Genomic DNA, 144,179 nt, shown 5'->3' with positions numbered 1-144,179 from the left:
TAGGAGAACTGCTGGCGGTATACCCTGGGTGGGTATGGCCTCCTTTGCTGACGCCTGTTGCCCCCTCTCCATCTAGCCAGGGCTGCCAGTCTCTCATGGCGTCTCTGAGCCCTTTGGATGTAATTGAGAAAGCCAGTGTTTACACCCATTGCAGCCCCCATAATATGCTGGCAAACAATGAGATGTCAATGAAGGCAAAAACTTTTTGAAAGCTGTGGCCTGAAGCCAGAAGTACCTGTCCGAGTGTTGGGCCAAAGCAGAAAGCTATCTACCTTGGTCTCTCTCCAAAGATCCGTTTCGCAAGAAGGTGTGCTGCAAAATGGCAGCGTTTTATATTGCAGGATGAGTGCCCTTTAATTTGCGCCCCCCGTGCCCCGCATCGGCTGAGCACCGTTCCACTTCACAGTCGCTAGGGGCGCCAGGCGCACAATGGGGCGGCGCGACTGAAGATCCGGTTGGGGGCGCACAAAGGGCGTTGCACGAGGAAATGACATCATGATCTGCGCGTGCAGCTGAGCGCGCGCAAAGACTTTGCGCCGCCGCTAAATCTCTAGTGAAGTTGGGGCGAGGCGCAGGTCGCGCTTCGCCCGGGCGCAAGCTGCCTCGCGCCCGGAATCTACTCCTCCTAAGGCGCTAACAGCTGGCGCAACCAACTGAATTTCTAGGCCTAAGTGTCACAAAACATATTTGAAAGTTCTCTATCTGAATGCACGTAGCATTCGTAACAAAATAAACGAGTTAATGGCACAAATAACTACATATGGGTATGATCTTGTGGCCATTACAGAAACATGGCTGCAGGGTGACAATGCCTGGGAATTAAACATACCAGGTTATTTAACAATCAGGAAGGACAGGCAGGAAGGAAGGGGAGGTGGGGTGGCTATGTTAATAAAGGAAGGAATCACTGTAATACAGAGAAATGATATTGGGTCGAAAGATCAGGATAATGAAACAGTTTGGGTGGAGATAAGGAATAATAAGGGGAAAAAAACACTAGTGGGCGTAGTCTATAGGCATCCGAACAGTTGCAACTCTGTTGAACGGAGTATCAATCAGGAAATAGTTGAGGCTTGTAATAAGGGAACATCTATAATTATGGGGGATTTTAACTATCATATTAATTGGACAAATCAAATTGGGCAGGGCTGCTTAAGGATGAGTTCATTGAGTGTATTAGGGATGGGTTTCTTGAGCAGTATGTAACTGAACCGACCAGGGGGCAAGCAACCTTAGATCTGGTCCTGTGTAACAAGACAGGATTAATTAAAAATGTCCTAGTAAAGGATCCCCTTGGAATGAGTGACCATAACATGGTTGAATTCCATATTCAATTAGAGGGTGAGAAGGTTGGATCTCAAACAAGCGTGCTAAGCTTGAATAAAGGAGACTATGAAGGTATGAGAGCGGAATTGAGTAGAGTGGATTGGGAAAATAGATTAAAGGGTAAGACGATACATGATCAGTGGTGTACATTTAAGGAGTTATTTTACAACTTCCAAAAAATATATATTCCACTGAGAAGAAAAGGGTATAAAAGAAAAGACAGCCATCCGTGGCTAAGTAAAGAAATTAAGGATAGTATTCGACTAAAAACAAGGGCATATAAGGTAGCCAAATCTAGTGGGAAGATAGAGGATTGGGAAAACTTTAAAAGACAGCAAAAATTAACAAAAAGATTGACTAAGAAAGGGAAGATAGATTATGAAAGTAAATTAGCAAAAAATATAAAAACAGATAGTAAGAGATTTTATAGTTATATAAAAAGAAAAAGGGTGGCTAAAGTGAATGTTGGTCCCTTAGAGGATGAGACCGGGAAGTTAATGGTGGGAAATATGGAGATGGCAAAAACACTGAATGAATATTTTGTATCAGTCTTTACAGTAGAAGACACTAAGAATATCCCAACACTGGACAAACAGGGGGCTAAAGGGGGGGAGGAACTAAACACGATCAAAATCACTAAGGAAGTGGTACTTGGTAAAATAATGAGACTCAAGGCGGATAAATCACCTGGACCTGATGGCTTACATCCTAGGGTCTTGAGAGAAGTGACGGTAGGGATTGTGGATGCATTGGTAATAATTTTCCAAAACTCCCTGGACTCAGCAAAGGTCCCGGCAGACTGGAAAACTGCTAATGTAACACCCTTATTTAAAAAGGGCAGTAGACAGAAGGCTGGAAACTATAGACCGGTTAGCCTAACATCTGTGGTAGGTAAAATTTTGGAGTCCATTATTAAGGAGACAGTAACAGGGCATTTGGATAATCATAATTTAATAGGGCAAAGTCAGTATGGTTTTATGAAGGGGAAGTCATGTTTGACAAATTTGCTGGAGTTCTTTGAGGAAGTAACATATAGGGTGGATAAAGGGGAACCAGTGGACGTAGTGTATTTAGACTTCCAAAAGGCATTTGACAAGGTGCCACACAAAAGATTATTGCTTAAGATAAAAAATCACGTGATTGGGGGTAATATTCTGGCATGGATAGAGGATTGGCTATCTAACAGAAGGCAGAGAGTTGGGATAAATGGTTCATTCTCAGACTGGCAATCAGTAACAAGTGGTGTTCCGCAGGGGTCAGTGCTGGGTCCCCAACTCTTTACAATCTATATTAACGATTTGGAGGAGGGGACCGAGTGTAACATATCAAAGTTTGCAGATGATACTAAGATGGGAGGGAAAGTAGTGAGTGAGGAGGACATAAAAAACCTGCAAGGGGACATAGACAGGCTAAGTAAGTGGGCAGAGATTTGGCAGATGGAATACAATACTGGAAAGTGTGAGGTTATGCACTTTGGCAGGAAAAATCGTAGAGCAAGTTATTATCTTAATGGCAAGAAACTGAAAGTACTGAAGTACAAAGGGATCTGGGGGTCCTGGCGCACAAAACTCAAAAGGTTAGTATGCAGGTGCAGCAAGTGATTAAGAAGGCCAATGGAATGTTGGCTTTCATTGCTAGGGGGATAGAATATAAAAATAGGGAGGTATTGCTTCAGTTGTACAAGGTATTGGTGAGACCGCACCTGGAATACTGCGTACAGTTTTGGTGTCCATACTTAAGAAAGGACATACTTGCTCTCGAGTCAGTACAAAGAAGGTTCACTCGGTTAATCCCGGGGATGAGGGGATGGACATATGAGGAGAGGTTGAGTAGATTGGGACTCTACTCATTGGAGTTCAGAAGAATGAGAGGCGATCTTATTGAAACATATAAGATTGTGAAGGGGTTGGATCGGGTGGATGCGGGGAGGATGTTCCCGATGATGGGTGAAACTAGAACTAGGGGGCATAGTCTTAGAATAAGGGGCTGCTCTTTCAAAACTGAGATGAGGAGGAACTACTTCACTCAGAGGGTGGGAGGTCCATGGAATATGCTGCCCCAAAAAGCTGTAGAAGCTACATCATTACATAAATTTAAAACAGAAATAGACAGTTTCCTAGAAGTAAAGTGAATTAAGGGTTACGGGGAGCGGGCAGGAATTTGGACACGAGTCTAGGTTCGGATCGGTCATGGCCCTGTGGGTAGCGGAGCGGGCCCAGGGGCCGTGTAGCCTGATCCTGCTCCTATTTCATGTATCTAATTCTGTTAGATTCAGGAGATGGTTCTGTGATAGTAGATTGGCGGTTAGGATCAGATCAGCCATGATCTTATTGAATGGCGGAGCAGGCTCGAGGGGCCGATTGGCCTACTCCTGCTCCTATTTCTTATGTTCTTATGTTCTTATGAAGCAGAGCTGGAGAGTCTGGAACGTTCAGGTGTACTGTCCAAGGTAGACTGGAGCGAGTGGGCTACACCCATCGTCCCTGTGATGAAAAAGTCATTGAGCAGCACGCCTGGGGAACCAAGGAAGGTTCGCATCTGTGGAGACTTTAAGGTAACAGTAAACCTGGTCTTCACACCGTACAATATCCACTTCCGCGGATTGAAGATATTTTCGCCTCGCTATCTGGAGGGAAACGCTTCACTAAGATTGATCTGGCCCAGGCGTATCTGCAAATGGAGGTAGAAGAAGCATCAATAAAAACCTCACAATCAACACCCATAAAGGTCTCTACCAATACAACCGGCTGGTATTCGGGGTAGCATCAGCTCTGTCTATTTGGCAGAGGGCAATGGAACAAGTCCTGCAAGGGATCCCAGGGACCCAGTGTTATTTGGACGACATCCTGGTCACGGGCGAAAATGACAGTGAACACCTTGCCAACCTGGAGCAGGTGCTCACTAGATTGTAGGAATATGGGCTCCAAGCTAACCGCCCCAAATGCGAGTTTTTTAGAAAACAGATCTCGTATTGTGGCCACGTTATCGATAACATAAGTCCCCAGAGAAGATTGGGGCAGTAGTCAAGGCTCCAGCACCGGAAAATGTCTCACAACTGAGGTCGTTCCTCGGGCTGGTAAACTACTACCATAAGTTCTTACCAAATTTGTTTACAATACTACACCCACTGAAGACCCTACTGCAAACTGGGGTGCCATGGAAGTGGAGTGATGAATGTAGACGAGCTTTCCAGAAGAGCAAAACACTAATAACATCAAACGATGTATTGGCCCATTACAACCCAGCATTACCAATTCGGTTGGCATGTGATGCGTCACCCTACGGCATTGGAGCGGTGCTGTCGCACAAATTCTCGGACGGCTCAGAGAGGCCAATAGCCTTTGCGTCATGATCACTAACCTCAGCCGAGCATAACTATGCCCAGATTGACAGGGAGGCCCTCAGCCTAGTGTGGGGAGTGAAAAAGTTGAATCACTATCTGCACGGGCAGAAATTCACCTTGCTGACTGATCACCAGCCTCTTGTCTCCATTTTTAATCCGAAGAAGGGCGTTCCGGTGATGACTGCGCAACGACTACAAAGACGGTCACTTTTTCTAGGGACGCACCACTGTGAGAATGAATACAAGGGCACGAAACAGCATGGAAATGCTGATGGGCTATCACGCCTGCCACTGCCTACTGTGGAGGAACCACCAGCAGTGGACCCTGTCGAAATATTCCATTCGACTGTAGTTGAATACCTACCGGTAACTAACGCTTGTATCGAAAAGGAAACCCGAAATGACCCGACACTGTCTCGGGTATATGATTTGACGGTAAAGGGATGGCCAGCACATGGCGACTCACTGTTGCCAGCATTCTCGACAAGGAGAGAACAGCTGTCAGTGTGCCGGGGGACCTTGATGTGTGGATCCCGAGTGGTAATTCCACCCAAGTTAAGAGATAGAGTGCTCAATGAGCTTCATGAGGGTCATCTGGGAGGGGTAAAAATGAAAAGCCTAGCCAGGGCTTATGTGTGGTGGCCGGGAATCGATAAACAAATCGAGGACCTGACCAAGAGCTGCTCAGGATGCCAGAAAGTCCAAAATGCACGACCAAAGGCCCCTCTACACCCATGGGAGTGGCCCTCATCTCCATGGCAACAGGTGCATATTGATTTTGCTGGTCCATTCATGGACTCAATGGCCTAGAAATTCAATTAGGGGCGCCCAGCTCGCCTGGGCGCCGGAATTACCGCTGCGCGCAGAGCCACTTGCGCCAGCGGGAAATTCAGTTTCAGCGCCCCAAGTGGAAGCCGGCCGCTAAACAAGGGTTTCGGCGCCCCGCTTGGGGCGCTGAAACTGAATATCGGCGTGTAAAGTGCCGCAGCGCCACCCGCTGCGGCATGGCAGCCTGCGGTACTGCAGGCCTTCCTCTCACTCTTAAGGGGGAGGTGCCTGCAACAGCGCGATCCCCGCTCGCGAGTGCCGACAAATGAGCCCGGCACCAAGGAGAAGTGCCGGGCTCTCTGGTAACAGCCGGCAATGCTGCGGAGGGGTGGTGTAGGAGGCCGGGGAAGGAGGTGCGGGCAGGCGGCCGCCAAAAAAGCGGCCGGCCGCACCTCCACCTTAACTCGCCCCACTACCGGCACAGGTAGGCCCCTGTGTACCGGTCGCTGTTTGCGGCCGGCGCGGGGGAGGCGGCAGCAACCAAATATGGCCAGCGGGGCAATAGCGGGGCGCTGCGCACACCGATGACGTCATCGGTGGCGGCGCAGCGCTAAAGGCTAACGCCGCCATTAGCGCCCTGTTAAATATCGCGGTAGGTTTGCACAGTGGCGCAAAAGCCCTCTTTGGGCGCAAACTGGTGGCGCAGGCCACTGAATTTCTAGGCCAATGTTTTTAATAGCCGTGGATGCGCACTCGAAATGGCCTGAGGTCATCAAAATGTCCTCCACCACCACGGAGAAAACTATTGCAGCCCTACGGACCATTTTTGCCAGGAATGGCTTGCCAGAACAGATTTGCTCCGACAACGGACCACAGTTTGTGTCCGAAGAGTTCCGGAGATTCTTGAAAAAGAATGGGGTAAGGCATTATACATCCGCCCCGTATCATCCAGCCACAAATGGATTGGTTGAGAGGTTCGTACAAACCTTTAAGAAGGCAATAAAGGCTATGTGCAATGACAACATTCCGCTGCAGCACAAGGTGGACAATTTCCTGTTCGCCTCCAGGAATGCGACACATGCAGTCACCAACCAGGCCCCAGCCATGATGTTCTTTAACCAAAGGTTAGGATCTCGCCTGGATTTGCTCAGACCAAACGTATGAAGAGATGTTGAGAGTAAACAATTCCAGCACATCCATGAGAAGCCAACAAGGAACTTCAATGTAGGGCAACCAGTCTTGGCCCGCGGCTACCGAACAGAAAAATGGCAGCCAGGAACGATATGCACACGTCAGGGCCCCCTAATGTACACAGTGGACGTTGGGGAGAGCATCGTGAGACGCCATGCTGACCAGATCCTAGAGTCGCAGGAACAAGTCAACCCCATGCCTCGCCCATACGTACCTGGTGATGAACCCGACGTACAGGTCGCATCTACCCCAGAAACAGTAGCATCGGAAGCTGATGAACCAACCGACGACAGAGGGCCAGAATCGCCTCCGCACCAAGAGCAAGACACTCGGGAAAGGCGCTATCCAGAAAGGATCAGGAAGCCTCCCCAAAGACTGAATATATAAATAGACTATTTTCAGATAATGTTGCATGTCAGAAGTGTTAATTGTAATTAGTTTGATATTTAATTGTTAAATGAGTGTTATGGTACTGTTAATCTAAAAGGGGAGGAATTGTAATGTATATGACTTTAAGGGGGGAACTATCGTTTACAACTCATGTATGCTGCAGTACCGGCAGTGACCACACCTTTATATAGCACTGAGTAGTAATCTGTACAGATCAGTTTCAGTGTGAGCCACATTGAGTAAACACCTGTTGTACCATTCTCCTGCAGTCTGTGTCTTATTATACACGGACACAACAGTTACAAAGATAGGGAGGGCTGTAGGAGGTTACAGAGATAGGGACGGTTGTAGGGGCTGGAGGAGGTTACAGAGATAGGGAGGGTTAGAGTCATAGAGTCATAGAGTTTTACAGCACAGAAAGAGGCCCTTCGGCCCATCGTGTCTGCGCCGCCCATCCATCCCTGTCCAGTCTAATCCCATTTTCCAGCATTTGGTCCATAGCCTTGTATGCATTGGCATTCCAAGTGCTCATCCAAATGCTTCTTGAATGTTGTGAGGGATCCTGCCTCTACCACCCTTTTGGGCATTGAGTTCCACATTCCAACCACCCTCTGGGTGAAAAAGTTCCTCCTCAAATCCCCTCTAAATCTCCTGCCCCTTACCCTGAATCTATGCCCCCTTGTTATTGGCCCCCCTACTAAGGGGAAAAGTTCCTCTTTGTCTACCCTATCTATGCCCCTCATCATTTTGTATACCTCAATCAGGTCCCCCCTCAGCCTTCTTTGCTCCAAGGAAAACAACCCCAGCCTCTTTAGTCTTTCTTCATAGCTGAGGCGCTCCATCCCAGGTAACATCCTGGTGAATCTTCTCTGCACCCTCTCCAAAGCAATCACATCCTTCCTATAGTGAGGCGACCAGAACTGCACACAGTACTCCAGCTGTGGCCTCACCAGCGTTTTGTACAGCTCCATCATAACCTCCCTGCTCTTATATTCTATGCCTCGGCTAATGAAGGCAAGTATCCCATATGCCTTTTTAACCACCTTATCTACCTGTTCCGCTGCCTTCAGGGATCTATGTACATGTACACCAAGGTCCCTCTGACCCTCTGTACTTCCTAGGGTCCTACCACTCATTGTGTACTCCCTTGCCTTATTTGTCCGTCCAAAATGCATCACCTCGCACTTTTCAGGGTTAAATTCCATTTGCCACTTTTCCGCCCATCTGACCAACCCGTTTATATCGTCCTGTAGCCTGAGGCTTTCCTCCTCGCAATTGACCACCCCACCAATTTTCGTGTCATCTGCGAACTTGCTGATCATACCTTTTACATTCTCATCCAAATCATTTATGTAGATCACAAACAACAAGGGACCCAGCACCGATCCCTGAGGTACCCCACTGGACACAGGCTTCCAGTCACAAAAGCAACCTTCGACCATCACCCTCTGCCTCCTGCCACTCAGCCAGTTTAGGATCCAACGCGCTAAGGCACCCTGGATCCCATGGGCTCTTACCTTCTTGACCAGTCTCCTATGCGGGACTTTGTCAAAGGCTTTACTGAAGTCCATGTAAACCACATCCACAGCATTTCCCTCATCCACCCCCCTAGTCACCCCCTCGAAAAATTCAATCAGATTTGTCAGACATGATTTACCCTTGACAAAGCCATGCTGACTATCCCCGATTAATCCTTGCCTCTCCAAGTGGAGACTAATTTTGTCCCTCAGAATTTTTTCCAATAATATCCCTACCACAGATGTTAGGCTCACTGGCCTGTAATTCCCTGGTTTATCCCTGCTACCCTTCTTGTATAATGGTACTACATTAGCTGTTCTCCAGTCCTCTGGTACATCCCCTGTGGCCAGAGAGGTTCTGAAAATTTGTGTCAGAGCCCCTGCAATCTCCTCCTTTGCCTCCCACAGCAGCCTGGGATACATCTCGTCCGGGCCTGGGGATTTATCCACTTTTTGGCCTGCTAAAACCGCTAGCACCTCCTCCCTCTCGATGCTAATATGTTCAAGTATGTCACAGTCCCCTTGCCCGATTTCTATGTCTGCATCGTCTTTCTCCATAGTGAACACAGATGCAAAAAATTCATTTAAAACCCCGCCTACATCATCTGGCTCTACACACAGATTGCCACTTTGGTCCCTAATGGGCCCTACCCTTTCCCTGGTTATCCTCTTGCCCTTAATATACTTATAAAACATCTTAGGATTTTCCTTTATTTTGCTCGCCAGTGTTATTTCATGGCCCCTCCTCGCCCTCCTAATTTCTTTTTTAAGTATGCCCCTGCACTTTTTATACTCCTCTAGGGCTTCTTCCGTCTTTAGTCTTTTGTAACTGCCAAAAGCCTCCCTTTTATTTCTAATGCATTTTTGTATATCCCTTGTCATCCAAGGTTCCCTTTGCTTGTTGGTCCCACCCTTGACCATTACAGGAACATGTTGGCGCTGTACTCTCTCTATTTCCCTTCTGAAAGTCTCCCACTGTTTTGATGTGGATTTTCCTATAAGTAGCTGCTCCCAGTCCACTTTGGCCAGATCCTGCCTTATCATATTAAAATCGGCCTTCCCCCAATTTAGAACCCTTATTTCCGGGCCGTCTTTGTCTTTTTCCATGACCACCTTAAATCTCACCGAATTATGGTCACTGTCGCCAAAATGCTCTCCTACTGATACTTCCACCACTTGCCCGGCTACATTCCCCAGAATTAAGTCCAGTACCGCCCCCTCTCTTGTAGGACTTTCTACATGTTGGCTCAAAAAGCTCTCCTGGATGCACTTTAAGAATTCTGCACCCTCTAAGCCTTTCACACTCTGACTATCCCAATTTATATTGGGGAAGTTGAAATCCCCCACTATTATTACCCTATTATTTTCGCACTTCTCTGAGATTTGCCTACATATCTGTTCCTCTATCTCCCCCTGACTGTTTGGGGGCCTATAGTACACTCCCAGCAAAGTGCTTGCCCCCTTTTTGTTTTTAGGTTCTACCCATATGGCCTCATTAGAGGAACCCGCTAATATATCGTCCCTCCTTACAGCAGTAATTGACTCCTTAATTAATATTGCAACACCCCCTCCCCTTTTACACCCCCCTCTGTCTCGCCTGAAGATTCTATACCCCAGAATATTGAGCTGCCAGTCCTGCCCCTCCCTCAACCATGTTGTAGGGCTTTAGGAGGTTACACAGATAGGGAGTGTTGTAGGGCTGGAGGAGGTTACAGAGACAGGGATGGCTGTAGGGCTGGAGGAGGTTACAGAGATAGGGAGGGTTGTAGGGCTCTAGGAGGTTACAGAGATAGGGATGTTTGTAGGGCTGGAGGAGGTAACAGAGATAGAGAGGTTTGTAGGGACTGGAGGAGGTTACAGGGTTAGGGAGGGTTGTAGGGCTGCAGGAGGTTACAGAGTTAGGGAGGGTTGTAGGGTCTGGAGGAGGTTACAGAGATAGGAATGCTGTATGGGCTGCAGGCGGTTACAGATATAGGGAGGGTTGTAGGACTGGAGGAGGTTACACAGATAGGAAGGATTGTAGGGGCTGAAGGAGGTTACAGAGATGGGGAGGGTTGTACGGGCTGGAGGAGTTTACAGATATAGGGAGGGTAGTAGGGGCTGGTGGAGGTTACAGAGATAGGGAGGGATGTTGGGGCTGAAGGAGGTTACATAGATAGGGAGGGTTGTAGGGCTGGAGGAGGTTACAGAGATAGGGAGTGGTGTCGGGGCTGAAGTAGGTTACATAGATAGGGTGTGTTGTAGGGACTGGAGGAGGATGCAGAGATAGGGAGGGTGGTAGGGGCTGGTGTAGGTTACAGAGATAGGGCGGGTTGTAGGGCTGTAGGATGTTACAGAGATAAGGAGGGTTGTTGGGCTGGAGGAGGTTACAGAGATAGGGAGGGTTGTAGGGGCTGGAGGAAATTACAGAGATTGGGATTGCAGTATGGGCTGGATGAGGTTACAGAGATAGGGAGGGTTGTAGGACTGGAGGAGGTTGCAGAGATATGCATGGTTGTTGGGCTAGAGGTGGTTACTGAGATAGGGAGTGCGGTAGGGTCTGGAGGAGGTTACAGAGAAAGGGAGCATTTTAGGACTGGAGGAGGTTACAGGAATACGGAGTGTTGTAGAGGCTGAAGGAGGTTACACAAATAGGGAGGGTTGTAGGACTGGAGGAGGTTATACAGAAAAGGATTGCTGTAGGGGCTGAAGGAGCTTACAGAGATAGGGAGCGGTGTAGGGGCTGGAGGAGTTTACAGAGATAGGGAGGTTGTAGGGGCTGGTGGAGATAACAGAGATAGGGAGAGTTGTAGGGCTGGAGGAGGTTACAGAGATAGGGAGGGCTGTAGGGCTGGAGGAGGTTACAGAGTTAGGGAGGGTTTTTTGACTCTAGGAGGTTACAGAGAGAGGGAGGGTTGTAGGGCTGGTGGAGGTTACAGAGATAGGGAGGTTTGTAGGGGCTGGAGGAGGTTACAGATTTAGGGAGGGTTGTAGGGGCTGGAGGAGTGTTGTAGGGGCTGGAGGATGTTACAGAGTTAGGGAGTGCTGTATGTGCTGCAGGAGGTTACTGATATTGGGAGGGTTGTAGGACTGGAGGAGGTTACACAGATAGGGAGGATTGTAGGGGCTGTAGGGTGTTACAGAGAAAGGGAAGTTTGTAGGGCTGGAGGAGGTTACACAGATAGGGATTGCTGTAGTGGCTGAAGCAGGTTTCAGAGATAGGGAGAGTTGTAGGGGCTGGAGGAGTTTACAGAGATAGGGAGGGTTGTTGGGCTGGAGGATGTTACAGAGATAGGGAGGGTTGTAGCAGCTGGAGGAGGTTACTGAGATCGGGATGGTTGCAGGGGCTGGAGGAGTTTACAGAGATAGGGAGGGTTGTAGGGCTGGAGGAGGTTACACAGATAAGGAGCCTTGTTGGGCTGGAGAATGTTACAGATATAGGGGGGCTTGTAGGACTGGAGGAGGTTATAGAGATAGGGAGGTTTGTAGGGTTGGAGGAGATTACAGAGATTAGGAGAGTTGTAGGAGGTTACAGAGATAGGGAGGGTTGTAGGGCTCTAGGAGGTTACAGAGATAGGGAGGGTTGAAAGGCTGGAGAAGGTTACAGAGATAGGGAGTGCTGTTTGGGCTGGAGGAGTTTACAAGAGATAGGGATGTTTGTAGGGGCTGGAGGACGTTACAGAGATAGGGAGGGTTGTATTGGCTGGAGAACGTTACAGAGATAGGGAGGATTTAAGGCGTGGAGAAGGTTACAGAGATAGGGAGTTTTGTTGGGCTGGAGGAGGTTACAGAGATAGGGAGTGTTGTAGCAGATGGAGGAGGTTACAGAGATAGGGAGGGTTGTAGGGGCTGGTGGATGTTACATAGATAGGGAAGGTTGTAGGGCTGGAGGAGGTTACAGAGATAAGGAGGCTTCTTGAGCTGGAGAATGTTACAGAGATAGGGAGGGTTGTAGGGACTGGAGGAGGTTACAGAGATAGGGAGGGTTGTAGGGCTGGTGGAGGTTACAGAGATAGGGAGTGCTGTTTGGGCTAGAGAAGGTTACAGTTATAGGGAGGGTTGTAAGGCTGGAGGAGGTTACAGAGGTAGGGACGTTGTAGGGCTCTAGGAGGTTTCAGAGATAGGGAGGGTTGTAGGGCTGGAGGAAGTTACAGAGATAGGGAGGGTTGTAGGGCTCTAGGAGGTTGCAGAGATGGGGAGGGTTGTATGGCTGGAGGATGTTACAGAGATAGGGAGGGTTGTAGCGGCTGGAGTAGGTTTCAGAGATACGGAGGTTTGTAGGGTCTGGAGGAGGTTACAGAGATAGGGAGTGCTGTTTGGGCTGGAGAAGGTTACAGATATAGGGAGTGTTGTAGGACTGGAGGAGGTTTACAGAGGTATGCATGGTTGCAGGGCTTGAGGTGGTTACATAGATTGGGAGGGTTGTTGGTCTGGAAGAGGTTACAGAGATAGGGAGGGTTGTAGGTGCTGGAGGAGGTTACACAGATAGGGAGTGCTGTAGTGGCTGGAGGAGGTTACAGAGATAGGGAGGGTTGTTGGGGCTGGAGGAGGTTACAGAGATAGGCAGGTTTGTAGGGGCTGGAGGAGGTAACATAGATAGGGAGGGCTGTAGGGCTGGAGGAGGTTACAGAGATAGGGAGGGCAGTAGGATGTTACAGAGATAGGGAGGTTTGTAGGGGCTGGAGGGCGTTACAGAGATAGGGAGGGCTGTAGGAGTTTACAGAGATAGGGAGGGTTGTAGGGGCTGGAGGAGGTTGCAGAGATAGCGATGGTTGTAGGGCTCTAGGAGGTTACAGAGATAGGGAGTGTTGTCGGGCTGGAGGAGGGTACAGAGATAGGGAGGGCTGTAGGAGGTTACAGAGATAGGGAGGGTTGTAGGGGCTGGAGGAGGTTACAGAGATAGGGGGCTGTAGGAGGTTACAGGGATAGGGAGTGTTGTAGGGCTGGAGGAAGTTACAGAGATAGGGAGGGTTGTAGGGCTCTAGGAGGTTACAAAGATGGGGAGGGTTGTAGGGCTGGAGGAGGTTACAGAGATAGGGAGGGTTGTAGCGGCTGGAGGAGGTTTCAGAGATAGGGAGGCTTGTAGGGGCTGGAGGAGGTTACAGAGATAGGGAGTGCTGTTTGGACTGGAGAAGGTTACAGATACAGGGAGGGTTGTAGGACTGCAGGAGGTTTACAGAGATATGCATATTTTAGGGCTTGAGGTGGATACATAGATTGGGAGGGTAGTTGGCCTGGACGAGGTTACAGAGATAGGGAGGGTTGTAGGGGCTGGAGGAGGTTACAGAGATAGGGAGTGCTGTAGTGGCTGGAGGAGGTTACAGAGATAGGGAGGGTTGTAGAGGCTGGAGGACGTTACAGAGATAGGCAGGTTTGTAGGGGCTGGAGGAGGTTGCAGAGATAGGGAGGGTTGTAGGGCTGGAGGAGGTTACAGAGATAGGGAGGGCTGAAGGAGGTTACAGAGATAGGGAGGGTTGGAGGAGGTTGCAGGGATAGGGAGGGTTGTAGGGCTCTAGGAGGTTACAGAGATAGGGAGTGTTGTAGGGCTGGAGGAGGTTACAGATATAGGGAGGGCTGTAGGCCTGGAGTAGATTACAGAGGTAGGGAGGGTTGTAGGGCTCTAGGACGTTACAGAGATAGGGTGGGTTGTAGGGCTGGAGGAGGTTACAGAGATAGGGAGGTTTTTAGGGACTGGAGGAGTTTACAGTATTAGGAAGGGTTGTCGGGGCTGGAGGTGGTTACACAGATAGGGCGTGCTGTATGGCCTGCAGGAGGTTACAGATATAGGGAGGGTTGTAGGACTGGAGGAGGTTACACAGATAGGGAGGGTTGTAGGGGCTGGAGGAGGATACAGAGATAGGGAGGGTTGTAGGGCTGGAGGAGTTTACAGAGATAGGGAGTGCTGTAAGGGCTGAAGGAGGTTACAGAGATAGGGAGGGTTGTAGGGGCTGGAGGAGTTTACACAGATAGGGAGGGTTGTAGGGGCTCGAGGACATTACAGAGATAGGGAGGGTTGTAGGGGCTGTAGAAGGTCACAGAGATAGGGAGGATTTAGGGCTTGGAGGAGGTTACAGAGATAGGGAGGTTTGTTGGGCTGGAGGAGGTTACAGAGATAGGGAGTGTTGTAGCAGATGGAGGAGGTTACAGAGATGGGGGGGTTGTAGGGGCTGGTGGATGTTACAGAGATAGGGAGGTTGGTAGGGCTGGAGGAGGTTACAGAGATAACGAGGCTTCTTGAGCTGGAGGATGTTACAGAGATAGGCAGGGTTGTAGGGGCTGGAGGAGGTTACAGAGATAGGGAGGGTTGTAAGGTTGGAGGAGGTTACAGACATAAGGACGGTTGTAGGGCTGGAGGAGGTTACAGAGATAGGGAAGATTGTAGGGGTTGGAGGAGCTTACAGAGATAGGGAGGGCTGTAGTGCTGGAGGAGATTACAGAGTTAGGGAGGGTTTTTTGGCTTTAGGAGGTTACAGAGAGAGGGAGGGTTGTAGTGCTGGTGGAGGTTACAGAGATAGGGAGGTTTGTAGGGACTGGAGGAGGTTACAGATTTAGGGAGGGTTGTAGGGGCTGGAGGAAGGTTGTAGGGACTGGAGGAGGTTACAGAGTTAGGGAGTGCTGTATGGGCTGCAGGAGGTTACTGATATTGGGAGGGTTGTAGGACTGGAGGAGGTTACACAGATAGGGAGGGTTGTAGGGACTGTAGGATTTTACAGAGATAGGCAGGTTTGCAGGGCTGGAGGAGGTTACACAGATAGGGATTGCTGTAGGGGCTGAAGCAGGTTTCAGAGATAGGGAGAGTTGTAGGGGCTGGAGGAGTTTACAGAGATAGGGAGGGTTTTAGGTGATGGAGAATGTTACAGAGATAGGGAGGATTGTAGGGCTTGGAGGAGTTTACAGAGATAGGTAGGGTTGTTGGGCTGGAGGAGGTTACAGAGATAGGGAGGATTGTAGTGGCTGGAGGAGGTTACAGATATAGGGATGGTTGTAGGACTGGAGGTGGTTACAGAGATAGGGAGGTTTGTAGGGCTTGAGGTGGTTACACAGATTGGGAGGTTTTTTGGCCTGGAGGAGGTTACACAGATAGGGAGGGTTGCAGGGGCTGTAGGAGGTTACAGAGATAGGGAGACTTGTAGCACCTGGAGGAGGTTACAGAGGTATGGAGGATTGTAGGGCTGGAGGAGGTTACAGAGATTAGGAGAGTTGTAGGAGGTTACAGAGATAGGGAGGGTTGTAGGGCTCTAGGATGTTACAGAGATAGGGAGGGTTGTAGGGCTGGAGAAGCTTACAGAGATAGGGAGTGCTGTTTGGGCTGGAGGAGTTTATAGAGATAGGGATGATTGTAGGGGCTGGAGGACGTTACGGAGATAGAGAGGGTTGTAGGGGCTGGAGAAGTTTACAGAGATAGGGAGGATTTAGCGCTTGGAGAAAGTTTCAGAGATAGGGACTTTTGTTGGGCTGGAGGGTGTTACAGAGATAGGGAGGGTTGTAGGGGCTGGTGGATGTTACATAGATCGGGAGGGTTGTAGGGCTGGAGGAGGTTACAGAGATAAGGAGGCTTCTTGAGCTGGAGGATGTTACAGAGATAGGGAGATTTGTAGGGACTGGAGGAGGTTACAGAGATAGGGAGGGTTGTAGGGCTGGCGGAGGTTACAGAGATAGGGAGTGCTGTTTGGGCTAGAGAAGGTTACAGATATAGGGAGGGTTGTAAGGCTGGAGGAGGTTACAGAGGTAGGGACGTTGTAGGGCTCCAAGAGGTTACAGAGATAGGGATGGTTGTAGGGCTGGAGGAAGTTACAGAGATAGGGAGGGTTGTAGGGCTCTAGGAGGTTCCAGAGATGGGGAGGGTTGTAGGGCTGGAGGAGGTTACAGAGTTACGGAGTGTAAAGTCTGTGGGTTGTTTAGTTAATTAATACACAGACTACCAGATTAACTTAAAACAGGACTTTACTATTCGAAGATCAGGGCGAATCTGCCAAATAAATCCTGACACAGCACTTATATACCGGTGTGGTCACCGTCGGTATTACAGTATACAGAAGCCAACAAAGTAGTGCCACACCTAAAATAGTTCTCTTAAAGGTGAACGGTTACATACAATGGTTTTCTTAAAGGTAGACGGATACATACACTACAATCCTCCCTTTTTAGCTTACAACATACTTAGTCCCCCATTAAACATAACATACATTCAACTTCATGTAAAACAATTCACAGGTATAATCTATGCGGGAAACAGTTTACAGGTTTAGTCTCTGCGGGAACAGTTCACAGATTCAGTCTCTGGTCTTGACTCGGTCCGAACAACATCTCTGTGGTGTAGCCGGTTCACATTGCTGGCGTGACTCATCCAATAGTCTTTCCCTTGGCTTAACAGCTTGAACCTCCGTCCTGCTGAACCAGCAGTGCTGACTTTTACAAACAGCTGGACTGCCTTGGTAACTTTTCCTACTTGCCAACTGATTTGGCTCCCTTCGTAGGGCCCACGTACATGATCTGGTAGAAGTGATAATGATTTAGATGGTTATCACCTTCTGCTTCGTCTTTTTCTTTTCTGCTTCTTGGAGACTCTCGGGGCTCCCTTATCAGCTGCCAGCTGTAGCGCCACCATCTCCCTATGTTCCTTAGACTTTAAGCGCTTCATCCTGATTTCTGCACTTTGGGAGTTTTCATCACAAGCTGGGCAGACGAAGTCCTCGTAATATTCCGTGTCACTCAACAGGTCATGGTAATATTCGGTGTCGTCCTGAACTAGTCTAGCGAGAGGGCCTGCTACTTCTTCCTTACCCAACTGGACGTTAGCCGACTGTTGTTCCCTCCCTAGACATCTTTCCTGAAGAGACTTCTTCATGCGTTCATATTCATCCCGCTCTTCCTGGGTTTCCTGCAAATCCTTCACTAATGACCTCATTTGTGATTTCAACACTTCCCCTTTCATCGGGGATTGATTGATCGGGCTATTCAATCCTTCTACTGGAGCAGCTGTTTCAACATTCTGTTGTTCACATAGACGTGATTCAGCGTACTTTTTGCATCCCCGTAAAATCTGTGTTGCAACCTCAGCTATTTCCATAACTTTTGAGAGCTCCGAACTCCTTCCCTTTGAAGATTGAAGCTCGTGTTCAGATTGTTCCCATTGCAGAGTCTTGTCCCTCAGCATATGAAGGAGTTGGCTGACCGTTAACTCTTCCACGGGAACACTGTGGATCAGAGTCTTCTCCATTTCATCCACCTTTTCCTCCAATGCTTTCACCTTCTTTTCCTCTTGTACTTTGGCTTTCAGCGCTCGGAGAAGTTGCGCCTTGATGCTCTCTAGCTCATGTTCAGGGGCCATTCTTACAGTCTCTGTGTTTCTTACAGTTTCCTTTTCTTCCACTGAAAGGATTCCCAGTTGAATCTGTTTTTCAAGTTGTTGAACCTCGGTCATTGCCGCCTCATATTTGTCTTGGGTTTCCTTCAATATTTTTATGAGTTCTTGGACATCTTGTCTTTCATGTTCTGCCATGTCTTTCACCTCTAATTTCTCATCTATGGATGGAACTTCTACCGATGAGTCTGTCTTGGCCTTGAGCTCATCAAGAATTTCCTGCAGCCTTTGGACTTCTTGCTCATGTTCAACCTTTAGTTGCTCATATGCTTCTACTGAAACTAACTTTTCGGAGGTTGCCGAGTTAATCCCCTCCAGGATTGTAGCCTGGGCCTGTTCATACTGTTCCTTCAACTTCTCAAACTCTGCTTGTAAGGAGTCGTAGAGAAGAACGGGAATAAAATCCTGGCTTCCTGAAGATTCCTCTTCATTTGCTCCTTCCTGCAAATATTCTAACTCCTGAACAGCATAAGGGAGATGTGATCGGTAATTGGTCACAATGGTTCTATGGTCGCTCTCTGCTTGAGCTAGCTGCTTCTGTTGTCTTTCCAGATTCTCCCATTCGGTGTCATAGAACTTTTTCATTGTTTTCATCTCTTGTTCAAGACGGTAACTCACTTGTTCTACTTGCTGTCGTAATTTGAAATAAAGTTGAGTCCGAGCTCGGTGTTCGTCAGTCATGGATATGTCCGTAAACTGAACAGACTCAGAATTCTCTGTCAAACTATGTTGTCGTTGTTCGGTGGAGTCCTGTTCTGAAACTTTGTTCTTCTCTGGAGCATAAGCCTTTATGCATGCCTTCGTTCTTCCAACCTTAGTCGGCAAGTCCATTTTAGCCTTGTCTTTCATATTTGGGTTGGTCTTATCGTCATCCGTTTCAGAATCTGAGCTGATTGTCTGCACCGAGTCCTCACTCGTTATGGCTTTTAGATAGTGCCATTCCATGTCTATTTTCTTGATCCACTCCCGTCCCAGAAGTGGTGGTCCTCCCTCAGGTAGTACGTATAAGTTCATTCTTGGGTGTTCTTTACCCCCATCTCTCACCTTGACTCTTATCTTCCCCATGGGGTATACTTTATGCCCCGTGTATGTCGGCAATACGAACTTGGTATCTCTTAAGGGTATATGTGAGAATAGCCGGTGGTAATCCCTTCGATTTATGACTGATAGAGCTGATCTAGTGTCCAACTCCATTTTCACTTGGACTCCAGCTATTTTTAGCATGACCCAGATAGTTTGTAGGTCAGCTTCCTTACTCACATTGTGAATTCTCAGACTGCCCAGCTCCTGGCCGTTTGGGTCTGAGTCCGAATTCTGTTCGTCTGAACTCTTCTCAGCCACCTTGTGTACCTTGTTGTACTTTTCCTGTGATGGCTTCCTTTGGTTGTTGGTCTTCTTCCCTGACCGGCATACCTTAGCTATGTGACCCAGTTTGCCACATTTCCTACATTCCTGGTTCTTAAACCAGCATTGGTTCTGGTCGTGTGTTGTCTTCCCACAACGATAGCATTTTGTTGTACTCGAGGTAATTTGATCCACACTGAGTGCCGCTACCTTTAGCTGCATTTCCGCAGTTCCCTTCGCTGCGGCTTCGTGCGATGCTGCAATAAGGACAGCCCTGTCAAGTGTAAGGTCGTTCTCTTCGAGTAGTCGCTTTTGCGTTCCTTCCTTTGACAACCCGCACACGAACTTGTCTCGCAATGCCTCTGTCAGATTCCCTCCAAACTGGCAGTGTTTCGCTAGTCTATGCAGTTCGACCAAGTATTCTGCATTGCTTTCGTCTTTCCTTTGCGTTCTCGCATAGAATTTGAATCGTTCCGCCAACATCAACGGTGTGGGGTTCAAGTGATCCTTCAGAACAGTCACAATATCATCGAAAGTCTGATCCGCCGGTTTAGCTGGTGCTAGTAGATGCTTCAAGAGCCCGTATGTCTTCGCGCCCATCGAGTTTAGCAAGGTTACAGCTTTGTCATCTTCTTCTATTTTATTGGCCTCACAATAGATCTCAATGCGTTCCACATACGTGGCCCAGTCGTCTACCTCGGAATTAAAATCGTTGATGTTACCACGCTTAGGCATCTTTCTCTCTTCCTGATAACACCACGAATTATTTCTTTAAATTTTCTTTTATTTTTTCCAAGATGGCGGTTCCCACGAAAATGGCGGTTTCCCGCGCTTATCTTCTCTCCCCGCCCACTTCAATGGTGGTTTCCCGCTTCTGTCTTCTTCCCCGCCTAATGGCGGCTTCCCGCGTTTCTTCCCTAGCGGGAGGGGTACACTTTCCCCACGGGCGACGGCCGCTGGCTTTCAGGTTCACAGCCTGCGCGTCAGCTTCAGGGCTTTCCCTTTTCTCGGCAGGGCAACCGGCGCTGGGTACACCCCGTTGACGGCGAACAGTTTCAGCCGCAGGGCTGGCTCTCGCTCGGTTCCCCTTGCTCGGACTCTGTCTCTCTCCCGCTCGCTCGGCTCTACCGGCGCTGGGTACACCCCGTTGACGGAGAACAGTTTCAGCCGCTGGACTGGCTCTCGCTCAGTCTCCCTTGGTCGGCTCTGCCTCTCCCGCTCGCTCGGCTCCCAATCGCGCCTCCCAGCCCTCTCGCAGTCCGGTGCTTCCCTCCCCGGCTGCGGCTGAGTTTTTATATCTTCCCGCGCCTACGCTCCCGGTCGCAGCGCTTCGTGGCTTCGGTCGCTGCCTGGCCTTTTTCGCCGGTCGCGGTCTAGCTGTCTCACGATGCCGTTGCGTCCCCAGCCTGTCTGTACCGCAGCTTCCTTGCTCCACGCTGCCCCAGTCTCAGCGCCTCTGGGCCCAACTTCTGTCCGGCTCCTTTCCCCCTCGACCGTGGTCGAGTGCACCGCCCTTATCCTCCGGTTATTCTTTTTACTTTTCCCTTACTGACAGTCACCGTGGCCGGCTTGCTTCTCGTGCTGATTGGCTCACTCCTCACCGTGGCAGAAGGGACAGTCAGTGCCTGTTGCTGATGGAAGTCTTTGTCTCTGAATTCTTCCTCCTTTCCAGCTCTGCAGACTCGAGTTTTCTCCCAGCAGAATGACGAGGGCGGTTGCCTCTTCTCGACGCTCGTTAACTGCTTCGGAAGTATTGTTGCCGCAGGGTACGATCGGACTCGTCGCCACTGTAAAGTCTGTGGGTTGTTTAGTTAATTAATACACAGACTACCAGAGTAACTTAAAACAGGACTTTACTATTCGAAGGTCAGGGCGAATCTGCCAAATAAATCCTGACACAGCACTTATATACCGGTGTGGTCACCGCCGGTATTACAGTATACAGAAGCCAACAAAGTAGTGCCACACCTAAAATAGTTCTCTTAAAGGTGAACGGTTACATACAATGGTTTTCTTAAAGGTAGACGGATACATACACTACACGGAGGGTTGTAGGGCTTGGAGGATGTTACAGAGATAGGGAGGGTTGTAGCGGCTGGAGGAGGTTTCAGAGATACGGAGGCTTGTAGGGGCTGGAGGAGGTTACAGAGATAGGGAGTGCTGTTTGGGCTGGAGAAGGTTACAGATATAGGGAGTGTTGTAGGACTGGAGGAGGTTTACAGAGGTATGCATGGTTGCAGGGCTTGAGGTGGTTACATAGATTGGGAGGGTTGTTGGCCTGGAGGAAGTTACAGAGATAGGGAGGGTTGTAGTGGCTGGAGGAGGTTACAGAGATCGGGTGTGTTGTAGGGGCTGGAGGAGGTTACAGAGATAGGAAGGTTTGTAGGGGCTGGAGGAGGTAACAGAAATAGAGAGGGCTGTAGGAGGTTACAGAGATAGGGAGGGTTGTAGGGGCTGGAGGAGGTTACAGAGATAGGGAGGGCTGTAGGAGGTTACAGCGATAGGGAGGGTTGTAGGGGCTGGAGGAGGTTGCAGAGATAGCGAGGGTTGTAGGGCTCTAGGAGGTTACAGAGATAGGGAGTGTTGTAGGGCTGGAGGAGGTTACAGATCTAGGGAGGGCTGTAGGCCTGAAGGCGGTTACAGAGGTAGGGAGGGTTGTAGGGCTCTAGGAGGTTACAGAGATAGGGAGGGTTATAGGGCTTGAGGAGGTTACAGATATAGGGAGGTTTGTAGGGACTGGAGGAGGTTACAGAGATAGGGAGGGCTGTAGGAGGTTACAGAGATAGGGAGGGTTGGAGGAGGTTGCAGAGATAGGGAGGGTTGTAGGGCTCTAGGAGGTTACAGAGATAGGGAGTGTTGTAGGGCTGGAGGAGGTTACAGATATAGGGAGGGCTGTAGGCTTGGAGTAGGTTACAGAAGTAGGGAGGGTTGTAGGGCTCTAGGACGTTACAGAGATAGGGTGGGTCGTCGGGCTGGAGGAGGTTCCACAGATAGGGAGGTTTGTAGGGACAGGAGGAGTTTATAGTGTTAGGAAGGGTTGTAGGGGCTGGAGGTGGTTACAGAGATAGGGAGGGTTGTAGGGGCTGGAGGAGGTTACAGAGTTAGGGCGTGCTGTATGGGCTGCAGGAGGTTACAGATATAGGGAGGGTTGTAGGACTGGAGGAGGTTACACAGATAGGGAGGGTTGTAGGGGCTGGAGGAGGATACAGAGATAGGGAGGGTTGTAGGGTCTGTAGAAGGTTACAGAGAAAGGGAGGATTTAGGGCTTGGAGGAGGTTACAGAGATAGGGAGGTTTGTTGGGCTGGAGGAGGTTACAGAGATAGGGAGTGTTGTATCTGATGGAGGAGGTTACAGAGATGGGGAGGTTGTAGGGGCTGGTGGATGTTACAGAGATAGGGAGGTTTGTAGGGCTGGAGGAGGTTACAGAGATAACGAGGCTTCTTGAGCTGGAGGATGTTACAGAGATAGGCAGGGTTGTAAGGTTGGAGGAGGTTACAGACATAAGGACGGTTGTAGGGCTGGAGGAGGTTACAGAGATAGGGAAGATTGTAGGGGTTGGAGGAGGTTACACAGATAGGGAGGGTTGTAGGGACTGTAGGATTTTACAGAGATAGGGAGGTTTGTAGGGCTGGGGAGGTTACACAGATAGGGATTGCTGTAGGGGCTGAAGCAGGTTTCAGAGATAGGGAGAGATGTAGGGGCTGGAGGAGTTTACAGAGATAGGGAGGGTTGTAGGTGATGGAGGATGTTACAGAGATAGGGAGGATTGTAGGGCTTGGAGGAGTTTACAGAGATAGGGAGGTTTGTAGGGCTTGAGGTTGTTACACAGATTGGGAGGGTTGCAGGGGCTGTAGGAGGTTACAGAGATAGGGAGGCTTTTAGCACCTGGAGGAGGTTACAGAGATATGGAGGGTTGTAGGAGGTTACAGAGATAGGGAAGTTTGTAGGGCTCTAGGAGGTTACAGAGATAGGGAGGGTTGTAGGGCTGGAGATGTTTACAGAGATAGGGAGTGCTGTTTGGGCTGGAGGAGTTTACAGAGATAGGGATGGTTGTAGGGGCTGGAGGACGCTACAGAGATAGGGAGGGTTGTAGGGGCTGGAGAAGGTTACAGAGATAGGGAGGATTTAGGGCTCGGAGAAGGTTACAGAGATAGGGAGTTTTGTTGGGCTGGAGGATGTTACAGAGATAAGGAGTGTTGTAGCAGATGGAGGAGGTTACAGAGATGGGGAGGGTTGTAGGGGCTGGTGGATGTTAGATAGATAGGGAGGGTTGTAGGGCTGGAGGAGGTTACAGAGATAAGGAGGCTTCTTGAGCTGGAGGATGTTACAGAGATAGGGAGGTTTGCAGGGACTGGAGGAGGTTACAGAGATAGGGAGGGTTGTTGGGCTGGCGGAGGTTACAGAGATAGGGAGTGCTGTTTGGGCTAGAGAAGGTTACAGTTATAGGGAGGGTTGTAAGGCTGGAGGAGGTTACAGTGGTAGGGACGTTGTAGGGCTCCAAGAGGTTACAGAGATAGGGAGAGTTGTAGGGCTCTAGGAGGTTACAGAGATGGGGAGGGTTGTAGGGCTGGAGGAGGTTACAGATTTACGGAGGGTTGTAGGACTTGGAGGATGTTACAGAGATAGGGAGGGTTGTAGCAGCTGGAGGAGGTTTCAGAGATACGGTGGCTTGTAGGGGCTGCAGGAGGTTACAGAGATAGGGAGTGCTGTTTGGGCTGGAGAAGGTTAGAGATATAGGGAGTGTTGTAGGACTGGAGGAGGTTTACAGAGGTATGCATGGTTGCAGGGCTTGAGGTGGTTACATAGATTTGGAGAGTTGTTGGCCTGGAGGAGGTTACAGAGATAGGGAGGGTTGTAGGGGCTGGAGGATGTTACAGAGATAGGGAGTGCTGTAGGGGCTGGAGGAGGTTACAGAGATAGGAAGGTTTGTCGTAGCTGGAGGAGGTAACAGGGATAGGGAGGGCTCTAGGAGGTTACAGAGATAGGGAGTGTTGCAGGGCTGGAGGAGGTTACAGATCTAGGGAGGGCTGTAGGCCTGAAGGCGGTTACAGAGGTAGGGAGGGTTGTAGGGCTCTCGGACGTTACAGAGATAGGGAGGGTTATAGGGCTGGAGGAGGTTACAGAGATAGGGAGGTTTGTAGGGACTGGAGGAGGTTACAGTGTTTGGGAGGGTGGTAGGGGCTGGAGGTTTTTACAGAGATAGGGAGGGTTGTAGGGGCTGGAGGAGGTTACAGAGATAGGGCGTGCTGTATGGGCTGCAGGAGGTTACACATATAGGGAAGGTTGTAGGACTGGAGGAGGTTACACAGATAGGGAGGGTTGTAGGTGCTGGAGGAGGATACAGAGATAGAGAGGGTTTTAGGGCTGGTGGAGGTTACAGATATAGGGAGTGCTGTATGGGCTGAAGGAGGTTACAGAGATAGGGAGGGTTGTAGGGGCTGGAGAAGTTTACAGTGATAGGGAGGGTTGTAGGGGCTGGAGAAGGTTACAGAGATAGGGATTATTTAGGGCTTGGAGGAGGTTACAGAGATAGGGAGGTTTGTTGGGCTGGAGGAGGTTGCAGAGATAGGGAGTGTTGTAGCAGATAGAGGAGGTTACAGAGATAGGGAGGGTTGGAGGGGCTGGTGGAAGTTACAGAGATAGGGAGGGTTGTAGGGCTGGAGGAGTTTACAGAGATAATGAGGCTTCTTGAGCTGGAGGATGTTACAGAGATGGGAAGGGTTGTATGGCTGGCGGAGGCTACAGGGATAGGTAGTGCTGTTTGGGCTGGAGAAGGTTACAGATATAGGGAGGGTTGTAAGGTTGGAGGAGGTTACAGACATAAGCACGGTTGCAGGGTTGGAGGAGGTTACAGAGATAGGGAAGATTGTAGGTGTTGGACGAGTTTACAGAGATAGGGAGTGTTGTTGGTGCTGGAGGAGGTTACAGAGATAGGGAGGGTTGTAGGGCTGGAGGAGGTTACAGCGATAGGGAGAGCTGTAGGGCTGGAGGAGGTTACTGAGGTAGGGAGGGTTGTGGCGGCTGGAGGAGTTTTCTGAGATAGGGATGGTTGTAGGGGCTGGAGGAGGTTACAGCGATAGGGAGAGCTGTAGGGCTGGAGGAGGTTACTGAGATAGGTAGCGTTGTAGAGCTGGAGGAGGTTACAGAGATAAGAAGCCTTGTTGGGCTGGAGAAGGTTACAGATATAGGGAGGGTTGTAGGACTGGAGAAGGTTACAGAGATAGGGAGGTTTGTAGGGCTTGAGGTGGTTACATAGATTGGGATGTTTGTTGGCCTGGAGGAGGTTACACAGGTAGGGAGGGTTGCAGGGGCTGTAGGAGTTTAAAGAGATAGGGAGGCTTGTAGCAGCTGGGGGAGGTTACAGAGATAGGGAGGATTGTAGGGCTGGAGGATGTTACAGAGATTGGGAGGGTTGTCGGGCTCTAGTTGGTTGCAGAGATAGGGAGGTTTGTGGGCTGGAGGAGTTTACAGAGTTAGGTAGTGCTGTTTGGGCTGGAGAAGGTTACAGGTATATGGAGGGTAGCAGGACTGGAGGAGGTTACAAGATATGCACGGTTGCAGGGCTTGAGGTGGTTACATAGATTGGGAGTGCTGTAGTGGCTGTAATTAGTTTGATATTTAATTGTTAAATGAGTGTTATGGTACTGTTAATCTAAAAGTGGAGGAATTGTAATGTATATACCTTTAAGTGGGGAACTACTTTTTACAGCTCATGTATACTGTAGTACCGGCAGTGACCACACCTGTATATAGCACTGAGTAGTAATCTGTACAGGCAGTTCCACTGTGAGCCACGTTGAGTAAACACCTGTTGTACCGTTCTCCTGCAGTCTGTGTCTTATTATACACGGACACAACAGTAACCTCCTAGAGCCCTACAACTCTCCCGATCTCTGTAACCTTCTCCAGCCCCTACAACCCTCCCTATCTCTGTAACCTCCTCCAGCCCCTACAACCCTCCCTATCTCTGTAACCTCCTCCAGCCCCTACAACCCTCCCTATCTCTGTAACCTCCTCCAGCCCCTACAACCCTCCCTATCTCTGTAACCTCCTCCAGCCCCTACAACCCTCCCTAGCTCTGTAACCTCCTCCAGCCCCTACAATTCTCCCTATCTCTGTAACCTCCTCCAGCCCCTACAACCCTCCCTATCTCTGTAACCTCCTCCAGCCCCTACAACTCTCCCTGTCTCTGTAACCTCCTCCAGCCCCTACAACACTCCCTATCTCTGTAACCTCCTAGAGCCCTGCAACTCTCCCTAACTCTGTAACCTCCTCCAGCCCTACAACACTCCCTATCTCTGTAACCTCCTCCAGCCCCTACAATTCTCCCTATCTCTGTAACCTCCGACAGCCCCTACAACTCTCCCTATCTCTGTAGCCTCCTACAGCCCCTGCAACCCTCCCTACCTCTGTAACCTTCTACAGCCCCTACAACTCTCCCTATATCTGTAACCTCCTACAGCCCTTACAACCCTCCCTATCTCTGTAACCTCCTCCAGCCCTGCAACCCTGCCTATCTCTGTAACCTCCTACAGCCCCTACAACCCTCCCAATCTCTGTAACCTACTACAGCCCTACCATCCTCCCTATCTCAGTAACCTCCTCCAGCCCCTACAACCCTCCCTACCTCTGTAACCTCCTACAGCCCGTACAACCCTCCCTACCTCTGTAACCTCCTACAGCCCCTACAACCCTCCCAATCTCTGCAACCTACTCCAGCCCTACAACCCTCTCTATCTCTGCAACCTCCTCCAGCCCCTACAACCCTTCCTATCTCAGTAACCTCCTCCAGCCGCCTGAACCCTCCCTATCTCTGTAACCTCCTCCATCCCCTACAACCCTCCCTATCTCTGTAAACTCCTCCAGTCCCTACAAATCTCCCTATCTCTGTAACCTCATCCAGCCCCTACAATCCTTCCTATCTCAGTAACCTCCTCCAGCCGCCGGAACCCTCGCTATCTCTGTAACATCCTCCAGAGCAACAACCCTCCCTATCCCTGTAAACTCCTCCAAGCCCTACAATTCTCCCTGTCTCTGTAACCTCCTCCATCCCCTACAACCCTCCCTATCTCTGTAACCTCCTCCAGTCCCTACAAATCTCCCTATCTCTGTAACCTCCTCCAGCCCCTACAACCCTCCCTATCTCTGTAACCTCGTCCAGCCCCTACAACCCTCCCTATCTCAGGAACCTCCTCCAGCCCAACAACCCACCATATCTCTGTAACCTCCTCCAGTCCTACAACCCTCCCTATATCTGTAACCTCCTGCAGCGCATACAGCACTCCCTATCTCTGTAACCTCCTCCAGCCTCAACAACCCTCCCTATCTCTGTAACCTCCTCCAGCCCCAACAACCCTCCCTAAATCTGTAACCTCCTCCACTCCCTACAAACCTCCCTATCTCTGTAAACTCCTCCAGCCCTCCAAACCTCCCTCTCTCTGTAACCTCCAAGAGCCAAACAACCCTCCCTAACTCTGTAACATCCTTCAGCCCTACAGCCCTCCCTATCTCTGTAACCTCCTCCAGCCCTACAACCCTCCCCATCTCTGTAACCTCCGAGAGCCCTACAACGTCGCTATCACTGTAACCTCCTCCAGCCTTACAACCCTCCCTATAACTGTAACCTTCTCCAGCCCAAACAGCACTCCCTATCTCTGTTATCTCCGCCAGCCCTACAACCCTCCCTATCTCTGTAACCTCCTCCAATCCCTGCAACCCTCCCTATCTCTGTAACCTCCTCTAGCTCATGAAGCGTCCTTATCTCTGTAACCTCCTCCAGCCCTACAACCCTCGCTATCTCTGTAACATCCACCAGCCCCTACAACCCTCCCTATCTCTGTAACCTGCTCCATCCACTACAAAACTCCCTGGCCTAGAAATTCAGTGCCCTTAGCACCGATTTTGCCCAGTGGCAGCCGCAACTAAGACTCCGGCAAACGAGTGTTGCCGGAGTCTGCGCCGGCGCTTTAAGGAGGTGCGGCGGCCGGCCGCTTTCCCGCCGGCTGCCTGCCCGCAGCTCCCTCCCCGGACTTCTCCCCCACCCCCGGAACAGATGCAAGCCCGGCACTTGTCCGAGGTGCCGGGCTCATTTTTGAAGAGATTTGCGCGGGCCGCGGCCGGGCGCAGGCAGCTCCTCCTTAACGGAAGGAGGAGGCCTGCACTTCCCGAGCCTGCCGCACCGCAGCGGGCGCCGCAGCGCCGGAATAGCGCCGCAATGCGGCGCGTTGCGCCAGTTTTCAGGCGCTAAAACCCTTCAGTAGCGCCGGCAGCCGTTTGGGCGCGGCGCTACTGAATTTTTGGCGCGCGCAAAGGGACTTAGCGCCGGCGCTAACTTCCGGCGCTAAAGCCCTGGCGCGGCGCAAACTCAATTTCTAGGCCACTATCTCTGTAACCTCCTCCAGCCCAACAACCCTCCCTATCTCTGTAAACTACTCCAAGCCCCTACAACCCTCCCTATCTCTGTAACGTCCTCCAGGCCCTACAAACATCCCTATCTCTGTAAACTCCTCCAGCCCATACAACCCTCCCTATCTCTGTAATCTCCTTCAGCCCCGACAGCACTCCCTATCTCTGTAACCTACTCCAGCCCGTACAGCCATCCCTATCACTGTAAACTCCTCCAGCCACGACAGCACTCGCTATCTCTGTAACTTCCTCCAGCCCTTACAACCCTCCCTATCACTGTACCCTCCTCCAGACACTACAGCACTCCCAATCTATGTCACCACCTCAAGTCCTAAAACCATGCATATCTCTGTAACCTCCTAGAGCCCTACAACCCTCCCGATCTCTGCAACCTCCTACAACTCTCCCAATCTCTGTACCCTCCTCCAGCCCTACAACCCTCCCTATCTCTGTAACCTCCTTCAGCTGCTACAACTCTCCCTATGTCTGTAACCTCCTCCAGTCCTACAACCCTCCCTATATCTGTAACCTTCTCCAGCCCATACAGCACTCCCTATCTCTGTAACCTCCACCAGCCCTACAAACGTCCCTATCTCTATAACCTCCTCCAGCCCAACAAGGCTCCTTATCTCTGTAACCTGCTCCAGCCCTACAACCGTCCCTATCTCTGTAGCCTCCTCCAGCCTCTACATCCATCCCTATCTCATTAACCACCTCAAGCCCTACAATCCTCCCTATCTCTGTAACATCCTCCATCCCCTACAACCCTCCCTATCTCTGTAAACTCCTCCAGCCACTACAACTCTCCCTATCTCTGTAACCTCCTTCAGCCGCTACAGCACTCCCTATCTCTGTAACCTCCTCCAGCCCTACAGCCCTCCATATCTCTGTAACCTCCTCCAGCCCTACAACCCTCCCAATCTCTGTAAACTCCTCCAGCTCCTACAATACTCCCTGTTTCTGTAAACTCCTCCAAACCCTACAATCTTCCCTATCTCTGTAACCTCCTCCAGCCCTACAACCGTCCTTATGTCTGTAACCTCCTCCAACCTTACAACCCTCCCTATATCTGTAAACCTCTCCAGCCCAAACAGCAGTCCCTATCACTGTAACCTCCGCCAGCCCTACAACCCTCCCTATCTCTGTAACCTCATCCAGCCCCTACAACCCTCCCTGTCTCTGTAACATCCTCCAGTTCAAGAAGCCTCGTTATCTCTGTAACCTCCTCCAACCCTACAACCCTCCCTATCTCTGTAACATCCACCAGCCCCTACAACCCTCCCTATCTCTGTAACCTCCTCCATCTGCTACAACCCTCCCTATCTCTGTAATGTCCTTGAGCCCCTACAACCCTCCCTATATCTGTAAACTCCTCCAGCCCCTACAACAATCCCTATCTCTGTAACCTCCTTCAGCGCTTACAGCACTCCCTATCTCTGTAACCTCCTCCAGCCCTACAACCCTCCCTATCTCTGTATCCTCCTCCAGCCCCTACAACCCTCCCTATCTGTGTAACCTCCTCCAGTCCTACAACCCTCCCTATCTCTGGAACCACCGCCAGCCCCTACAACCCTCCCTAACACTGTAACCTCCTCCAGTCCCTACAAACCTCCCTATATCTGTAACCTCCTCCAGGCCTACAACACTCCCTATCTCTGTAACCTCCTAGAGCCCTACAACCCTCCCTATCTCTGCTACCTCCTCCAGCCCCTACAACCCTCCTTAACTCTGTAAAATCCTACAGCCCTCCCTATCTCTGTAACCTCCTCCAGCCCCTACAACCCTCCCTATCACTGTAACCTCCTACAGCCCTCTCTATCTCTGTAACCTCCTCCAGCCCTACAACCCTCCCTATCTCTGTAACCTCCTCCAGCCCCTACAAACCTGCCTATCGCTGTAACCTCCTCCAGCCCCTACAACCCTCCCTTTCTATGTAACCTCCTCCAGCCACTACAGCACTCCCTATCTCTGTAACCTCCTCCAGCCCCGACAACCCTCCCTATCTCTGTAACCTCCTCCAGGCCAACAACCCTCCCAATCTATGTAACCACCTCAAGCCCTACAACCATGCATATCTCTGTAATCCTCCTCCAGTCCTACAACACTCCCTATATCTCTAACCGTCTCCAGCCCAAACAGCACTCCCTATCACTGTAACCTCCTCCAGCCCCTACAGGCCTCCCTATCTCTGAAACCTCCTCCAGCCGCTACAACCCTCCCTTTCTCTGTAACATCCTCCAAGCCCTACAATCCTCCCTATTTCTGTAACCTCCTCCAGCCCTACAACCCTCCCCATCTCTGTAACCTCCTAGAGCCCTACAACCCTCCCTATCTCTGTACTTTCCTCCAGTTCTACAACACTCCCTATCTCTGTAACCTCATCTAGCCCATGCAAATCTTTCTATCTGTGTAACCTCCTCCAGTCTTACAACCCTCCCTATATCTGTAACCTCCTGCAGCGCATACAGCACTCCTTCTCTCTGTAAACTCCTCCAGCCCCTACAACCCTCCCTTATGATGTAACCTCCTCCAGCTCCTAAAACCCTCCCTTTCTCTGTAACCTCCTCCCGCCCCTACAATCTTCCTTATCTCGGTAACCTCCTCCAGCCCGACAAACCTCCCTATGTCTGTAACCTCCTCCAGGCTTACAACACTCCCTATTTCTGTAGCCTCCTCCAGCTCCTACAACCCTCCATATCTCTGTAACCTCCTCCAGCCCCTACAACCCTCCCTATCTCTGTAACCTCCTACAGCCCCTACAGCCCTCTCTATCTCTGTAAGCTCCTGCAGCCAAACAAACCTCCCAATCTATGAAACCACCTCTAGTCCTACAACCATGCATATCTCTGTAACCTCCTCCAGTCCTACAACCCTCCCTATCTCTGTAACCTCATCCAGCCCCTACAACCCTCCCTCACTCTGTAACCTCCTCCAACCCTTACAATCCTCTCTATCTCTGTAAACTCCTCCAGCCCCTACAACCTCCCTATCTCTGTAAACTCCTCCAGCCCCTACACCCCTCCCTATCTCTGTAAGCTCCTTCAGCCGCTACAGCAATCCCTAACTGTATAACCTCCTCCAGTCCTACAACCCTCCCTATCTGTGTAACCTCGTTCAGCCCCTACAACACACCGTATCCCTGTAACCTCCTCCGGTCCTAAAACCCTGCCTTTCTCTGTAACCTCTTCCAGCCCCTACCGCACTCCCTATCTTAGTAAACACCTCTAGCCCAACAACCATGCATATCTCTGCAACCTCCTCCAGTCCTACAACCCTCCCTATCTCTGTAACCTCATCCAGCCCCTACAACCCTCACTATCTCTGTAACCTCCTCCAGCCCATACTAGCCTCCCAATCTATGCAACCACCTCTAGCCCTGCAAACATGCATATCTCTATAACCTCCTCCAGTCCTACAACCCTCCCTATATCTGTAACCTCCTCCAGCCCATACTGCAATCCCTATCTCTGTAACTTCCTCAAGCCCCTACAGCCCTCCCTATCTCTGTAACCTCCTCCAGCCCAACAACCCTCCTTATCTCTGTAAAGTCCTACAGCCCTACAACCCACCCTATCTCTGTAACCTCCTCCAACCCCTACAATCCTCCCTACCTCTGTAAACTCCTCCAGCCCCTACAACCCGCCCTATATCTGTAACCTCCTCCAGCGACTACAACCCTCCCTATCTCTGTAACCTCCTCCAGCCCAACAACCCTCCCTATCTCTGTAAACTCCTCCAAGCCCTACAATGCCCCCTATCTCTGTAAACTCCTCCAGCACCTACAACCCTCCCCATCTCTGTAACCTCCTTCAGCCCCTACAACCCTTCCTATCTGTGTAACCTCCTCCAGTCCGACAACCCTCCCTATATCTGTAACCGCCTGCAGCCCATACAGCACTCCCTATCTCTGTAACCTCCTCCAGACCCTACAACCCTCCCTAACTCTGTGACCTCCTGCAGCCCTACAATGCTCCCTATCTCTGTAAGCTCCTCCAGCCCTACAACACTCCCTATCTCTGTAACCTCCTAGAGCCCTACAAACCTCCCTATCTCTGTAACCTCCTGCAGTCCTACAACCCTCCCTATATCTGTAACCACCTGCCGCCCATACAGCACTCCCTATCTCTGTACCCTCCTCCAGTCCCTACAACCCTTCCTATCTCTGTAACCTCCTCCAGCCCCTACAACCCTGCCAAACCCTGTAGCCTCCTCCAGTCCCTACAAACCTCCCTATCTCTGTATCATCCTCCAGCCCTACAAACCTCCCTATCTCTGTAACCTCCTAGAGCCCAACAACCCTCCCTATATCTGTAACTGTCGTGTCCGTGTATAATAAGACACAGACTGCAGGAGAACGGTACAACAGGTGTTTACTCAACGTGGCTCACACTGGAACTGAACTGTGCAGATTACTACTCAGTGCTATATACCGGTGTGGTCACTGCCGGTACTGCAGTATACATGAGCTGTAAAAGATAATTCCTCCCTTAAAGGTATATACATTACAATCCCTCCCCTTTTAGATTAAAAGTACCATAACACTCATTTAACAATTAAATATCAAACTAATTACAATTAACACTTTTAACATGCAACATTAGCTGAAAATAGTCTATTTATATGTTCAGTCTTTGGGGAGGCTTCCTGATCCTTTCTGGATAGCACCTTTCCCGAGTGTCTTGCTCTTGGTGCGGAGGCGATTCTGGCCCCCTGTCGTCGGTTGGTTCATCAGCTTCCGATGCTACTGTTTCTGGGGTAGATGCGACCTGTACGTCGGGTTCATCACCAGGTACGTATGGGCGAGGCATGGGGTTGAATTGTTCCTGTGACTCTAGGATCTGGTCAGCATGGCGTCTCACGATGCTCTCCCCAACATCCACTGTGTACATTAGTGGGCCCTGCCGTGTGCATATCGTTCCTGGCTGCCATTTTTCTGTTCGGTAGTCGCGGGCCAAGACTGGTTGCCCTACATTGAAGCTCCTTGTTGGCTTCTCATGGATGTGCTGGAATTGCTTACTCTCAACATCTCTTCGTACGTTTGGTCTGAGCAAATCCAGGTGAGATCTTAACCTTCAGTTAAAGAACATCATGGTTGGGGCCTGGTTGGTGACTGCATGTGTCGCATTCCGGTAGGCGAACAGGAAATTGTCCACCTTGTGCTGCAGCAGAATGTTGTCATTGCACATAGCCTTTATTGCCTTCTTAAAGGTTTGTACGAACCTCTCAGCCAATCCATTTGTGGCTGGATGATACGGGGCAGATGTGTAATGCCTTACCCCATTCTTTTTCAAGAATCTCCGGAACTCTTCGGACACAAACTGTGGTCCGTTGTCGGAGCAAATCTGTTCTGGCAAGCCATTCCTGGCAAAAATGGTCCGTAGGACTGCAATAGTTTTCTCCGTGGTGGTGGAGGACATTTTGATGACATCAGGCCATTTCGAGTGAGCATCCACGGCTGTTAAAAACATTGGCCTAGAAATTCACTAGCCTTAGCACCGCTTTTGAGGCGCTAGAGGGACTAGCGCCAGAGTTATGGCCAGTTGAAAAATTCCCTGGGGCCCTAAAGCGGCGTTGCACCGGTAGCGCTGCGCCGGCACCGATGATGTCATCAGTGTGCGCAGCGTCCCGGTTGCCATGCCGACGGGCCCCAGCGCCGAAATTCAGTTGCGGCCGCCTCGCCCGTGGCAGCCGCAACTAAGGCCTAGAAATTCGGTTTTGGCGCAGCGAGGGCTTTAGCGCCGGAAGTTAGTGCCGGCGCTAAGTCCCCCTGCGCGCGCCAAAAATTCAGTAGCACCGCGCCCAAACGGCTGCCGGCGCTACTGAGGGGTCTCAGCGCCTCAAAACTGGCGCCACGCGCCGCATTGCGGCGCTATTCCGGCGCTGCGGCGCCCGCTGTGGTGCGGCAGGCTCGGGAAGTGCAGGCCTCCTCCTTCCATTAAGGAGGAGCTGCCTGCACCCGGCCGCGGCCCGCGATAATCTTTTTAAAAATGAGCCCGGCACCTCGGACAAGTGCCGGGCTTGCTTCTGTTCCGGGGGTGGGGGGGGGGAAGTCCGGGGAGGGAGCTGCGGCCAGGCGGCCGGCGGGAAAGCGGCCGGCCGCCGCGGGGCCTTTAATGCGCCGGCGCAAAGTTCTGTAAGGCACCTCGGCCAGAACGTTGCTTGCGGCTGCCACGGGCGAGGCGGCCGCAACTCAATTTCCGAGTTCGGGCGGGTTACCATGGCAACCGGGACGCTGCGCACACCGATGACGTCATCGGTGCCGGCGCAGCGCTACCGGCCTAACGCCGATTTAGGGCCCCTGTCAATTTCTAAACTGGCCATAACTTCGGCGCTAGGCCCTCTAGCGTCTCAAAAGCGGCGCTAAGGCCAGTGAATTTCTAGGCCTAAGACTCTGGCAACAGAGTCCAACATGTGTTTGCGCCGGCGCATTAAAGGCCCCGCGGCGGCCGGCCGCTTTCCCGCCGGCCACCTGCCCGCAGCTCCCTCCCCGGACTTCTCCGCCCCCCCCCCCGGAGCAGACGCAAGCCCGGCACTTGTCCGAGGTGCCGGGCTCATTTTTAAACAGATTTGCGCGGGCCGCGGCCGGGTGCAGGCAGCTCCTCCTTAACAGAAGGAGGAGGCCTGCACTTCCCCAGCCTGCCGCACCGCATCGGGTGCCGCAGCGCCGGAATTGCGGCGCTAAACGGCAGTTAGCGCCCTTTTCCAGGCGCTAAGACCCTTCAGTAGCGCCGGCAGCCGTTTGGGCGCGGCGCTACTGAATTTTTGGCGCGCGCAGGGGGACTTAGCGCCAGCACTAACTTCCGGTGCTAAAGCCCTGGCTAAGCCAAAACCCAATTTCTAGGCCATTGAGTCCATGAATGGACCAGCAAAATCAATATGCACCCGTTGCCATGGAGATGAGGGCCACTCCCATGGGTGTAGAGGGGCCTGTTGTGGTGCATTTTGGACTTTCTGACATCCTTAGCAGCTCTTGGTCAGGTGCTCGATTTGTTTATCGATTCCCGGCCACCACACATAAGCCCTGGCTAGGCTTTTCATTTTTACCCCTCCCAGATGACCCTCATGAAGCTCATTGAGCACTCTGGCCTAGAAATTGGGTTTTGGCGCAGCGACGGCTTTAGCGCCGGAAGTTAGTGCCGGAGCTAAGTCGCGCTGGGCGGGCCAAAAATTCACTAGTTCTGCGCCCAAACGGCTGCCGGCGCTGCTGAAAGCTGTTTGCGCCTGAAAACTGGCGCTACACGCTGAATTGCGGCGCTATTCCGGCGCTGCGACGCCCGCTGCGGTGCGGCAGGTTCGGGAAGTGCAGGCCTCCTCCTTCCCTTAAGGAGGAGCTGCCTGCACCCGGCCGCGGCCCGCGAAAATCATTGTAAAAATGAGCCCGGCACCTCGGACAAGTGCCGGGCTTGCATCTGTCCCGGGGGGCGGGGGGGGGGAGAAGTCCGGGGAGGGAGCTGCGGCCAGGCGGCCGGCGGGAAAGCGGCCGGCCGCCACGGGGCCTTTAATGCGCCGGCGCAAAGTCCAGTAAGGCACCTCTGCCAGAACGTTGCTTGCGGCTGCCACGGGCGAGGCGGCCGCAAGTCAATTTCGGAGTTCGGGCGGGTTACCATGGCAACCGGGACGCTGCGCACACCAATGACGTCATCGGTGCCGGCGCAGCGCTAACGGCCTAACGCCGATTTAGGGACCCACTCAATTTCCAAACTGGCCATAACTCCGGTGCTAGGCCCTCTAGCGCCTCAAAAGCGGCGCTAAGCCTACCGAATTTCTAGGCCTCTATCCCTTAACTTGGGTGGAATTACCACTCGGGATGCACACATCAAGGTCCCACAGCACACTGACAGCTGTTCTCTCCTTGTCGAGAATGCTGGCAACAGTGAGTCGCCATGTGCTGGCCATCCCTTCACCGTCAAATCATATACCCGAGACAGTGTTGGGTCATTTCGGGTTTCCTTTTCGATACAAGCGTTAGTTACCGGTAGGTATTCAACTATAGTCGAATGGAATATTTCGACAAGATCCACTGCTGGTGCTTCCTCCGCAGTAGGCAGTGGCAGGCGTGATAGCCCATCAGCATTTCCATGCTGTTTTGTGCCCTTATATTCAATCTCATAGTGGTGCGCCCCTAGAAAAATTGACCATCTTTGTAGTCGTTGCGCAGTTAACACCGGAACGCCCTTCTTCGGATTAAAAATGGAGACAAGACGCTGGTGATCAGTCAGCAAGGTGAATTTCTGCCCGTGCAGATAGTGATTGAACTTTTTCACTCCCCACACTCGGCTGAGGGCCTCCCTGTCAATTTGGGCGTAGTTACGCTCGGCTGAGGTTAGTGATCGTGACGCAAAGGCTATTGGCCTCTCTGAGCCGTCCGAGAATTTGTGCGACAGCACCGCTCCAATGGCGTAGGGTGACGCATCACATGCCAACTGAATTGGTAATGCTGTGTTGTAATGGGCCAATACCTCGTTCGATGTGATTAGTGTTTTGCTCTTCTGGAAAGCTCGTCTACTTTCGTCACTCCACTTCCATGGCACCCCAGTTTGCAGTAGGGTGTTCAGTGGGTGTAGTATTGTAGACAAATTTGGCAAGGACTTATGATAGTAGTTTACCAGCCCGAGGAACGACCTCAGTTGTGACACATTTTCCGGTGCTGGAGCCTTGACTACTGCCTCAATCTTCTCTGGGGACTTATGTAGCCCCTCTTTATCGATAACGTGGCCACAATACGAGATCTGTTTTCTAAAAAACTCGCATTTGGGGCGGTTAGCTCAGAGCCTATATTTCTGCAATCTAGTGAGCACCTGCTCCAGGTTGGCAAGGTGATCACTGTCATTTTCGCCCATGACCAGGATGTCGTCCAAATAACACTGGGTCCCTGGGATCCCTTGCAGGACTTGTTCCATTGCCCTCTGCCAAATAGCCGGAGCTGATGCTACCCCAAATACCAGCCGGTTGTATTGGTAGAGACCTTTATGGGTGTTGATTGTGAGGTATTTTTTTGATGCTTCTTCTACCTCTGTTTGCAGATACGCCTGGGCCAGATCAAACTTAGTGAAGCATTTCCCTCCAGATAGCGAGGCAAAAATATCTTCATTCCGCGGAAGTGGATATTGTACGGTGTGAAGGACCAGGTTCACTGTTACCTTAAAGTCCCCACAGATGCGAACCTTTCTTGGTTTCCCAGGCGTGCTGCTCAACGACTTTTTCATCACAGGGGCGATGGCTGTAGCCCACTCGCGCCAGTCTAACTTGGACAGTACACCTGAACGTTCCAGACTCTCCAGCTCTGCTTCGATGGTTGGGCGGATCGCATAAGGTACCGGTCTGGCCTTAAAAAATTTTGGGCTTGCGTTTCTTCAATTTTAATCGACGCTGTCATGCCTTTTAGTGTTCCGAGTCCTTGCTGGAACACTTCTTTCGCGTCAGTTAGGATCTTTGACAGTCGCCCAGGTGTGACGTCATCATCCTTTTTGTCAGCCACAGTCAGTGCCTGTATGGAATGCCAATCCAGTTGTATTTTCCGGATCCATTCACGTCCCAGTAATGGTTGTCCTCCATCTTGCAATACATACAGGTCTAGTTTTGGTGTTAACTTACCATTATATATAACGGACACCCTTATTTTTCCTTTGGGGTAGACTTTTTGCCCCGTGTACGTCTTCAAAATAATTTTTGTGTCTCTCAAGTGTATGTGTGAGAATAGCCGCTCGTAGTCCCGTCGGTTTATGACTGTTAGGGCTGATCCTGTGTCCAATTCCATCTTTACCTGGACTCCTGCTATCTTGAGAGTGACCCAAATGGTTCGGTGATCCTCCGTTGTGATCACATTATGTAGTTTCAGACAACTCAGTTCCCTGCTTTCGGAGTCATTATCACTCTTTTGTTCATCTGAACTATTCTCCGTCATCTTATGTACCTTCTTGTACTTTCCTTTGGTAGGTTTCTTATTGCTGGTTTTCTTTCCCGACCTGCAGACTCGTGCTATGTGTCCTACTTTTCCACACTGTCTGCACACTTTGTCTTTGAACCCGCAATCATTCTGGTCGTGTGTTGTTCTGCCGCAGCGATAGCACTTTTCTGTTCCATATGACATTTCGTTTGTGCCATATTCTTGCGGTCTATGTTGTATCTCTGCAACGCCCCGTGCTGCTGCTTCATATGATACCGCAATGCTGAAAGCCTTTTCCAGCGTAAGGTCCTTTTCAGATAAAAGTCGTTTCTGGGTTCCTTCACTTTGAAGCCCACACACAAACTTGTCCCTTAAGGTATCTGCCAGTCCCGCTCCAAACTGGCAGTGTTTCGATAGTTTGCGCAGTTCTGTTAAATAATCAGCATTGCTTTCATCCTTATGCTGGTTCCGTTTGTGAAACTTGAATCTTTCTGCTATCAGCAGCGGTGTGGGGTTTAAATGTTCCTGTACTATCGTTACTATGTCTTCAAAACTCTTTTCCATTGGCTTCATTGGGGTTACTAGATTTCATAATAAACCATAAGTCTTTACACCCATTAATTTAACAATACCGACGCTTTCTTGTCATCTGACACCTCATTTGCCTTGCAGTATACCCCTATTCATTCGACATATGTAGTCCAATCTTCGACTTCATTGTCAAATGCGGTGATACTGCCACTCTTCGGCATTTTGGATGTGGTTTAAAATGGCATCGCCCAATGGGTTAAAATTGCGTCTCCCGCGCTTTCCTTCCTCCCCCGCTGCTGCCGACGCCGCTCCCGGCGGTTCTCATGGCAATGGCGGCGCCCTGTAGGCTTAGCACGCTTCTCCTGCGCTGCTGCCAATGCCGCTCTCGGCGGTCCTCGTGTCAATGGCGGCGCCTCACGGGTTTCTGTGCTTCTCTCTCTCCCTCTCTTCGATGCTGCTCGGCCCCTGAACACCGGCTGCGCCCTGTGCGCTCTGCCCTCTCTCACTCTCCCCCGTCGACGCTGCTCGGTCCTTTGCTGTGCCGCTCGGTCGGGCTCTAGCCCGCCGCTGTTCGGGAAGGGTCTGCGCACTACCTGCTGCCAGCCTGTTTCGCTGGACCACCTCGACTGGAAAGCCAAGCCTGGCTCTCGACAGCCTCCCCCTCAATTCTCGAGTCTCTGCTGGGTGACTGGGCGGTTGCCCGTGGTCGACGCCCGAGTCTCTGGCCTTGACCTCCAATCCACTGATCTCCAGGTTCGAATTCCCGGGAGGTGATGCAGAGTTGCAGGTAGTTTCGAACTTGCCTTGTCGCCAATGTAGTGTCCATGTATCATAAGACACAGACTGCAGGAGAACAGTACAACAGGTGTTTACTCAACGTGGCTCACACTGGAACTGATCTGTCCAGATTACTACTCAGTGCTATATACAGGTGTGGTCACTGCCGGTACTGCAGTATACATGAGCTGTAAAAGGTAGTTCCCCCCTTAAAGGTATATACATTACAGTAACCTCCTCCAGCCCTACAACCATCCCTATCTCTGTAACCGCCTCCAGCCCCTAAAACCCTCCCTATCTCTGTAACCTCATCCAGCCCCTACAACCCTCCCTATCTCTGTAACCTCCTCCAGCCCCTCCAGCAAACCCTATCTCTATAACCTCTTCCAGCCCCTACAAGCCTCCCCATCTCTGTAACCTCCACCAGGCCAACAACCCTCCCAATCTATGTAACCACCTCCAGCCCAACAACCCTCCCTATCTCTGTAAACTCCTCCAAGCAATACAATCCTCACTATCTCTTTAACATCCTCCAGCTCCTACAATCCTCCCTATCTCTGTAATCTCCTCCAGCCGTACAACCCTCCCTATCTCTGTAAACTCCTCCATCTCCAACAATCCTCCCTATCTCTGTAACCTCCTCCAGCCCCTACAACTCTCCTTATCTCTGTAACCTCCTTCAGCTCCTACAGCAAGCCCTATCTCTGTAACCTCCTCCAGCCCTACAAACCTCCCTATCTCTGTAACCTCCTACAGCCCCTACAACACTCCCTATCTGTGTAACCTCCTCCAGTCCTACAACCCTCCCTATGTCTGCAACCTCCTGCAGCCCACACAGCACTCCCTATCTCTGTAACCTCCTCCAGCCCCTACAACCCTCCCTATCTCTGTAACCTCCTCCAACCTCTACAACCCTCCCTAAATCTGTACCACCTCCAGTCCCTACAAACCTCCCTATCTCTGTAACCTCCTCCAGCCCTACAACCCTCCTTATGTCTGTAACCTCCTCCAGCCTTACAACTCTCCCTATAACTGTAACCTTCTCCAGCCCAAACAGCACTCCCTATCTCTGTAACCTCCTGCAGTCCCTACAACACTCCCTATCTCTGTAACCTCCTCCAGCTCAAGAAGCCTCCTTGTCTCTGTAACCTCCTCTAGCCATATAACCCTCCCTATCTCTGTAACAACCACCAGCCTCTACAACCCTTCCTATCTCTGTAACCTCCTCCATCTGCTACAACACTCCTTATCTCTGTAACCTCCTCCAGCCCAACAACCCTCCCTAGCTCTGTAACCTCCTCCAAGCCCTAAATCCTCCCTATCTCTGTAATGTCCTCCAGCCCCTACAACCATCCCTATCTCTGTAAACTCCTCCAGCCCCTACAACCCACCCTATCTCTGTAACCTCCTTCAGCCCCTACAGCACTCCCTATCTCCGAAAACTACTCCAGCACCTACAACCTTCCCTATCACTGTAGATTCCTCCAGCCACTACAGCACTCCCTATCTCTGTAACCTCCTCCAGCCCCTACAACCCTCCCACTCTCTGTAACCTCCTCCAGCCTCTACAGCACTCCCAATCTATGTAACCACCTCAAGCCCTACAACCATGCATAGCTCTGTAACCTCCTCCAGTCCTGCAACCCTCCCTGTATCTGTAACATTCTCCAGCCCAAACAGCACTCCCTATCTCTGTAACCTCCTCCAGCCCCTACAAACCTCCCTGTCACTGTACCTTCCTCCAGCCACCACAGCACTCCCAATCTATGTAACCACCTCAAACCCTACAACCATGCATATCTCTGTAGCCTCCTCCAGTCCTACCACCGTCCCTATATCTGTAACGTCCTCCAGCCCTACAATCATCCCTATCTCTGTAACCTCCTCAAGCCCAACAAGGCTCCTTATCTCTGTAACCTCCTCCAGCCCTACAACCCTCCCTGTCTCAGTAACATCCTCCAGCCGCTGCAAACCTCCCTATCTCTGTAAACTCCTCCAAGCCCTACAATCCTCCCTATCTCTGTAACATCCTCCATCCCCTACAACCCTCCCTATCTCTGTAACCTCCTCCAGCCCCTACAACTCTCCCTATGTCTGTAACTTCCTTCAGCTCCTACAGCTCTCCCTATCTCTGTAACATCCTCCAGCCGTACAAACGTCCCTATCTCTGAAACCTCCTACAGCCCCTACAACCCTCCCTATCTGTGTAACATCCTCCAGTCCTACAACCCTACCTGTACCTGTAACCTCCTGCAGCCCATACAGCCCTCCCTATCTCTGTAACCTCCTCCAGCCCTACAGCCCTCCCTATCTCTGTAACATCCTCCAGCCCTACAACCCTCCCTATCTCTGTAACTTCCTAGAGCCCTACAACATCCCTACCTCTGTAACCTCCTCCAGAACCTACAACCCTCCCTAGCTCTGTAACCTCCTCCAGCTCCTACAACACTCCATATCTCTGTAAACTCCTCCAACCTCTACAATCTTCCTTATCTCTGTAAACTCCTCCAGCCCTACAACCGTCCTTATGTCTGTAACCTCCTCCAGCCTTACAACCCTCCCTATATCTGTAACATTCCCCAGCCCAAACAGCACTCCCTAGCTCTGTAAACTCTGCCAACCCTACAACCCTCCCTATCTCTGTAACCTCCTCCAGCCCCTACAACCCTCCCTATCTCTGTAACATCCTCCAGCTCAAGATGCCTCCTTATCTCTGTAACCTCATCCAACCCTACAACCCTCCCTATCTCTGTTACATCCAACAGCCCGTAAAATCCTCCCTATCTCTGTAACCTCCTCCATCCGCTACAATTCAATTTCAATTTCAATTTAAATCGCTTTATTGGCATGATAAGTTACATCTTATGTTGCCAAAGCATCAAAATACATTTATGGTTCAGCACATAAACGCAGTTCTATTCATACAGTGTATAAACAGGTATATCCCTGAGTGTATAAATATACATTCGCATTGTTTATATATATTTTTTTCTTAGCTTACTGGTTGTCCCTCTGTTCATGGCAAGCTGCAACATAGTGCGCCGCCAGCGTTACACAGCTTCTCTCCTCTCCCAGTAGGAATGGGAGTTTTTGGTTGTCATTCAGATTTCTGAAATCAGGGCATATTTGTGAGAATTTTTGGTAGAAATTCTCCCTGATGCCCTGATATTTTCCACAAGCTGTGAGGAAGTGCATCTCTGTCTCCACCACTCCCTGACTGCAGTGAGAGCATATCCTGTCCTCTCTTGGCAGCCTGGTCTGCCTGTGTCTGCCTTTTTCGATCGCTAGGCTATGTTCGCTAAGTCTGTACCTTGTCAAGGTTCTTCTCAGTTTGTTATCCTTTACCATGGTCAGGTAATCAGCTATGTTGTATTGTCTGTTTAGGGCCAAGTAGCAATTGAGTTTGCTTTGGGTTTTTGTTGTTTCTGCCCAATATGTCAGATATTTTTCCTTTTGCTTAGCGACGATTGTGTTGGGTCGAATTCTTTGTGTTACCCTGTCACTGTCCTGGGGCTGGTTATTGTTAGTATTGTTGGTAGTTACTTCACTGAGTCCCAGGACTAGTTGACTGAGGGTATTCTTCTTTATGGTCAGCTCTTGGCATTTCAGGGCGTCGTAGTGATAGCATTGGGGATTGCTCATTTGTAGGTGATTCCAAAATTTGGTGGCTCTTTTTTGGATAGTGATTATTAATGGATATTGGCCTAGTTCCGCCCTGCATGCATTGTTTACTGTTTTCCTTTGAGTCCGGAGGATACTTTTACAGAATTCTGCATGTAGGATCTCAATTGGGTGTTTGTCCCATTTTGCAAATTCTTGTTGAGTTAGCGGTCCCCATACCTCACTGCCATAGAGTGCAATTGGTTCAATTACTGATTTGAAAATTTTGAGCCAAATGCTAATTGGGATTTCTATTTGGATTGATTTTTTGATGGCATAGAAAGCCCTTCTTGCTTTCTCTTTCAGTTCATTCACAGCCAGTTTGAAGTTTCCCGTAGAACTGATTTTTAAGCCCAAGTATGTGTAGTTAGTGGTTTGTTCAATTTTGGTTGTTCCTACTGTGAAATTTATTTTGGGTCCCTGATGTTTGGATCTTTGCTGGAACACAAGGACCTTGGTTTTTTGGGGATTTATTGTCAGGGCCCAAGTCTGGCAGTACGACTCCAGCAGGTCCAGGTTTTGCTGTAGCTCCTCTTTAGTAGGTGACAGCAGAACCAGGTCGTCTGCATAGAGGAGGAATTTAACCTTGGATTCATATAGGGCTCCCAATTTCTGTAACCTCCTCCAGCCCAACAACCCTCCCTATCTCTGTAACCTCCTCCAAACCCTAAATCCTCCCTATCTCTGTAACCTTCTCCAGCCCTTACAACCCTCCCTATCTCTGTAAACTCCTCCAGCCCCTACAACCCTCCCTATCTCTGTAACCTCCTTCAGCCCTAACAGCACTCCATATCTCTGTAACCTCCTCCAGCCCTACAACCCTCCCTCTCTCTGTCACCTCCTCCAGCTCCTACAACCCTCCCTATCTGTGTAACCTCTCCCGTCCTACAACCATCCCTATATCTGTAACCTCCTGCATACCATACAGCACTCCCTATCTCTGTATCCTCCTCCAGCCCCTACAAACCTCCCTATCGCTGTAACCCCCACCAGCCCTACAACCCTGCCTATCTCTGTAACCTCCTACAGGCCTACAGCCCTCCCTATATCTGTAACCTCCTCCAGCCCTACAACCCTCCCTATGTCTGTAACCTCCTACAGCCCTCCCTATCTCTGTAACCTCCTCCAGCCCTACAACCCTCCCTATCTCTGTAACCTCCTCCAGCCCCTACAAACCTGCCTATCTCTGTAAACTCCTCCAGCCCCTACAACCCTCCCTATCTCTGTAACCTCCTCCAGCCCCTACAAGCCTCCCTATCTCTGTAACGTCCTCCAGGCCAACAACCCTCCCAATCTATGTAACCACCTCAAGCCCTACAACCATGCATATCTCTGTAACCTCCTCCAGTCCTACAACCCTCCCTATATCTGTAAGCTTCTCCAGCCCAAACTGCACTCCCTATTGTATTGATTTCTTTGTGGGTTCAATGACGAGACATTTATGAAAGAGAACATCTTTTAATCTAAAGTCTGTTCAACTCTTTTTAACAGCATTACAGGAGACACCATCTTAGAGATCCATCTAAAATGAAACTGAAACTAAACTAAACTGCTTGTCTCTCACATGCCCTCTGCTGGTCAGGCATAAATAATCAATCAGGCAAATATGCTGGTGAGGCATAAATAATCAAACAGGCAAATACCATCACTATTTGCTGATATCATTACATCTCCCTTTCTTAAAACAAAAGTATTTTACTTTTATCTAACAACATGTTTTCTTTGTATTACTCTGCATTTTAACTGTAACACTTAATGAACTTACATTATCATTATCATGATCAAGGTTTTTTAACCTTGTTTTGTGTGTTCACATGAAATATGTAAATACCTAGAACTTGAAGAAAGAATAAGATAACATTACTTCCTTCTATAACAAGAGTCCTTAAACTTGCTCAATGAGTCTCTCAGGAGGCTTCACGTGTCTTGAGGATTTTCTGATTGATTGTCCTTGAATCTGAGTTGTTGCCTCCGATGATGGTTTCTCAGCTGTGTGATCAGGTTGTTCAACAGTATCAGTCTTTTGACCTGCTGTGTGATCAGGTTGTTCAACAGTATCAGTCGTTTGACCTGCTGTGGCTGGTCCCATGAGATGATCCCGATGATTTCTTCTCAGAACAGCACCCTCATCTGTCTGAATGGTGTATGATCTTGGTTGAACTTCACTCAGGACAGTTCCCTTCTGAATCCATGTGTTTGTTTTGTCTTTGAACCTTACTTGGTCACCAGTGTGGAGTTCAGGTAGGTTTTATGTTCCTCTGTCATAGTTGTACTTTTGCTTTTCTTTCTGTTCTTTGAACTTCCTCACTTTCTCCCCCTCTTTTGTTTTCAGGAGGTTCTCCGGGATGGGTAGTTTTGACCTTAGGAGACGTCCCATAAGGAGTTGGGCTGGTGACTTACCACACTTGAGCGGCGTTGTGCGGTATTTAAGCATGCTCTGGTAGAAGTCAGTTCCACTGTCTTTTGCCTTATACATCAGTCTTTTCACTGTCTGGACCGATTTTTCCACTAGTCCATTGGACTGTGGAAAGTGAGGACTTGACGTTGTGTGGACAAAGTCCCACTCTTTGGCAAAGTGTCGGAAACTTGCATTGTAAAACTGGGGTCTGTTGTCTGTGAAGACCTCGCTTGCCACGCCATGTCTGGAGAATATGGCTTTCATACATGTTATCACAGCATCTGCAGTGGTGGTGTACAGTCTACAAACCTCTGGATACAGGGAGTAATAGTCTGTGACTACAAGACAGTCCTTCCCTTGACATATGAATAGGTCAGCGCCTACCTTCTGGTAAGGTCTGTCTGGCGCTGGGTGTGGCTTTAGTGGCTCTACCGGATTGCTTGCTCGATATTTCAGGCATATTGTGCAGTTTGACACCTCATTTGTCACATCTTGGTTGATTTGTGGCCAGGACATCACCTCTCGTGCTCTTTTCTTACACTTTTCAATTCCCAGATGTCCTCCATGGATCTCTTTTCTCAGACTCTTTGGGATAACTATTTTACTTCCTTTGTAGATGATGTCTTCGACCACTGACAGTTCCGCCCTGCAGTTCCAGTACTCTGCCATGTCAGGTGAGCAGTCTTGCTTCATGTTGGGCCATCCATCCAAGATGCTTTTCCTCAGTCATCTCATTGTTTCATCTTTGTTTGTCTCAGTCTTTATGAGCTCCATTTTTGCATCTGCTAAGGGCAGTGCACTTGTGATCATGTCCACGTAGGCATTCACTTTTTCATCCATTTTGGTGTTTGCGGGCTCACTTGGGTCAACAGCTCTGGACAATGTGTCTGCTGTATACATCAGCTTACCCAGTGTGTACGCAACATTCAGTGTATAGCGTTGCAGCCTGATCATCATTCTTTGTATTCTAAGCGGACAGCTATTTAGTGGCTTTTGGAACAATGCAATCAAGGGCTTATGGTCAGTCTCTACACTGATTGCTTGTCCTTCCACAAACTGGTGAAATCTTTCACAGGTGTATGTGATGCTGAGCAGCTCCTTTTCTATTTGAGCATATCGTGTCTCCGCGTCTGTCATTGAGCGCGATGCATATGCAATAGGTTGCCAGTAGTCATATTTTTGCAGAAGAACGGCACCGAGCCCACTCTGTGATGCATCTGATGATATCTTGATGGGTCTCACTGGGTCATAAAACCTCAGAACTGGTTCCTCTGTGAGCAGTTTCTTTAGATCGCTCCATGACTTCTCATGCTCATGATTCCATTCCCATTCTATGTTCTTTTCAGTTAGTCTTCTCAGTGGTGCCATCTTTTCTGAGAGGTTGGATATGAATTTACCCATGTAGTTGATCATTCCATTAAACCTCTGCACGTCCTTTTTGCATTGTGGCTTTGGCATATTCTCAATGGTGGACACCTTTCTGGGATCTGGTCTGATGCCCTCACTGCTAAGGATATCTCCCACGAATGTCAGTTCTGTCACCCCGAGCTGGCATTTCTCTCTATTCAGCTTCAGGTTTGTTTTCCTTGTTGCTTCCAGCACTTTTTTCAGTCTCTCATCATGCTCAGTTCTCGTGGTTTCCCATACTATGATGTCATCCATTGATGTATCAACTCCCTCCAGGTGCTCATAGATCATATGGATAGTTTTGTGATACACTTCAGGAGCTGAGGCAATGCCAAATGGTAACCTTAGGAATCTGTATCTGCCAAATGGACTGTTGAATGTGCACAGTCTTGAACTTGCCTCGTCCAGCTTCATCTGCCAAAATCCTGATGATGCATCTAACTTGCTGAAATACTTTGCATTTGCAAACTGTGACATGATTTCCTCACGTGTAGGAAGCTTGAAGTGCTCTCTCTTTATTGCTCTGTTTAGATCTCTTGGATCCAGGTAAATTCTGAGCTTTCCATTCTTTTTGTCCACAACGACAAGGGAACTCACCCACTCAGTTGGCTCATCTATCTTCTGAATCACGTTCAGGCTTTCCATCCTGTCCAACTCTGCCTTCAGTTGCTTTTGAAGAGCAAACGGAACTTTTCTGTATGGATGTATGACCGTTGGCATACTTTTATCTACTCTGATCGTGTGTTCTCCTGGAAGGCAGCCTATACCCTGAAATAGGTCGTTGTACTCTTTCATGAGTTCATCATAGACTGTCTCTCCTTCGCTTTCCACAACGAGGGCTCTCTTTACCAGGTTCAGTCTCTCACAGGCTTTTAAACCTAGTATGGCTTGCACATCCTTTGGCACCACGATTAATGCTAGCGTGTGCTCTCTGTCCTTGTGTGTCACTTTGACAATGCATCTTCCTTTCACTGGTATATCAGTACCTGAGTATCCTGTCACTTTCACTTTTATTCCATGTATCTTTGGTCTGGGTCTAATTTTCTTAAAATCAGTCTCTGATATCACGTTAACTTGTGCTCCAGTATCCAATTTAAATGGAATGTGTATGTCATTCACTTTTAGTGTCAACAACCAGTCTCTTTTTTCTTTTCTGTTTTCAGACACAACATCCACATTGAACTCCTCTTTCTCGCTTTCATCCACTGCATGGACCTTGCTTTGTTGCGCTTGGTTCTTGCAGCAACGGGCATAATGGTTGTTTTTGTTGCAACTATTGCATGTTTTACCATATGCTGGACACTTTTTTGGTGTATGCTGTGTACCACATCGACTACATGACTTTCGATTGCCCCTTTCATTTTTGTTCACTGGACACGCCTCTTTTTTCACATTGGTGCTCTTTTTGTTAAACGGTTTGTGTCCGTTCATTCTCACTGCATCCACGTTGCAGCTACTGTCACTGAACAGCTCCTTTGCCTGCGACTTCACAGTTTCTGTAGCCCTACACAGTGCTATGGCTTTTCCCAGGTCTAGATCTTGCTCTCTTAGCAGTCTTTCCCTTAGACCATTATCTGGAATACCACACACCAGTCTGTCTTTTATCAGCGAGACTGTCAGTCCCCCAAATTCACATGTTTTGCTTCGGTTTCTCAGTTCAGTCACATACTGATCAATAGTCTCTCCCGTTTTCTGTACACATGTGAAAAATCTGTGCCTCTCAAATGTCACGTTACGTTTAGGTATGCAGTAGGCCTCAAACTGTTCCATTATTTTATCGAGCTTCATTTTGTCTCCATCAGCAGCGAATGTTGTTATTATACACCTCCAGCGCTTCATCACTCATGACATGTAAGAACACTGACGCTTTCACTTTTCTCATCAGCTCCGATTGCTGATAAATACAACTCCAAACATTGTTTGAACCTCCTCCAATTTTCAGCCACATTACCTGTCAACTGAAGCTTCGCCTGTGGGTGTAAACCTTCCATTTTTCACTTCGTTAGCTATTGTCCAATGGTAAGTAACGATGTTCTCTTTTGGCTTGCTAATATGTGGAGAGCTGATTTAAATTCAGGTTTTTCCTCTTCATCTCTTTCAATCACTTCTGACACCATGTATTGATTTCTTTGTGGGTTCAATGACGAGACATTTATGAAAGAGAACGTCTTTTAATCTAAAGTCTGTTCAACTCTTTTTAACAGCATTACAGGAGACACCATCTTGGAGATCCATCTAAAACGAAACTGAAACTAAACTAAACTGCTTGTCTCTCACATGCCCTCTGCTGGTCAGGCATAAATAATCAATCAGGCAAATATGCTGGTAAGGCATAAATAATCAAACAGGCAAATACCATCACTATTTGCTGATATCATTACACCTATCTCTGTAACCTCCTCCAGCACCTACAAGCCTCCCTATCTCGGAAACCTCCTCCAACCGCTACAACCCTCCCTATCTCTGTAACATCCTCCAAGCCCTACAACCCTCCATAGCTCTGTAACCTCCTCCAGCCCGACAACCCTCCCCATCTCTGTAACCTCCTAGAGACCTACAACCCTCCCTATCTCTGTAACCTCCTCCAGCCCTACAATACTCCCTATCTCTGTAACCTCCTCAAGCCCATAGAACCCTTTCTATCTGTGTAACGTCCTCCAGTCCTACTAACCTCCCTATATCTGTAAACTCCTGCAGCGCATACAGCACTCACCATCTCTGTAACATCCTCCAGCCCCTACAATCTTCCCTATCTCTGTAAACTCCTCCAGCCCTACAACCCTCCCTATGTCTGTAACCTCCTCCAGCCTTACAACACTCCCTATCTCTGTAGCCTCCTCCAGCTCCTACAACCCTCCCTATCTCTGTAACCTCCTCCAGCCCTACAACCTCCCTATCTCTGTAACCTCCTCCAGCCCCTACAGCCCTCCCTATCTCTGTAACCTCCTCCAGCCCTACAACCCTCCCTATCTCTGTAACCTCCTCCAGCCCCTACAACCCTCCCTATATCTGTAACCTCTTCCAGTTCATAGAGTACTCCCTATCTCTGTAACCACCTCCAGCCTTAGAACCAACCTTATCTCTGAAACGTCCTCCAGCCCCTACAACCCTGCCTATCTCTGTAACCTCCTAGAGCCGTACAAACCTCCCTATATCTGTAACCTCCTGCAGCCCTACAACCCTCCCTATGTCTGTAACCTCCTACAGCCCTCCCTATCTCTGTAAACTCCTCCAGCCCTACAACCCTCCCTATCTCTGTAACCTCCTTCAGCACCTACAAACCTCCCTATCTCTGTAACCTCCTCCAGCCCCTACAAACCTGCCTATCTCTGTAACCTCCTCCAGCCCCTACAACCCTCCCTATCTCTGTAACCTCCTCCAGCCACTACAGCACTCCTTATCTCTGTAACCTCCTCCAGCCCCTACAAACCTCCCTATCTATGTAACCTCCTCCAGGCCAACAACCCTCCCAATCTATGTAACCACCTCAAGCCCTACAACCATGCATATCTCTGTAACCTCCTCCAGTCCTACAACCCTCCCTATATCTGTGACCTTCTCCAGCCCAAACGGCACTCCCTGTCTCTGTAACATCCTCCAGCACCTACAAGCCTCCCTATCTCGGAAACATCCTCCAGCCGCTACAACCCTCCCTATCTCTGTAACATCCTCCAAGCCCTACAACCCTCCATAGCTCTGTAACCTCCTCCAGCCCTACAACCCTCCCCATCTCTGTAACCTCCTAGAGACTTACAAACCTCCCTATCTCTGTAACCTCCTCCAGCCCTACAACACTCCCTATCTCTGTAACCTCCTCAAGCCCATAGAAACCTTCCTATCTGTGTAACCTCCTCCAGTCCTACTAACCTCCCTATATCTGTAACCTCCTGCAGCGCATACAGCACTCCCTATCTCTGTAACCACCTCCAGCCCCTACAATCTTCCCTATCTCTGTAACCTCCTCCAGCCCTACAACCCTCCCTATGTCTGTAACCTCCTCCAGCCTTACAACACTCTCTATCTCTGTAGCGTCCTCCAGCTCCTACAACGCTCACTATCTCTGCAACCTCCTCCAGCCCTACAACCCTCCCTATCTCTGTAACCTCCTCCAGCCCCTACAGCACTCCGTATCTCTGTAAACTCCTGCAGCCCAACCATTCCAATCTATGAAACCACCTCTAGCCCGACAACCATGCATATCTCTGTAACTTCCTCCAGTCCCTGCAACCGTCCCTATCTCTGGAAACTCCTCCAGACCCTACAACACTCTCTATCTCTGCAACCTCCTCCAGCCCCTACAACCCTCCCTATCTCTGTAAACTCCTCCAGCCCCTACACCCCTCCCTGTCTCTGTAAGCCCCTTCAGCCCCTACAGCACTCCCTATCTGTACAACCTCCTCCAGTCCTACAACCCTCCCTATCTGTGTAACCTCCTTCAGCCCCTACAACACTCCATATCCCTGTAACCTCCTCCAGTCCTAAAACCCTCCCTTTCTCTGTAACCTCCTCCAGCCCCTACCGCACTCCCTATCTCTGTAACGACCACTTGCCCAACAACCATGCATATCTCTGCAACCTCCTCCAGCCTACAACCCTCCCTATCTCTGTTAGCTCCTCCAGCCCATACAGCAATCCCAATCTCTGTAACCTCCACCAGCCCCTACCACCCTCCCTATCTCTGTAACCTCCTCCAACCCATACAATCCTCACTAACTCTGTAAACTACTCCAGATGGTACAAACCTCCCTATCCCTGTAACCTCCACCAGCACCTACGACACTCACAATCTCTGTAAATTCCTCCAAACCATACAATCCTCCCTATCTCTGTAAACTCCTCCAGCCCCTAAAACCCTCCCTATCTCTGTAACCTCCTTCAGCCACTACACAACTCCATATCTCTGTAACCTCCTCCAGCCCTGCAACACTCCCTATCTCTGTAACCTCCTTCAGCCCCCGCATCCCTCCCTATCTGTGTAACATCCACCAGCCACAACAACCCTCCCTTTATTGGTAACCTCCTCCAGCACCTACAACACTCCCTATCTCTGTAACCTCCTCCTGCCCCTACAACCCTCCCTATCTCTATAAACTCCTCCAGCCCGTACAACCCTCCCCTTCTCTGTAACCTCCTTCATCCCCTACACCACTCCCAATCTCTGTAATCTCCTCCAGCCCTACAACACTCCATATCTCTGTAACATCCACCAGCCCCGACAACCCTTCCTATCTGTGTAACCTCCTCCAGTCCTACAAACCTCCCTATATCTGTAACCGCCTGCAGCCCATACAGCACCCACTATCTCTGTAACCTCCTGCAGACCCTACAAACCTCCCTATCTCTGCAAACTCCTACAGCCCTGCAACCCGCCCTATCTCTGTAACCTCCTCCAGTCCTACAAACCTCCCTATATCTGTAACCACCTGCAGCCCATTCAGCACTCCCTATCTCTGCACCCTCCTCCAGCCCCTATGACCCTCTCTATCTCCGTAACCTCCTCCAGCCCCTACAACCCTCCCTAACCCTGTAACCTCCTCCAGTCCCTACAAACCTCTTATCTCTGTAACCTCCTCCAGCCCTACAAAACTCCCTATCTCTGTAATCTCCTAGACCCCTACAACCGTCCCTATCTCTATAAACTCCTCCAGCCCTATAGCCCTCCCTATCTCTGTAACCTCCTCCAACCATACAACACTTCCAATCTCTGTAACCTCCTAAAGCCCTACAACCCTCCCTATCTCTGTAACCTCCTCCAGCGCCTACAACCCACCCTATCTCTGTAACCTCCTACAGCCCTCCCTATCTCTGTAACCTCCGACAGCCCTGCAACCCTCCCTATCTCTGTAACAGCCTCCAGCCCCTACAACCCTCCCTATCTCTGTAACCTCCTCCAGCCCCTACAACCCTCACTATTTCAGTAACCTCCTCCAGCCCCTCCAGCACTCCCTATCTCTGTAACCTCTTCCAGCCCCTACAACCCTTCCTATCTCTGTAAACTCCTCCAGGCCAACCACCCTCCCAATTTATGTAACCACCTCAAGCCCTACAAACATGCATATATCTGTAACCTCCTCCAGCGCCTACAACCCTCCCTATCTCTGTAAACTCCTACAGCCCTCGCTATCTCTGTAACCTCCTCCAGCCCTGCAACCCTCCCTATCTCTGTAACCTCCTCCAGCCCTGCAACCCTCCCTATCTCTGTAACCTCCTCCAGCCCCTACAACCCTCCCTAACTCTGTAACCTCCTCCAGCCCCTACAACCCTCCCTTTCTCTGTAACCTCCTCCAGCCACTACTGCACTCCCTATCTCTGTAACCTCTTCCAGCCGCTACGACCCTCCATATTTCTGCAACCTCCTCCAGGCCAACAACCCTCCCAATCTATGTAACCACCTCAAGCCCTACAAACATGCATATATCTGTAACCTCCTCCAGTCCTACAACACTCCCTATATCTGTAACCTTCCCCAGCCCAAACAGCACTCCCTACCTCTGTAACCTCCTCCAGCCCTACAAACCTTCCTATCTCTGTAACCTCCTCCAGCCCAACAACACTCCCTATCTCTGTAACCTCCTCCAAGTCCTACAATCCTCCCTATCTCTTTAAAATCCTCCAGCCCATACAAGCCTCCCAATCTATGCAACCACCTCTAGCCCTGCAACCATGCATATCTCTGTAACCTCCTCCAGTCCTACAACCCTCCCTATATCTGTAACCTCCTCCAGCCCATACAGCAATCCCTATCTCTGTAACTTCCTCCAGCCCCTACAACCCTCCCTATCTCTGTAACCTCCTTCAGCCTCCGCATCCCTCCCTATCTGTGTAACATCCACCAGCCACAACAACCCTCCCTATATCTGTAACCTCCTCCAGCACCTACAACACTCCCTATCTCTGTAAACTCCTCTTGCCCCTACAACCCTCCCTATCTCTATAAGCTCCTCCAGCCCGTACAACCCTCCCCTTCTCTGTAACCTCCTTCAGCCCCTACACCACTTCCAATCTCTGTAACCTCCTCCAGCCCTACAACACTACATATCTCTGTAACGTCCACCAGCCCCGACAACCCTTCCTATCTGTGTAACCTCCTCCAGTCCTACAAACCTCCCTATATCTGTAACCGCCTGCAGCCCACACAGCACCCCCTATCTCTGTAACCTCCTGCAGACCATACAACCCTCCCTAACTCTGTAATCTCCTGCAGCCCTACAAGCCTCCCTATCTCTGCAAACTCCTACAGCCCTACAACCCTCCCTATCTCTGTAACCTCCTCCAGTCCTACAAACCTCCCTATATCTGTAACCGCCTGCAGCCCATACAGCACCCCCTATCTCTGTAACCTCCTGCAGACCATACAACCCTCCCTATCTCTGTAATCTCCTGCAGCCCTACAAGCCTCCCTATCTCTGCAAACTCCTACAGCCCTACAACCCTCCCTATCTCTGTAACCTCCTCCAGTCCTACAACCCACCCTATCTCTGTAACCTCCTACAGCCCTCCCTATCTCTGTAACCTCCTCCAGCCCTGCAACCCTCCCTATCTCTGTAACCTCCTCCAGCCCCTACAACCCTCACTATTTCAGTAACCTCCTCCAGCCCCTCCAGCACTCCCTATCTCTGTAACCTCTTCCAGCCCCTACAACCCTTCCTATCTCTGTAAACTCCTCCAGGCCAACCACCCTCCCAATCTATGTAACCACCTCAAGCCCTACAAACATGCATATATCTGTAACCTCCTCCAGCACCTACAACCCTCCCTATCTCTGTAACCTCCTACAGCTCTCGCTATCTCTGTAACCTCCTCCAGCCCTGCAACCCTCCCTATCTCTGTAACCTCCTCCAGCCCCTACAACCCTCCCTAACTCTGTAACCTCCTCCAGCCCCGACAACCCTCCCTATCTCTGTAACCTCCTCCAGCCACTACTGCACTCCCTATCTCTGTAACCTCTTCCAGCCCCTACGACCCTCCATATCTCTGTAACCTCCTCCAGGCCAACAACCCTCCCAATCTATGTAACCACCTCAAGCCCTACAAACATGCATATACCTGTAACCTCCTCCAGTCCTACAAACCTCCCTATATCTGTAACCTTCCCCCACCCAAACAGCACTCCCTACCTCTGTAACCTCCTCCAGCCCTACAAACCTTCCTATCTCTGTAACCTACTCCAGCCCAACAACACTCCCTATCTCTGTTACCTCCTCCAAGCCCTACAATCCTCCCTATCTCTTTAAAATCCTCCAGCTCATACTAGCCTCCCAATCTATGCAACCACCTCTAGCCCTGCAACCATGCATATCTCTGTAACCTCCTCCAGTCCTACAACCCTCCCTATATCTGTAACTTGCTCCAGCCCATACAGCAATCCCTATCTCTGTAACTTCCTCCAGCCCCTTCAACCCGCCCTATCTCTGTAACCTCCACCAGCCCCTACCACCCTCCCTATCTCTGTAACCTCCTGCAACCCCTACAATCCTCGCTATCTCTGTAAACTCCTCCAGACCCTACAACCCTCCCTATCTCTGTTACCTCCACCAGCCCCTACTGTAGTGTATGTACTTTGCAGAAGGAACTATATTCTGCAGCCCCTGTAGACTGCAGTACCAGTAGTGACCACCCCTGTATATAAGCCTGTGTAGTAACTTTACATAGTAGTTCCAGTTTTGTCTCCACTCAGTAAACGCCTGTTGTAACCAGCTCCTGCAGTCCGTGTCTCAATTACACACAGACATAATACTGGCGACGAGCAGATCCGAACTTACCTACAGTCTGCACCACCTCATGGGGATCCATCCCTGAAGCGAAGCTGTCAGAGGTCGAGGCCAGAAGGAAGAAGGAACGAAAGAAAATAAAACAAACAGATGAAACGGGCGTCGACCATGGGCAACCGCCTCTGATTCATCGGATTTGAAGATTGCAGGAGAGGCTGTCGAGAGCGGGGCTTGGTTATCTTGTCTATGGTGTTCCAGCTAATCGGGCTGGTGGCAGGTAGTACACTGATCCTTCCTGGGCTGCGGCGGGCTAGAGCCCGATCGGGTGGCTTTTCAACGGGGCCAAGCAGCGTTGTTGGGAAGAGGAGAGAGAGAGAGAGGGTGGAGCACACTGGGTGCAGCCGGTGCTATGAAGCCGGGCAGTGTACAGACCCGAGAAGAGGGAGGAAAGTGTCCCATAGGGTTTGCTCTGACGACGGGAAAATAAAAGAAATTAGAAGCGCAGAAAGCCGCGAGGAGCTGCAGTTTGCCACGGGGACCGCGGAGAGCGGCGTTAGCAGCAGCGCGGGGGTGAAGTGCGCGAAGACCATAGGGCATCACCATCAAGGCATAAAAACGCCAGCAACAGCGCTAGCAGCAGCGGAGAAGACAGAAAGCGCGGGAGGCGCCATTTTGTTAATTCAGGGAAGAAGGCAAAGCGCGGGAGGCGCCATCTTAGATTCCCAAGATGCCGAAGACTGGCAATATCACTGCCTTCGATAATGCAATAGAAGACTGGACCACGTATGTGGAAAGAGTCGAAGTATATTGCAAGGCAAACGAAGTAGCCGATGGGAAAAAGGCACCGGTACCACTAAACTTAATGGGCGCAAGAACGTACGGCCTATTGCGGAACCTGATCACTCCAGTCAAACTGAGGGTGAAGAGTTTTAACGAAATTGTTGATATCCTACAGGAACACCTAAATCCTACACCGCTGCTGATAGCAGAAAGATTTAAATTCCACAGGAGAAATCAGCATAAAGATGAGAGCAATGCTGATTACCTTACAGAACTACGCAAGCTATCAAAGCACTGCCAGTTCGGAGCAGGACTGACAGACACTCTACGGGACAAATTTGTCTGTGGACTCCTGAGTGAAGGAACCCAGAAGAGGTTACTCTCAGAGAAAGAGCTGACGCTGGATAAGGCTTTCAGCTTGGCAGTATCGTACAAACCAGCAGCAAAGGGAGCTGCGGAAATACAGCAAAAGCCACAGGAATATGGCACCCATGAAATGACACGGGGATTTGAAAAATGTTATCGCTGCGGCAGAACAACCCATGACCAGAAGGACAGCTGGTCCAAGGACAAAATATGCAGGCAATGCGGAAAGATGGGACACATTGCACGAGTTTGCAGGTCTGGAAAGAAGACTAAAGGCAACAAAAAGGCTACTAAGGAACAGTACAGGAAAGTGCAAAAGATGATGGACAGTAGTTCCGAAGACCAGAAGAGCGATAGTGAATCCGGGAACAAGAGACTAAGCTGTCTCAAACTTCACAACATAATCGCGAAAGAGGATCACCGAACCATTTGGGTCACCCTCACGATAGCAGGGTCCCAAGTCAAAATGGAATTGGATACAGGATCAGCCCTGACCGTCATGAATCGGCGAGGCTACGAGCGGCTATTCTCACACATACCCTTGAAAGAGACATCCATTGTCTTGAAGACATATACGGGGCAGAATGTATACCCCAGAGGGAAAATAAGGGTGCCTGTCGAATACAACGGCAAAGAAATACAGAAATTGTATCTGTACATACTGCAAGATGGTGGACCACCGTTATTGGGACGTGAATGGATCAGAAAGATAAGTTTAGACTGGCACTCCATTCAGGCACTGACTGTGGCTGGTAAAAAGGATGACGACGTCACACCTGGACGATTGTCAAAAATCTTAGCTAACGCTAAAGAGGTATTTCATCAAGAACTGGGAACTCTTAAAGGTGTAACCGCCTCGATAAAAATAGAAGAGAATGCAATCCCCAAGTTTTTCAAAGCAAGACCGGTACCGTATGCAATTCGCCCAGCTGTCGAGGCAGAGCTGGAGAATCTGGAGAATGCAGGCGTGTTATCTAAGGTAGACTGGAGCGAGTGGGTGACACCCATCGTTCCTGTCATGAAAAAAAGTTAAACAATAAGTCTGAGGAGCCATGGACGGTTCGCATCTGTGGGGACTTCAAGGTGACGGTGAACCCAGTCCTTCACACAGTACAGAGGATAGAAGATATTTTCGCCTCACTACCTGGAGGGAAGCGTTTTACAAAAATTGACCTAGCACAAGCATATTTGCAGATGGAGGTTGAAGAATCCTCTAGGAAGTATCTCACGATAGACACTCACAAAGGTCTTTACCAGTATAATCGACTGGTATTCGGAGTAGCATCAGCTCCGGCGATATGGCAAAGAGCGATGGAACAAGTCCTGCAAGGGATTCCGGCGACCCAGTGTTACTTGGACGACATCCTAGTGACAGGTGAAAATGACAGTGAACATCTTGCCAACCTAGAGCAGGTGCTCACTAGACTAAGAGAACACGGGCTACGAGCCAATCACCCCAAGTGCGAGTTTTTTAAGAAACAGATATCGTATTGTGGCCATGTGATTGATGAAGAGGGGGTACATAAGTCCCCTGACAAAATTGAAGCGGTAGTTAAGGCTCCAGCGCCTGAAAAAGTGTCACGACTGAGGTCATTCCTAGGATTGGTGAATTACAACTAAAGTTTTTGCCGAATTTGTCCACAATTCTGCACCCACTGAACGCCCTGCTACAAACTGGAGTAGCTTGGAAATGGAGCGATGAATGTAAGCGGGCCTTTCAGAAGAGTAAAGACCTAATCACTTCAAGAGAAGTATTGGCATACTACAACCCATCACTACCGATAAAACTGGTGTGTGATGCGTCTCCCTACGGCATTGGAGCGGTACTGTCACATAAACTCCTTGATGGTTCAGAGAGGCTGATAGCTTTTGCGTCACGCTCGTTAACTTCAGCCGAGCGTAACTACGCCCAGATTGACAGAGAGGCCCTCAGCCTGGTGTGGGGGGTGAAGAAGTTCAATCACGACCTGCATGGTCAGAAATTTACTCTACTAACTGATCATCAACCTCTTGTCTCCATTTTCAACCCTCAGAAGGGCGTCCCGATAATGACAGCACAACGGCTACAGAGGTGGTCCCTTTTCCTAGGGGCACACCAATATGACATCGAGTACAAAGGAGCTAAACAGCATGGGAATGCTGATGGATTGTTGCGCCTACCGTTGCCGACGGTGGAAGAAGCACCTGCAGTGGAGCCTGTGGGGATATTCCACTCGACCATAGTCGAATGTCTACCTGTGACGAATGCAAACATAGAAAAGGAAACATGAAATGACCCGACACTCTCCAGGGTCTATGATTTAACGGTGAAGGGATACCAGCACATGTCGAACCACTGTTGCCAGCATTCTCGCCGAGAAGAGAACAGCTGTCAGTGAGCAGAGGAACCTTGATGTGTGGATCCAGAGTAGTAATTCCAACCAAATTGAAGGATAGAGTGCTCAATGAGCTTCATGAGGGTCATCTGGGTGGGGTAAAAATGAAGAACTTAGCCAGAGCGTTTGTGTGGTGGCCGGGAATTGATAGAGAAATCGGAGAGATGACCAAGAGCTGTGCAGGATGCCAGAAGGTCCAAACCGCCCCACCACAAGCCCCTCTACATCCATGGGAGTGGCCCTCATCTCCATGGCAAAGGGTGCACATTGATTTTGCTGGTCCATTTATGGACTCAATGTTTTTAATTGCGGTGGATGCACATTCAAAGTGGCCAGAGGTAATAAAAATGTCCTCAACCACCACAGAAAAAACTATCACAGTCTTACGAACCATATTCGCCAGAAATGGGCTGCCTGAACAGATTTGCTCCGACAATGGACCACAGTTTGTGTCTGAAGAGTTCCGGAGGTTCTTAAAGAACAATGGTGTTAAGCATTACACATCCGCCCCATATCATCCAGCCACCAATGGATTGGCTGAGAGGTTCGTTCAAACATTCAAGAAGGCTATCAAGGCAATGTGTAATGAAGACATACCCCTACAACACAAGGTGGATAACTTCTTGTTTGCCTACCGAAATGCGACACATGCGGTTACCAACCAAACTCCAGCCATGATGTTCTTCAATCGAAGACTACGAAGCCGCTTGGATTTGGTTAAGCCAAACATCAGAAGAGATGTGGAGAACAGGCAGTTTCAGAATATGAATGAAAGGCCGACCAGGAGTTTTAAGATAGGTCAACCAGTTTTGGCCCGGGACTACCGCACAGAGAAATGGCAGCCAGGAACGATCTGCACATGGCAAGGACCCCTAATGTATACCATGGATGTTGGAGAGAGCATTGTAAGATGCCATGCTGACCAGATTCTAGAGTCACTGGAAAACGTCAATTCCACACCACGATCCGATACACCTGGTGATGAAACTGAAGTACCAATTGCATCTACCTCAGAATCGGTGATATTGGAAGCAGACGAACCAAACAACGACGTTGATCCCGAATCAACTTTGGCCGAAGAACCTGATACCCCAAAGAGGCGTTTTCCAGACAGAATCAGGAAGCCTCCTCAAAGACTGAACTTATAATTGCTTAACTTCAGCTAATGTATCTAGCAACTGTAATTGTAAATATGTTATTTAATTATTAATCGAATGTTATGTACTGTTTAGCTAAAAGGGGAGGAATTGTAGTGTATGTACTTTGCAGAAGGAACTATATTCTGCAGCCCCTGTATACTGCAGTACCAGTAGTGACCACCGCTGTATATAAGCCTGTGAAGGAACTTTGCACAGTGGTTCCAGTTTTGTCTCCACTCAGTAAACACCTGTTGCAACCAGCTCCTGCAGTCCGTGTCTCAATTACACATGGACATAATACACCCTCACTATCTCTGTAACCTCCTCCAAACCCTACAACCCTCCCTATCTCTGCAAACTCCTCAAGCCCCGACAAACCTCCCTATCTCTGTAACCAGCTTCAGCCCCTACACCACACCCTATCTCTGTAACCTCCTCCAGCCCTACAACCCTCCCTATTTCTGTAAACTCCTTCAGCCCCCAAATCCCTCCCAATCTGTGTAACCTCCACCAGCCCCAACAACCCTCCCTATATCTGTAAACTCCTCCAGCGACTTGAACCCTCCCTATCTCTGTAACCTCCTCCAGCCCAACAACCCTCCCTATCTCTGTAAACTCCTCCAAGCCCTACAATGCTCCCTATCTAAGTAACCTCCTCCAGCACCTACAACACTCCCTATCTCTGTAACCTGCTCCTGCCCCTACAACCATCCCTATCTCTGTAAACTCCTCCAGCCCGTACAAACCTCCCCATCTCTGTAACCTCCTTCAGCCCCTACACCACTCCCAATCTCTGTAATCTCCTCCAGCCCTACAACACTCCCTATCTCTGTAACTTCCTAAATCCCGACAACCCTCCCTATCTCTGTAACCTCCTCCAGTGCCTACAACCCTCCCTATCTCTGTAACCTCCTACAGCCCTCCCTATCTCTGTAACCTCCTCCAGCCCTGCAACCCTCCCTATCTCTGTAACCGCCTGCAGCCCATACAGCACTCCCTATCTCTGTAACCTCCTGCAGACCCTACAACCCTCCCTAACTCTGTAACCTCCTGCAGCCCTACAAACCTCCCTATCTCTGTAACCTCCTCCTGCCCTACAACGCTCCCTATCTCTGTACCCTCCCAGAGCCCTACAACCCTCCCTATCTCTGTAAACTCCTCCAGTCCTACAACCCTCCCTATATCTGTAACCACCTGCAGCCCATACAGCACTCCCTATTTCTGTACCCTCCTCCAGCCCCTATGACCATCCCTATCTCCGTAAGCTCCTCCAGCCCCTACAACCCCCCCAAACCCTGCAACCTCCTCCAGTCCCTACAAACCTCCCTATCTCTGTAACCTCCTCCAGCCCTACAAACCTCCCTATCTCTGCAACCTCCTAGAGCCCTACAACCGTGGCTATCTCTGTAAGCTCCTCCAGCCCCTACAACCCCCCCAAACCCTGCAACCTCCTCCAGTCCCTACAAACCTCCCTATCTCTGTAACCTCCTCCAGCCCTACAAACCTCCCTATCTCTGCAACCTCCTAGAGCCCTACAACCGTCCCTATCTCTGTAACATCCTCCAGCGCCTACAACCCTCCCTATCTCTGTAACCTCCTACAGCCCTCCCTATCTATGTAACCTCCTCCAGCCCTGCAACCCTCCCTATCTCTGTAACCTCCTCCAGCCCCTACAACCCTCCCTATCTCTTTAACCTCCTTCAGCCCTTACAACCCTCCCTATCTCTGTAACCTCTTCCAGCCCCTACAACCCTCCCAATCTCTGTAATCTCCTCCAGGCCAACAACCCTCCAAATCTATGTAACCACCTCAAGCCCTACAAACATGCATATATCTGTAACCTCCTCCAGCGCCTACAACCCTCCCTATCTCTGTAACCCCCTACAGCCCTCACTACCTCTATAACCTCCTCCAGCCCTGCAACCCTCCCCATCTCTGTAACCTGCTCCAGCCCCGACAAACCTCCCTATCTCTGTAACCTCCTCCAGCCCCTACAACCCTCCCTATCTCCGTAACCTCCTCCAGCCACTACAGCACTCCCTATCTCTGTAACCTCCTCCAGCCCCTACAACTCTCGCTATCTCTGTAACCTCCTCCAGGCCAACACCCCTCCCAATCTATGTAATCTTCTCCAGCCCAAACAGCACTCCCTATCTCTGTAACCTCCTCCAGCCCGACAAACCTTCCTATCTCTGTAACCTCCTCCAGCCCAACAACCCTCCCTATCTCTGTAACCTCCTCCAAGCCCTACAATCCTCCCTATCTCTTTAACATCCTCCAGCACATACAAGCCTCCCAATCTATGCAACCACCTCTAGCCCTGCAACCATGCATATCTCTGTAACCTCCTCCAGTCCCACAACCCTCCCTATATCTGTAACCTCCTCCAGCCCATACAGCAATCCCTATCTCTGTAACTTCCTCCAGCCCCTACAATCCTCCCTATCTCTGTAACCTCCTCCAGCCCAAGAACCCTCCTTATCTCTGTAACATCCTACAGCCCTACAACCCGCCCTATCTCTGTAGCCTCCACTAGCCCCTACCACCCTCCCTATCTCTGTAACCTCCCCCAACCCCTACAAACCTCTCTTTCTCTGTAAACTCCTCCAGACCCTACAACCCTCCCAATCTCTGTAACCTCCACCAGCCCCTACCACACTTCCTATCTCTGTAACCTCCTCCAACCCCTACAATCCTCCCTATCTCTGTACACTCCTCCAGCCCCTACAACCCTCCCTATCTCTGTAACCTCCTTCAGCACCTACACCACTCCCTATCTCTGTAACCACCTCCAGCACTATCTCTGTAACCTCCTTCAGCCCCCACATCCCTCCCTATCTGTGTAACCTCCACAAGCCTCAACAACCCTCCCTATATCTGTAGCCTCCTCCAGCGACTACAATCCTCCCCATCATTGTAATCTCCTCCAGCCCTACAACCCTCCCTATCTCTGTAACCTCCTCCAGCCGCTACAACCCTCCATATTTCTGTAACCTCCATCAGCCCCTACAATCCTCCTTACCTCTATAACCTCCTCCAACCGCTACAACACTCCCTATCTCTGTAACCTCCTCCAGCTCAACAACCCCCCCAATCTCTGTAAACTCGTCCAGCCCGTACAACCCTCCCCATCTCTGTAACCTCCTCCAGCTCCTACAACCCTCCCTATCTCTGTAACCTCCTCCAGCCCTACTACCCTACCTATTTCTGTAACCTCCTCCAGACCAACAACCCACCCTTACGCAGTAACCTCCTCCAGCCCTACAACCCTCCATCCTCTGTAACCTCCTCCAGCCCAACAAACCTCCAGATCTTTGTAACCTCCTCCAGCCCCTACAACCCTCCCTATCTCTGTAACCTCCTCCAGCGACTACAACACTCCCTATATCTGTAACCTCCTCCAGCACCTACAATACTCCCTATCTCTGTAACCTCCTCTTGCCCCTACAACCCTCCCTATCTCTGTAAACTCCTCCAACCTGTACAACCCTCCCCATCTCTGTAACCTCCTTCAGCCCCTACACCACTCCCAATCTCTGTAATCTCCTCCAGCCCTACAACACTCCCTATCTCTGTAACGTCCACCAGCCCCTACAATCCTTCCTATCTGTGAAACCTCCTCCGGTCCTACTACCCTCCCTATATCTGTAACCGCTTGCAGCCCATACCGCACTCCCTATCTCTGTAACCTCCTGCACACCCTAAAACTCTCCCTAACTCTGTAACCTCCTGCAGCCCTACAAACCTCCCTATCTCTGTAACCTCCTCCTGCCCTACAACGCTCCCTATCTCTGTAACCTACTACAGCCCTACAACCCTCCCTATCTCTGTAAACTCCTCCAGTCCAACAACCATCCCTATATCTGTAGCCAACTGCAGCCCATACAACACTCACTATCTCTGTACCCTCCTCCAGCCCCATGACCCTCCCTATTTCCGTAAACACCTCCAGCCCCTACAACCCTCCCGAACCTTGTAACCTCCTCCAGTCCCTAAAAACCTCCCTATCTCTGTAACCTCCTCCAGCCCTACAACCCTCCCTATCTCTGTTACCTCCTCCAGCCCCACAGCCCTCCCAATCTCTGTAAGCTCCTCCAGCCCTACAACACTTCCTATCTCTGTATCCTCCTAAAGCCCTACAACCCTCCCTATCTCTGTAACCTCCTCCAGCGCCGACAACCCTCCCTATCTCTGTAACCTCCTACAGCCCTCTCTATCTCTGTAACCTCCTCCAGCCCTGCAGCCCTCCCTATCTCTGTAACATCCTCCAGCCCCTACAACCCTCCCTATCTCTGTAACCTCCTCCAGCCCCTACAACCATCCCTATTTCTGTAACCTCCTCTAGCCCCACCAGCACTCCCAAAACCCAACTCTGTAACCTCTTCCAGCCCCTACAAACCTCCCTATCTCTGTAACCTCCTCCAGGCCAACAACCCTCCCAATCTATGTAACAATCTCAAGCCCTACAAACATGCATATATCTGTAACCTCCTCCAGCGCCTACAGCCCTCCCTATCTCTGTAACCTCCTACAGCCCTCTCTATCTCTGTAACCTCCTCCAGCCCTGCAACCCTCCCTATCTCTGTAACCTCCTCCAGGCCAACAACCCTCCCAATCTATGTAACCTTCTCCAGCCCCAACAGCACTCCCTATCTCTGTAACCTCCTCCAGCCGAACAACCCTCCCTATCTCTGTAACCTCCTCAAAGCCCTACAATCCTCCCTATCTCTTTAACATCCTCCAGCCCATACAAGCCTCCCAATCTACGCAACCACCTCTAGCCCTGCAACCATGCATATCTCTGTAACCTCCTCCAGTCCTACAACGCTTCCTATATTTGTAAGCTCCTCCAGCCCATACAGCAATCCCTATCTCTGTAACTTCCTCCAGCCCCGACAACCCTCCCTATCTCTGTAACCTCCTCCAGCCCAAGAACCCTCCTTATCTCTGTAACATCCTACAGCCCTGCAACCCACCCTATCTCTGTAACTCCTCCAACCCCTACAAACCTCCCTTTCTCTGTAAACTCCTCCAGACCCGACAACCCTCCCTATCTCTGTAACCTCCACCAACCCCTACCACACTTCCTATCTCTGTAACCTCCTCCAACCCCTACAATCCTCCCTATCTCTGTAACCTCCTTCAGCACCTACACCACTCCCTATCGCTGTAACCTCCTCCAGCCCTACAACCCGCCCTATCTCTGTAACCTCCTCCAGCCCAACAACCCTCCCTCTCTCTGTAAACTCCTCCAAGCCCAACAATGCTCCCTATCTATGTAACATCCTCCAGCAGCTACAACACTCCCTAACTCTGTAACCTCCTCCTGCCCCGACAACCCTCCCTATCTCGGTAAACTCCTCCAGCCCGTACAACCCTCCCCATCTCTGTAAACTCCTTCAGTACCTACACCACTCCCAATCTCTGTAATCTCCTCCAACCCGGCAACAATCCCTATCTCTGTAACCCTTCCTGTGTGTGTAACCTCCTCCGGTCCTACAACCCGCCCTATATCTGTAACCGCCTGCAGCCCATACAGCACTGCCTATCTCTGTAACCTCCCGCACAACCTAAAACTCTTCCTAACTCTATAACCTCCTGCAGCCCTACAGCAATCCCTATCTCTGTAACGTCCTCCTGCCCTACAATGCTCCCTATCTCTGTAACCTCCTAGAGCCCTACAACCCTCCCTATCTCTGTAACCTCCTCCAGTCCTACAACCATCCCTATATCTGTAACGACCTGCAGCCCATCGAGCACTCCCTATCTCTGTACCCTCCTCCAGCCCCTACAACCCTTCCTATCTCCGTAACCTCCTCCAGCCCCGACAACCCTCCTTATCTCTGTAACCTCCTCCAGGCCAACAACCCTCCCAATCTATGTAACCACCTCAAGCCCTACAAACATGCATATATCTGTAACCTCCTCCTGCGCCTACAACCCTCCCTATTTCTGTAACCTCCTACAGCCCTCCCTATCTCTGTAACCTCCTCCAGCCCTGTAAACCTCCCTAAATCTGTAAACCCCTCCAGCCCCTACAACCCTCCCTATCTCTGTAATCTCCTCCAGAGCCTACAACCCTCCCTATTTCTGTAACCTCCTCCAGCCCCTCCAGCACTCCCTATCTTTGTAACCTCTTCCAGCCACTACAACCCTCCCTATCTCTGTAACCTCCTCCAGGCCAACAACTCCCCCAATCTATGTAACCACCTCAAGCCCTACAAACATGCATTTATCTGTAAACTCCTCCAGTCTTACAACCCTCCCTATATCTGTAAACTTCTCCAGCCCAAACAGCACTCCCTATCTCTGTAACCTCCTCCAGCCCCTACAAACCTTCCTATCTGTGTAACCTCCTCCAGTACTACAACCCTCCCTATATCTGGAACCTCCTGCAGCCCATACAGCACTCCTTATCTCTGCAACATCCTCCAGCCCTACAACCCTCCCGATCTCCGTATCCACCTCCAGCCCAACAACCCTCCCTATCTCTGTAACCTCCACCAGCTCCTGCAACCCTCCCTATCTCTGTAACCTACTCCAGCACATGCAACCCTCCCCATTTCTGTAACCTCCTCCAGCCCCTATGACCCTCCCTATCTCCTTAAAGTACACCAGCCCCTACAACCCTCCCGAAACTTGTAAACTCCTCCAGTCCCTAAAAACCTCCCTATCTCTGTAAACTCCTCCAGCCCTACAAACCTCCCTATCTCTGTAACCTCCTAGAGCCCAACAACCCTCTCTATCTCTGTAACCTCCTCCAGCCCTACAACACTTCCTATCTCTGTAACCTCCTAAAGCCCTACAACCCTCCCTATCTCTGTAACCTCCTCCAGCGCCTACAACCCTCCCTATCTCTGTAACCTCCTAAAGCCCTACAACCCTCCCTATCTCTGTAACCTCCTCCAGCGCCTACAACCCTCCCTATCTCTGTAACCTCCTACAGCCCTCCCTATCTCTGTAACCTCCTCCAGCCCTGCAACCCTCCCTATCTCTGTAACCTCCTCCAGCCCCTACAACCCTTCCTATCTCTGTAACCTCCTCCAGCCCTGACAACTGTCCCTATTTCTGTAACCTCCTCCAGCCCCTCCAGCTCTCCCAACTCTGTAACCTCTTTCGGCCCCTACAACCCTCCCTATCTCTGTAACCTCCTCCAGGCCAACAACCCTCCCAATCTATGTAACCACCTCAAGCCCTACAAAAATGCATATATCTGTAACCTCCTCCAGCGCCAACAACCCTCCCTATTTCTGTAACCTCCTACAGCCCTCCCTATCTCTGTAACCTCCTCCAGCCCTGTAACCATCCCTATCTCTGTAACCCCCTCCAGCCCCTACAACCCTCCCTATCTCTGTAACCTCCTCCAGAGCCTACAACCCTCCCAATTTCTGTAACCTCCTCCAGCCCCTCCAGCACTCCCTATCTCTGTAACCTCTTCCAGCCACTACAATCCTCCTTATCTCTGTAACCTCCTCCAGGCCAACAACTCTCCCAATCTATGTAACCACCTCAAGCCCTATAAACATGCATATATCTGTAAACTGCTCCAGTCATACAACCCTCCCTATATCTGTAAACTTCTCCAGCCCAAACAGCACTCCCTATCTCTGTAACCTCCTCCAGTCCCTACAACCCTTCCTATCTGTGTAACCTCCTCCAGTCTTACAACCCTCCCTATATCTGGAAACTCCTGCAGCCCATACAGCACTCCTTATCTCTGTAACCTCCTCCAGCCCTACAACCCTCCTGATCTCCGTATCCTCCTCCAGCCCAACAACCCTCCCTATCTCTGTAACCTCCTCCAGCTCCTGCAACCCTCCCTATCTCTGTAACCTACTCCAGCACATACAACCCTCCCCATTTCTGTAACCTCCTCCAGCCCCTACAACCCTCCCTATCTCTGTAACCTCCTCCAGCCCCTACAACTCACACTAACTCTGTAACCTCCTCCAGCCCCTACAACCCTCCCTTTCTCTGTAACCTCCTCCAGCCCCTACAACCCTCCCTATCTCTGTAACCTCCTCCAGCCCAACAACCCTCCCAATCTATGTAACCACTTCTAGGCCTACAACCATGCATATCTCTGTAAAATCCTCCAGTCCTACAACCCTCCCTGTATCTGTAACCTCCTCCAGCACATACAGCATTCCCTATCTCTCTAACCTCCTCCAGCCCCTACAGCCCTTCCTATCTCTGTAACCTCCTCCAGCACTACAACCCTCCCTATCTCTGTAACCTCCTCCAGCCACTACAACACTCCCTATCTCTGTAAACTCCTCCAGCCCCTATAACCTTACCTATCTGTGCAACCTCCTCCAAGCCCTACAATGCTGCCTATCTCTGTAACCTCCTCCAGCCCCAACAACCCTCCCTCTACCTGTAACCTCCTGCAGCCCATACAGCGCTCCCTATCTCTGTAACCTCTTCCAGCCCCTACAACCCTCCCTATATCTGTAACCGCCTGCAGCCCATACAGCACTGCCTATCTCTGTAACCTCCCGCACAACCTAAAACTCTTCCTAACTCTATAACCTCCTGCAGCCCTACAGCAATCCCTATCTCTGTAACGTCCTCCTGCCCTACAATGCTCCCTATCTCTGTAACCTCCTCCAGTCCTACAACCATCCCTATATCTGTAACGACCTGCAGCCCATCGAGCACTCCCTATCTCTGTACCCTCCTCCAGCCCCTACAACCCTTCCTATCTCTGTAACCTCCTCCAGCCCCGACAACCCTCCTTATCTCTGTAACCTCCTCCAGGCCAACAACCCTCCCAATCTATGTAACCACCTCAAGCCCTACAAACATGCATATATCTGTAACCTCCTCCTGCGCCTAAAACCCTCCCTATTTCTGTAACCTCCTACAACCCTCCCTTTCTCTGTAACCTCCTCCAGCCCCTACAACCCTCCCTATCTCTGTAACCTCCTCCAGCCCAACAACCCTCCCAATCTATGTAACCACTTCTAGGCCTACAACCATGCATATCTCTGTAAAATCCTCCAGTCCTACAACCCTCCCTGTATCTGTAACCTCCTCCAGCACATACAGCATTCCCTATCTCTCTAACCTCCTCCAGCCCCTACAGCCCTCCCTATCTCTGTAACCTCCTCCAGCACTACAACCCTCCCTATCTCTGTAACCTCCTCCAGCCACTACAACCCTCCCTATCTCTGTAACCTCCTCCAGCCACTACAACACTCCCTATCTCTGTAAACTCCTCCAGCGCCTATAACCCTACCTATCTGTGCAACCTCCTCCAAGCCCTACAATGCTGCCTATCTCTGTAATCTCCTCCAGCCCCAACAACCCTCCCTCTACCTGTAACCTCCTGCAGCCCATACAGCACTCCCTATCTCTGTAACCTCTTCCAGCCCCTACAACCCTCCCTAATTCTGTAACCTCCTCCAACCCTTCGAACCTCCCTATCTCTGTAACCTCCTCCAGCTCTACAAAGCTCCCTATCTCTGTATCCTCCTAGAGCCCTACAAACTTCCCTATCTCTGTAACCTCCTCCAGCCCCTCCAACCCTCCCTATCTCTGTAACATCCTCCAAGCCCTACAACCCTCCGTATCTCTGTAACCTCCTCCAGCCCCACAACCCTCCCCATCTCTGTAACCTCCAAGAGCCCTACAACCCTCCCTATCTCTGTAACTTCCTCCAGCCCTACAACACTCCCTATCTGCGTAACCTCCTCCAGTCTTACAACCCTCACTATATCTGTAACCTCCTGCAGCGCATACAGCACTCCCTATCTCTCTAACCTCGTCCAGCCCCTACAACCATCGCTTACGCTGTAACCTCCTCCAGCTCCTAAAACCCTCACTATCTCTGTAAGCTCCTCCAGCCCCTACAATCTTCCCTATCTCTGGAAACTACTCCAGCCCCTACAACACTCCCTATCTGTGTAACCTCCTCCAGCCTCTACAGCACTCCCTATCTCTGTAGCCTCCTCCAGCCCTACAACCCTCCCTCGCTCTGTAACCTCCTCCAACCCCTACAATCCTCTCTATCTCTGTAACCTCCTCCAGACCCTACAACCCGCCCTATCTCTGTAACCACCTCCAGCCCCGACAACCCTCCCTATCTCTGTAACCTCCTCCAGTCCTACAACCCTCCCTATCTGTGTAACCTCCTTAAGCCTCTACAACACTCCGTATCCCTGTAACCTCCTCCAGTCCTAAAACCCTCCCTTTCTCTGTAACCTCCTCCAGCCCCTACCGCAATCCCTATCTCTGTAACCACCTCTAGCCCAACAAACATGCATATCTCTGCAACCTCCACCAGTCCTACAACCCTCCCTATATCTGTAACCTCCTCCAGCCCATACAGCAATCCCTATCTCTGTAAATTCCTCCAGCCCCTATAATCCTCCCTATCTCTGTAACCTCCTCCAGCCCCTACAACACACCCTATCTCTGTAACCTCCTTCAGCCCCTACACCACTCCCTATACCCTGTAACCTCCTCCAGCCCTACAACCCTCCCTATCTCTGGAAACTCCTCCAGCCCCTACAACACACCCTATCTCTGTAACCTCCTTCAGCCCCTACACCACTCCCTATACCCTGTAACCTCCTCCAGCCCTACAACCATCCCTATCTCTGTAACCTCCTTCAGCCCCCACATCCCTCCCTATCTGTGTAACCTCCACCAGCCACTACACAATTCCATATATCTGTAAACTCCTCCAGCGACTACAACCCTCCCAATCTCTGTAACCTCCTCCAGCCAACAACCCTCCCTATCTCTGTAAACTCCTGCAAACCCTACAATGTTCCCTATCTCTGTAACCTCCTCCAGCACCTACAACACGCCCTATCTCTGTAACCTCCTCCTGCCCCTACAAACCTCCCTATCTCTGAAAACTCCTCCAGCCCGTACAAACTTCCCCATCTCTGTAACCTCCTTCAGCCCCTACACCACTCCCAATCTCTGTAATCTCCTCCAGCCCTACTACACTCCCTACCTCTGTAACGTCCACCAGCCCCTACAACCCTTCCAATCTGTGTAAACTCCTCCAGTCCTACAACCCTCCCTATATCTGTAACCGCCTGCAGCCCATACAGCACTCCCTATCTCTGTAACCTCCTCCAGACCCTACAACCCTCCCTATCTCTGTAACCTCCTCCAGCCGTACAACGCTCCCTGTCTCTGTAACCTCCTAGAGCCCTACAACCCTCCCTATCTCTGTCACCTCCTCCTGCCCGACAATGCTCCCTATTTCTGTACCCTCCTAGAGCCCTACAAACCTCCCTACCTCTGTAAACTCCTCCAGTCCTACAACCCTCCCTATATCTGTAACCACTTGCAGCCCATACAGCACTCCCTATCTCTGTACCCTTCTCCAACCCCTATGACCATCCCTACCTCTGTAATCTCCTCCAGCCCCTACAACCCTCCCAAAACATGTAACATCCTCCAGTCCCTACAAACCTCCCTATCTCTGTAACCTCCTAGAGCCCTACAACCATCCCTATCTCTGTTACCTCCTCCAGCCCTACAGCCCTCCCTATCTCTGTAAGCTCCTCCAGCCCTACAACACTTCCTATCTCTGTAACCTCCTACAGCCCTCCCTAACTCTGTAACCTCCTACAGTCCTCTCTATCTCTGTAAACTCCTCCAGTCCTGCAACCCACCCCATCTCTGTAACCTCCTCCAGCCCCTACAACCCTCCCTATCTCGGTACCCTCCTCCAGCCCTACAACCCTCCCTAGCTCTGTAACCTCCTTCAGCCAATGCAGCACTCCCTATCTCTGTAACCGCCTCCAGCCCCTACAACTCTCCCTATCTCTGTAACCTCCTCCAGCGCCTACAACCCTCCCTATCTCTGTAACCTCCTACAGCCCTCCCTATCTCTGTAACCTCCTCCAGCCCTGCAACCCTCCCTATCTCTGTAACCTCCTCCAGCCCCTACAACCCTTCCTATCTCTGTAACCTCCTCCAGCCCTGACAACTGTCCCTATTTCTGTAACCTCCTCCAGCCCCTCCAGCTCTCCCAACTCTGTAACCTCTTTCGGCCCCTACAACCCTCCCTATCTCTGTAACCTCCTCCAGGCCAACAACCCTCCCAATCTATGTAACCACCTCAAGCCCTACAAAAATGCATATATCTGTAACCTCCTCCAGCGCCAACAACCCTCCCTATTTCTGTAACCTCCTACAGCCCTCCCTATCTCTGTAACCTCCTCCAGCCCTGTAACCATCCCTATCTCTGTAACCCCCTCCAGCCCCTACAACCCTCCCTATCTCTGTAACCTCCTCCAGAGCCTACAACCCTCCCAATTTCTGTAACCTCCTCCAGCCCCTCCAGCACTCCCTATCTCTGTAACCTCTTCCAGCCACAACAATCCTCCTTATCTCTGTAACCTCCTCCAGGCCAACAACTCTCCCAATCTATGTAACCACCTCAAGCCCTATAAACATGCATATATCTGTAAACTGCTCCAGTCATACAACCCTCCCTATATCTGTAAACTTCTCCAGCCCAAACAGCACTCCCTATCTCTGTAACCTCCTCCAGTCCCTACAACCCTTCCTATCTGTGTAACCTCCTCCAGTCTTACAACCCTCCCTATATCTGGAAACTCCTGCAGCCCATACAGCACTCCTTATCTCTGTAACCTCCTCCAGCCCTACAACCCTCCTGATCTCCGTATCCTCCTCCAGCCCAACAACCCTCCCTATCTCTGTAACCTCCTCCAGCTCCTGCAACCCTCCCTATCTCTGTAACCTACTCCAGCACATACAACCCTCCCCATTTCTGTAACCTCCTCCAGCCCCTACAACCCTCCCTATCTCTGTAACCTCCTCCAGCCCCTACAACTCACACTAACTCTGTAACCTCCTCCAGCCCCTACAACCCTCCCTTTCTCTGTAACCTCCTCCAGCCCCTACAACCCTCCCTATCTCTGTAACCTCCTCCAGCCCAACAACCCTCCCAATCTATGTAACCACTTCTAGGCCTACAACCATGCATATCTCTGTAAAATCCTCCAGTCCTACAACCCTCCCTGTATCTGTAACCTCCTCCAGCACATACAGCATTCCCTATCTCTCTAACCTCCTCCAGCCCCTACAGCCCTTCCTATCTCTGTAACCTCCTCCAGCACTACAACCCTCCCTATCTCTGTAACCTCCTCCAGCCACTACAACACTCCCTATCTCTGTAAACTCCTCCAGCCCCTATAACCTTACCTATCTGTGCAACCTCCTCCAAGCCCTACAATGCTGCCTATCTCTGTAACCTCCTCCAGCCCCAACAACCCTCCCTCTACCTGTAACCTCCTGCAGCCCATACAGCGCTCCCTATCTCTGTAACCTCTTCCAGCCCCTACAACCCTCCCTATATCTGTAACCGCCTGCAGCCCATACAGCACTGCCTATCTCTGTAACCTCCCGCACAACCTAAAACTCTTCCTAACTCTATAACCTCCTGCAGCCCTACAGCAATCCCTATCTCTGTAACGTCCTCCTGCCCTACAATGCTCCCAATCTCTGTAACCTCCTCCAGCCCTACAACCCTCCCTATCTCTGTAACCTCCTCCAGTCCTACAACCATCCCTATATCTGTAACGACCTGCAGCCCATCGAGCACTCCCTATCTCTGTACCCTCCTCCAGCCCCTACAACCCTTCCTATCTCTGTAACCTCCTCCAGCCCCGACAACCCTCCTTATCTCTGTAACCTCCTCCAGGCCAACAACCCTCCCAATCTATGTAACCACCTCAAGCCCTACAAACATGCATATATCTGTAACCTCCTCCTGCGCCTAAAACCCTCCCTATTTCTGTAACCTCCTACAACCCTCCCTTTCTCTGTAACCTCCTCCAGCCCCTACAACCCTCCCTATCTCTGTAACCTCCTCCAGCCCAACAACCCTCCCAATCTATGTAACCACTTCTAGGCCTACAACCATGCATATCTCTGTAAAATCCTCCAGTCCTACAACCCTCCCTGTATCTGTAACCTCCTCCAGCACATACAGCATTCCCTATCTCTCTAACCTCCTCCAGCCCCTACAGCCCTCCCTATCTCTGTAACCTCCTCCAGCACTACAACCCTCCCTATCTCTGTAACCTCCTCCAGCCACTACAACCCTCCCTATCTCTGTAACCACCTCCAGCCACTACAACACTCCCTATCTCTGTAAACTCCTCCAGCGCCTATAACCCTACCTATCTGTGCAACCTCCTCCAAGCCCTACAATGCTGCCTATCTCTGTAATCTCCTCCAGCCCCAACAACCCTCCCTCTACCTGTAACCTCCTGCAGCCCATACAGCACTCCCTATCTCTGTAACCTCTTCCAGCCCCTACAACCCTCCCTAATTCTGTAACCTCCTCCAACCCTTCGAACCTCCCTATCTCTGTAACCTCCTCCAGCTCTACAAAGCTCCCTATCTCTGTATCCTCCTAGAGCCCTACAAACTTCCCTATCTCTGTAACCTCCTCCAGCCCCTCCAACCCTCCCTATCTCTGTAACATCCTCCAAGCCCTACAACCCTCCGTATCTCTGTAACCTCCTCCAGCCCCACAACCCTCCCCATCTCTGTAACCTCCAAGAGCCCTACAACCCTCCCTATCTCTGTAACTTCCTCCAGCCCTACAACACTCCCTATCTGCGTAACCTCCTCCAGTCTTACAACCCTCACTATATCTGTAACCTCCTGCAGCGCATACAGCACTCCCTATCTCTCTAACCTCGTCCAGCCCCTACAACCATCGCTTACGCTGTAACCTCCTCCAGCTCCTAAAACCCTCACTATCTCTGTAAGCTCCTCCAGCCCCTACAATCTTCCCTATCTCTGGAAACTACTCCAGCCCCTACAACACTCCCTATCTGTGTAACCTCCTCCAGCCTCTACAGCACTCCCTATCTCTGTAGCCTCCTCCAGCCCTACAACCCTCCCTCGCTCTGTAACCTCCTCCAACCCCTACAATCCTCTCTATCTCTGTAACCTCCTCCAGACCCTACAACCCGCCCTATCTCTGTAACCACCTCCAGCCCCGACAACCCTCCCTATCTCTGTAACCTCCTCCAGTCCTACAACCCTCCCTATCTGTGTAACCTCCTTAAGCCTCTACAACACTCCGTATCCCTGTAACCTCCTCCAGTCCTAAAACCCTCCCTTTCTCTGTAACCTCCTCCAGCCCCTACCGCAATCCCTATCTCTGTAACCACCTCTAGCCCAACAAACATGCATATCTCTGCAACCTCCACCAGTCCTACAACCCTCCCTATATCTGTAACCTCCTCCAGCCCATACAGCAATCCCTATCTCTGTAAATTCCTCCAGCCCCTATAATCCTCCCTATCTCTGTAACCTCCTCCAGCCCCTACAACACACCCTATCTCTGTAACCTCCTTCAGCCCCTACACCACTCCCTATACCCTGTAACCTCCTCCAGCCCTACAACCCTCCCTATCTCTGGAAACTCCTCCAGCCCCTACAACACACCCTATCTCTGTAACCTCCTTCAGCCCCTACACCACTCCCTATACCCTGTAACCTCCTCCAGCCCTACAACCATCCCTATCTCTGTAACCTCCTTCAGCCCCCACATCCCTCCCTATCTGTGTAACCTCCACCAGCCACTACACAATTCCATATATCTGTAAACTCCTCCAGCGACTACAACCCTCCCAATCTCTGTAACCTCCTCCAGCCAACAACCCTCCCTATCTCTGTAAACTCCTGCAAACCCTACAATGTTCCCTATCTCTGTAACCTCCTCCAGCACCTACAACACGCCCTATCTCTGTAACCTCCTCCTGCCCCTACAAACCTCCCTATCTCTGAAAACTCCTCCAGCCCGTACAAACTTCCCCATCTCTGTAACCTCCTTCAGCCCCTACACCACTCCCAATCTCTGTAATCTCCTCCAGCCCTACTACACTCCCTACCTCTGTAACGTCCACCAGCCCCTACAACCCTTCCAATCTGTGTAAACTCCTCCAGTCCTACAACCCTCCCTATATCTGTAACCGCCTGCAGCCCATACAGCACTCCCTATCTCTGTAACCTCCTCCAGACCCTACAACCCTCCCTATCTCTGTAACCTCCTCCAGCCGTACAACGCTCCCTGTCTCTGTAACCTCCTAGAGCCCTACAACCCTCCCTATCTCTGTCACCTCCTGCAGCCCTACAAACCTCCCTATCTCTGTAACCTCCTCCTGCCCGACAATGCTCCCTATTTCTGTACCCTCCTAGAGCCCTACAAACCTCCCTACCTCTGTAAACTCCTCCAGTCCTACAACCCTCCCTATATCTGTAACCACTTGCAGCCCATACAGCACTCCCTATCTCTGTACCCTTCTCCAACCCCTATGACCATCCCTACCTCTGTAATCTCCTCCAGCCCCTACAACCCTCCCAAAACATGTAACATCCTCCAGTCCCTACAAACCTCCCTATCTCTGTAACCTCCTAGAGCCCTACAACCATCCCTATCTCTGTTACCTCCTCCAGCCCTACAGCCCTCCCTATCTCTGTAAGCTCCTCCAGCCCTACAACACTTCCTATCTCTGTAACCTCCTACAGCCCTCCCTAACTCTGTAACCTCCTACAGTCCTCTCTATCTCTGTAAACTCCTCCAGTCCTGCAACCCACCCCATCTCTGTAACCTCCTCCAGCCCCTACAACCCTCCCTATCTCGGTACCCTCCTCCAGCCCTACAACCCTCCCTAGCTCTGTAACCTCCTTCAGCCAATGCAGCACTCCCTATCTCTGTAACCGCCTCCAGCCCCTACAACTCTCCCTATCTCTGTAACCTCCTCCAGGCCAACAACCCTCCCAATCTATGTAACCATCTCCAGCCCAAACAGCACTCCCTATCTCTGTAACCTCCTCCAACCCTACAAACCTTCCTATCTCTGTAACCTCCTCCAGCCCAACAACACTCCATATCTCTGTAGCCTCCTCCAAGCCCGACAATCCTCCCTTTCTCTTCAACATCCTCCAGCCCATACAAGCCTCCCAATCTAAGCAACAACCTCTAGCCCTGCAACCATGCACATCTCTGTAACTTCCTCCAGTCCTACAACCCTCCCTATATCTGTAACCTCCTCCAGCCCATACAGCAATCCCTATCTCTGTAACTTCCTCCAGCCCCTACAATCCTCCCTATCTCTGTAACCGCCTCCAGCCCAAGAACCCTCCTTATCTCTGTAACATCCTACAGCCCGACAACCCTCCCTATCTCTGTAACCTCCACCAGCCCCTACAACCCTTCCTATCTCTGTAACATCCTCCAACCCCGACAATCCTCCCTATCTCTGCAAACTCCTCCAGCCCCTACAACCCTCCCTATCTCTGTAACCTCCTTCAGCACCTACACCACTCCTTATTTCTGTAACCTCCTCCAGCCCGACAACCCTCCCTATCTCTGTAACCTCCTCCAGCCCTACAACACTCCCTATCTCTGTAACCTCCTCCAGACTCTACAGCACTCCCTATCTCTGTAACCTCCTCCAGCCCCTACAAACCTCCCTATCTCTGCAACATCCTCCAGGACAAAAACCCTCCCAATCTATGTAAACTTCTCCAGCCCAAACAGCACTCCCAATCTCTGTAACCTCCTACAGCCCTACAAACCTACCTAACTCTGTAACCCCCTCCAAGCCCTACAAACCTCCCTATCTCTTTAACATCCTCCAGCCCATACAAGCCTCCCAATCTATGCAACAACCTCTAGACCTGCAACCATGCATATCTCTGTAACTTCCTCCAGTCCTACAACCCTCCCCATCTCTGTAACCTCCAAGAGCCCTACAACCTTCCCTATCTCTGTAACCTCCTCCAGCCCTACAACACTCCCAATCTCTGTAATCTCCTCCAGCCCTACTACACTCCCTACCTCTGTAACGTCCACCAGCCCCTACAACCCTTCCAATCTGTGTAAACTCCTCCAGTCCTACAACCCTCCCTATATCTGTAACCGCCTGCAGCCCATACAGCACTCCCTATCTCTGTAACCTCCTCCAGACCCTACAACCCTCCCTATCTCTGTAACCTCCTCCAGCCGTACAACGCTCCCTGTCTCTGTAACCTCCTAGAGCCCTACAACCCTCCCTATCTCTGTCACCTCCTGCAGCCCTACAAACCTCCCTATCTCTGTAACCTCCTCCTGCCCGACAATGCTCCCTATTTCTGTACCCTCCTAGAGCCCTACAAACCTCCCTACCTCTGTAAACTCCTCCAGTCCTACAACCCTCCCTATATCTGTAACCACTTGCAGCCCATACAGCACTCCCTATCTCTGTACCCTTCTCCAACCCCTATGACCATCCCTACCTCTGTAATCTCCTCCAGCCCCTACAACCCTCCCAAAACATGTAACATCCTCCAGTCCCTACAAACCTCCCTATCTCTGTAACCTCCTAGAGCCCTACAACCATCCCTATCTCTGTTACCTCCTCCAGCCCTACAGCCCTCCCTATCTCTGTAAACTCCTCCAGCCCTACAACACTTCCTATCTCTGTAACCTCCTACAGCCCTCCCTAACTCTGTAACCTCCTCCAGCCCTGCAATCCTCCCTATCTCTGTAACCTCCTCCAGCCCCTACAACCCTCCCTATCTCTGTAAACTCCTCCAGCCTCTACAACCCTCCCTATCTCTGTAACCTCCTCCAGGCCAACAACCCTCCCAATCTATGTAACCACCGCAAGCCCTACAAACATGCATATATCTGTAACCTCCTCCAGTGCCTACAACCCTCCCTGTCTCTGTAACCTCCTACAGTCCTCTCTATCTCTGTAAACTCCTCCAGCCCTGCAACCCACCCCATCTCTGTAACCTCCTCCAGCCCCTACAACCCTCCCTATCTCGGTACCCTCCTCCAGCCCTACAACCCTCCCTAGCTCTGTAACCTCCTTCAGCCAATGCAGCACTCCCTATCTCTGTAACCGCCTCCAGCCCCTACAACTCTCCCTATCTCTGTAACCTCCTCCAGGCCAACAACCCTCCCAATCTATGTAACCATCTCCAGCCCAAACAGCACTCCCTATCTCTGTAACCTCCTCCAACCCTACAAACCTTCCTATCTCTGTAACCTCCTCCAGCCCAACAACACTCCATATCTCTGTAGCCTCCTCCAAGCCCGACAATCCTCCCTTTCTCTTCAACATCCTCCAGCCCATACAAGCCTCCCAATCTAAGCAACAACCTCTAGCCCTGCAACCATGCACATCTCTGTAACTTCCTCCAGTCCTACAACCCTCCCTATATCTGTAACCTCCTCCAGCCCATACAGCAATCCCTATCTCTGTAACTTCCTCCAGCCCCTACAATCCTCCCTATCTCTGTAACCGCCTCCAGCCCAAGAACCCTCCTTATCTCTGTAACATCCTACAGCCCGACAACCCTCCCTATCTCTGTAACCTCCACCAGCCCCTACAACCCTTCCTATCTCTGTAACATCCTCCAACCCCGACAATCCTCCCTATCTCTGCAAACTCCTCCAGCCCCTACAACCCTCCCTATCTCTGTAACCTCCTTCAGCACCTACACCACTCCTTATTTCTGTAACCTCCTCCAGCCCGACAACCCTCCCTATCTCTGTAACCTCCTCCAGCCCTACAACACTCCCTATCTCTGTAACCTCCTCCAGACTCTACAGCACTCCCTATCTCTGTAACCTCCTCCAGCCCCTACAAACCTCCCTATCTCTGCAACATCCTCCAGGACAAAAACCCTCCCAATCTATGTAAACTTCTCCAGCCCAAACAGCACTCCCAATCTCTGTAACCTCCTACAGCCCTACAAACCTACCTAACTCTGTAACCCCCTCCAAGCCCTACAAACCTCCCTATCTCTTTAACATCCTCCAGCCCATACAAGCCTCCCAATCTATGCAACAACCTCTAGACCTGCAACCATGCATATCTCTGTAACTTCCTCCAGTCCTACAACCCACCCCATCTCTGTAACCTCCAATAGCCCTACAACCTTCCCTATCTCTGTAACCTCCTCCAGCCCTACAACACTCCCTATCTCTGTAACCTCCTCCAGCACATACAAACCTTCCTATCTGCGTAACCTCCTCCAGTCTTACAACCCTCACTATATCTGTAACCTCCTGCAGCGCATACAGCACTCCCTATCTCTGTAATCTCCTCCAGCCCCTACAACCTTCGCTTACGCTGTAACCTCCTCCAGCTCCTAAAACCCTCACTATCTCTGTAAGCTCCTCCAGCCCCTACAATCTTCCCTATCTCTGTAACCTCCTTTAGCCCTACAAACCTCCCTATGTCTGTAACCTCCTGCAGCCTTACAACACTCCCTATCTCTGTAGCCTCCTCCAGCTCCTACAACCATCCCTATCTCTGTAACCTCCTCCAGCCGCTGCAACCCTCCCTATCTCTGTAAACTCCTGTGGCCCAACAACCCTCCCAATCTTTGAAACCACCTCTAGCCCTACAACCATGCATATCTGTAACCTCCTCCAGTCCTACAACCCACCCTATATCTGTAACCTCCTCCAGCCCCTACAACCCTCCCTATCTCTGTAACCTCCTCCAGCCCCTACAACCCTCCCTATCTCTGTAACCTCCTCCAGCCCTACAACCCTCCTTATCTCTGTAACTTCCTCCAGCCCGTACAACACTCACTATCTCTGTACCCTCCTCCAGCCCAACTACCCTCCTTATCTCTGTAACCACCTCGAGCCCTGTAACCCTCCCTATCTCTGTAACCTCCACCAGCCCCTACCAACCTCCCTATCTCTGTAACCTCCTCCAGCCCCTGCAACCCTCCTTATCTCTGTAACCTCCTCCAGCCCCTACAACCCTCCCTATCTCTGTAACCTCCTCCAGCCCTTACAACCCTCCTTATCTCTGTAACTTCCTCCAGCCCGTACAATCCTCCCTATCTCTGTAACCTCCTCCAGCTCTACAACCCTCCCTATCTCTGTAACCTCCTCCAGCCCCTACAAACCTCCCTATCTCTGTAACCTCCTCCAGCCCTACAGCCCTCCCTATCTCTGTAACCTCCTAGAGCCCTACAAACTTCCCTATCTCTGTACCCTCCTCCAGCCCTACAGCTCTCCCTATCTCTGTAACCTCCTCCAGCCCCTACAACCCTCCCTATCTCTGTAACCTCCTCCAGCCCCTACAATCTTCCCTATCCTCTGTAACCTCCTCCAGCCCTACAACCCTCCATATCTCTGTAGCCTCCTCCAGCCCTACAAACCTCACTATCTCTGTAACCTCCTCCAGCTCCTACTACCCTCCCTATCTCTGTAACCTCCTCCAGCCCTACAATCCTCCCTATCTCTGTAACCTCCTCCAGCGCCTGCAATGCTCCCTATCTCTGTAACCTCCTCCAGCCCTACAAACCCCCGTATCTCTGTTAGCTGCTCCAGCCCAACAAACCTCCCAATCTATGTAACCACCTCCAGCCCTAAACCATGCATATCTCTGTAACCTCCTCCAGCCCCTACAACTCTCCCTATCTCTGTAACCTCCTCCAGCCCCTACAACACTCCCTATCTCTGTAAACTCCTCCAGACCCTACAACCCTCCCTAACTCTATAACCTCCTTCAGTCCCTACAGCACTCCCTATCACCGTAACCTCCTCCAGCGCTACAACCCTCCCTATCTTTGTAACCTCCTCCAGCCCTCACAATCCTCTCTATCTGTGTAACCTCCTCCAGCCCTTACAGCACTCCCTATCTCTATAACCTCCTCCAGCCCTACAACCCTCCCTATCTCTGTAACCTCCTCCAACCCCTACAATCCTCCCTATCTCTGTAACCACCTCCAGCCCCTACAACCCTCCTTATCTCCGTAACCTCCTCCAGCCCCTACAACCCTGCCTAACTCTGTAACCTTCTCCAGCCCTACAAACATCCCTATCTCTGTAACCTGCTCCAGCCCTACAAACCTCACTATCTCTGTAACCTCCTCCAGCTCCTACAACCCTCCCTATCTCTGTAACCTCCTCCAGCCCCTGCAAAGCTCCTTATCTCTGTAACCTCCTCCAGCCCCATAAACACCCGTATCTCTGTAACCTCCTCCAGCCCAACAACCCTCCCAATCTATGTAACCAGCTCTAGCCTTACAACCATGCATATCTCTGTAACCTCCTCCAGTCCTACAACCCTCCCTATATCTGTAAACTCCTCCAGAACCTACAACACTCCCTATCTCTGTAACCTCTTCCAGCCCCTACAACTCTCACTATCTCTGTAACCTCCTCCAAACCCTACATTCCTCCCTATCTCTGTAAACTCCTCCAGCCACTACAACCCTCCCTAACTCTGTAACCTCCTCCAGCCCCCACAACCCTCCCTAACTGTGTAACCTCCTCCAGCCCCTACATCACTACCTATCTCTGTAACCTCCTCCAGCCCAACAAACCTCCCTATCTCTGTAACCTCCTCCAACCCATACAATTCTCCCTATCTCTGTAACCACCTCCAGCCCCTACAACCCTCCCTATCTCTGTAAACTCCTCCAGCACCTACAACCCTCCCTATCTCTGTAACCTCCTCCAGCCCCTACAACCCTCCTTATCTCTGTAACCTCCTCCAGCCCCTACAACCCTCCCTAACTCTGAAACCTCCTCCAGCCCTACAAACATCCCTATCTCTGTAACCTCCTCCAGCTCTACAAAGCTCCCTATCTCTGTAACCTCCTAAAGCCCGACAACCTTCCCTATCTCTGTAACCTCCTCCAGCCCCTACAATATTCTCTATCCTTTGTAACCTCCGACAGCCCTACAACCCTCCATATCTCTGTAACCTCCTCCAGCCCCTACAATCCTCCCTATCTCTGAAAACTCCTCCAGCCCTTACAACCCTCCCTAACTCTGTAACCTCCTTCAGTCCCTACAGCACTCCCTATCTCTGTAACCTCCTCCAGTCCTACAACCATCCCTATATCTGTAACGACCTGCAGCCCATCGAGCACTCCCTATCTCTGTAACCTCCTCCAGCCCCTACAACCCTTCCTAACTCTGTAACCTCCTCCAGCCCCGACAACCCTCCTTATCTCTGTAACCTCCTCCAGGCCAACAACCCTCCCAATCTATGTAACCACCTCAAGCCCTACAAACATGCATATATCTGTAACCTCCTCCTGCGCCTACAACCCTCCCTATTTCTGTAACCTCCTACAGCCCTCCCTATCTCTGTAACCTCCTCCAGCCCCTACAACCCTCCCTTTCTCTGTAACCTCCTCCAGCCCCTACAACCCTCCCTATCTCTGTAACCTCCTCCAGCCCAACAACCCTCCCAATCTATGTAACCACTTCTAGGCCTACAACCATGCATATCTCTGTAAAATCCTCCAGTCCTACAACCCTCCCTGTATCTGTAACCTCCTCCAGCACATACAGCATTCCCTATCTCTCTAACCTCCTCCAGCCCCTACAGCCCTCCCTATCTCTGTAACCTCCTCCAGCACTACAACCCTCCCTATCTCTGTAACCTCCTCCAGCCACTACAACCCTCCCTATCTCTGTAACCTCCTCCAGCCACTAAAACACTCCCTATCTCTGTAAACTCCTCCAGCGCCTATAACCCTACCTATCTGTGCAACCTCCTCCAAGCCCTACAATGCTGCCTATCTCTGTAATCTCCTCCAGCCCCAACAACCCTCCCTCTACCTGTAACCTCCTGCAGCCCATACAGCACTCCCTATCTCTGTAACCTCTTCCAGCTCTAAAAAAGCTCCCTATCTCTGTATCCTCCTAGAGCCCTACAAACTTCCCTATCTCTGTAACCTCCTCCAGCCCCTCCAACCCTCCCTATCTCTGTAACATCCTCCAAGCCCTACAACCCTCCGTATCTCTGTAACCTCCTCCAGCCCCACAACCCTCCCCATCTCTGTAACCTCCAAGAGCCCTACAACCCTCCCTATCTCTGTAACTTCCTCCAGCCCTACAACACTCCCTATCTGCGTAACCTCCTCCAGTCTTACAACCCTCACTATATCTGTAACCTCCTGCAGCGCATACAGCACTCCCTATCTCTCTAACCTCGTCCAGCCCCTACAACCCTCGCTTACGCTGTAACCTCCTCCAGCTCCTAAAACCCTCACTATCTCTGTAAGCTCCTCCAGCCCCTACAATCTTCCCTATCTCTGGAAACTACTCCAGACCCTACAACACTCCCTATCTGTGTAACCTCCTCCAGCCTCTACAGCACTCCCTATCTCCGAAGCCTCCTCCAGCCCTACAACCCTCCCTCGCTCTGTAACCTCCTCCAACCCCTACAATCCTCTCTATCTCTGTAACCTCCTCCAGACCCTACAACCCGCCCTATCTCTGTAACCACCTCCAGCCCCGACAACCCTCCCTATCTCTGTAACCTCCTCCAGTCCTACAACCCTCCCTATCTGTGTAACCTCCTTAAGCCTCTACAACACTCCGTATCCCTGTAACCTCCTCCAGTCCTAAAACCCTCCCTTTCTCTGTAACCTCCTCCAGCCCCTACCGCAATCCCTATCTCTGTAACCACCTCTAGCCCAACAAACATGCATATCTCTGCAACCTCCACCAGTCCTACAACCCTCCCTATATCTGTAACCTCCTCCAGCCCATACAGCAATCCCTATCTCTGTAAATTCCTCCAGCCCCTATAATCCTCCCTATCTCTGTAACCTCCTCCAGCCCCTACAACACACCCTATCTCTGTAACCTCCTTCAGCCCCTACACCACTCCCTATACCCTGTAACCTCCTCCAGCCCTACAACCCTCCCTATCTCTGGAAACTCCTCCAGCCCCTACAACACACCCTATCTCTGTAACCTCCTTCAGCCCCTACACCACTCCCTATACCCTGTAACCTCCTCCAGCCCTACAACCATCCCTATCTCTGTAACCTCCTTCAGCCCCCACATCCCTCCCTATCTGTGTAACCTCCACCAGCCACTACACAATTCCATATATCTGTAAACTCCTCCAGCTACTACAACCCTCCCAATCTCTGTAACCTCCTCCAGCCAACAACCCTCCCTATCTCTGTAAACTCCTGCAAACCCTACAATGTTCCCTATCTCTGTAACCTCCTCCAGCACCTACAACACGCCCTATCTCTGTAACCTCCTCCTGCCCCTACAAACCTCCCTATCTCTGAAAACTCCTCCAGCCCGTACAAACTTCCCCATCTCTGTAACCTCCTTCAGCCCCTACACCACTCCCAATCTCTGTAATCTCCTCCAGCCCTACTACACTCCCTACCTCTGTAACGTCCACCAGCCCCTACAACCCTTCCAATCTGTGTAAACTCCTCCAGTCCTACAACCCTCCCTATATCTGTAACCGCCTGCAGCCCATACAGCACTCCCTATCTCTGTAACCTCCTCCAGACCCTACAACCCTCCCTATCTCTGTAACCTCCTCCAGCCGTACAACGCTCCCTGTCTCTGTAACCTCCTAGAGCCCTACAACCCTCCCTATCTCTGTCACCTCCTGCAGCCCTACAAACCTCCCTATCTCTGTAACCTCCTCCTGCCCGACAATGCTCCCTATTTCTGTACCCTCCTAGAGCCCTACAAACCTCCCTACCTCTGTAAACTCCTCCAGTCCTACAACCCTCCCTATATCTGTAACCACTTGCAGCCCATACAGCACTCCCTATCTCTGTACCCTTCTCCAACCCCTATGACCATCCCTACCTCTGTAATCTCCTCCAGCCCCTACAACCCTCCCAAAACATGTAACATCCTCCAGTCCCTACAAACCTCCCTATCTCTGTAACCTCCTAGAGCCCTACAACCATCCCTATCTCTGTTACCTCCTCCAGCCCTACAGCCCTCCCTATCTCTGTAAACTCCTCCAGCCCTACAACACTTCCTATCTCTGTAACCTCCTACAGCCCTCCCTAACTCTGTAACCTCCTCCAGCCCTGCAATCCTCCCTATCTCTGTAACCTCCTCCAGCCCCTACAACCCTCCCTATCTCTGTAAACTCCTCCAGCCTCTACAACCCTCCCTATCTCTGTAACCTCCTCCAGGCCAACAACCCTCCCAATCTATGTAACCACCGCAAGCCCTACAAACATGCATATATCTGTAACCTCCTCCAGTGCCTACAACCCTCCCTGTCTCTGTAACCTCCTACAGTCCTCTCTATCTCTGTAAACTCCTCCAGCCCTGCAACCCTCCCCATCTCTGTAACCTCCTCCAGCCCCTACAACCATCCCTATCTCGGTACCCTCCTCCAGCCCTACAACCCTCCCTAGCTCTGTAACCTCCTTCAGCCAATGCAGCACTCCCTATCTCTGTAACCGCCTCCAGCCCCTACAACTCTCCCTATCTCTGTAACCTCCTCCAGGCCAACAACCCTCCCAATCTATGTAACCATCTCCAGCCCAAACAGCACTCCCTATCTCTGTAACCTCCTCCAACCCTACAAACCTTCCTATCTCTGTAACCTCCTCCAGCCCAACAACACTCCATATCTCTGTAGCCTCCTCCAAGCCCGACAATCCTCCCTTTCTCTTCAACATCCTCCAGCCCATACAAGCCTCCCAATCTAAGCAACAACCTCTAGCCCTGCAACCATGCACATCTCTGTAACTTCCTCCAGTCCTACAACCCTCCCTATATCTGTAACCTCCTCCAGCCCATACAGCAATCCCTATCTCTGTAACTTCCTCCAGCCCCTACAATCCTCCCTATCTCTGTAACCGCCTCCAGCCCAAGAACCCTCCTTATCTCTGTAACATCCTACAGCCCGACAACCCTCCCTATCTCTGTAACCTCCACCAGCCCCTACAACCCTTCCTATCTCTGTAACATCCTCCAACCCCGACAATCCTCCCTATCTCTGCAAACTCCTCCAGCCCCTACAACCCTCCCTATCTCTGTAACCTCCTTCAGCACCTACACCACTCCTTATTTCTGTAACCTCCTCCAGCCCGACAACCCTCCCTATCTCTGTAACCTCCTCCAGCCCTACAACACTCCCTATCTCTGTAACCTCCTCCAGACTCTACAGCACTCCCTATCTCTGTAACCTCCTCCAGCCCCTACAAACCTCCCTATCTCTGCAACATCCTCCAGGACAAAAACCCTCCCAATCTATGTAAACTTCTCCAGCCCAAACAGCACTCCCAATCTCTGTAACCTCCTACAGCCCTACAAACCGACCTAACTCTGTAACCCCCTCCAAGCCCTACAAACCTCCCTATCTCTTTAACATCCTCCAGCCCATACAAGCCTCCCAATCTATGCAACAACCTCTAGACCTGCAACCATGCATATCTCTGTAACTTCCTCCAGTCCTACAACCCTCCCCATCTCTGTAACCTCCAAGAGCCCTACAACCCTCCCTATCTCTGTAACCTCCTCCAGCCCTACAACACTCCCTATCTCTGTAACCTCCTCCAGCACATACAAACCTTCCTATCTGCGTAACCTCCTCCAGTCTTACAACCCTCACTATATCTGTAACCTCCTGCAGCGCATACAGCACTCCCTATCTCTGTAATCTCCTCCAGCCCCTACAACCTTCGCTTACGCTATAACCTCCTCCAGCTCCTAAAACCCTCACTATCTCTGTAAGCTCCTCCAGCCCCTACAATCTTCCCTATCTCTGTAACCTCCTTTAGCCCTACAAACCTCCCTATGTCTGTAACCTCCTGCAGCCTTAGAACACTCCCTATCTCTGTAGCCTCCTCCAGCTCCTACAACCCTCCCTATCTCTGTAACCTCCTCCAGCCGCTGCAACCCTCCCTATCTCTGTAAACTCCTGTGGCCCAACAACCCTCCCAATCTTTGAAACCACCTCTAGCCCTACAACCATGCATATCTGTAACCTCCTCCAGTCCTACAACCCACCCTATATCTGTAACCTCCTCCAGCCCCTACAACCCTCCCTATCTCTGTAACCTCCTCCAGCCCCTACAACCCTCCCTATCTCTGTAACCTCCTCCAGCCCTACAACCCTCCTTATCTCTGTAACTTCCTCCAGCCCGTACAACACTCACTATCTCTGTACCCTCCTCCAGCCCAACTACCCTCCTTATCTCTGTAACCACCTCGAGCCCTGTAACCCTCCCTATCTCTGTAACCTCCACCAGCCCCTACCAACCTCCCTATCTCTGTAACCTCCTCCAGCCCCTGCAACCCTCCTTATCTCTGTAACCTCCTCCAGCCCCTACAACCCTCCCTATCTCTGTAACCTCCTCCAGCCCTTACAACCCTCCTTATCTCTGTAACTTCCTCCAGCCCGTACAATCCTCCCTATCTCTGTAACCTCCTCCAGCTCTACAACCCTCCCTATCTCTGTAACCTCCTCCAGCCCCTACAAACCTCCCTATCTCTGTAACCTCCTCCAGCCCTACAGCCCTCCCTATCTCTGTAACCTCCTAGAGCCCTACAAACTTCCCTATCTCTGTACCCTCCTCCAGCCCTACAGCTCTCCCTATCTCTGTAACCTCCTCCAGCCCCTACAACCCTCCCTATCTCTGTAACCTCCTCCAGCCCCTACAATCTTCCCTATCCTCTGTAACTTCCTCCAGCCCTACAACCCTCCATATCTCTGTAGCCTCCTCCAGCCCTACAAACCTCACTATCTCTGTAACCTCCTCCAGCTCCTACTACCCTCCCTATCTCTGTAACCTCCTCCAGCCCTACAATCCTCCCTATCTCTGTAACCTCCTCCAGCGCCTGCAATGCTCCCTATCTCTGTAACCTCCTCCAGCCCTACAAACCCCCGTATCTCTGTTAGCTGCTCCAGCCCAACAAACCTCCCAATCTATGTAACCACCTCCAGCCCTAAACCATGCATATCTCTGTAACCTCGTCCAGTCCTACAACCCTCCCTATCTCTGTAACCTCCTCCAGCCCCTACAACTCTCCCTATCTCTGTAAACTCCTCCAGACCCTACAACCCTCCCTAACTCTATAACCTCCTTCAGTCCCTACAGCACTCCCTATCACCGTAACCTCCTCCAGCGCTACAACCCTCCCTATCTTTGTAACCTCCTCCAGCCCTCACAATCCTCTCTATCTGTGTAACCTCCTCCAGCCCTTACAGCACTCCCGATCTCTATAACCTCCTCCAGCCCTACAACCCTCCCTATCTCTGTAACCTCCTCCAACCCCTACAATCCTCCCTATCTCTGTAACCACCTCCAGCCCCTACAACCCTCCTTATCTCCGTAACCTCCTCCAGCCCCTACAACCCTGCCTAACTCTGTAACCTTCTCCAGCCCTACAAACATCCCTATCTCTGTAACCTGCTCCAGCCCTACAAACCTCACTATCTCTGTAACCTCCTCCAGCTCCTACAACCCTCCCTATCTCTGTAACCTCCTCCAGCCCCTGCAAAGCTCCTTATCTCTGTAACCTCCTCCAGCCCTATAAACACCAGTATCTCTGTAACCTCCTCCAGCCCAACAACCCTCCCAATCTATGTAACCAGCTCTAGCCTTACAACCATGCATATCTCTGTAACCTCCTCCAGTCCTACAACCCTCCCTATATCTGTAAACTCCTCCAGAACCTACAACACTCCCTATCTCTGTAACCTCTTCCAGCCCCTACAACCCTCACTATCTCTGTAACCTCCTCCAAACCCTACATTCCTCCCTATCTCTGTAAACTCCTCCAGCCACTACAACCCTCCCTAACTCTGTAACCTCCTCCAGCCCCCACAACCCTCCCTAACTGTGTAACCTCCTCCAGCCCCTACATCACTACCTATCTCTGTAACCTCCTCCAGCCCAACAAACCTCCCTATCTCTGTAACCCCCTCCAACCCATACAATTCTCCCTATCTCTGTAACCACCTCCAGCCCCTACAACCCTCCCTATCTCTGTAAACTCCTCCAGCACCTACAACCCTCCCTATCTCTGTAACCTCCTCCAGCCCCTACAACCCTCCTTATCTCTGTAACCTCCTCCAGCCCCTACAACCCTCCCTAACTCTGAAACCTCCTCCAGCCCTACAAACATCCCTATCTCTGTAACCTCCTCCAGCTCTACAAAGCTCCCTATCTCTGTAACCTCCTAGAGCCCGACAACCTTCCCTATCTCTGTAACCTCCTCCAGCCCCTACAATATTCTCTATCCTTTGTAACCTCCGACAGCCCTACAACCCTCCATATCTCTGTAACCTCCTCCAGCCCCTACAATCCTCCCTATCTCTGAAAACTCCTCCAGCCCCTACAACCCTCCCTAACTCTGTAACCTCCTTCAGTCCCTACAGCACTCCCTATCTCTGTAACCTCCTCCAGCACCTACAACCCTCCCTATCTCTGTAACCTCCTCCAGCAGCTACAACCCTCCTTATCTCTGTAACCTCCTCCAGCCCCTACAACCCTCCCTAACTCTGTAACCTCCTCCAGCCCTACAAACATCCCTATCTCTGTAACCTCCTCCAGCTCTACAAAGCTCCCTATCCCTGTAACCTCCTAGAGCCCTACAACCTTCCCTAACTCTGTAACATCCTACAGCCCCTACAATCTTCTCTATCCTTTGTAAGCTCCTGCAGCCCTACAACCCTCCATATCTCTGTAACCTCCTCCAGCTCCTACAATCCTCCCTATCTCTGTAAACTCCTCCAGCCCCTACAACCCTCCCTAACTCTGTAACCTCCTTCAGTCCCTACAGCACTCCCTATCTCTGTAACCTCCTCCAGCCCTACAATCCTCCCAATCTCTGTAAACTCCTCCAGCCCCGACAACCCTCCCTAACTCTGTAACCTCCTTCAGTCCCTACAGCACTCCCTATCTCTGTAACCTCCTCCAGCCCAACAACCCTCCCTATCTCTGTAACCTCCTCCAGCTCAACAACCCTCCTTTTCTCTGTACTTCCTCCAGCCCTACAACCCACCCTAGCTCTGTAACCTCAACCAGCCCCTACAACCCTCCCTATCTCTGTAACCTCCTCCAACCCCTACATTCCTCCCTATCTCTGTAAACTCCTCCAGCCCCTACAACCCTCCCTAACTCTGTAACCTCCTTCAGTCCCTACAGCACTCCCTATCTCTGTAACCTCCTCCAGCCCTACATGCCTCCCTCTCTCTGTAACCTCCTCCAGCCCCCACAACCCTCCCTATCTGTGTAACCTCCTCCAGCCCCTACAGCACTCCCTATCACTATAACCTCCTCCAGCACTACAACCCTCCCTATCTCTGTAACCTCCTCCAACCCCTACAATCCTCCCTGTCTCTGTAACCTCCTCCAGCCCCTACAACCCTCCCTATCTCTGTAACCTCCTCCAGCACCTATAACCCTCCATATCTCTGTAACCTCCTCCAGCCCCTACCACACTCCCTATCTCTGTAACCTCCTCCAGTCCCTACAACCCCCCCTATCTCTGTAACCTCCACCAGCCCCTACAACCCTCCCTATCTCTGTAAGCTCCTCCAACCCCTACAATCCTCCCTATCTCTGTAAACTCCTCCAGCCCCTACAACCCTCCATAACTCTGTAACCTACTTCAGTCCCTTCAGCACTCCCTATCTCTGTAACCTCCTCCAGCCCTACAACCCTCCCTATCTCTGTAACCTCCTCCAGCCCCCACAACCTTCCCTATCTGTGTAACCTCCTCCAGCCCCTACAGCACTCCCTATCTCTGTAACCTCCTCCAGCCCTACAACCCTCCCTATCTCAGTAACCTCCTCCAGCACCTACAACCCTCCCTATCTCTGTAACCTCCTCCAGCCCCTACCGCACTCCCTATCTCTGTAACCGCCTTCAGCCCCTACTACCCTCCCTATCTCTGCAACCTCTGCCAGCCCTACAACCCTCCCTATCTCTGTAACCCCTCCAGCCCTACAACCCTCCCTATCTCTGTAACCCCCTCCAGCCCCTACAACCCTCCCTATCTCTGTAACCTCCTCCAGCACCTACAACCCTCCCTAGCTCTGTAACCTCCTCCAGCCCCTACCGCACTCCCTATCTCTGTAACCTCCTCCAGCCCTACAACCATCCCTATCTCTGTAACATCCTCCAACCCCTACAATCCTCCCTATCTCTGTAACCTCCTCCAGCCCCTACAACCCTCCCTATCTCTGTAACCTCCTCCAGCACCTACAACCCTCCCTAGCTCTGTAACCTCCTCCAGCCCCTACCACACTCCCTATCTCTGTAATCGCCTCCAGCCCCTGCAACTCTCCCTATCTCTGCAACCTCTGCCAGCCCTACAACCCTCCCTATCTCTGTAACCCCCTCCAGCCCTACAACCCTCCCTATCTCTGTAACCCCCTCCAGCCCTACAACCCTCCCTATCTCTGTAACCTCCTCCAACCCCCACAACCCTCCCTATCTGTGTAACCTCCTCCAGCCCCTACAGCACTCCCTATCTCTGTAACCCCCTCCAGCCCTACAACCCTCCCTATCTCTGTAACCTCCTCCAGCCCTACAACCCTCACTATCTCTGTAACCCCCTCCAGCCCTACAACCCTCCCTATCTCTGTAATCGCCTCCAGCCCCTGCAACTCTCCCTATCTCTGTAACCTCTGCCAGCCCTACAACCCTCCCTATCTCTGTAACCTCCTCCAGCCCTACAACCCTCCCTATCTCTGTAACCTCCTCCAGCCCCCACAAACCTCCCTATCTGTGTAACCTCCTCCAGCCCCTACAGCACTCCCTGTCTCTGTAACCTCCTCCAGCCCTACAACCCTTCCTATCTCTGTAACCTCCTCCAACCCCTACAATCTCCCTATCTCTGAAACCTCCTCCAGCACAACAACCCTCCCTATCTCTGTACCATCCTCCAGCCCTACAAACATCCCTAGCTCTGTAACCTCCTCCAACCCCGACATTCCTCCCTATCTCTGTAAACTCCTCCAGCCACTACAACTCTCCCTAACTCTGTAACCTCCTTCAGTACCTACAGCACTCCCTGGCCTAGAAATTCCCTTGGGTTTGCTCCCACTTAGGGGCGCAAGAGTGGGTTGCGCCGGAAGTTGCGTCGCCGCTGAAATTAGGTGGGCCTTTAAATCGGCGTAAGCCGGTAGCGCTGCGCCGGCACCGATGACATCATCGGTGTGCGCCGCGCCCCAGTACTGCCCGAAACCACGCCGATCCCCATCTTCAGTAGCGGCCGCCTCTTCCCTGGCGGACGCTAACAACATTTTGAAAAGCTGGCCGTGCTGCAGCCTTAGAGGCGCTGTTTAAAGCGGAGGGGCGGCCGGCCGCTTTTTCGGCGGCCGCCTGCCCGCACCTCCTTCCCCGGCCTCCTCCACCCCCCCCCCCGCGGCATTGCCGGCTGGTTTCCGTGGAGCCCGGCACTTCGCCGTTGTGCCGGGCTCTTTTGCCGGCACTTTCAATGGGGCTCCGGCCGTTGCAGGCACCTCCCCCTTAAGAGAAGGGGGAGGCCTGCAGTACAGCAGCCTGCCGCACCGCATCGGGTGGCGCAGCGGGACCGGCAGCGCTGAAATTCACTTTCAGCACCCCAAGCGGGGCGGGCACACCCTGTACCAGCGCCCGCTTCCGCTTTGGGGCGCTGAAAGTGAATTTGGGGCGGGCACAACTGGCTCGGCGGCAGGCGCTAAATTTCCGGCGCAAACATGCTGGCGGGGCGTCACCGAATTTATAGGCCCCTATCTCTGTAACCTCCTCCAGCCTTACAACCCTCGCTATCTCCGTAACCTCCTCCAGCACCCACAACCCTCCCTAACTGTGTAAACTCCTCCAGCCCCTACAGCACTCCCTATCTCTGTAAACTCCTCCAGCCCTACAAACCTCCCTATCTCTGTAAACTCCTCCAGCCCTACAAACCTCCCTATCTCTGTAACCTCCTCCAACCCCTACAATCCTCCCTATATCTGTAACCACCTCCAGCCACTACAACCCTCCCTATCTCTGTAACCTCCTCCATCACCTACAACCCTCCCTATCTCTGTAAACTCCTCCAGCCCCTACAACCCTCCCTATCTCTGTAACTACCTCCAGCCACTACAACCCTCCCTATCTCTGTAACCTCCTCCAGCTCTACAAAGCTCCCTATCTCTGTATCCTCCTAGAGCCCTACAACCCTCCCTATCTCTGTAACCTCCTCCAGCCCCTACAATCTTCTCTATCCTTTGTAACCTCCTCCAGCCCCTACAACCCTCCATATCTCTGTAACCTCCTCCAGCCCTACAAACCTCACTATCACTATAACCTCCTCCAGCTCCTACAACCCTCCCTATCTCTGTAACCTCCTCCAGCCCTACAAACCGCCGTATCTTTGTAACCTCCTCCAGCCCAACAACCCTCCCAATCTATGTAACCACCTCTAGCCCTACCACGATGCATATCTCTGTAACCTCCTCCAGTCCTACAACCCTCCCTATATCTGTAAACTCCTCCAAACCCTACAACCCTCCCTATCTCTGTAACCTTCTCCAGCCCTACAACCCTCCCTATCTCTGTAACCTCCTCCAGCCCCTACAACCCTCCCTATCTCTGTAACCCCCTCCAGCCCTACAACCCTCCCTATCTCTGTAACCTGCTCCAGCCCCTACAACCCTCCCAGATCTCTGCGCGCCTCCAATTCTGGCCTTTTGCATGTCCCCACAATTTTAATTGCTCCATCATTGGCGGCCGTGCCTTCAGCTGCCTGGATCTTAAGCTGTTGAATTCCCTCCCTAAACCTCTCTGCCTCTCGTTCCTGCTTTCAGACGCTCCTTAAAACCCACCTATTTGACCAAACCTTTGGTCATGTCTCTAATATCTCCTTATGTGGCTTGGTGTCAAATTTTGTTTGATAATCGCTCCTGTGAAGCACCTTAGGATGTTTTACGACGTTAAAGACGCTATATAAATGCAGGTAATTGTGGTTGTGATGTTTCAGATATCCTGGTAGTGTCAGGAAGCACCCAGATAGTTAATGGGATTGCTTTGAGCCAGAGGCACCGATGGAAATTTTTACATAGGAACAGGCAGGAAAGGGGAAGGCAGAGAAAGACAAGGGGAAAGAGAGAGAGAGAGGGGTAGGGAGGATGGGTAGGCATTCAATGAGAGAGAGAAGGAGGGAAAAAATGAGGAAGGAAAGATAGAAAGAGAGAAACATCATAGCACTGAGAAACCGGAAGAGGGGAGAGATAAATACGGTCAGCAGAGAGAGAGAGGGACAGGCAAACATTCAGAGGGAGAGAAGGAGTGAAAGAATGAGAGAAAGGGGAGAGGGACAGTAAAGCACGGGGATAGAGACAGGAAGAGGAGTGATTAAAAATATGGTCAGCAGTGAGAGAGAGAGAGAGGGAGATGGGTAAACATTCAGAGAGAGAGAGACAGAGAGAGTGAGAGAGAGAGAGACACAGCGAGAGAGAGACAGAAAGAGAGATGGAGAGAGAGACAGAGACGGGCAAAGAGAAACAGAGAGAGGGAGACAGAAAGAGAGCGAGAAACAGAAAAAGCGACAGCGAGAGAGACAAAAAGAGATAGAGACAAAGAGACAAAGAGAGTGAGACAGCGAGAGAGCAAAATGAGAGAAAGAGAGAGACAGAGGGAAAGAGAGAGACAGGGAGAGAGAGAAAAAGAGAGAGAGAGAGAGACAGGGAGAGAAAAATACACTATCTTATGAAAGAATTCTGGCCTTGTTGAGATAAGGTTATTTATTCAGAGTCAACAACTATCTTATTAAAATAGAAGAATGGGTGGCTCCGAATGGGTGGCCGTATTGGAACAGAACAATGGTTAACCCTGGATAAATGATCTTGATAATGCCTCTTAAAGATGACACATGAGATAAGGGACATCAGCCTTTCACACATAGAAATATAGTAGCATAGAAGATAGGAGCAGGAGAGACCCAGACATAGACTGAGGAGAGACCCAGACACAGACTGAGGAGAGACCCAGACACAGACTGAGGAATGACCCAGTCACAGATTGAGGAGAGACCCAGACACAGACTGAGGAGAGACCCAGACACAGACTGAGGAGAGACCCAGACACAGACTGAGGAGAGACCCAGACATAGACTGAGGAGAGACCCAGTCACAGATTGAGGAGAGACCCAGACACAGACTGAGGAGAGACCCAGACACAGACTGAGGAGAGACCCAGACACAGACTGAGGAATGACCCAGTCACAGATTGAGGAGAGACCCAGACACAGACTGAGGAGAGACCCAGACACAGACTGAGGAGAGACCCAGTCACAGATTGAGGAGAGACCAAATCACAGACTGAGGAGAGACCCAGACACAGACTGAGGAATGACCCAGTCACAGATTGAGGAGAGACCCAGACACAGACTGAGGAGAGACCCAGACACAGACTGAGGAGAGACCCAGACACAGACTGAGGAGAGACCCAGACACAGACTGAGGAGAGACCCAGACACAGACTGAGGAGAGACCCAGACACAGACTGAGGAGAGACCCAGACACAGACTGAGGAGAGAGCCAGTCACAGACTGAGGAGAGACCCAGACACAGACTGAGGAGAGACCCAGACACAGACTGAGGAGAGACCCAGACACAGACTGAGGAGAGACCCAGACACAGACTGAGGAGAGACCCAGACACAGACTGAGGAGAGACCCAGACACAGACTGAGGAGAGACCAAATCACAGACTGAGGAGAGACCCAGACACAGACTGAGGAATGACCCAGTCACAGATTGAGGAGAGACCCAGACACAGACTGAGGAGAGACCCAGACACAGACTGAGGAATGACCCAGTCACAGATTGAGGAGAGACCCAGACAGAGACTGAGGAGAGACCCAGACACAGACTGAGGAGAGACACATAGAAACATAGAAGATAGGAGCAGGAGTAGGCCATTCGGCCCTCGAGCCTGCTCCGCCATTCAATGAGATCATGGCTGATCATTCAAATTCAGTACCCTGTCCCTGCCTTCTCCCCATATCTCTTGATCCCTTTAGCCTTAATAAATATATCTAACTCCTTCTTGAATATATTTAATGAATTGGCCTCAACTGCCTTCTGTGGTAGAGAATTCCACAGGTTCACCACTCTCTGGGTGAAGAAATTCCTCCTCATCTCTGCCCTAAATGGCTTACCCGTTATCCTTAGACTGTGACCCCTGGTTCTGGACTCCCCGGCCATCGGGGACATCCTTCCTGCATCTAGTCTGTCTAGTCCTGTTAGAATTTTATAAGTTGCAATGAGATCCCCTCTCATTCTTCTAAACTCCAGCGAGTATAAGCCCAATCGACCCAATCTCTCCTCATACGTCATTCCTGCCATCCCAGGTATCAGTCTGGTGAATCTTCGCTGCACTCCCTCCATGGCAAGAACATCCTTCCTCAGATAAGGCGACCAAAACTGCACACAATACTCAAGGTGTGGTCTCACCAAGGCCCTGTACAACTGCAGCAAGACATCCTTGTTCCTGTACTCCACACCTTCTATATGGTGAACCCAGAACACCTGGAGGTGCGGCAGATTCTGGAATATTACAAGTTGATGTGGCAGTAAGAATTGCAGAAGTCAGCAGAAAGATGAATAGTGATATTTAACTTGGATCAGCAGAAAGCTTAAGGAATACAACTGAAAAAGGGTAGAAATATTGAAGTCTCAAATGGGATATCAGACTCGCTTTAATCGGGCAAAGCAATTCTCAACTACAGAGGCGGTTCTGTAGTCTTTCACTCTTTGTATCTCGGGGATCGAAGGTAATTTGATATTGATGGATATCCTATATATAAAAAATTAAGAACTGCAATACTGTAGCGAAGTTAAGATTTAAAAGTAAGATTCTCTGTTAAAAATAAGATCGTATTTTTTTCTCTTTTTAGAACTGTTAATGTTGCAATTGACTGATCCACCAACTGTAAATTACATGTCGGTTCTTTTAATAAATCTCTATATATTTTTAGAACTGTCTCACATAAGTCTTCTTTATCAATAACTCGCAAACCCAATCTCTGTACACTCTTTGATGAAGAGGTATATTTCTTAATATCCGGGACATTACAGTCTGGCTAAACTTATTAAAGGTTTTGGTGAGACCACACCTGGAGTACTGTGTACAATTTTGGTCTCCTTACCTAAGGAAGGATATACTTGCCATAGAGGGAGTGCAACAAAGGTTCGTGAGATTGATTCCTGGGATGGCAGGACACACTTTAGTAAAGCTTTTGACAAAGTCCCGCATAGGAGACTGGTCAAGAAGGTAAGAGCCCATGGGATCCAGGGGGCCTTGGCGCGTTGGATCCTAAACTGGCTGAGTGGCAGGAGGCAGAGGGTGATGGTCGAAGGTTGCTTTTGTGACTGGAAGCCTGTGTCCAGTGGGGTACCTCAGGGATCGGTGCTGGGTCCCTTGTTGTTTGTGATCTACATTAATGATTTGGATGAGAATGTAAAGGGTATGCTCAGTAAGTTCGCGGATGACACGAAAATTGGTGGGGTGGTAAATTGCGAGGAGGAAAGCCTCAGGCTACAGGACGATATTAACGGGTTGGTCAGATGGGCGGAAAAGTGGCAAATGGAATTTAACCCGGAAAAGTGCGAGGTGATGCATTTTGGACGGACAAATAAGGCAAGGGAATACACAATGAGTGGTAGGACCCTAGGAAGTACAGAGGGTCAGAGGGACCTTGGTGTACATGTACATAGATCCCTGAAGGCAGCGGAACAGGTAGATAAGGTGGTTAAAAAGGCATATGGGATACTTGCCTTCATTAGCAGAGGCATAGAATATAAGAGCAGGGAGGTTATGATGGAGCTGTACAAAACGCTGGTGAGGCCACAGCTGGAGTACTGTGTGCAGTTCTGGTCGCCTCACTATAGGAAGGATGTGATTGCTTTGGCGAGGGTGCAGAGAAGATTCACCAGGATGTTACCTGGGATGGAGCGCCTCAGCTATGAAGAAAGACTAAACAGGCTGGGGTTGTTTTCCTTGGAGCAAAGGAGGCTGAGGGGGGACCTGATTGAGGTGTACAAAATGATGAGGGGCATAGATAGGGTAGATAAAGAGGAACTTTTCCCCTTAGTAGGGGGGTCAATAACAAGGGGGCATAGATTCAGGGTAAGGGGCAGGAGATTTAGAGGGGATTTGAGGAGGAACTTTTTCACCCAGAGGGTGGTTGGAAGCTGGAACTCACTGCCTGAAAGGGTGGTAGAGGCAGGAACCCTCACAACATTCAAGAAGCATTTGGATGGGCACTTGAAATGCCATTGCATACAAGGCTATGGACCAAATGCTGGAAAATGGGATTAGACTGGACAGGGATTGATGGACGGCGCAGACACGATGGGCCGAAGGACCTCTTTCTGCGCTGTAAAACTCTATGACATGTATGAGAGGAGATTGAGTAAACTAGGCCTGTATTCCCTTGAATTCAGAAGAAAGAGAGGGGATCTCATTGAAGCATACAACATTATTACAGGGCTTGATAGGGTGGATGTTGGGAGAATGTTTCCCTTGGCTGGGGAGTCTAGAACCAGGGGCCACAGCCTCAGGATAAAGGGTCGGCCATTCAGGGCTGAGATGAGAAGAAATTTCTTCACACAGAGGGTGGTGCATCTTTGGAATTCTCTACCCCAGAGGGCTTTGGAGGCTCATTCATTGGGTATATTCAAAACAGAAGTCGATAGATTTCTGACTTGTAAAGGCATCAAGGGATATGGCGATAGGGCCGGTGAATGGAGTTGAGGCAGAAGATCAGCCATGATCTCATTGAATGGCAGAGCAGGCTCGAGGGGACGAATGGCCGACTCGAGCTCCTATTTCTTATCTTCTTATGTTCTAAAAGTGCTATCTGGAGGACGGTAACATTCTCGGGTTGTTCCTTTCCTTTAGGGAGAGACAGTCCAGGCCTTTAGACCTAGTTAAGCAGCTTTAGGATTCGGCTACCTCAAACTTTAGTTGAATGTGATCGTCTGAGAAATACGCCTGATCCGGGGTAGCCCCAAAGGGGCTAGGACTAATAATTGTCCCTTCTCTTTCACATCAACACCGAGCTAAAGTCCGTTACAGGATTTGCTTAGGACGATCTACTGTTATAATGGAGGGTCTGTGACAGAGTTTGCACCAGTCTGTGAGCGATTTAAAAATAGCAGAGGGGTCTGCACCGACCAATGACTGTCTCCCCCTCACCGACCAATGAATGTCTCCTGCTCATTGACCAATGACTGTCTCCCGTTCACCGACCAATGACTGTCTCCTGCTCACCGACAAATGATTGTCTCCCGTTCACCGACCAATGACTGTCTCCTGTTCACCGACCAATGACTGTCTCCCGCTCACCGACCAATGACTGTCTCCCACTCACCGACCAACGACTGTCTCCCGCTCACCGACCAATGACTGTCTCCCACTCACCGACCAATGACTGTCTCCCACTCACCGACCAATGACTGTCTCCCGTTCACCGACCAATGACTGTCTCCCGCTCACCGACCAATGATTGTCTCCCGTTCACGGACCAATGACTGTCTCCCGTTCACCGAACAATGACTGTCTCCCGCTCACCGACCAATGACTGTCTCCTGTTCACCGACCAATGACTGTCTCCCGCTCACCGACCAATGACTGTCTCCCACTCACCGACCAACGACTGTCTCCCGCTCACCGACCAATGACTGTCTCCCACTCACCGACCAATGACTGTCTCCCACTCACCGACCAATGACTGTCTCCCGTTCACCGAACAATGATTGTCTCCCACTCACCGACCAATGACTGTCTCCCGTTCACCGACCAATGACTGTCTCCCGCTCACCGACCAATGATTGTCTCCCGTTCACCGACCAATGACTGCCTCCTGTTCACCGACCAATGACTGTCTCCCGCTCACCGACCAATGACTGTTTCCCACTCACCGACCAATGATTGTCTCCTGCTCACCGACCAATGATTGTCTCCCGTTCACCGACCAATGACTGTCTCCCGTTCACCGACCAATGACTGTCTCCCGCTCACTGACCAATGACTGTCTCCCGCTCACTGACCAATGACTTGCTCCCGCTCACTGACCAATGATTGGCTCCCGCTCACCGACCAAATATTAGCTCCGGCTCACCGACCAATGACTGACTCCCGCTCACCGACCAATGACTGTCTCCCGCTCACCGACCAATGATTGGCTCCCGCTCACCGACCAAATATTAGCTCCGGCTCACTGACCAATGACTGACTCCCGCTCACCGACCAATGACTGGCTCCCGCTCACCGACCAATGACTGTTTCCTGCTCACTGACCAATGACTGCCTCCCGCTCGCCGACCAATGACAGTCTCCTGCACACCGACCAATGATTGTCTCCCGTTCACTGACCAATGACTGTCTCCTGCTCACCGACCAATGATTGTCTCCTGTTCACCGACCAATGACTGTCTCCCGTTCACCGACCAATGACTGTCTCCCGCTCACCGACCAATGACTGACTCCCGCTCACCGACCAATGACTGGCTCCCGCTCACCGACCAATGACTGTTTCCTGCTCACTGACCAATGACTGCCTCCCGCTCGCCGACCAATGACAGTCTCCTGCACACCGACCAATGATTGTCTCCCGTTCACTGACCAATGACTGTCTCCTGCTCACCGACCAATGATTGTCTCCTGTTCACCGACCAATGACTGTCTCCTGTTCACCGACCAATGACTGTCTCCCGCTCACCGACCAATGACTGTCTCCCGTTCACCGACCAATGACTGTCTCCTGCTCACCGACCAATGACTGTCTCCCGCTCACCGACCAATGATTGTCTCCCGCTCGCCAACCAATGACTGGCTCCCGCTCACCAACCAATGATTGTCTCCCGCTCACCGACCAATGACTGCCTCCCGCTCACCAACCAATGACTGGCTCCCGCTCACCGACCAATGATTGTCTCCCGCTCTCCGAACATTGACTGTCTCCCGCTCACCGACCAATGACTGTCTCCCGCTCACCGACCAATGATTAGCTCCCGCTCACCGACCAATGACTGGCTCCCGCTCACCGACCAATGACTGTCTCCTGCTCACTGACCAATGACTGTCTCCCACTCACCGACCAATGACTGTCTCCTGCTCACCGACCAATGATTGTCTCCTGTTCACCGACCAATGACTGTCTCCCGTCCACCGACCAATGACTGTCTCCCACTTACCGACCAATGACTGTCTCCTGCTCAACGACCAATGATTGTCTCCTGTTCACCGACCAATGACTGTCTCCCGTCCACTGACCAATGACTGTCTCCTGCTCACCGACCAATGACTGTTTCCCACTCACCGACCAATGATTATCTCCCGTTCACCGACCAATGACTGTCTCCCGTTCACCGACCAATGACTGTCTCCCGCTCACCGATCAATGACTGTCTCCCGCTCACCGACCAATGACTGTCTCCTGCTCGCCGACAAATGACTGTCTCCTGCTCACTGACCAATGACTGGCTCCCACTCACCGACCAATGATTAGCTCCCGCTCACCGACCAATGACTGTCTCCCACTCACCGACAAATGACTGTCTCCCGCTCACTGACCAATTACTGGCTCCCACTCACCGACCAATGATTAGCTCCTGCTCACCGACCAATGACTGTCTCCCGCTCACCGACCAATGACTGTCTCCCGCTCACTGACCAATTACTGGCTCCCATTCACCGACCAATGATTAGCTCCTGCTCACCGACCAATGACTGTCTCCCGCTCACCGACCAATGACTGACTCCCGCTCACCGACCAATGACTGTCTCCCGCTCACCGACCAATGATTAGCTCCCGCTCACCGACCAATGACTGGCTCCCGCTCACCGACCAATGACTGTCTCCTGCTCACTGACCAATGACTGGCTCCCGCTCACCGACAAATGACTGGCTCCCGCTCACCAACCAATGACTGTCTCCCACTCACCGGCCAATGACTGTCTCCCGTTCACCGACCAATGATTGTCTCCCGCTCACTGACCAATGACTGTCTCCCGCTCACCGACCAATGATTGGCTCCCGCTCACCGACCAATGATTGGCTCCCGCTCACCGACCAATGACTGTCTCCCGCTCACCGACCAATGACTGGCTCCCGCTCGCCGACCAATGACTGTTTCCTGCTCACAGTCCAATGACTGTCTCCCACTCACCGACCAATGACTGTCTCCCACTCACCGACCAATGACTGTCTCCCGCTCACCGACCAATGACTGTCTCCCGCTCACTGACCAATGACTGCCTCCCGCTCACCGACCAATGACAGTCTCCTGCTCACCGACCAATGACTGTCTCCCGCTCACCGACCAATGATTGTCTCCCGTTCACCGACCAATGACTGTCTCCTGTTCACCGACCAATGATTGCCTCCCGTTCACCGACCAATGACTGTCTCCCGCTCACTGACCAATGACTGTCTCCCGCTCACCGACCAATGACTTGCTCCCGCTCACTGACCAATGATTGGCTCCCGCTCACCGACCAAATATTAGCTCCGGCTCACCGACCAATGACTGACTCCCGCTCACCGACCAATGACTGTCTCCCGCTCACCGACCAATGATTGGCTCCCGCTCACCGACCAAATATTAGCTCCGGCTCACCAACCAATGACTGACTCCCGCTCACCGACCAATGACTGGCTCCCGCTCACCGACCAATGACTGTTTCCTGCTCACTGACCAATGACTGCCTCCCGCTCGCCGACCAATGACAGTCTCCTGCACACCGACCAATGATTGTCTCCCATTCACGGACCAATGACTGTCTCCTGCTCACCGACCAATGATGGTCTCCTGTTCACCGACCAATGACTGTCTCCCGTTCACCGACCAATGACTGTCTCCCGCTCACCGACTAATGACTGTCTCCCGTTCACCGACCAATGACTGTCTCCTGCTCACCGACCAATGACTGTCTCCCGCTCACCGACCAATGACTGTCTCCCGCTCGCCAACCAATGACTGGCTCCCGCTCACCAACCAATGATTGTCTCCCGCTCACCGACAAATGACTGCCTCCCGCTCACCAACCAATGACTGGCTCCCGCTCACCGACCAATGATTGTCTCCCGCTCACCGAACATTGACTGTCTCCCGCTCACCGACCAATGACTGTCTCCCGCTCACCGACCAATGATTAGCTCCCGCTCACCGACCAATGACTGGCTCCCGCTCACCGACCAATGACTGTCTCCTGCTCACTGACCAATGACTGGCTCCCGCTCACCGACAAATGACTGGCTCCCGCTCACCGACCAATGACTGTCTCCCACTCACCGGCCAATGACTGTCTCCCGTTCACCGACCAATGATTGTCTCCCGCTCACTGACCAATGACTGTCTCCCGCTCACCGACCAATGATTGGCTCCCGCTCACCGACCAATGATTGGCTCCCGCTCACCGACCAATGACTGTCTCCCGCTCACCGACCAATGACTGGCTCCCGCTCGCCGACCAATGACTGTTTCCTGCTCACCGACCAATGACTGTCTCCCACTCACCAACCAATGACTGTCTCCCGCTCACCGACCAATGACTGTCTCCCGCTCACCGACCAATGACTGCCTCCCGCTCACCGACCAATGACAGTCTCCTGCTCACCGACCAATGATTGCCTCCCGTTCACCAACCAATGACTGTCTCCCGCTCACTGACCAATGACTGGCTCCCGCTCACCAACCAATGATTGTCTCCCGCTCACCGACCAATGACTGCCTCCCGCTCACCAACCAATGACTGGCTCCCGCTCACCGACCAATGATTGTCTCCCGCTCACCGAACATTGACTGTCTCCCGCTCACTGACCAATGACTGTCTCCCGCTCACCGACCAATGATTAGCTCCCGCTCACCGACCAATGACTGGCTCCCGCTCACCGACCAATGACTGTCTCCTGCTCACTGACCAATGACTGGCTCCCGCTCACCGACAAATGACTGGCTCCCGCTCACCGACCAATGACTGTCTCCCACTCACCGGCCAATGACTGTCTCCCGTTCACCGACCAATGATTGTCTCCCGCTCACTGACCAATGACTGTCTCCCGCTCACCGACCAATGATTGGTTCCCGCTCACCGACCAATGATTGGCTCCCGCTCACCGACCAATGACTGTCTCCCGCTCACCGACCAATGACTGGCTCCCGCTCGCCGACCAATGACTGTTTCCTGCTCACCGACCAATGACTGTCTCCCACTCACCGACCAATGACTGTCTCCCGCTCACCGACCAATGACTGTCTCCCGCTCACCGACCAATGACTGTCTCCCGCTCACCGACCAATGACTGCCTCCCGCTCACCGACCAATGACAGTCTCCTGCTCACCGACCAATGATTGCCTCCCGTTCACCGACCAATGACTGTCTCCCGCTCACTGACCAATGACTGTCTCCCGCTCACCGACCAATGACTTGCTCCCGCTCACTGACCAATGATTGGCTCCCGCTCACCGACCAAATATTAGCTCCGGCTCACCGACCAATGACTGACTCCCGCTCACCGACCAATGACTGTCTCCCGCTCACCGACCAATGATTGGCTCCCGCTCACCGACCAAATATTAGCTCCGGTTCACCGACCAATGACTGACTCCCGCTCACCGACCAATGACTGGCTCCCGCTCACCGACCAATGACTGTTTCCTGCTCACTGACCAATGACTGCCTCCCGCTCGCCGACCAGTGACAGTCTCCTGCACACCGACCAATGATTGTCTCCCGTTCACTGACCAATGACTGTCTCCTGCTCACCGACCAATGATTATCTCCTGTTCACCGACCAATGACTGTCTCCCGTTCACCGACCAATGACTGACTCCCGCTCACCGACCAATGACTGTCTCCCGCTCACCGACCAATGACTGTCTCCTGCTCACCGACCAATGACTGTCTCCCGCTCACCGACCAATGACTGTCTCCCGCTCGCCAACCAATGACTGGCTCCCGCTCACCAACCAATGATTGTCTCCCGCTCACCGACCAATGACTGTCTCCCGCTCACCAACCAATGACTGGCTCCCGCTCACCGACCAATGATTGTCTCCCGCTCACCGACCATTGACTGTCTCCCGCTCACCGACCAATGACTGTCTCCCGCTCACCAACCAATGACTGGCTCCCGCTCACCGACCAATGATTGTCTCCCGCTCACCGACCATTGACTGTCTCCCGCTCACCGACCAATGACTGTCTCCCGCTCACCGACCAATGACTGGCTCCCGCTCACCGACCAATGATTGTCTCCCGCTCACCGACCATTGACTGTCTCCCACTCACCGACCAATGACTGTCTCCTGCTCACCGACCAATGATTGTCTCCTGTTCACCGACCAATGACTGTCTCCCGTCCACTGACCAATGACTGTCTCCTGCTCACCGACCAATGACTGTTTCCCACTCACCGACCAATGATTGTCTCCCATTCACCGACCAATGACTGTCTCCCGTTCACCGACCAATGACTGTCTCCCGCTTACCGATCAATGACTGTCTCCCGCTCACCGACCAACGACTGTCTCCTGCTCGCCGACAAATGACTGTCTCCTGCTCACTGACCAATGACTGGCTCCCACTCACCCACCAATGATTAGCTCCCGCTCACCGACCAATGACTGTCTCCCACTCACCGACCAATGACTGTCTCCCGCTCACTGACCAATTACTGGCACCCACTCACCGACCAATGATTAACTCCTGCTCACCGACCAATGACTGTCTCCCGCTCACCGACCAATGACTGTCTCCCGCTCACTGACCAATTACTGGCTCCCATTCACCGACCAATGATTAGCTCCTGCTCACCGACCAATGACTGTCTCCCGCTCACCGACCAATGACTGACTCCCGCTCACCGACCAATGACTGTCTCCCGCTCACCGACCAATGATTAGCTCCCGCTCACCGACCAATGACTGGCTCCCGCTCACCGACCAATGACAGTCTCCTGCTCATTGACCAATGACTGGCTCCCGCTCACCGACAAATGACTGGCTCCCGCTCACCAACCAATGACTGTCTCCCACTCACCGGCCAATGACTGTCTCCCGTTCACCGACCAATGATTGTCTCCCGCTCACTGACCAATGACTGTCTCCCGCTCACCGACCAATGATTGGCTCCCGCTCACCGACCAATGATTGGCTCCCGCTCACCGACCAATGACTGTCTCCCGCTCACCGACCAATGACTGGCTCCCGCTCGCCGACCAATGACTGTTTCCTGCTCACCGACCAATGACTGTCTCCCACTCACCGACCAATGACTGTCTCCCGCTCACCGACCAATGACTGTCTCCCGCTCACCGACCAATGACTGTCTCCCGCTCACTGACCAATGACTGCCTCCCGCTCACCGACCAATGACAGTCTCCTGCTCACCGACCAATGACTGTCTCCCGCTCACCGACCAATGATTGTCTCCCGTTCACCGACCAATGACTGTCTCCTGTTCACCGACCAATGATTGCCTCCCGTTCACCGACCAATGACTGTCTCCCGCTCGCTGACCAATGACTGTCTCCCGCTCACCGACCAATGACTTGCTCCCGCTCACTGACCAAATATTAGCTCCGGCTCACCGACCAATGACTGACTCCCGCTCACCGACCAATGACTGTCTCCCGCTCACCGACCAATGATTGGCTCCCGCTCACCGACCAAATATTAGCTCCGGCTCACCGACCAATGACTGACTCCCGCTCACCGACCAATGACTGGCTCCCGCTCACCGACCAATGACTGTTTCCTGCTCACTGACCAATGACTGCCTCCCGCTCGCCGACCAATGACAGTCTCCTGCACACCGACCAATGATTGTCTCCCGTTCACGGACCAATGACTGTCTCCTGCTCACCGACCAATGATTGTCTCCTGTTCACCGACCAATGACTGTCTCCCGTTCACCGACCAATGACTGTCTCCCGCTCACCGACCAATGACTGTCTCCCGTTCACCGACCAATGACTGTCTCCTGCTCACCGACCAATGACTGTCTCCCGCTCACCGACCAATGATTGTCTCCCGCTCGCCAACCAATGACTGGCTCCCGCTCACCAACCAATGATTGTCTCCCGCTCACCGACCAATGACTGCCTCCCGCTCACCAACCAATGACTGGCTCCCGCTCACCGACCAATGATTGTCTCCCGCTCTCCGAACATTGACTGTCTCCCGCTCACCGACCAATGACTGTCTCCCGCTCACCGACCAATGATTAGCTCCCGCTCACCGACCAATGACTGGCTCCCGCTCACCGACCAATGACTGTCTCCTGCTCACTGACCAATGACTGTCTCCCACTCACCGACCAATGAATGTCTCCTGCTCACCGACCAATGATTGTCTCCTGTTCACCGACCAATGACTGTCTCCCGTCCACCGACCAATGACTGTCTCCCACTCACCGACCAATGACTGTCTCCTTCTCACCGACCAATGATTGTCTCCTGTTCACCGACCAATGACTGTCTCCCGTCCACTGACCAATGACTGTCTCCTGCTCACCGACCAATGACTGTTTCCCACTCACCGACCAATGATTGTCTCCCGTTCACCGACCAATGACTGTCTCCCGTTCACCGACCAATGACTGTCTCCCGCTCACCGATCAATGACTGTCTCCCGCTCACCGACCAATGACTGTCTCCTGCTCGCCGACAAATGACTGTCTCCTGCTCACTGACCAATGACTGGCTCCCACTCACCGACCAATGATTAGCTCCCGCTCACCGACCAATGACTGTCTCCCACTCACCGACCAATGACTGTCTCCCGCTCACTGACCAATTACTGGCTCCCACTCACCGACCAATGATTAGCTCCTGCTCACCGACCAATGACTGTCTCCCGCTCACCGACCAATGACTGTCTCCCGCTCACTGACCAATTACTGGCTCCCATTCACCGACCAATGATTAGCTCCTGCTCACCGACAAATGACTGTCTCCCGCTCACCGACCAATGACTGACTCCCGCTCACCGACCAATGACTGTCTCCCGCTCACCGACCAATGATTAGCTCCCGCTCACCGACCAATGACTGGCTCCCGCTCACCGACCAATGACTGTCTCCTGCTCACTGACCAATGACTGGCTCCCGCTCACCGACAAATGACTGGCTCCCGCTCACCAACCAATGACTCTCTCCCACTCACCGGCCAATGACTGTCTCCCGTTCACCGAGCAATGATTGTCTCCCGCTCACTGACCAATGACTGTCTCCCGCTCACCGACCAATGATTGGCTCCCGCTCACCGACCAATGATTGGCTCCCGCTCACCGACCAATGACTGTCTCCCGCTCACCGACCAATGACTGGCTCCCGCTCGCCGACCAATGACTGTTTCCTGCTCACCGACCAATGACTGTCTCCCACTCACCGACCAATGACTGTCTCCCGCTCACCGACCAATGACTATCTCCCGCTCACCGACCAATGACTGTCTCCCGCTCACTGACCAATGACTGCCTCCCGCTCACTGACCAATGACAGTCTCCTGCTCACCGACCAATGACTGTCTCCCGCTCACTGACCAATGATTGTCTCCCGTTCACCGACCAATGACTGTCTCCTGTTCACCGACCAATGATTGCCTCCCGTTCACCGACCAATGACTGTCTCCCGCTCACTGACCAATGACTGTCTCCCGCTCACCGACCAATGACTTGCTCCCGCTCACTGACCAATGATTGGCTCCCGCTCACCGACCAAATATTAGCTCCGGCTCACCGACCAATGACTGACTCGCGCTCACCGACCAATGACTGTCTCCCGCTCACCGACCAATGATTGGCTCCCGCTCACCGACCAAATATTAGCTCCGGCTCACCAACCAATGACTGACTCCTGCTCACCGACCAATGACTGGCTCCCGCTCACCGACCAATGACTGTTTCCTGCTCACTGACCAATGACTGCCTCCCGCTCGCCGACCAATGACAGTCTCCTGCACACCGACCAATGATTGTCTCCCGTTCACTGACCAATGACTGTCTCCTGCTCACCGACCAATGATTGTCTCCTGTTCACCGACCAATGACTGTCTCCCGTTCACCGACCAATGACTGTCTCCCGCTCACCGACCAATGACTGTCTCCCGTTCACCGACCAATGACTGTCTCCTGCTCACCGACCAATGACTGTCTCCCGCTCACCGACCAATGACTGTCTCCCGCTCACTGACCAATGACTGTCTCCCACTCACCGACCAATGACTGTCTCCCGCTCACTGACCAATTACTGGCTCCCACTCACCGACCAATGATTAGCTCCTGCTCACCGACCAATGACTGTCTCCCGCTCACCGACCAATGACTGTCCCCCGCTCACTGACCAATTACTGGCTCCCATTCACCGACCAATGATTAGCTCCTGCTCACCGACCAATGACTGTCTCCCGCTCACCGACCAATGACTGACTCCCGCTCACCGACCAATGACTGTCTCCCGCTCACCGACCAATGATTAGCTCCCGCTCACCGACCAATGACTGGCTCCCGCTCACCGACCAATGACTGTCTCCTGCTCACTGACCAATGACTGGCTCCCTCTCACCGACAAATGACTGGCTCCCGCTCACCAACCAATGACTCTCTCCCACTCACCGGCCAATGACTGTCTCCCGTTCACCGACCAATGATTGTCTCCCGCTCACTGACCAATGACTGTCTCCCGCTCACCGACCAATGATTGGCTCCCGCTCACCGACCAATGATTGGCTCCCGCTCACCGACCAATGACTGTCTCCCGCTCACCGACCAATGACTGGCTCCCGCTCGCCGACCAATGACTGTTCCCTGCTCACCGACCAATGACTGTCTCCCACTCACCGACCAATGACTGTCTCCCGCTCACCGACCAATGACTGTCTCCCGCTCACCGACCAATGACTGTCTCCCGCTCACTGACCAATGACTGCCTCCCGCTCAACGACCAATGACAGTCTCCTGCTCAGCGACCAATGACTGTCTCCCACTCACCGACCAATGATTGTCTCCCGTTCACCGACCAATAACTGTCTCCTGTTCACCGACCAATGATTGCCTCCCGTTCACCGACCAATGACTGTCTCCCGCTCACTGACCAATGACTGTCTCCCGCTCACCGACCAATGACTTGCTCCCGCTCACTGACCAATGATTGGCTCCCGCTCACCGACCAAATATTAGCTCCGGCTCACCGACCAATGACTGACTCCCGCTCACCGACCAATGACTGTCTCCCGCTCACCGACCAATGATTGGCTCCCGCTCACCGACCAAATATTAGCTCCGGCTCACCAACCAATGACTGACTCCCGCTCACCGACCAATGACTGGCTCCCGCTCACCGACCAATGACAGTTTCCTGCTCACTGACCAATGACTGCCTCCCGCTCGCCGACCAATGACAGTCTCCTGCACACCGACCAATGATTGTCTCCCGTTCACTGACCAATGACTGTCTCCTGCTCACCGACGAATGATTGTCTCCTGTTCACCGACTAATGACTGTCTCCCGTTCACCGACCAATGACTGTCTCCCGCTCACCGACCAATGACTGTCTCCCGTTCACCGACCAATGACAGTCTCCTGCTCACCGACCAATGACTGTCTCCCGCTCACCGACCAATGACTGTCTCCCGCTCACTGACCAATGACTGGCTCCCGCTCACCGACCAATGACTGTCTCCTGCTCACTGACCAATGACTGGCTCCCGCTCACCGACAAATGACTGGCTCCCGCTCACCGACCAATGACTGTCTCCCACTCACCGGCCAATGATTGTCTCCCGTTCACCGACCAATGATTGTCTCCCGCTCACTGACCAATGACTGTCTCCCGCTCACCGACCAATGATTGGCTCCCGCTCACCGACCAATGATTGGCTCCCGCTCACCGACCAATGACTGTCTCCCGCTCACCGACCAATGACTGGCTCCCGCTCACCGACCAATGACTGTTTCCTGCTCACCGACCAATGACTGTCTCCCACTCACCGACCAATGACTGTCTCCCGCTCACCGACCAATGACTGTCTCCCGCTCACCGACCAATGACTGTCTCACGCTCACTGACCAATGACTGCCTCCCGCTCACCGACCAATGACAGTCTCCTGCTCACCGACCAATGACTGTCTCCCGCTCACCGACCAATGATTGTCTCCCGTTCACCGACCAATGACTGTCTCCTGTTCACCGACCAATGATTGCCTCCCGTTCACCGACCAATGACTGTCTCCCGCTCACTGACCAATGACTGTCTCCCGCTCACCGACCAATGACTTGCTCCCGCTCACTGACCAATGATTGGCTCCCGCTCACCGACCAAATATTAGCTCCGGCTCACCGACCAATGACTGACTCCCGCTCACCGACCAATGACTGTCTCCCGCTCACCGACCAATGATTGGCTCCCGCTCACCGACCAAATATTAGCTCCGGCTCACCGACCAATGACTGACTCCCGCTCACCGACCAATGACTGCCTCCCGCTCACCGACCAATGACTGTTTCCTGCTCACTGACCAATGACTGCCTCCCGCTCGCCGACCAATGACAGTCTACTGCACACCGACCAATGATTGTCTCCCGTTCACTGACCAATGACTGTCTCCTGCTCACCGACCAATGATTGTCTCCTGTTCGCCGACCAATGACTGTCTCCCGTTCAACGACCAATGACTGTCTCCCGCTCACCGACCAATGACTGTCTCCCGTTCACCGACCAATGACTGTCTCCTGCTCACCGACCAATGACTGTCTCCCGCTCACCGACCAATGACTGTCTCCCGCTCACCAACCAATGACTGGCTCCCGCTCACCAACCAATGATTGTCTCCCGCTCACCGACCAATGACTGTCTCCCGCTCACCAACCAATGACTGGCTCCCGCTCACCGACCAATGATTGTCTCCTGCTCACCGACCATTGACTGTCTCCCGCTCACCGACCAATGACTGTCTCCCGCTCACCAACCAATGACTGGCTCCCGCTCACCGACCAATGATTGTCTCCCGCTCACCGACCATTGACTGTCTCCCGCTCACCGACCAATGATTGTCTCCCGTTCACTGACCAATGAGTGTCTCCTGCTCACCGACCAATGATTGTCTCCTGCTCACCGACCAATGACTGTCTCCCGCTCACCGACCAATGACTGTCTCCCGCTCACTGACCAATGACTGGCTCCCGCTCACCAACCAATGATTGTCTCCCGCTCACCGACCAATGACTGCCTCCCGCTCACCAACCAATGACTGGCTCCCGCTCACCGACCAATGATTGTCTCCCGCTCACCGAACATTGACTGTCTCCCGCTCACCGACCAATGATTGTCTCCCGCTCACCGACCAATGATTAGCTCCCGCTCACCGACCAATGACTGGCTACCGCTCACCGACCAATGACTGTCTCCTGCTCACTGACCAATGACTGGCTCCCGCTCACCGACAAATGACTGGCTCCCGCTCACCGACCAATGACTGTCTCCCACTCACCGGCCAATGACTGTCTCCCGTTCACCGACCAATGATTGTCTCCCGCTCACTGACCAATGACTGTCTCCCGCTCACCGACCAATGATTGGCTCCCGCTCACCGACCAATGATTGGCTCCCGCTCACCGACCAATGACTGTCTCCCGCTCACCGACCAATGACTGGCTCCCGCTCGCCGACCAATGACTGTTTCCTGCTCACCGACCAATGACTGTCTCCCACTCACCGACCAATGACTGTCTCCCGCTCACCGACCAATGACTGTCTCCCGCTCACCGACCAATGACTGTCTCACGCTCACTGACCAATGACTGCCTCCCGCTCACCGACCAATGACAGTCTCCTGCTCACCGACCAATGACTGTCTCCCGCTCACCGACCAATGATTGTCTCCCGTTCACCGACCAATGACTGTCTCCTGTTCACCGACCAATGATTGCCTCCCGTTCACCGACTAATGACTGTCTCCCGCTCACTGACCAATGACTGTCTCCCGCTCACCGACCAATGACTTGCTCCCGCTCACTGACCAATGATTGGCTCCCGCTCACCGACCAAATATTAGCTCCGGCTCACCGACCAATGACTGACTCCCGCTCACCGACCAATGACTGCCTCCCGCTCACCGACCAATGACTGTTTCCTGCTCACTGACCAATGACTGCCTCCCGCTCGCCGACCAATGACAGTCTACTGCACACCGACCAATGATTGTCTCCCGTTCACTGACCAATGACTGTCTCCTGCTCACCGACCAATGATTGTCTCCTGTTCGCCGACCAATGACTGTCTCCCGTTCAACGACCAATGACTGTCTCCCGCTCACCGACCAATGACTGTCTCCCGTTCACCGACCAATGACTGTCTCCTGCTCACCGACCAATGACTGTCTCCCGCTCACCGACCAATGACTGTCTCCCGCTCACCAACCAATGACTGGCTCCCGCTCACCAACCAATGATTGTCTCCCGCTCACCGACCAATGACTGTCTCCCGCTCACCAACCAATGACTGGCTCCCGCTCACCGACCAATGATTGTCTCCTGCTCACCGACCATTGACTGTCTCCCGCTCACCGACCAATGACTGTCTCCCGCTCACCAACCAATGACTGGCTCCCGCTCACCGACCAATGATTGTCTCCCGCTCACCGACCATTGACTGTCTCCCGCTCACCGACCAATGATTGTCTCCCGTTCACTGACCAATGAGTGTCTCCTGCTCACCGACCAATGATTGTCTCCTGCTCACCGACCAATGACTGTCTCCCGCTCACCGACCAATGACTGTCTCCCGCTCACTGACCAATGACTGGCTCCCGCTCACCAACCAATGATTGTCTCCCGCTCACCGACCAATGACTGCCTCCCGCTCACCAACCAATGACTGGCTCCCGCTCACCGACCAATGATTGTCTCCCGCTCACCGAACATTGACTGTCTCCCGCTCACCGACCAATGATTGTCTCCCGCTCACCGACCAATGATTAGCTCCCGCTCACCGACCAATGACTGGCTACCGCTCACCGACCAATGACTGTCTCCTGCTCACTGACCAATGACTGGCTCCCGCTCACCGACAAATGACTGGCTCCCGCTCACCGACCAATGACTGTCTCCCACTCACCGGCCAATGACTGTCTCCCGTTCACCGACCAATGATTGTCTCCCGCTCACTGACCAATGACTGTCTCCCGCTCACCGACCAATGATTGGCTCCCGCTCACCGACCAATGATTGGCTCCCGCTCACCGACCAATGACTGTCTCCCGCTCACCGACCAATGACTGGCTCCCGCTCGCCGACCAATGACTGTTTCCTGCTCACCGACCAATGACTGTCTCCCACTCACCGACCAATGACTGTCTCCCGCTCACCGACCAATGACTGTCTCCCGCTCACCGACCAATGACTGTCTCACGCTCACTGACCAATGACTGCCTCCCGCTCACCGACCAATGACAGTCTCCTGCTCACCGACCAATGACTGTCTCCCGCTCACCGACCAATGATTGTCTCCCGTTCACCGACCAATGACTGTCTCCTGTTCACCGACCAATGATTGCCTCCCGTTCACCGACCAATGACTGTCTCCCGCTCACTGACCAATGACTGTCTCCCGCTCACCGACCAATGACTTGCTCCCGCTCACTGACCAATGATTGGCTCCCGCTCACCGACCAAATATTAGCTCCGGCTCACCGACCAATGACTGACTCCCGCTCACCGACCAATGACTGTCTCCCGCTCACCGACCAATGATTGGCTCCCGCTCACCGACCAAATATTAGCTCCGGCTCACCGACCAATGACTGACTCCCGCTCACCGACCAATGACTGGCTCCCGCTCACCGACCAATGACTGTTTCCTGCTCACTGACCAATGACTGCCTCCCGCTCGCCGACCAATGACAGTCTACTGCACACCGACCAATGATTGTCTCCCGTTCACTGACCAATGACTGTCTCCTGCTCACCGACCAATGATTGTCTCCTGTTCGCCGACCAATGACTGTCTCCCGTTCAACGACCTATGACTGTCTCCCGCTCACCGACCAATGACTGTCTCCCGTTCACCGACCAATGACTGTCTCCTGCTCACCGACCAATGACTGTCTCCCGCTCACCGACCAATGACTGTCTCCCGCTCGCCAACCAATGACTGGCTCCCGCTCACCAACCAATGATTGTCTCCCGCTCACCGACCAATGACTGTCTCCCGCTCACCAACCAATGACTGGCTCCCGCTCACCGACCAATGATTGTCTCCCGCTCACCGACCATTGACTGTCTCCCGCTCACCGACCAATGACTGTCTCCCGCTCACCAACCAATGACTGGCTCCCGCTCACCGACCAATGATTGTCTCCCGCTCACCGACCATTGACTGTCTCCCGCTCACCGACCAATGACTGTCTCCCGCTCACCGACCAATGACTGGCTCCCGCTCACCGACCAATGATTGTCTCCCGCTCACCGACCATTGACTGTCTCCCGCTCACTGACCAATGACTGGCTCCCGCTCACCGACCAATGACTGTCTCCCGCTCACCGACCAATGACTGTCTCCCGCTCACTGACCAATGACTGCCTCCCGCTCACTGACCAATGACAGTCTCCTGCTCACCGACCAATGACTGTCTCCCGCTCACTGACCAATGATTGTCTCCCGTTCACCGACCAATGACTGTCTCCTGTTCACCGACCAATGATTGCCTCCCGTTCACCGACCAATGACTGTCTCCCGCTCACTGACCAATGACTGTCTCCCGCTCACCGACCAATGACTTGCTCCCGCTCACTGACCAATGATTGGCTCCCGCTCACCGACCAAATATTAGCTCCGGCTCACCGACCAATGACTGACTACCGCTCACCGACCAATGACTGTCTCCCGCTCACCGACCAATGATTGGCTCCCGCTCACCGACCAAATATTAGCTCCGGCTCACCAACCAATGACTGACTCCCGCTCACCGACCAATGACTGGCTCCCGCTCACTGACCAATGACTGTTTCCTGCTCACTGACCAATGACTGCCTCCCGCTCGCCGACCAATGACAGTCTCCTGCACACCGACCAATGATTGTCTCCCGTTCACTGACCAATGACTGTCTCCTGCTCACCGACCAATGATTGTCTCCTGTTCACCGACCAATGACTGTCTCCCGTTCACCGACCAATGACTGTCTCCCGCTCACCGACCAATGACTGTCTCCCGTTCACCGACCAATGACTGTCTCCTGCTCACCGACCAATGACTGTCTCCCGCTCACCGACCAATGACTGTCTCCCGCTCACTGACCAATGACTGTCTCCCACTCACCGACCAATGACTGTCTCCCGCTCACTGACCAATTACTGGCTCCCACTCACCGACCAATGATTAGCTCCTGCTCACCGACCAATGACTGTCTCCCGCTCACCGACCAATGACTGTCCCCCGCTCACTGACCAATTACTGGCTCCCATTCACCGACCAATGATTAGCTCCTGCTCACCGACCAATGACTGTCTCCCGCTCACCGACCAATGACTGACTCCCGCTCACCGACCAATGACTGTCTCCCGCTCACCGACCAATGATTAGCTCCCGCTCACCGACCAATGACTGGCTCCCGCTCACCGACCAATGACTGTCTCCTGCTCACTGACCAATGACTGGCTCCCTCTCACCGACAAATGACTGGCTCCCGCTCACCAACCAATGACTCTCTCCCACTCACCGGCCAATGACTGTCTCCCGTTCACCGACCAATGATTGTCTCCCGCTCACTGACCAATGACTGTCTCCCGCTCACCGACCAATGATTGGCTCCCGCTCACCGACCAATGATTGGCTCCCGCTCACCGACCAATGACTGTCTCCCGCTCACCGACCAATGACTGGCTCCCGCTCGCCGACCAATGACTGTTTCCTGCTCACCGACCAATGACTGTCTCCCACTCACCGACCAATGACTGTCTCCCGCTCACCGACCAATGACTGTCTCCCGCTCACCGACCAATGACTGTCTCCCGCTCACTGACCAATGACTGCCTCCCGCTCACCGACCAATGACAGTCTCCTGCTCAGCGACCAATGACTGTCTCCCACTCACCGACCAATGATTGTCTCCCGTTCACCGACCAATAACTGTCTCCTGTTCACCGACCAATGATTGCCTCCCGTTCACCGACCAATGACTGTCTCCCGCTCACTGACCAATGACTGTCTCCCGCTCACCGACCAATGACTTGCTCCCGCTCACCGACCAATGATTGGCTCCCGCTCACCGACCAAATATTAGCTCCGGCTCACCGACCAATGACTGACTCCCGCTCACCGACCAATGACTGTCTCCCGCTCACCGACCAATGATTGGCTCCCGCTCACCGACCAAATATTAGCTCCGGCTCACCAACCAATGACTGACTCCCGCTCACCGACCAATGACTGGCTCCCGCTCACCGACCAATGACAGTTTCCTGCTCACTGACCAATGACTGCCTCCCGCTCGCCGACCAATGACAGTCTCCTGCACACCGACCAATGATTGTCTCCCGTTCACTGACCAATGACTGTCTCCTGCTCACCGACCAATGATTGTCTCCTGTTCACCGACTAATGACTGTCTCCCGTTCACCGACCAATGACTGTCTCCCGCTCACCGACCAATGACTGTCTCCCGTTCACCGACCAATGACTGTCTCCTGCTCACCGACCAATGACTGTCTCCCGCTCACCGACCAATGACTGTCTCCCGCTCACTGACCAATGACTGGCTCCCGCTCACCGACCAATGACTGTCTCCTGCTCACTGACCAATGACTGGCTCCCGCTCACCGACAAATGACTGGCTCCCACTCACCGACCAATGACTGTCTCCCACTCACCGGCCAATGACTGTCTCCCGTTCACCGACCAATGATTGTCTCCCGCTCACTGACCAATGACTGTCTCCCGCTCACCGACCAATGATTGGCTCCCGCTCACCGACCAATGATTGGCTCCCGCTCACCGACCAATGACTGTCTCCCGCTCACCGACCAATGACTGGCTCCCGCTCACCGACCAATGACTGTTACCTGCTCACCGACCAATGACTGTCTCCCACTCACCGACCAATGACTGTCTCCCGCTCACCGACCAATGACTGTCTCCCGCTCACCGACCAATGACTGTCTCACGCTCACTGACCAATGACTGCCTCCCGCTCACCGACCAATGACAGTCTCCTGCTCACCGACCAATGACTGTCTCCCGCTCACCGACCAATGATTGTCTCCCGTTCACCGACCAATGACTGTCTCCTGTTCACCGACCAATGATTGCCTCCCGTTCACCGACCAATGACTGTCTCCCGCTCACTGACCAATGACTGTCTCCCGCTCACCGACCAATGACTTGCTCCCGCTCACTGACCAATGATTGGCTCCCGCTCACCGACCAAATATTAGCTCCGGCTCACCGACCAATGACTGACTCCCGCTCACCGACCAATGACTGTCTCCCGCTCACCGACCAATGATTGGCTCCCGCTCACCGACCAAATATTAGCTCCGGCTCACCGACCAATGACTGACTCCCGCTCACCGACCAATGACTGCCTCCCGCTCACCGACCAATGACTGTTTCCTGCTCACTGACCAATGACTGCCTCCCGCTCGCCGACCAATGACAGTCTACTGCACACCGACCAATGATTGTCTCCCGTTCACTGACCAATGACTGTCTCCTGCTCACCGACCAATGATTGTCTCCTGTTCGCCGACCAATGACTGTCTCCCGTTCAACGACCAATGACTGTCTCCCGCTCACCGACCAATGACTGTCTCCCGTTCACCGACCAATGACTGTCTCCTGCTCACCGACCAATGACTGTCTCCCGCTCACCGACCAATGACTGTCTCCCGCTCACCAACCAATGACTGGCTCCCGCTCACCAACCAATGATTGTCTCCCGCTCACCGACCAATGACTGTCTCCCGCTCACCAACCAATGACTGGCTCCCGCTCACCGACCAATGATTGTCTCCCGCTCACCGACCATTGACTGTCTCCCGCTCACCGACCAATGACTGTCTCCCGCTCACCAACCAATGACTGGCTCCCGCTCACCGACCAATGATTGTCTCCCGCTCACCGACCATTGACTGTCTCCCGCTCACCGACCAATGATTGTCTCCCGTTCACTGACCAATGAGTGTCTCCTGCTCACCGACCAATGATTGTCTCCTGCTCACCGACCAATGACTGTCTCCCGCTCACCGACCAATGACTGTCTCCCGCTCACTGACCAATGACTGGCTCCCGCTCACCAACCAATGATTGTCTCCCGCTCACCGACCAATGACTGCCTCCCGCTCACCAACCAATGACTGGCTCCCGCTCACCGACCAATGATTGTCTCCCGCTCACCGAACATTGACTGTCTCCCGCTCACCGACCAATGACTGTCTCCCGCACACCGACCAATGATTAGCTCCCGCTCACCGACCAATGACTGGCTACCGCTCACCGACCAATGACTGTCTCCTGCTCACTGACCAATGACTGGCTCCCGCTCACCGACAAATGACTGGCTCCCGCTCACCGACCAATGACTGTCTCCCACTCACCGGCCAATGACTGTCTCCCGTTGACCGACCAATGATTGTCTCCCGCTCACTGACCAATGACTGTCTCCCGCTCACCGACCAATGATTGGCTCCCGCTCACCGACCAATGATTGGCTCCCGCTCACCGACCAATGACTGTCTCCCGCTCACCGACCAATGACTGGCTCCCGCTCGCCGACCAATGACTGTTTCCTGCTCACCGACCAATGACTGTCTCCCACTCACCGACCAATGACTGTCTCCCGCTCACCGACCAATGACTGTCTCCCGCTCACCGACCAATGACTGTCTCACGCTCACTGACCAATGACTGCCTCCCGCTCACCGACCAATGACAGTCTCCTGCTCACCGACCAATGACTGTCTCCCGCTCACCGACCAATGATTGTCTCCTGTTCACCGACCAATGACTGTCTCCTGTTCACCGACCAATGATTGCCTCCCGTTCACCGACCAATGACTGTCTCCCGCTCACTGACCAATGACTGTCTCCCGCTCACCGACCAATGACTTGCTCCCGCTCACTGACCAATGATTGGCTCCCGCTCACCGACCAAATATTAGCTCCGGCTCACCGACCAATGACTGACTCCCGCTCACCGACCAATGACTGTCTCCCGCTCACCGACCAATGATTGGCTCCCGCTCACCGACCAAATATTAGCTCCGGCTCACCGACCAATGACTGACTCCCGCTCACCGACCAATGACTGGCTCCCGCTCACCGACCAATGACTGTTTCCTGCTCACTGACCAATGACTGCCTCCCGCTCGCCGACCAATGACAGTCTACTGCACACCGACCAATGATTGTCTCCCGTTCACTGACCAATGACTGTCTCCTGCTCACCGACCAATGATTGTCTCCTGTTCGCCGACCAATGACTGTCTCCCGTTCAACGACCAATGACTGTCTCCCGCTCACCGACCAATGACTGTCTCCCGTTCACCGACCAATGACTGTCTCCTGCTCACCGACCAATGACTGTCTCCCGCTCACCGACCAATGACTGTCTCCCGCTCGCCAACCAATGACTGGCTCCCGCTCACCAACCAATGATTGTCTCCCGCTCACCGACCAATGACTGTCTCCCGCTCACCAACCAATGACTGGCTCCCGCTCACCGACCAATGATTGTCTCCCGCTCACCGACCATTGACTGTCTCCCGCTCACCGACCAATGACTGTCTCCCGCTCACCAACCAATGACTGGCTCCCGCTCACCGACCAATGATTGTCTCCCGCTCACCGACCATTGACTGTCTCCCGCTCACCGACCAATGACTGTCTCCCGCTCACCGACCAATGACTGGCTCCCGCTCACCGACCAATGATTGTCTCCCGCTCACCGACCATTGACTGTCTCCCACTCACCGACCAATGACTGTCTCCTGCTCACCGACCAATGATTGTCTCCTGTTCACCGACCAATGACTGTCTCCCGTCCACTGACCAATGACTGTCTCCTGCTCACCGACCAATGACTGTTTCCCACTCACCGACCAATGATTGTCTCCCGTTCACCGACCAATGACTGTCTCCCGTTCACCGACCAATGACTGTCTCCCGCTCACCGATCAATTACTGTCTCCCGCTCACCGACCAATGACTGTCTCCTGCTCGCCGACAAATGACTGTCTCCTGCTCACTGACCAATGACTGGCTCCCACTCACCGACCAATGATTAGCTCCCGCTCACCGACCAATGACTGTCTCCCACTCACCGACCAATGACTGTCTCCCGCTCACTGACCAATTACTGGCTCCCACTCACCGACCAATGATTAGCTCCTGCTCACCGACCAATGACTGTCTCCCGCTCACTGACCAATGACTGTCTCCCGCTCACTGACCAATTACTGGCTCCCATTCACCGACCAATGATTAGCTCCTGCTCACCGACCAATGACTGTCTCCCGCTCACCGACCAATGACTGACTCCCGCTCACCGACCAATGACTGTCTCCCGCTCACCGACCAATGATTAGCTCCCGCTCACCGACCAATGACTGGCTCCTGCTCACCGACCAATGACTGTCTCCTGCTCACTGACCAATGACTGGCTCCCGCTCACCGACAAATGACTGGCTCCCGCTCACCAACCAATGACTGTCTCCCACTCACCGGCCAATGACTGTCTCCCGTTCACCGACCAATGATTGTCTCCCGCTCACTGACCAATGACTGTCTCCCGCTCACCGACCAATGATTGGCTCCCGCTCACCGACCAATGATTGGCTCCCGCTCACCGACCAATGACTGTCTCCCGCTCACCGACCAATGACTGGCTCCCGCTCGCCGACCAATGACTGTTTCCTGCTCACCGAACAATGACTGTCTCCCACTCACCGACCAATGACTGTCTCCCGCTCACCGACCAATGACTGTCTCCCGCTCACCGACCAATGACTGTCTCCCGCTCACTGACCAATGACTGCCTCCCGCTCACCGACCAATGACAGTCTCCTGCTCACCGACCAATGACTGTCTCCCGCTCACCGACCAATGATTGTCTCCCGTTCACCGACCAATGACTGTCTCCTGTTCACCGACCAATGATTGCCTCCCGTTCACCGACCAATGACTTGCTCCCGCTCACTGACCAATGATTGGCTCCCGCTCACCGACCAAATATTAGCTCCGGCTCACCGACCAATGACTGACTCCCGCTCACCGACCAATGACTGTCTCCCGCTCACCGACCAATGATTGGCTCCCGCTCACCGACCAAATATTAGCTCCGGCTCACCGACCAATGACTGACTCCCGCTCACCGACCAATGACTGCCTCCCGCTCACCGACCAATGACTGTTTCCTGCTCACTGACCAATGACTGCCTCCCGCTCGCCGACCAATGACAGTCTACTGCACACCGACCAATGATTGTCTCCCGTTCACTGACCAATGACTGTCTCCTGCTCACCGACCAATGATTGTCTCCTGTTCGCCGACCAATGACTGTCTCCCGTTCAACGACCAATGACTGTCTCCCGCTCACCGACCAATGACTGTCTCCCGTTCACCGACCAATGACTGTCTCCTGCTCACCGACCAATGACTGTCTCCCGCTCACCGACCAATGACTGTCTCCCGCTCACCAACCAATGACTGGCTCCCGCTCACCAACCAATGATTGTCTCCCGCTCACCGACCAATGACTGTCTCCCGCTCACCAACCAATGACTGGCTCCCGCTCACCGACCAATGATTGTCTCCCGCTCACCGACCATTGACTGTCTCCCGCTCACCGACCAATGACTGTCTCCCGCTCACCAACCAATGACTGGCTCCCGCTCACCGACCAATGATTGTCTCCCGCTCACCGACCATTGACTGTCTCCCGCTCACCGACCAATGATTGTCTCCCGTTCACTGACCAATGAGTGTCTCCTGCTCACCGACCAATGATTGTCTCCTGCTCACCGACCAATGACTGTCTCCCGCTCACCGACCAATGACTGTCTCCCGCTCACTGACCAATGACAGGCTCCCGCTCACCAACCAATGATTGTCTCCCGCTCACCGACCAATGACTGCCTCCCGCTCACCAACCAATGACTGGCTCCCGCTCACCGACCAATGATTGTCTCCCGCTCACCGAACATTGACTGTCTCCCGCTCACCGACCAATGACTGTCTCCCGCTCACCGACCAATGATTAGCTCCCGCTCACCGACCAATGACTGGCTACCGCTCACCGACCAATGACTGTCTCCTGCTCACTGACCAATGACTGGCTCCCGCTCACCGACAAATGACTGGCTCCCGCTCACCGACCAATGACTGTCTCCCACTCACCGGCCAATGACTGTCTCCCGTTCACCGACCAATGATTGTCTCCCGCTCACTGACCAATGACTGTCTCCCGCTCACCGACCAATGATTGGCTCCCGCTCACCGACCAATGATTGGCTCCCGCTCACCGACCAATGACTGTCTCCCGCTCACCGACCAATGACTGGCTCCCGCTCGCCGACCAATGACTGTTTCCTGCTCACCGACCAATGACTGTCTCCCACTCACCGACCAATGACTGTCTCCCGCTCACCGACCAATGACTGTCTCCCGCTCACCGACCAATGACTGTCTCACGCTCACTGACCAATGACTGCCTCCCGCTCACCGACCAATGACAGTCTCCTGCTCACCGACCAATGACTGTCTCCCGCTCACCGACCAATGATTGTCTCCTGTTCACCGACCAATGACTGTCTCCTGTTCACCGACCAATGATTGCCTCCCGTTCACCGACCAATGACTGTCTCCCGCTCACTGACCAATGACTGTCTCCCGCTCACCGACGAATGACTTGCTCCCGCTCACTGACCAATGATTGGCTCCCGCTCACCGACCAAATATTAGCTCCGGCTCACCGACCAATGACTGACTCCCGCTCACCGACCAATGACTGTCTCCCGCTCACCGACCAATGATTGGCTCCCGCTCACCGACCAAATATTAGCTCCGGCTCACCGACCAATGACTGACTCCCGCTCACCGACCAATGACTGGCTCCCGCTCACCGACCAATGACTGTTTCCTGCTCACTGACCAATGACTGCCTCCCGCTCGCCGACCAATGACAGTCTACTGCACACCGACCAATGATTGTCTCCCGTTCACTGACCAATGACTGTCTCCTGCTCACCGACCAATGATTGTCTCCTGTTCGCCGACCAATGACTGTCTCCCGTTCAACGACCAATGACTGTCTCCCGCTCACCGACCAATGACTGTCTCCCGTTCACCGACCAATGACTGTCTCCTGCTCACCGACCAATGACTGTCTCCCGCTCACCGACCAATGACTGTCTCCCGCTCGCCAACCAATGACTGGCTCCCGCTCACCAACCAATGATTGTCTCCCGCTCACCGACCAATGACTGTCTCCCGCTCACCAACCAATGACTGGCTCCCGCTCACCGACCAATGATTGTCTCCCGCTCACCGACCATTGACTGTCTCCCGCTCACCGACCAATGACTGTCTCCCGCTCACCAACCAATGACTGGCTCCCGCTCACCGACCAATGATTGTCTCCCGCTCACCGACCATTGACTGTCTCCCGCTCACCGACCAATGACTGTCTCCCGCTCACCGACCAATGACTGGCTCCCGCTCACCGACCAATGATTGTCTCCCGCTCACCGACCATTGACTGTCTCCCACTCACCGACCAATGACTGTCTCCTGCTCACCGACCAATGATTGTCTCCTGTTCACCGACCAATGACTGTCTCCCGTCCACTGACCAATGACTGTCTCCTGCTCACCGACCAATGACTGTTTCCCACTCACCGACCAATGATTGTCTCCCGTTCACCGACCAATGACTGTCTCCCGTTCACCGACCAATGACTGTCTCCCGCTCACCGATCAATTACTGTCTCCCGCTCACCGACCAATGACTGTCTCCTGCTCGCCGACAAATGACTGTCTCCTGCTCACTGACCAATGACTGGCTCCCACTCACCGACCAATGATTAGCTCCCGCTCACCGACCAATGACTGTCTCCCACTCACCGACCAATGACTGTCTCCCGCTCACTGACCAATTACTGGCTCCCACTCACCGACCAATGATTAGCTCCTGCTCACCGACCAATGACTGTCTCCCGCTCACTGACCAATGACTGTCTCCCGCTCACTGACCAATTACTGGCTCCCATTCACCGACCAATGATTAGCTCCTGCTCACCGACCAATGACTGTCTCCCGCTCACCGACCAATGACTGACTCCCGCTTATCCGACCAATGACTGTCTCCCGCTCACCGACCAATGATTAGCTCCCGCTCACCGACCAATGACTGGCTCCTGCTCACCGACCAATGACTGTCTCCTGCTCACTGACCAATGACTGGCTCCCGCTCACCGACAAATGACTGGCTCCCGCTCACCAACCAATGACTGTCTCCCACTCACCGGCCAATGACTGTCTCCCGTTCACCGACCAATGATTGTCTCCCGCTCACTGACCAATGACTGTCTCCCGCTCACCGACCAATGATTGGCTCCCGCTCACCGACCAATGATTGGCTCCCGCTCACCGACCAATGACTGTCTCCCGCTCACCGACCAATGACTGGCTCCCGCTCGCCGACCAATGACTGTTTCCTGCTCACCGAACAATGACTGTCTCCCACTCACCGACCAATGACTGTCTCCCGCTCACCGACCAATGACTGTCTCCCGCTCACCGACCAATGACTGTCTCCCGCTCACTGACCAATGACTGCCTCCCGCTCACCGACCAATGACAGTCTCCTGCTCACCGACCAATGACTGTCTCCCGCTCACCGACCAATGATTGTCTCCCGTTCACCGACCAATGACTGTCTCCTGTTCACCGACCAATGATTGCCTCCCGTTCACCGACCAATGACTGTCTCCCGCTCGCTGACCAATGACTGTCTCCCGCTCACCGACCAATGACTTGCTCCCGCTCACTGACCAATGATTGGCTCCCGCTCACCGACCAAATATTAGCTCCGGCTCACCGACCAATGACTGACTCCCGCTCACCGACCAATGACTGTCTCCCGCTCACCGACCAATGATTGGCTCCCGCTCACCGACCAAATATTAGCTCCGGCTCACCGACCAATGACTGACTCCCGCTCACTGACCAATGACTGGCTCCCGCTCACCGACCAATGACTGTTTCCTGCTCACTGATCAATGACTGCCGCCCGCTCGCCGACCAATGACAGTCTCCTGCACACCGACCAATGATTGTCTCCCGTTCACTGACCAATGACTGTCTCCTGCTCACCGACCAATGATTGTCTCCTGTTCACCGACCAATGACTGTCTCCCGTTCACCGACCAATGACTGTCTCCCGCTCACCGACCAATGACTGTCTCCCGTTCACCGACCAATGACTGTCTCCTGCTCACCGACCAATGACTGTCTCCCGCTCACCGATCAATGACTGTATCCCGCTCACCGACCAATGACTGTCTCCTGCTCGCCGACAAATGACTGTCTCCTGCTCACTGACCAATGACTGGCTCCCACTCACCGACCAATGATTAGCTCCCGCTCACCGACCAATGACTGTCTCCCACTCACCGACCAATGACTGTCTCCCGCTCACTGACCAATTACTGGCTCCCACTCACCGACCAATGATTAGCTCCTGCTCACCGACCAATGACTGTCTCCCGCTCACCGACCAATGACTGTCTCCCGCTCACTGACTAATTACTGGCTCCCATTCACCGACCAATGATTAGCTCCTGCTCACCGACCAATGACTGTCTCCCGCTCACTGACCAATTACTGGCTCCCACTCACCGACCAATGATTAGCTCCTGCTCACCGACCAATGACTGTCTCCCGCTCACTGACCAATGACTGTCTCCCGCTCACTGACCAATTACTGGCTCCCATTCACCGACCAATGATTAGCTCCTGCTCACCGACCAATGATTGTCTCCCGCTCACCGAGCAATGACTGACTCCCGCTCACCGACCAATGACTGTCTCCCGCTCACCGACCAATGATTAGCTCCCGCTCACCGACCAATGACTGGCTCCTGCTCACCGACCAATGACTGTCTCCTGCTCACTGACCAATGACTGGCTCCCGCTCACCGACAAATGACTGGCTCCCGCTCACCAACCAATGACTGTCTCCCACTCACCGGCCAATGACTGTCTCCCGTTCACCGACCAATGATTGTCTCCCGCTCACTGACCAATGACTGTCTCCCGCTCACCGACCAATGATTGGCTCCCGCTCACCGACCAATGATTGGCTCCCGCTCACCGACCAATGACTGTCTCCCGCTCACCGACCAATGACTGGCTCCCGCTCGCCGACCAATGACTGTTTCCTGCTCACCGACCAATGACTGTCTACCACTCACCGACCAATGACTGTCTCCCGCTCGCTGACCAATGACTGTCTCCCGCTCACCGACCAATGACTTGCTCCCGCTCACTGACCAATGATTGGCTCCCGCTCACCGACCAAATATTAGCTCCGGCTCACCGACCAATGACTGACTCCCGCTCACCGACCAATGACTGTCTCCCACTCACCGACCAATGATTGGCTCCCGCTCACCGACCAAATATTAGCTCCGGCTCACCGACCAATGACTGACTCCCGCTCACTGACCAATGACTGGCTCCCGCTCACCGACCAATGACTGTTTCCTGCTCACTGATCAATGACTGCCTCCCGCTCGCCGACCAATGACAGTCTCCTGCACACCGACCAATGATTGTCTCCCGTTCACTGACCAATGACTGTCTCCTGCTCACCGACCAATGATTGTCTCCTGTTCACCGACCAATGACTGTCTCCCGTTCACCGACCAATGACTGTCTCCCGCTCACCGACCAATGACTGTCTCCCGTTCACCGACCAATGACTGTCTCCTGCTCACCGACCAATGACTGTCTCCCGCTCACCGATCAATGACTGTCTCCCGCTCACCGACCAATGACTGTCTCCTGCTCGCCGACAAATGACTGTCTCCTGCTCACTGACCAATGACTGGCTCCCACTCACCGACCAATGATTAGCTCCCGCTCACCGACCAATGACTGTCTCCCACTCACCGACCAATGACTGTCTCCCGCTCACTGACCAATTACTGGCTCCCACTCACCGACCAATGATTAGCTCCTGCTCACCGACCAATGACTGTCTCCCGCTCACCGACCAATGACTGTCTCCCGCTCACTGACTAATTACTGGCTCCCATTCACCGACCAATGATTAGCTCCTGCTCACCGACCAATGACTGTCTCCCGCTCACTGACCAATTACTGGCTCCCACTCACCGACCAATGATTAGCTCCTGCTCACCGACCAATGACTGTCTCCCGCTCACTGACCAATGACTGTCTCCCGCTCACTGACCAATTACTGGCTCCCATTCACCGACCAATGATTAGCTCCTGCTCACCGACCAATGACTGTCTCCCGCTCACCGAGCAATGACTGACTCCCGCTCACCGACCAATGACTGTCTCCCGCTCACCGACCAATGATTAGCTCCCGCTCACCGACCAATGACTGGCTCCTGCTCACCGACCAATGACTGTCTCCTGCTCACTGACCAATGACTGGCTCCCGCTCACCGACAAATGACTGGCTCCCGCTCACCAACCAATGACTGTCTCCCACTCACCGGCCAATGACTGTCTCCCGTTCACCGACCAATGATTGTCTCCCGCTCACTGACCAATGACTGTCTCCCGCTCACCGACCAATGATTGGCTCCCGCTCACCGACCAATGATTGGCTCCCGCTCACCGACCAATGACTGTCTCCCGCTCACCGACCAATGACTGGCTCCCGCTCGCCGACCAATGACTGTTTCCTGCTCACCGACCAATGACTGTCTCCCACTCACCGACCAATGACTGTCTCCCGCTCACCGACCAATGACTGTCTCCCGCTCACCGACCAATGACTGTCTCCCGCTCACTGACCAATGACTGCCTCCCGCTCACCGACCAATGACAGTCTCCTGCTCACCGACCAATGACTGTCTCCCGCTCACCGACCAATGATTGTCTCCCGTTCACCGACCAATGACTGTCTCCTGTTCACCGACCAATGATTGCCTCCCGTTCACCGACCAATGACTGTCTCCCGCTCGCTGACCAATGACTGTCTCCCGCTCACCGACCAATGACTTGCTCCCGCTCACTGACCAATGATTGGCTCCCGCTCACCGACCAAATATTAGCTCCGGCTCACCGACCAATGACTGACTCCCGCTCACCGACCAATGACTGTCTCCCGCTCACCGACCAATGATTGGCTCCCGCTCACCGACCAAATATTAGCTCCGGCTCACCGACCAATGACTGACTCCCGCTCACTGACCAATGACTGGCTCCCGCTCACCGACCAATGACTGTTTCCTGCTCACTGATCAATGACTGCCTCCCGCTCGCCGACCAATGACAGTCCCCTGCACACCGACCAATGATTGTCTCCCGTTCACTGACCAATGACTGTCTCCTGCTCACCGACCAATGATTGTCTCCTGTTCACCGACCAATGACTGTCTCCCGTTCACCGACCAATGACTGTCTCCCGCTCACCGACCAATGACTGTCTCCCGTTCACCGACCAATGACTGTCTCCTGCTCACCGACCAATGACTGTCTCCCGCTCACCGATCAATGACTGTCTCCCGCTCACCGACCAATGACTGTCTCCTGCTCGCCGACAAATGACTGTCTCCTGCTCACTGACCAATGACTGGCTCCCACTCACCGACCAATGATTAGCTCCCGCTCACCGACCAATGACTGTCTCCCACTCACCGACCAATGACTGTCTCCCGCTCACTGACCAATTACTGGCTCCCACTCACCGACCAATGATTAGCTCCTGCTCACCGACCAATGACTGTCTCCCGCTCACCGACCAATGACTGTCTCCCGCTCACTGACTAATTACTGGCTCCCATTCACCGACCAATGATTAGCTCCCGCTCACCGATCAATGACTGGCTCCTGCTCACCGACCAATGACTGTCTCCTGCTCACTGACCAATGACTGGCTCCCGCTCACCGACAAATGACTGGCTCCCGCTCACCAACCAATGACTGTCTCCCACTCACCGGCCAATGATTGTCTCCCATTCACCGACCAATGATTGTCTCCCGCTCACTGACCAACGACTGTCTCCCGCTCACCGACCAATGATTGGCTCCCGCTCACCGACCAATGATTGGCTCCCGCTCACCGACCAATGACTGTCTCCCGCTCACCGACCAATGATTGGCTCCCGCTCACCGACCAAATATTAGCTCCGGCTCACCGACCAATGACTGACTCCCGCTCACCGACCAATGACTGGCTCCCGCTCACCGACCAATGACTGTTTCCTGCTCACTGACCAATGACTGCCTCCCGCTCGCCGACCAATGACAGTCTACTGCACACCGACCAATGATTGTCTCCCGTTCACTGACCAATGACTGTCTCCTGCTCACCGACCAATGATTGTCTCCTGTTCGCCGACCAATGACTGTCTCCCGTTCAACGACCAATGACTGTCTCCCGCTCACCGACCAATGACTGTCTCCCGTTCACCGACCAATGACTGTCTCCTGCTCACCGACCAATGACTGTCTCCCGCTCACCGACCAATGACTGTCTCCCGCTCGCCAACCAATGACTGGCTCCCGCTCACCAACCAATGATTGTCTCCCGCTCACCGACCAATGACTGTCTCCCGCTCACCAACCAATGACTGGCTCCCGCTCACCGACCAATGATTGTCTCCCGCTCACCGACCATTGACTGTCTCCCGCTCACCGACCAATGACTGTCTCCCGCTCACCAACCAATGACTGGCTCCCGCTCACCGACCAATGATTGTCTCCCGCTCACCGACCATTGACTGTCTCCCGCTCACCGACCAATGACTGTCTCCCGCTCACCGACCAATGACTGGCTCCCGCTCACCGACCAATGATTGTCTCCCGCTCACCGACCATTGACTGTCTCCCACTCACCGACCAATGACTGTCTCCTGCTCACCGACCAATGATTGTCTCCTGTTCACCGACCAATGACTGTCTCCCGTCCACTGACCAATGACTGTCTCCTGCTCACCGACCAATGACTGTTTCCCACTCACCGACCAATGATTGTCTCCCGTTCACCGACCAATGACTGTCTCCCGTTCACCGACCAATGACTGTCTCCCGCTCACCGATCAATTACTGTCTCCCGCTCACCGACCAATGACTGTCTCCTGCTCGCCGACAAATGACTGTCTCCTGCTCACTGACCAATGACTGGCTCCCACTCACCGACCAATGATTAGCTCCCGCTCACCGACCAATGACTGTCTCCCACTCACCGACCAATGACTGTCTCCCGCTCACTGACCAATTACTGGCTCCCACTCACCGACCAATGATTAGCTCCTGCTCACCGACCAATGACTGTCTCCCGCTCACTGACCAATGACTGTCTCCCGCTCACTGACCAATTACTGGCTCCCATTCACCGACCAATGATTAGCTCCTGCTCACCGACCAATGACTGTCTCCCGCTCACCGACCAATGACTGACTCCCGCTCACCGACCAATGACTGTCTCCCGCTCACCGACCAATGATTAGCTCCCGCTCACCGACCAATGACTGGCTCCTGCTCACCGACCAATGACTGTCTCCTGCTCACTGACCAATGACTGGCTCCCGCTCACCGACAAATGACTGGCTCCCGCTCACCAACCAATGACTGTCTCCCACTCACCGGCCAATGACTGTCTCCCGTTCACCGACCAATGATTGTCTCCCGCTCACTGACCAATGACTGTCTCCCGCTCACCGACCAATGATTGGCTCCCGCTCACCGACCAATGATTGGCTCCCGCTCACCGACCAATGACTGTCTCCCGCTCACCGACCAATGACTGGCTCCCGCTCGCCGACCAATGACTGTTTCCTGCTCACCGAACAATGACTGTCTCCCACTCACCGACCAATGACTGTCTCCCGCTCACCGACCAATGACTGTCTCCCGCTCACCGACCAATGACTGTCTCCCGCTCACTGACCAATGACTGCCTCCCGCTCACCGACCAATGACAGTCTCCTGCTCACCGACCAATGACTGTCTCCCGCTCACCGACCAATGATTGTCTCCCGTTCACCGACCAATGACTGTCTCCTGTTCACCGACCAATGATTGCCTCCCGTTCACCGACCAATGACTTGCTCCCGCTCACTGACCAATGATTGGCTCCCGCTCACCGACCAAATATTAGCTCCGGCTCACCGACCAATGACTGACTCCCGCTCACCGACCAATGACTGTCTCCCGCTCACCGACCAATGATTGGCTCCCGCTCACCGACCAAATATTAGCTCCGGCTCACCGACCAATGACTGACTCCCGCTCACCGACCAATGACTGCCTCCCGCTCACCGACCAATGACTGTTTCCTGCTCACTGACCAATGACTGCCTCCCGCTCGCCGACCAATGACAGTCTACTGCACACCGACCAATGATTGTCTCCCGTTCACTGACCAATGACTGTCTCCTGCTCACCGACCAATGATTGTCTCCTGTTCGCCGACCAATGACTGTCTCCCGTTCAACGACCAATGACTGTCTCCCGCTCACCGACCAATGACTGTCTCCCGTTCACCGACCAATGACTGTCTCCTGCTCACCGACCAATGACTGTCTCCCGCTCACCGACCAATGACTGTCTCCCGCTCACCAACCAATGACTGGCTCCCGCTCACCAACCAATGATTGTCTCCCGCTCACCGACCAATGACTGTCTCCCGCTCACCAACCAATGACTGGCTCCCGCTCACTGACCAATGATTGTCTCCCGCTCACCGACCATTGACTGTCTCCCGCTCACCGACCAATGACTGTCTCCCGCTCACCAACCAATGACTGGCTCCCGCTCACCGACCAATGATTGTCTCCCGCTCACCGACCATTGACTGTCTCCCGCTCACCGACCAATGATTGTCTCCCGTTCACTGACCAATGAGTGTCTCCTGCTCACCGACCAATGATTGTCTCCTGCTCACCGACCAATGACTGTCTCCCGCTCACCGACCAATGACTGTCTCCCGCTCACTGACCAATGACAGGCTCCCGCTCACCAACCAATGATTGTCTCCCGCTCACCGACCAATGACTGCCTCCCGCTCACCAACCAATGACTGGCTCCCGCTCACCGACCAATGATTGTCTCCCGCTCACCGAACATTGACTGTCTCCCGCTCACCGACCAATGACTGTCTCCCGCTCACCGACCAATGATTAGCTCCCGCTCACCGACCAATGACTGGCTACCGCTCACCGACCAATGACTGTCTCCTGCTCACTGACCAATGACTGGCTCCCGCTCACCGACAAATGACTGGCTCCCGCTCACCGACCAATGACTGTCTCCCACTCACCGGCCAATGACTGTCTCCCGTTCACCGACCAATGATTGTCTCCCGCTCACTGACCAATGACTGTCTCCCGCTCACCGACCAATGATTGGCTCCCGCTCACCGACCAATGATTGGCTCCCGCTCACCGACCAATGACTGTCTCCCGCTCACCGACCAATGACTGGCTCCCGCTCGCCGACCAATGACTGTTTCCTGCTCACCGACCAATGACTGTCTCCCACTCACCGACCAATGACTGTCTCCCGCTCACCGACCAATGACTGTCTCCCGCTCACCGACCAATGACTGTCTCACGCTCACTGACCAATGACTGCCTCCCGCTCACCGACCAATGACAGTCTCCTGCTCACCGACCAATGACTGTCTCCCGCTCACCGACCAATGATTGTCTCCTGTTCACCGACCAATGACTGTCTCCTGTTCACCGACCAATGATTGCCTCCCGTTCACCGACCAATGACTGTCTCCCGCTCACTGACCAATGACTGTCTCCCGCTCACCGACGAATGACTTGCTCCCGCTCACTGACCAATGATTGGCTCCCGCTCACCGACCAAATATTAGCTCCGGCTCACCGACCAATGACTGACTCCCGCTCACCGACCAATGACTGTCTCCCGCTCACCGACCAATGATTGGCTCCCGCTCACCGACCAAATATTAGCTCCGGCTCACCGACCAATGACTGACTCCCGCTCACCGACCAATGACTGGCTCCCGCTCACCGACCAATGACTGTTTCCTGCTCACTGACCAATGACTGCCTCCCGCTCGCCGACCAATGACAGTCTACTGCACACCGACCAATGATTGTCTCCCGTTCACTGACCAATGACTGTCTCCTGCTCACCGACCAATGATTGTCTCCTGTTCGCCGACCAATGACTGTCTCCCGTTCAACGACCAATGACTGTCTCCCGCTCACCGACCAATGACTGTCTCCCGTTCACCGACCAATGACTGTCTCCTGCTCACCGACCAATGACTGTCTCCCGCTCACCGACCAATGACTGTCTCCCGCTCGCCAACCAATGACTGGCTCCCGCTCACCAACCAATGATTGTCTCCCGCTCACCGACCAATGACTGTCTCCCGCTCACCAACCAATGACTGGCTCCCGCTCACCGACCAATGATTGTCTCCCGCTCACCGACCATTGACTGTCTCCCGCTCACCGACCAATGACTGTCTCCCGCTCACCAACCAATGACTGGCTCCCGCTCACCGACCAATGATTGTCTCCCGCTCACCGACCATTGACTGTCTCCCGCTCACCGACCAATGACTGTCTCCCGCTCACCGACCAATGACTGGCTCCCGCTCACCGACCAATGATTGTCTCCCGCTCACCGACCATTGACTGTCTCCCACTCACCGACCAATGACTGTCTCCTGCTCACCGACCAATGATTGTCTCCTGTTCACCGACCAATGACTGTCTCCCGTCCACTGACCAATGACTGTCTCCTGCTCACCGACCAATGACTGTTTCCCACTCACCGACCAATGATTGTCTCCCGTTCACCGACCAATGACTGTCTCCCGTTCACCGACCAATGACTGTCTCCCGCTCACCGATCAATTACTGTCTCCCGCTCACCGACCAATGACTGTCTCCTGCTCGCCGACAAATGACTGTCTCCTGCTCACTGACCAATGACTGGCTCCCACTCACCGACCAATGATTAGCTCCCGCTCACCGACCAATGACTGTCTCCCACTCACCGACCAATGACTGTCTCCCGCTCACTGACCAATTACTGGCTCCCACTCACCGACCAATGATTAGCTCCTGCTCACCGACCAATGACTGTCTCCCGCTCACTGACCAATGACTGTCTCCCGCTCACTGACCAATTACTGGCTCCCATTCACCGACCAATGATTAGCTCCTGCTCACCGACCAATGACTGTCTCCCGCTCACCGACCAATGACTGACTCCCGCTCACCGACCAATGACTGTCTCCCGCTCACCGACCAATGATTAGCTCCCGCTCACCGACCAATGACTGGCTCCTGCTCACCGACCAATGACTGTCTCCTGCTCACTGACCAATGACTGGCTCCCGCTCACCGACAAATGACTGGCTCCCGCTCACCAACCAATGACTGTCTCCCACTCACCGGCCAATGACTGTCTCCCGTTCACCGACCAATGATTGTCTCCCGCTCACTGACCAATGACTGTCTCCCGCTCACCGACCAATGATTGGCTCCCGCTCACCGACCAATGATTGGCTCCCGCTCACCGACCAATGACTGTCTCCCGCTCACCGACCAATGACTGGCTCCCGCTCGCCGACCAATGACTGTTTCCTGCTCACCGAACAATGACTGTCTCCCACTCACCGACCAATGACTGTCTCCCGCTCACCGACCAATGACTGTCTCCCGCTCACCGACCAATGACTGTCTCCCGCTCACTGACCAATGACTGCCTCCCGCTCACCGACCAATGACAGTCTCCTGCTCACCGACCAATGACTGTCTCCCGCTCACCGACCAATGATTGTCTCCCGTTCACCGACCAATGACTGTCTCCTGTTCACCGACCAATGATTGCCTCCCGTTCACCGACCAATGACTGTCTCCCGCTCGCTGACCAATGACTGTCTCCCGCTCACCGACCAATGACTTGCTCCCGCTCACTGACCAATGATTGGCTCCCGCTCACCGACCAAATATTAGCTCCGGCTCACCGACCAATGACTGACTCCCGCTCACCGACCAATGACTGTCTCCCGCTCACCGACCAATGATTGGCTCCCGCTCACCGACCAAATATTAGCTCCGGCTCACCGACCAATGACTGACTCCCGCTCACTGACCAATGACTGGCTCCCGCTCACCGACCAATGACTGTTTCCTGCTCACTGATCAATGACTGCCGCCCGCTCGCCGACCAATGACAGTCTCCTGCACACCGACCAATGATTGTCTCCCGTTCACTGACCAATGACTGTCTCCTGCTCACCGACCAATGATTGTCTCCTGTTCACCGACCAATGACTGTCTCCCGTTCACCGACCAATGACTGTCTCCCGCTCACCGACCAATGACTGTCTCCCGTTCACCGACCAATGACTGTCTCCTGCTCACCGACCAATGACTGTCTCCCGCTCACCGATCAATGACTGTATCCCGCTCACCGACCAATGACTGTCTCCTGCTCGCCGACAAATGACTGTCTCCTGCTCACTGACCAATGACTGGCTCCCACTCACCGACCAATGATTAGCTCCCGCTCACCGACCAATGACTGTCTCCCACTCACCGACCAATGACTGTCTCCCGCTCACTGACCAATTACTGGCTCCCACTCACCGACCAATGATTAGCTCCTGCTCACCGACCAATGACTGTCTCCCGCTCACCGACCAATGACTGTCTCCCGCTCACTGACTAATTACTGGCTCCCATTCACCGACCAATGATTAGCTCCTGCTCACCGACCAATGACTGTCTCCCGCTCACTGACCAATTACTGGCTCCCACTCACCGACCAATGATTAGCTCCTGCTCACCGACCAATGACTGTCTCCCGCTCACTGACCAATGACTGTCTCCCGCTCACTGACCAATTACTGGCTCCCATTCACCGACCAATGATTAGCTCCTGCTCACCGACCAATGATTGTCTCCCGCTCACCGAGCAATGACTGACTCCCGCTCACCGACCAATGACTGTCTCCCGCTCACCGACCAATGATTAGCTCCCGCTCACCGACCAATGACTGGCTCCTGCTCACCGACCAATGACTGTCTCCTGCTCACTGACCAATGACTGGCTCCCGCTCACCGACAAATGACTGGCTCCCGCTCACCAACCAATGACTGTCTCCCACTCACCGGCCAATGACTGTCTCCCGTTCACCGACCAATGATTGTCTCCCGCTCACTGACCAATGACTGTCTCCCGCTCACCGACCAATGATTGGCTCCCGCTCACCGACCAATGATTGGCTCCCGCTCACCGACCAATGACTGTCTCCCGCTCACCGACCAATGACTGGCTCCCGCTCGCCGACCAATGACTGTTTCCTGCTCACCGACCAATGACTGTCTACCACTCACCGACCAATGACTGTCTCCCGCTCGCTGACCAATGACTGTCTCCCGCTCACCGACCAATGACTTGCTCCCGCTCACTGACCAATGATTGGCTCCCGCTCACCGACCAAATATTAGCTCCGGCTCACCGACCAATGACTGACTCCCGCTCACCGACCAATGACTGTCTCCCACTCACCGACCAATGATTGGCTCCCGCTCACCGACCAAATATTAGCTCCGGCTCACCGACCAATGACTGACTCCCGCTCACTGACCAATGACTGGCTCCCGCTCACCGACCAATGACTGTTTCCTGCTCACTGATCAATGACTGCCTCCCGCTCGCCGACCAATGACAGTCTCCTGCACACCGACCAATGATTGTCTCCCGTTCACTGACCAATGACTGTCTCCTGCTCACCGACCAATGATTGTCTCCTGTTCACCGACCAATGACTGTCTCCCGTTCACCGACCAATGACTGTCTCCCGCTCACCGACCAATGACTGTCTCCCGTTCACCGACCAATGACTGTCTCCTGCTCACCGACCAATGACTGTCTCCCGCTCACCGATCAATGACTGTCTCCCGCTCACCGACCAATGACTGTCTCCTGCTCGCCGACAAATGACTGTCTCCTGCTCACTGACCAATGACTGGCTCCCACTCACCGACCAATGATTAGCTCCCGCTCACCGACCAATGACTGTCTCCCACTCACCGACCAATGACTGTCTCCCGCTCACTGACCAATTACTGGCTCCCACTCACCGACCAATGATTAGCTCCTGCTCACCGACCAATGACTGTCTCCCGCTCACCGACCAATGACTGTCTCCCGCTCACTGACTAATTACTGGCTCCCATTCACCGACCAATGATTAGCTCCTGCTCACCGACCAATGACTGTCTCCCGCTCACTGACCAATTACTGGCTCCCACTCACCGACCAATGATTAGCTCCTGCTCACCGACCAATGACTGTCTCCCGCTCACTGACCAATGACTGTCTCCCGCTCACTGACCAATTACTGGCTCCCATTCACCGACCAATGATTAGCTCCTGCTCACCGACCAATGACTGTCTCCCGCTCACCGAGCAATGACTGACTCCCGCTCACCGACCAATGACTGTCTCCCGCTCACCGACCAATGATTAGCTCCCGCTCACCGACCAATGACTGGCTCCTGCTCACCGACCAATGACTGTCTCCTGCTCACTGACCAATGACTGGCTCCCGCTCACCGACAAATGACTGGCTCCCGCTCACCAACCAATGACTGTCTCCCACTCACCGGCCAATGACTGTCTCCCGTTCACCGACCAATGATTGTCTCCCGCTCACTGACCAATGACTGTCTCCCGCTCACCGACCAATGATTGGCTCCCGCTCACCGACCAATGATTGGCTCCCGCTCACCGACCAATGACTGTCTCCCGCTCACCGACCAATGACTGGCTCCCGCTCGCCGACCAATGACTGTTTCCTGCTCACCGACCAATGACTGTCTCCCACTCACCGACCAATGACTGTCTCCCGCTCACCGACCAATGACTGTCTCCCGCTCACCGACCAATGACTGTCTCCCGCTCACTGACCAATGACTGCCTCCCGCTCACCGACCAATGACAGTCTCCTGCTCACCGACCAATGACTGTCTCCCGCTCACCGACCAATGATTGTCTCCCGTTCACCGACCAATGACTGTCTCCTGTTCACCGACCAATGATTGCCTCCCGTTCACCGACCAATGACTGTCTCCCGCTCGCTGACCAATGACTGTCTCCCGCTCACCGACCAATGACTTGCTCCCGCTCACTGACCAATGATTGGCTCCCGCTCACCGACCAAATATTAGCTCCGGCTCACCGACCAATGACTGACTCCCGCTCACCGACCAATGACTGTCTCCCGCTCACCGACCAATGATTGGCTCCCGCTCACCGACCAAATATTAGCTCCGGCTCACCGACCAATGACTGACTCCCGCTCACTGACCAATGACTGGCTCCCGCTCACCGACCAATGACTGTTTCCTGCTCACTGATCAATGACTGCCTCCCGCTCGCCGACCAATGACAGTCCCCTGCACACCGACCAATGATTGTCTCCCGTTCACTGACCAATGACTGTCTCCTGCTCACCGACCAATGATTGTCTCCTGTTCACCGACCAATGACTGTCTCCCGTTCACCGACCAATGACTGTCTCCCGCTCACCGACCAATGACTGTCTCCCGTTCACCGACCAATGACTGTCTCCTGCTCACCGACCAATGACTGTCTCCCGCTCACCGATCAATGACTGTCTCCCGCTCACCGACCAATGACTGTCTCCTGCTCGCCGACAAATGACTGTCTCCTGCTCACTGACCAATGACTGGCTCCCACTCACCGACCAATGATTAGCTCCCGCTCACCGACCAATGACTGTCTCCCACTCACCGACCAATGACTGTCTCCCGCTCACTGACCAATTACTGGCTCCCACTCACCGACCAATGATTAGCTCCTGCTCACCGACCAATGACTGTCTCCCGCTCACCGACCAATGACTGTCTCCCGCTCACTGACTAATTACTGGCTCCCATTCACCGACCAATGATTAGCTCCCGCTCACCGATCAATGACTGGCTCCTGCTCACCGACCAATGACTGTCTCCTGCTCACTGACCAATGACTGGCTCCCGCTCACCGACAAATGACTGGCTCCCGCTCACCAACCAATGACTGTCTCCCACTCACCGGCCAATGATTGTCTCCCATTCACCGACCAATGATTGTCTCCCGCTCACTGACCAACGACTGTCTCCCGCTCACCGACCAATGATTGGCTCCCGCTCACCGACCAATGATTGGCTCCCGCTCACCGACCAATGACTGTCTCCCGCTCACCGACCAATGACTGGCTCCCGCTCGCCGACCAATGACTGTTTCCTGCTCACCGACCAATGACTGTCTCCCACTCACCGACCAATGACTGTCTCCCGCTCACCGACCAATGACTGTCTCCCGCTCACCGACCAATGACTGTCTCCCGCTCACTGACCAATGACTGCCTCCCGCTCACCGACCAATGATTAGCTCCCGCTCACCGACCAATGACTGGCTCCTGCTCACCGACCAATGACTGTCTCCTGCTCACTGACCAATGACTGGCTCCCGCTCACCGACAAATGACTGGCTCCCGCTCACCAACCAATGACTGTCTCCCACTCACCGGCCAATGACTGTCTCCCGTTCACCGACCAATGATTGTCTCCCGCTCACTGACCAATGACTGTCTCCCGCTCACCGACCAATGATTGGCTCCCGCTCACCGACCAATGATTGGCTCCCGCTCACCGACCAATGACTGTCTCCCGCTCACCGACCAATGACTGGCTCCCGCTCGCCGACCAATGACTGTTTCCTGCTCACCGAACAATGACTGTCTCCCACTCACCGACCAATGACTGTCTCCCGCTCACCGACCAATGACTGTCTCCCGCTCACCGACCAATGACTGTCTCCCGCTCACTGACCAATGACTGCCTCCCGCTCACCGACCAATGACAGTCTCCTGCTCACCGACCAATGACTGTCTCCCGCTCACCGACCAATGATTGTCTCCCGTTCACCGACCAATAACTGTCTCCTGTTCACCGACCAATGATTGCCTCCCGTTCACCGACCAATGACTTGCTCCCGCTCACTGACCAATGATTGGCTCCCGCTCACCGACCAAATATTAGCTCCGGCTCACCGACCAATGACTGACTCCCGCTCACCGACCAATGACTGTCTCCCGCTCACCGACCAATGATTGGCTCCCGCTCACCGACCAAATATTAGCTCCGGCTCACCGACCAATGACTGACTCCCGCTCACCGACCAATGACTGCCTCCCGCTCACCGACCAATGACTGTTTCCTGCTCACTGACCAATGACTGCCTCCCGCTCGCCGACCAATGACAGTCTACTGCACACCGACCAATGATTGTCTCCCGTTCACTGACCAATGACTGTCTCCTGCTCACCGACCAATGATTGTCTCCTGTTCGCCGACCAATGACTGTCTCCCGTTCAACGACCAATGACTGTCTCCCGCTCACCGACCAATGACTGTCTCCCGTTCACCGACCAATGACTGTCTCCTGCTCACCGACCAATGACTGTCTCCCGCTCACCGACCAATGACTTTCTCCCGCTCACCAACCAATGACTGGCTCCCGCTCACCAACCAATGATTGTCTCCCGCTCACCGAACAATGACTGTCTCCCGCTCACCAACCAATGACTGGCTCCCGCTCACCGACCAATGATTGTCTCCCGCTCACCGACCATTGACTGTCTCCCGCTCACCGACCAATGACTGTCTCCCGCTCACCAACCAATGACTGGCTCCCGCTCACCGACCAATGATTGTCTCCCGCTCACCGACCATTGACTGTCTCCCGCTCACCGACCAATGATTGTCTCCCGTTCACTGACCAATGAGTGTCTCCTGCTCACCGACCAATGATTGTCTCCTGCTCACCGACCAATGACTGTCTCCCGCTCACCGACCAATGACTGTCTCCCGCTCACTGACCAATGACCGGCTCCCGCTCACCAACCAATGATTGTCTCCCGCTCACCGACCAATGACTGCCTCCCGCTCACCAACCAATGACTGGCTCCCGCTCACCGACCAATGATTGTCTCCCGCTCACCGAACATTGACTGTCTCCCGCTCACCGACCAATGACTGTCTCCCGCTCACCGACCAATGATTAGCTCCCGCTCACCGACCAATGACTGGCTACCGCTCACCGACCAATGACTGTCTCCTGCTCACTGACCAATGACTGGCTCCCGCTCACCGACAAATGACTGGCTCCCGCTCACCGACCAATGACTGTCTCCCACTCACCGGCCAATGACTGTCTCCCGTTCACCGACCAATGATTGTCTCCCGCTCACTGACCAATGACTGTCTCCCGCTCACCGACCAATGATTGGCTCCCGCTCACCGACCAATGATTGGCTCCCGCTCACCGACCAATGACTGTCTCCCGCTCACCGACCAATGACTGGCTCCCGCTCGCCGACCAATGACTGTTTCCTGCTCACCGACCAATGACTGTCTCCCACTCACCGACCAATGACTGTCTCCCGCTCACCGACCAATGACTGTCTCCCGCTCACCGACCAATGAC

The sequence above is a fragment of the Somniosus microcephalus genome, unplaced genomic scaffold (genome assembly GCF_052327205.1).
Source record: "Somniosus microcephalus isolate GS21.2 unplaced genomic scaffold, FLI_Smic_1.0 unresolved_chr2, whole genome shotgun sequence".
Classification (NCBI taxonomy): domain Eukaryota; kingdom Metazoa; phylum Chordata; class Chondrichthyes; order Squaliformes; family Somniosidae; genus Somniosus; species Somniosus microcephalus.
The sequence above is the reverse complement of the archived record's forward strand: the minus strand, read 5'-3'. Positions refer to the sequence as shown.